The sequence below is a fragment of the Phyllostomus discolor genome, chromosome X, assembly GCF_004126475.2.
Source record: "Phyllostomus discolor isolate MPI-MPIP mPhyDis1 chromosome X, mPhyDis1.pri.v3, whole genome shotgun sequence".
NCBI lineage: Eukaryota > Metazoa > Chordata > Mammalia > Chiroptera > Phyllostomidae > Phyllostomus > Phyllostomus discolor.
In genome coordinates, this window is record NC_050198.1 from 79,807,141 (window position 1) to 79,951,319 (window position 144,179).

At 41.8% G+C, this 144,179-nt stretch overlaps 5 protein-coding genes and 2 pseudogenes across 8 annotated transcripts; 5 read left to right on the forward strand and 2 right to left on the reverse strand.

Annotated features, from left to right (window-relative positions):
- The first annotated feature begins 2,158 nt into the window (after window positions 1-2,158).
- XPNPEP2 (X-prolyl aminopeptidase 2) lies at window positions 2,159-30,129 on the forward strand. The gene is made up of 21 exons (XM_028523203.2): window positions 2,159-2,583; window positions 4,896-4,969; window positions 6,425-6,535; window positions 7,687-7,750; window positions 8,760-8,864; window positions 9,118-9,204; window positions 10,369-10,515; window positions 13,464-13,565; window positions 14,372-14,453; window positions 14,708-14,903; window positions 15,681-15,770; window positions 17,885-17,994; window positions 18,707-18,784; window positions 19,879-19,950; window positions 22,009-22,069; window positions 23,433-23,502; window positions 23,993-24,097; window positions 24,536-24,595; window positions 25,128-25,204; window positions 27,985-28,074; window positions 28,778-30,129. The coding sequence occupies exons 1-21, from the start codon at window positions 2,535-2,537 to the stop codon at window positions 28,970-28,972; spliced, it is 2,025 nt and encodes a 674-aa protein (XP_028379004.1). The 5' UTR covers window positions 2,159-2,534; the 3' UTR covers window positions 28,973-30,129.
- Window positions 30,130-38,779: 8,650 nt separating this feature from the next.
- Window positions 38,780-52,495, forward strand: SASH3 (SAM and SH3 domain containing 3). Of its 2 annotated transcripts, XM_028523245.2 has the most exons (8): window positions 38,782-39,030; window positions 45,992-46,087; window positions 46,489-46,635; window positions 48,129-48,270; window positions 49,403-49,551; window positions 49,698-49,907; window positions 50,063-50,213; window positions 50,696-52,495. In XM_028523245.2, exons 1-8 carry the CDS (start codon window positions 38,974-38,976, stop codon window positions 50,884-50,886), a joined length of 1,143 nt encoding a protein of 380 aa, XP_028379046.1. In that variant the 5' UTR covers window positions 38,782-38,973; the 3' UTR covers window positions 50,887-52,495. The 2 variants fall into 2 exon arrangements, with proteins under 2 accessions (XP_035872571.1, XP_028379046.1); XM_036016678.1 differs by lacking the exon at window positions 45,992-46,087 and having other exon boundaries at window positions 38,780-39,030; window positions 50,696-52,015.
- Window positions 52,496-62,695: 10,200 nt separating this feature from the next.
- ZDHHC9 (zinc finger DHHC-type palmitoyltransferase 9) lies at window positions 62,696-99,175 on the reverse strand. Of its 3 annotated transcripts, XM_036016679.1 has the most exons (11): window positions 98,977-99,174; window positions 98,569-98,631; window positions 97,101-97,401; window positions 86,381-86,541; window positions 81,694-81,852; window positions 73,800-73,937; window positions 72,829-72,877; window positions 71,739-71,841; window positions 70,573-70,676; window positions 70,087-70,183; window positions 62,696-64,267 (listed from the first exon to the last, which is right to left on the reverse strand). In XM_036016679.1, the coding sequence occupies exons 3-11, from the start codon at window positions 97,265-97,267 to the stop codon at window positions 64,151-64,153; spliced, it is 1,095 nt and encodes a 364-aa protein (XP_035872572.1). In that variant the 5' UTR covers window positions 97,268-97,401; window positions 98,569-98,631; window positions 98,977-99,174; the 3' UTR covers window positions 62,696-64,150. The 3 variants fall into 3 exon arrangements, with proteins under 3 accessions (XP_035872572.1, XP_028378298.1, XP_035872573.1); XM_028522497.1 differs by lacking the exon at window positions 98,569-98,631; XM_036016680.1 differs by lacking the exons at window positions 71,739-71,841; window positions 98,569-98,631 and having other exon boundaries at window positions 72,813-72,877; window positions 98,977-99,175.
- Window positions 92,342-92,973, forward strand: LOC114504811 (translation machinery-associated protein 7-like). The gene has a single exon (XM_036016681.1). It carries the CDS (start codon window positions 92,484-92,486, stop codon window positions 92,841-92,843), a length of 360 nt encoding a protein of 119 aa, XP_035872574.1. The 5' UTR covers window positions 92,342-92,483; the 3' UTR covers window positions 92,844-92,973.
- Window positions 99,176-102,199: 3,024 nt separating the features above from the next.
- On the forward strand, window positions 102,200-102,887 carry LOC114505096 (annotated as a pseudogene).
- Window positions 102,888-117,602: 14,715 nt separating this feature from the next.
- On the reverse strand, window positions 117,603-119,037 carry LOC114505502 (annotated as a pseudogene).
- An 8,021-nt stretch (window positions 119,038-127,058) lies between these two features.
- Window positions 127,059-127,703, forward strand: CCDC169 (coiled-coil domain containing 169). Its single transcript, XM_028523384.1, has one exon. The coding sequence runs from the start codon at window positions 127,059-127,061 to the stop codon at window positions 127,701-127,703; it is 645 nt and encodes a 214-aa protein (XP_028379185.1).
- The last annotated feature ends 16,476 nt before the right edge of the window (window positions 127,704-144,179 follow it).

The window sequence follows — 144,179 nt, forward strand, 5'->3', positions numbered from 1 at the left end:
AAAATGCAAGTGAGATAGGTGCATTCTGATGGAAGTTAGGCAAGCATGGGTGCCCTGAGAGGGCAGAGCCAGATCAGAAGGCAAGGTGACAAGCCTGGGGAGGGATCTGGGTGCAAAAAAAAAAAAAAAAAAAAAAAAGAAAGAAAGAAAGAAAAGGAGGCATGAACAAGAAAGACCCTGAAGAACCCATCCAGTTTCAGAATTTGGCTTTGAGGTGAGCCTTGGACCAAAAAGTAAGACAAGTAGAGATGGGCTTCCTGTGCAGGCCACAACAAAACTCCAGTGACCTTCCAAACATCTTTGGTACAAGGACTCTTGGTCATTCATCCTCCCCACCCTGAATCATTGCTTTTTACTTTAGGCCTGTTGCCAACTTGGGTTCAAGTTCCCCATACTGATGACTAAAGACATTGGTTTTGAGATAAGAAGATAAGGGAGGAGATGAGGGGGAAGACAAGTGAATCATGATTGACACCAGGGGAAAGGCAGGGACCCTGAGGACAGAACCAGAGTACTAAATAGAGCCTTGGTAGTCTCTGAGACCATCCCCAGGGCAGAGTCCAGAAGATTGGGAGAGACATCTATAGTTTTATTTGCTTCCAGAGTTGGTGCTTCAGCCCAGCTAATCTTTGGTATAATATTAACTACCACCTTAGCAGTGTAGGATGCCAGGGACAGAAAGAACAAGGTATAGATAAGACAGGTATGAGTTCTAGTTACGTATTTGGCTCTACAGAAACTTATATATCATTGACTCCTTAGGACATTAATTCTCATCACACCCCTAAGAACTTAGCGCTATTATTACCCCATTTCACAGGTAAGGAAACTGTGGGTTAACAGAAGTGAAGTCACGAGCCTAGTACCATGCAACCAGTGGGTGATGGAGCTGGGATTGAAACCCCGGCAGTCTAGCTTTTAGGCTCACTGATGAGGGCTGTTTGATCCTGGCAGCTGTCTTCAGGTTCATCTCTCCTGTTTCTCCACGTTGCCCTGTGCCCCCAACATGACCTCATCAAGTTGACCTGTTTACTCTTCCAGAGAGCTAATATTGTATTATGCAGGGGGCTGAAAGGCCTTATTTAAGGGGGCATTTCTCCAGTCCTCTGATCTCTGGGAATAATTTCATTGTCAGTCTTGGAATGATGGGGGGAAGAGGGTAGAGTAAAGGTAGTAGGAGAGTTAGCAGGCCCAGAACCACACAGGGTTCTCACAGTCCTTATCCCTAGTCTATCCTCTGAGGCTGACAGTTCTGCCCTCAGCTTTTATTTCTGGAGGCGGAGTTCACTGAATCTTCTTATTCATTTAAACTCCCCTCCTTCAGGGAGTCTCAGGAAGGCCCCCTTTCCTTCTTTGAAATGGTCTGTTATATTGTATTTGGATGGATTATTTTAAAGCTGCCTTAAACTTGTTGTGCATGTAAGCAGAGTATAAATACATTAAAAATAAAAAGGAATGAGTGGTTTGCCTCTGGGGCTCTCCAGGCTAAGTGAGCACCTCTTCATTGGGTCTGCTTGTCTCTCAGAAGTATTCCTTTCTGGCTGATGGTTCTGCAGGACATTTATTGGGAGTTGATTTGGCACTGGCGCAGCAAGCAGTCCTCTGATGCAGTGGCTGTGGAGACAAAGCTGGCTTCAGTTTCATCAATTCCTTTGTAGGGAGTCATGCTGGTTAGGAGTGACTGCAGAGGAATCAAAGCCATGTTCTAGAAGCTATGGCAGAAAATCCATGTCCAGTTAACCAAATTTGTCTTCTGGGAGGCCCCAAACTCCCCTCTCTGGGTCTTCTTTCCTCTTCAGCAGTATCCCTTGAACCCTTAAAATAGGCCTTTGGGTCTTTTCCCCTCCAAGTTGTGAATGACAGTAACAATCCCATGAGAAAGGCAATCTTCCCCTCTGCCAGTGGCTGGCAGCATTTTACAGAATGGGCTTTCCTGAAGGGACTAAACCCAGCTCAAGAAAGTAACTCTCCAGCTATAAACAACTTCCCTGAGGGGTGAAGTGGTGCTTCCCAGGCAGTATGAAGAGAAGGCACTGACTTCTTCTGACACAGGCCACCTCAGAGGAGGAGGAAGGATAAAGATCCATCTTGAAGCAAAAGTGGGACTGTAACCAGAGCCTAGAGTTGGGAAGCTAATGGGAAACAGATTGCAGAAGGGAGGAGGATGGAATTCAGGAATGGGTGAGGCTGGTTGCTGTGTCTAAAGGGGGCTGGGAGAAGCAACTTGATTGAAACCAGTTGCTGCTCCTTTGTCTCAGATCTTTGGACTCTGTCCTGGGCAGGCTCACGCCTTATTCCAGAAGACTGGGATCTAGCAGAGGCTTCTCTGCCCACCTGGACTCCTGGATCCCTGATAAACAACAGATCAGAGAGGGACTCTCCATCAACCAGCCAGGTACCTCCTCCACATTGCCAGCCCTTACCCCAGGCTGCTCCTGCCTAGGAAAGGTCTGGAGGAAGAGGCCAGGGAAGGAAGAGGCCTATCCACTTTCCACTATCCCTCCATTGACCTAGCACCAACATCTGGAGACTCCATGGCCTGGGATCCCTGGAGCTGCTGGCACTGGCTTGTCCTCATCTGTGGTATGTGCATTTCGGTCTTTCCATTGCTTCCCATGCTGGGAGGACAAGTTCAGTTGGAGAGCAGCTCTGGCCTCCACTTCTGGGCTCAGAAATTGTTGGAGTGAGGGCTGCTGCCCAGGTTGTCTCTTTTTCTCTCGCCCCCTGCCCTTGTCTTGAGGAAAAAATAACAACAGGGCCAGTCCTTGGGGCCCTCAAGACTTAGGTCCAGTCTGGTCTGACACCTTTTCATTCCCACCTGTTAATGAAAAAAATTATTCTGGCACATATTTTAAAAAGTAAGTAAGATTTTATTCAAGACTATTGCAATAGGGACATTTAAATAGGGAAGTAAGATTAGACTCAACCCTGAATACAGCAAAGATGGCCAATGAGCAGAGTAAGGGGGTCAGTGGATGGGAAATTCCTAAGAGGAAACATCAAGGTTATGGAGATTCTTACTAAAGTGGCTTAATAGGATTCTTGTGGAAGGCAGGCCAGGGTGATCAGCTATCAAGGGTGGGAATGAGGAATTTGAACAAGTATCAAGGGGTGATCAGATATTAATGGTGGGAGATTCTCTCTAAACTCACTTAACAAGATTCTTGCTAAGACAGGAAGATTTAGACCCAGCGAGGACAAGATTGCTGGGCCAAAGTCAAGGACTAATCAAAAAGAGGGCTCAGAGGAGCCTAATTAAAGCTTGATTTTTGTCACCCCCATGGTGCCCTGGTTTTTCTCTTTGGTCACAACTACCAGTAACTGCCCAGCTCAGCATCCTCCATACCCACTCCACTTCCAGCTTTAGGGAGGCCTTCCTTTCCTTTGTTCTCTGTCAGCAGGACTTTGCTCATTCATTCAGCACCCAGTTTCTGAGCACCTTTCCAGCACCAGGACCTGTGTCAGGAACCACAGATGATTTGACTACAGAGCCTGACCTTGAAAGCCACAGCCTAAACCTCAGAGAACAGCTATCTGTGTGTTCACAAGGCAAAGGTTGGCTCAGTCTTGCTTCTTATATTGGCATCTTAATGCCACCATTTTGCCAGAGATCTGTTCCCACAGATATGAGGGTTCAATTTCTTAAATCAATAGGATGGGTTTCATCTCCCCCTTGAGTTTATAAAAGTAAGACAACCAAGCAAGACCATTCATAGTATTGGGTATTAAACCCCAGTCACCTCTTTCCATCTATACTTCAACCCACTCAGAAGGTAAAAGTACAGTGGGATTGTCCATACTCAGGCCCCAATTACCCTCTGGGGAGATCCTCCTTAAAAGGTGGGATGATAGAGGGGAGAACTTTCAGAGACCACTGGACTTTTAGAGCCCAGAGCCTGTAGTACTTAGCTCAGTGCCTGACATACAGTAGGCACTTACGAAATGTTTGCTCAGTGAATACTGGGTGACTCTCCTTGGAATTATACCAAATTTGGGGCACAGGCCAAGTTGGAAACTAAGCTTCCATGTGCTCTGTCCTTTCTGTGGCACTACCTTCCCATGGTCAGTTTTGTGTGTGTGTGTGTGTGTGTGTGTGTGTGTGTGTGTGTGTGTTTGTATTCAGATAGCCTGGGTTCAAACCACTGACTTATGGTGGCAAAACTTGGGCAAGTTACTAAACTTATCTGGGCTTCAGCTTCCTCCTCCAATGAAAGTGGACAATAATACCCACCTCACAGAACTGTTAACAGGTATCAAATGAGATGCTATAGATAAATTGCTGACTTCAGTGTCTCTCTAGCACATAGTAGGAATTCTTTAATGTTAGCCCACCTTTCCCCACCAGGTGGTGATTTTAGACTGAGATTGCTTGTCTTACATGCCTAAAACTAGCCTGGAATGATAGGCAGAGATTTGGATTATAAGAAATGGTACAAGTGGGCCTTAAATTTAAGTTAACCCAACATATATGAAATTAGATTTATAGAAGGGTAAAATGAAAGTAGGGTGATTATTTAGTGAGATCCTCTAGAGCATTTCAAAGAAAATTTGATTACAAAAATTTAATTTACACAGAACTTTTCCAGTTCAGTAGACCCTGAATAGACTCAATTAGCTTAGAAGGGAAAAAATTGATTTAATGAGCACTAAAACCCTTCTAAAAGTGGCAATCACTTGTCAATGAATCAGGTTTCTTTGACTGTGACCCAGAGTGCCAACCAATTCAGCCTGATTTCCTATTAAATGTGATTATTTTTATCCTCAAGGGGAGTTGAACCTCATCATAATGATAAAGGGCCTGCAGGAAAGGAAGGAGGGTTGGGGGAACAGGTCCCTACACCTTCTAGGAACTATCTGATCACCAATTGACCCTGGATTTTTCTCCTGGTTTCTAGTTTGTGCCTGGGGCCATGCAAGGCCAGTGAATACAAGAAGAGAAGACATGAGAAACTGTTCAACCACCCCTCATGTGAGGCCCTGGCTCAGCCCACCCCAGCCCTTACCCTAGCCCTGACCCACAGGTCCCATTATCTTCCCCTTCTCCTATTGATTCAGTTGTTATTTTCTCTCTCTACAAACCTATCTCTTGATTTTTGGAGTTCGGAGCCACTGTTTCTGATTAACATCCTTCAGGAAGGGCAGCACATTCTCAGGTGTCTGATATCTGCCCCTCACCCCTCCTTCCCACCCATTCCCACAACAAGTTATCTACTTCTCTCCTGGCTTGGACTTGAACAACCCCATTAGAGAGAGGGAAGAGGGGGAATAAGGAGAGTGGGAGGCCCCTAGCTAAGCTTTGGCTGAGTTTAGTCAGAAGCCAAAAGGAGGATGGGAGGAAAGAAAACAAGAATTCTAGAGGTACAGTGAAAAGGGAGGCACTGATGAGAGGATGAAGGATGACAGGTTAGAAGAGCCAATGGGAGGGCAAGAGAGGAAAGTCTAAGATGTGAAGACCTGGAGAAGGCCTAATAAATTGGAGCTGAAAAGTCATCAGCTACTTGGCTGGAGATTCTTTCCACAACCAGAATAGGGTGAAAGAGCTTCCCCAAGCAGGAATAGGTGAAGAGGTGAGAGAGCTAGTGAGCCTTCCAGCATCCACTAAGCTTCAGGAGTACATCTGCTTGCACTGTCAACTTTATGAGACCACTGGGGCAGGCAGGTGGGTGGGCCAAACACATTACTTTTACATTAAAACAAACATGGTTATATTGTGGAATAGAGGGCAAACAAAACAAAATAAATAACTCCCATACTTTATTTTAGACATAAAGCATCCTTTTTAAAAATGTCTAGCTTAGAGGGAATCTTTCTGGACAATGTCCCAAAACCCTGAGGGTACTCATGCACCCTCCTGCACCATTTGAGACCAGTGACTGGAAACTTGAAAAAGTCCCCAAGGTAGGGTTGCCAGATGAGATACAAGATGCCAAATTACATCTGAATTTCAGATAATGCGTAATATTTTTATATAAGTATGCCCCAAATAGTGCATGACACATACTTATACTAAATCACTATTCATTGTTTATCTGAAATTCAAATGTGACTGGGTAAGCATCCTGTATTTTTTTATTTGGTAAATTAGCAATGCTACCTCCAAGGTATGCAAAGAGACTTTCCCCTGCAACTATCACCCATACCTCCATCCTAGACTCAGGTCCCATTACTGTCACAAAGGATCCCTCTCCAAGCTCTTCAATACTTCATCTACACTCAACTCATGCACCTTAATCTAGATTAACCCACAGCATCAGCTGCTGCCCCATTCTTCTCCAGACTGGTCCAGCCTCCTGACCCTACCAGCCCATAATCCCTGCCTAAGAAGAGGCTGGTGGCTCCTCTGGATGCTGGGGGCCCATGTGTCATTTTCTCTAAGCAATATGTGTCTATGTGTGTGTCTTGGTGTCTTCCTGTCCTGTGTCAGTTCCTTCCAGTTACTGTGGTCAATACCACAGAGCAGCTCATAGCCCTTCGCCAGCAGATGCGCACAAATAATCTCTCTGCCTACATCATCCCGAACACAGATGCCCACATGGTAAGGAATGGCTCTACCCCCACCCTTGCCCTTTCTGCTACCCTGGGGGGGGTGCTATGAGAACAGGCCACAAACAAATTGTTAAGACTCAGGAGATGAAGGCAGAGGAAGTATTTGACAGGCAAAGGGAAGGAAGTGGAGAGCTTGGACATGGTAGTTTAGGGCAGCTGAAAGAATGTAACCCATTACATAGGAGAGAAGACATTGCCAATCTTGACCTCAAGCCATAAAACTATAAACAAATTCAGAATGGATTTTGATCACTTCCTAGATGGCAAATTCAGAATGAATGCTTAGGGTACCCTCCCCTAGGAGGTTAGAATGTGAGCTGGGAATTGAACTGGAAAAATGCTAAGCTTCCTTCCTGTTCAGCTATTCACATAACCTAATGGGTGGAGCATGGAAATTATCCACAACCCCAGACTGCATGAATCTGGGGTATAGGCTTGGGGAGGAGGAGCATATAGGAAACAAGATGGATTGGAGAAGAATTGATTTTCCCAAAGAAGAACCCCTGCCCACTCATCCCACCCTTTCCTACTACTGCTTCCCCCTCCACCTCACCCACCTTTCCAACACCAGCCCACTTGGAAGAGGAGGAATCTTTAGTGTCAATAAGAGTACTTAAATTAATTTCCCCACATGCTGCGAAAGACAAAGAACCTTAAGTAAGTGTCCAAACTTCTCTGAGCCTCAGTTTTTCCCTTCTGCAAGATAGGAATAATGAAATCTATGCCTGAGGATTATGAGGATAAAATACAATAATGTGTAAAGCCCTCTGCAAAAATTATTTTTTATATACTCAGTGTTCAATGCTAGATTGGGCGGCATGAGGGGGACAGCTGGAAGGAAGGACCCAGGAGAACCAAAAACATGCTCCCAGACTTCACAGAATTTGCATTCTGGCCTTTGCAGAATAGTCAGTGCAGTGATAGATGTGGGGTTTAGACTCTAAGAGATATGGCTGTTCAAAGGAAAAATCCTAAGAGCTGTGGAAAGTTCCAGAGGGCTTCCTGGAAGAGGTGCCTAGCATGCCTGGGCTTGTAGGAGTAGTTAAATATGACCAAAAAGAACTGGGATGTGGTTTGAAGCCTTCCATATGGGGTCTGAGTTCATGAAAAAAGCTAACAATGGTGTTATTCGTTTCCTAGAGTGAGTACATTGGTGAACATGACAAGCGGCTTAGATGGATTACAGGCTTTACAGGATCTTCAGGTAACAACCATTACCCTGCCTTCCTTGCTTCTGTTGGTTGATTCAGAGGTGGTCACAGATGCCCTGATGTGGCTAGTTCTCAGCAGCTTGGACCCCGGGATGTAGTATCTAGTAAACCCTTTCTACTCTGCCTCCCCTCCACCATTTGAGAAAGTGTCACCAGGGCAGGTGCCCCATCAGGTTCCCCAGAGCACACATCTCATAATTCACCAGCCACACTCCTGCATGAGGCAGACAGCCCTCCCTGGCTTCCTTCCCATGCTCACTGCCTCTGCCACAGCCAGGCCCAGTCTAGCACTTCCTGGGCTTCTTTTCTGGAATGGTTGCTATGTCTAGCCACTAAGAGCCTGCTTATTCCCTTCACACAGTGCCTCACTTGGGGACAAAGTTTTGCTTTGCTGGTCCTTTTACAGAAAAAAAAATCACCTCACATGGCCAAATGAGATACAAATGTAGAAACTTTACATAGGGTCCCAGTTTCTGAAGGAACCTCCTACATTGACCCTGGCCCCTTGAATGAAAAGCAAGGTTCCTTGCTGATCCTTAAACATTCATCCTCTGGGCTTCAAGCTGCCTTGCCTATCATAGATCCTTCTTCTTGCCAAAGTTACTGGATTTGGCTTCTCTGCCTCTCCTCAACTAAGCCCCTGGCTTGGTGTCCCTCTAAGCCAATGAGTCTTGATATTGACTGCAGCATCCTTCCTGAGAGCACTCACATGCAGCATGGACTCTTTTGAATTGCCAAAAGCAGACCCCACCCACTTCTCCTATTAGAACTCTTAATGGATCCCTTAGGAGAGGCCCTCAACACAAAGCAGGGCACCCTTTCTGCTGGCTTCCATCAAGGCTCTCTTTACATCTCCTGCCTCATTTCCTTCCAATGGAGGAGAGAAACTCTTTCTAGAGACCCCTGTGACATTCTTAGAGCCAGCACTATATTGAACATGCACTAAAATAACCACATCCCTCACTTTTACCCTCACCTCCAAGTTTATCTGTTCTGCCCCAGGAACTGCAGTAGTGACCATGAGGAAAGCAGGTCTCTGGACTGACAGTCGCTACTGGATCCAGGCTGAGCAGGAGATGGACTGCAATTGGGAACTCCATAAGGAAGGTAAAAGGGCCACATGGATTTGTCCCCCAAGCCCTGGAACCCAAACTAAATTCAGGGATGTACAGGTGAGGGGATATATCCGAGGTTATGCTGGGACCCTATGGAAAGCAGGGGAAATTCAGGGCAATCCCTAAACTTCAAGGCTGCTATCAAGGAAGACACACATGATGCAGCTGTCACAGGCAGAAATCTGACTGGAGGAACTGGTGCTGGCCCTGGAGGTGATCTCTGTTTCTTCCTATCTTTCTCTAAGTTGGCAGTGCCCCCATTGTCAGCTGGCTCCTCACTGAGATTCCCGCTGGAGAACATGTGGGTTTCGATCCCCTCCTCTTCTCCATTGGTAAGTTCTTCCCCTATTCCCTATATATGTCTTCACCAATGAGGGTGACTAAGCTTCCTTGGGATGTAAAGAAACACCTTCATAGAAGGAAGGGTAGGGTGACTATAAAGGTAGAGTGTTTGAACTTGTGGTTGTAGAATATTTTGTAACAAAAATGTATTCATGGATTATGTAATGAAAATATATTTCAAAGAATGGTTACATATTTTTAAAGTCATGAGTACAGAGACACAACCTAAAAGACTCAGAGAAGTATTAAGATCTAGCAGATAAATAGGCTAGGTTTTACTTGAACCCAGACCAATCCTCTGTGACCTAGAACTCTACCAATTAGGGCTCTAGAATCACTTGGTAGACCCTCTCCTGGAATGCAGCTTGGAAGGATCAGAGGAGTTGAGAGGGCTTTTAAGTACAGAAGCACAGTCCTCTCCCTCCAGAAATACAACTTCCTGAGCTCTGGGGCCCCAGCTGACTGGCCAGCCTAACGCCAAGGATGGAGACCTCATAAATATGCAGTAAAGGTTTCCAAGTTAAAAATGGCTTCTTTGACAACATTTACAATGACATGAACATCAACATTCCTTTGGGATATGTCATTGAAGTTCAGCTAAAATGGATAGTATCTCTCTGGGTAGATGGCTCAGTTGGTTGGAGTGTTGTCTGGTACACGAAAAGGATGCAGGCTCAATTCCCAGCCAGGGTGCATATGGGAGGCAACCGATCAATGTTTCTATCTCATCTCTCTCTCTCTCTCCCTTTCTCTCTCTCTCTCTCTCTCTCTCTCTCTCTCTCTCTCGCACACATGCACACACACACACATCAATAAAAACATTCTGGGATGAGGATTTTTTTAAAAATGAAAAAATAAAATGAATAGTACCAAAAGAGGGCCCCACAGCCATTGGCACTTAATGACTTTAACCAATTGGCTGTAGACAGCATTGGGGTGGGCTCAGGGAAATTAGGCTTTGGAAGTGGAAAGAGGAAGGTGAGAGTACATGACTGAGAGGGCCATACTGCTTGCACAGGCTCTGGGCAGCTGGGGCTGCAGGAGCAGAACAGGAGACAGAGTAGATAAGGACTAATTGTTCCTGAAAATTGTGTCGTGATTTTTTCTGATGTGTAAGTGAGCAGAGAACAAGTGACTTCTTCCTTTCTTTGCAGGAACTTGGAAGAGTTATGACATGGCTCTCAAGGGTTCTGGCAGAGAACTAGTCTCCATTGAAACCAACCTTGTGGACCTGGTATGGGGGTCCAAGAGACCTCCAATTCCAAACCAGCCCATTTATTTCCTGCAGGAGAAATTCACAGGTAATTATGAATGAGAGCCAACTCTCATTCGTAACATGTAGCAACACGGGTCCCTGCTGCTGCTACTTTGGCTGAAAATGTTTTTCCTAAGAAGTAACAAAGCAATGGACCTCGAACCTTCATGTTGCCTGGGATGCTTGTTTACAATGCAGATTTCTTGGCCTTTTCAAAACTGAGTCTGAATCAAAAGGTCCTCAGACCATATTTAGAACATGCTAGATAAAGAGTGTTAGGCTTGAAGCAAGAGGGAGCAGGGATGGAGAAAACAAGAAAGTCAGAGAAAGATGAAAAATAACACACTCTTTTGAAGAGAGAAAAAACACGATGTGAGTTGCTTATCTGGTATTGAAGACCAGCTCATAATGAATCATTCAAACCTTGACTTCCAGCCTTCCCGTGATGAGGAATTTAGATTTGTGATTGCTGGGGTTGGGTGAGCCGGGATGGACAAAGTGAGTAAATAAACTTGGGGTAAGTCTGTGGCACAGATTAAGGTTAGGGTTATGGCTGGACCACAAAGGAAAGTTAACTGACCCCAAAAGGTCTGACATCAATAATCTTGACCCTGCTGACACCATGTAAATATGTCATAAAAGAGCACTATACTCTAAGATTCTTGTAAGTAGTAACTAAAATCCTGGCAGGATCAGGCTACTGACTCTGAATCAGTTTCTTGGCTACCACGTCTCTTACCTTCCCCCCGGGAATCCTGAATGAGCCAATGGACTTGGATTCCTAGGAATATTGGGCAATTTGAGAGGTCCCTTTCCACATGAAGGTCCATGTACTTTTGTTGTTTGGAAAGGAGTCAAAAAGCAGGATGGAAATTTCAAAATAGCAGTCTGATGAAATGAGTTAAAATTGTGTCCAATTTTCTTTGTCCTGTCCATTCTGATGTAACTTGCAGAATCATTCTTTCTGTATCTTGACACTTTTTAAAGAAACTTGCTATCCAAGGCTATTCAATCAAAAATAAAACTTAATTCATTCAGATAAAGAAGGGCACAGTTACGTCGGGAAGGGGAGGAAGGGATAAAGAGAAAAACCTCCCAGGAACTGGGAGACAATTTGCGTGTGTTTTTTTTTTTCAATTTGCATGAGTTTTGTCACTTTCCACAAGTGAGGGGAAACTGAGCCATTGTAGGCTGCTAGCCCTCAAGCAAGAGACTCAAAGTTCTTGAGTCTCTAAGGTTACAGAGAGGAGAGTCTGTTTCTACAGCAACTCATAGGTTTCAAAGGGGTAAAAAGGGCAAAAACATGAAGAGTTAATTACTCAAAGATACTTGTATGTATCAAACACTTTAAATTTACTTTCATTATTTGTTTCAAAAGTGTCACATTCATAAACCTTGAAAACAATTCTAAGGGAAAGAAGCCAGTCAGGCAGTGCCCCATATTGTATGGTTCCATTTCTATGAGATATCTAGCAGAGGCAAATTCATTGAGACAGAAAGCAGATCAGTGGTTTCTAGTGGCTGGGGGAAGGAGGGAATGAGGACTGACTGCTTAAAGGCTACAGGGTTTCCTTTGGGGATGATGAAAATATTCTGGAATTAGATAGTGGTGGTGGTTGCACAATCTTGTGAATGTTCTTAAAGCCACTGAATTGTGCACTTTAAAATGGTTAAAAAGACAAATTTTATGGTATGTGTATTTTAACACAATAAAATAAAATGAATCTTAAAAAGTATCATACCCAAAGCTTTGTTTCTTGTTGAATCATTTTACCTATCTGCATAAAGTTTTTTAATAGCATTAAGTTATTTATGCTAATCTCTGAGCCCAACTAGGACATTATTAAGAGTTTATGACCTTCTGCCAGTAAATTTCTAGCCCTGTGTAGAGGGAGACTCTTTAGACTCTCTCTTTGCAGGGAACAAAAATAACACATGAAAACTAAAGTCCTAGAATCAGGATACAAGTGTCCCAGAAAGGAAAGCTCTGTGACACTGAGTTTAAGGACAGGTTTAGAAACTGACAATGTTAGCAAGATAGTCCAGTGTCTGTACAGATTAAGAGGGTGAGCCATGTACTCAAATGTACTGGGTTCAAATCTCAGCTCTACCCCTTGCCCGCTATAAGGCTCTAGATATGTCACTTTGCCTCCCCTAAGACTCTGTAAAATGAGCCAAATAAGAATTAAAACAAAGTATATGACGTGTTTAGCACAGAACTATGGCTGATTAAGCACTGGGGTTACTGCAGGAACGAGGCTTACACATGGCCCAGCCCTATTCCTTTGCCCCTCAAGTAGCACCGCTCTCTTAATCTCGGTTCTGCATGCATATTTTTTATTTATTTTATTTATTTTATTTTCATTGTTGTTCAAGTACAGTTTTCTGCCTTTTACTCCCATCCAGGCCCACCAAAGACACTGCATGCATATTTATTGATCAGAAAGTTATGCCAGTCTTACTATACCCCAAGACATCATTCCACGTGCATTATAAGTATCAATTCAGTGTAGAGGGGGCATACATGGTGATGGAAGGAGACTTGACTTTGGGTGGTGAACACACAATTCAATATACAGATGATGAATTATAGAAGTGTATACTTGAAACTTATTTAATTTTATTAGCCAATGTCACCTCAATAAATTCAATGAATTTTTTAAAAAATATATGAATTAATTTGATCACCATAACAACCCTAATGATACTATCTTTATGATCCATTCTTATTTTACTCATGTACAAAATAAGATGCAGAGGCGCTAATTTGCCCAAAAGCACCCAGTTACTGATGACAGAGCTATGATTTGAACCCAGATAGTCTGGGTCCAGAGCCCATATCCCTAACAACTACACAAGTAGAAGTTTGTTTGAAAAAAGAGTTTTACTGCTTTTAAAGAAATGAAAAAGTATTGCCCTAAGAGAGCCTCCTCAGAAAGAGTGTCAAAGAGAAGGTATATTACTCATGCTTTCTTTGGGCTCCTTTGCTTCTAGGGAGCACCTGGCAGGAGAAAGTATCTAGCATCCGCAGCCAGATGGAAAAGCATCCCAAGGCCCCAACTGCTGTGCTTCTGTCAATGCTTGATGAGACAGCCTGTGAGTACAGATTTGCAGACATGTGTGGCACCTGGGTTTCCCTAACCCCCAAGCCTACTGGGCCCGTAAGCATAGGACTCTTCCCCCAACTACAAGGTACCCACTAGTTCTGAGAGATCCATGGCCATGGCCTATGGCAGGGGTGTCAAACTCATTTTCACCAGGGGCCATATCAGCTTTGCAATTGTCTTCAAAGGATCGAATGTAATTTCAACTCCTTAATGGTTAAGGAGTAGTTACATTTATACAGCCCTGAAATTATTTTGGCCCTTTGAAGGGGAGTGGGGAGGAGATCATGTCTACTGAATAAGGCAACAAGGAAGCCCAGGACAAGCTGGGGCCAGCCTCCAGGCCGCTGGAGGAATGGCCTGACCACAGTAGCAAAGGCTCCTGTCTCATGAATGGGAAGAATCCTAACAAACACTTCCCAGGAACCCAGCCACCATCCCATGGCACCCACATACCCAGCTTTAGCAGCTAGTGCAGCTCTGTTCTGTCCCTATGTGACTCAAGGTTTCTTTCCTGACCCCAGCTCTATACTTCAGTTAATCTGGGAAACCACTGAAACTATGTGCTGGCTGCTGGCTGAGTATCTGTATTTTTCTAGGACAAAAGGTTCATAATTCTCATCCCTGCTTCAAAGACACACCCACCCACAAATACTAAGAAATATGCAAAGGTAGATGATGCATGTATGCTGCTGGCAATCTTTAGGGTGCCTAAGCAAACAGTGTAACAGTAGCATCAAATGTGTTGGCCTCAGGCAGTTCAGGCTCATAAATGGTCCTCATCATCTTCTCCTCCAGGGCTCTTCAATCTGCGCAGTAGTGACATCCTTTACAACCCCTTCTTCTATTCCTACACACTGCTCACAAACTCTTCCATCAGGTATGCCTTTTCCTTTGCTTGCTGTGGTGGCATTCCTCCAATTTCCACCCCTTTATGCTCCACCACTTACCCCACCCCAATATACAGACTCCCTATCACCTTGGAGCTTTTCTTGACCCTTTGCCTCCTATTCCCACCTCCTCCAAATCTGGTGTACTCTGCTCCCTGACCTCCAGAAAAAGGGGACTCTGGTCCTTTGCATTGTCCTTAGAGACTCTCAGGACCCCCCACCCCGGTCTTGCCTCCCTACCCAGGTTATTTGTAGACAAGAGTCGCATTAACTCCAAGACCTTGCAGTATCTGAACTCCAGCTGTACAGACCCCATGTGTGTGCAACTCGAAAATTACAGCCAAGTCTATGACAAAGTCCAAGCCTATGCCTCAGGGGCCGTGAGGATATGGATTGGGACCAGCAATACTATGTATGCACTCTACAAAGTGATACCTGAGGTGGGTTTGCCAGGCCCCAACCCAAGCCAGGCACTGCCCCACTCTAGCCCTGATAAGTCTCATCTAAAGTGAGGCCACAGCTCCTTGGTCATTTAGGCAGTTGGTTAGTCAACAATGGTGCAGTAAGCCCCCTTTTAGGCCTCCCTAGGAAGAGAAGGAAAAAAAACTGGATGTCTACCCACAGAAAATTCAGAGATAGTCAAGGAAGAGAGAGGGAGTACAGCCTGGTAGAGCAGAGGTTTTGAAGTAGCCAAACCTGAGCTTGAATCCTGGCTTTGCTCCGAGGTGGCTGTGCAATGACCTTGGATAACTGCTTAGCCAAACTGAGCCTCTGTTACCTCACCTATAAAATGGTGATAAGAGTCCCAACCTCAGAGGAGTTGCTCTGAGGAGCTTCAGAGGATATAGTGTGTGTAAAACTCAATGCCTCACACACAGCAGGCACTCAGTCAATGGCAGATGTTAGGGAATGCTATATGCAGGAAACTCATGCTGTCAAAATATCCCGTGACTGGCAGAGACCAGGATCTGGTATGTCCCAGAGTGCTGGTGGGATCCAGAGGCAGGGAATGATCCAGTGGCAGGGAGGGAGGGAAGATTAAGCTGGCTGTGTAAGACTAGGAAAGACCTGCGTAGTCAGAAAGAACATAAGGAAAAGTCATTGCCACCATAGGAATGGGCAAGTCTCCTCTTAGCAGAGCTTTTCAGCTAATCCTTTTCAAATACCACTGTGCCCTGGAAAAGGTTCCCAGGTCTCTTCTTCTCTGCCTATGACAGGATAAAGTTGTAGCAGAAACCTACTCACCAGTGATGATAACCAAGGCAGTGAAAAACAGCAAGGAGCAGGACCTCCTCAGGGACAGCCACGTAAGTCCATGGGCAGGCACAATAGCCTTTTTGGAGCTCCCAGTCTGATGGGTTAGAAAGAAGGCCCTGCAGGGGGAGCCTAAAGAAGCCCCTTCACTGAAACAGAAGTGGACACAGAATTCTGGGCATTCACCAGTGCTTTACTCCCTTACTTCCAACATGATACAGTGTTTCAGAACACAAGCCCTAAAGTTAGGATATCAGAGTTCAAACCCCAGGTCCTCCACTTACCTCCTAGCTGGATGACCTTGGGCAAGTTGCTTCATCTCTCTGGGCCTCATTTGTAAAATGAGGATTATGATAGTAACCTACAGCAGAGGGTTGTTTTGAAGATTAAATAAATGTACATAAATATACAATGTATGTATTATACTATATAGACTATGTATATATAAAACACATATATTATAATATAAGTAAAACAGTCATCCCTCGATATCCACAGAAGATTGGTTCCAGGACCTGCTCAGATACCAAAATCTGCAGATGCTCAAGTCCCTTATGTAAAATGGCATAGTATTTGCATATAACCAACACATATCCTCCCATATACTTTAAACAGTCTCTAGATTACTTACAATACCTAATGCAATGCAAATGTGGTATAAATACAGGGTGGGGCAATGGTAAGTTTACAGTTGTGAGTACATGAACACAGAGTGTATTCTTGTACTATTATTTATTAATTATTGTATTATTTCCATAAAAACAATTGTAAACCTACTTTTGCACCATCCTGTAATTGTTATAACTGTATTGTTTAGGGATCAACTTTCTGAAAATTTTTTAAAGATTTTATTTATTTATTTTTAGAGAGGGAAGGGAGGGAGAAAGAGAGAGAGAGAGAAACATCAATGTGGGGTTGCTGGGGGCCGTGGCCTGCAACCCAGGTATGTGGCCTGACTGGGAATCGAACCTGTGACACTTTGGTTCGCAGCCTGTGCTCAATCCACTGAGCTACACCAGTCAAGGCTGAAATTTTTTCAAATATGTTTGATCCATGGCTGGTTGAATCTGTGCATATGGAGCCTGTGTCTATGGAGGACTGACTGTATATAATAACTATTAATACATGATTAATATGTTTAAATATTTTAAATATATTCATTATAAACCCTGACTAGTGTGGCTCAGTGGATTGAATGCTGGCCTGTGAACAGAAAAGTCACTGGTTCACTTCCTAGTCAGGGCACATGCCTGGGTTGCAGGCCAGGTCCCTCGTCAGAGGTGTGCAAGAAGCAACCTATCGATGTATCTCTCACATATCAGTGTTTCTCTCCATCTCCTTCTCTCTCCCTCCCCCTTTCTCTAAAAATAAATAAAGTCTTAAAAATAACTATATTCATTATAATATAAAAATATATAATACATAATCATATATTAAGTAAATGAGTATATGCATACACATTTAAATACATATAATGTGTATATATAATTCTATAAATGTGTAATCATCATATATTAGATAAATTATATACATATGAAATTATATGCACATAATTATTATATTAAATGATATACTCATATATATATATATATTGCTTTGAGCACCATATGGCACATTTTAAGTGTTAAAATAAGTGTTCACTGTAATGATTTTCTCACCCTGGCAAGAAAATGGCTAACTTTTTTAAATATACCTGTGAAAATAAGGATAAAGCACCTAATTTTAGAAAACTTTTTCTTATGGAAAATCTTAAACATACGTGAAGGTGGAGAAAATAGCATAATGATCCCCATGTACCATCATCAAGCTTCAGCCATCATCAAGTCATGGCCAATCGCATTTTATCTGCAAATCCATATTCCCCTCCTCTACTCCCTGCCTTCTGCTGCTGGGTGACCTTAAAGCAAATCCCAGATATTATTTATATCCTTTCTTCTGTTAATATATCACTAATTACCTCTAAATGATAAGCACTATGTAAATTAAACATGACCACCTTGTGATCACATAAATAAACAGTAACAAGAATCCCTTAATATCATCAAATAGCCGGTGAATACCTCGTGTTCTTCAAGTTCAGCTCCCAGAGCAGCCACCTGATCTCGTGGATCCCTAAGCCTTGACTGAGACTTTTCCTCAGCCGTCTCCTCTGCTTGCCCTGCTCCAGGTGCGGGATGCCGTGCCCGTGATCCGCTACTTGGTGTGGCTACAGAAGAACGTGCCCAAAGGCACCGTAAATGAGTTCTCAGGGGCAGAGCGACTGGACAGCTTCCGAGGGTGAAGGACTACAGCTATCCTTTATGGCTGACTATCTTTTATTGTGGGGACGGGGTGGTGGGGGCTTGGTATCCCTACTTAAGGGGAAGGAAGACCCTCCTTGTATTTGTGGACCTCTTTGGAACAAGGAGTGACAGGTTCTTGGGTGGTCCTGTAGATGGGCATGGGGTGTTGGATGACATTCTCCAGCCCCCAATGGCAATCAGACTTCAAGGGCTACAACCCAACCACGCCCCCAAGTGTCTGCTTCAGGCATGGGCCGTTTTCCCTTGGAGAAGCTTGTTCAGGTTTATTGGCCTCTGGATAACTTGAGGATATCAACTTGAGGAGGGAGATTTCCTGAGGACATGTTTGGCCCAGGCCATAGGCAGACTGTAGGTTTGAGGTGTAAGATGCAGCTCCTGGGCTGGAGAAGTTTTTAAATTCAGGGAACTAGTTTCTTCACTCTTGCTTTACCACGAACACACTGTGAGTCATAGAGGCCTTGGTTTCCCCATCTGTAAAATGGAGGTAGAGGAAGAATAACTGGTGTCTATAGTTCTTCCATCTCTAACTTTGAGTGTTCTGTAAGTGACAAGTCAGGGCTTGGGGAGATGGAACCAAAAGGTGAGGCTGGGAGTCTGGCAGAGGTAGATGCAGCTGTGACCTTCATTTACCCTAGTTAGGTATGAATGGGTTCATTTATTGACTATTCCTGCCTTGCACTTTTCAGGGAAGAAGAGTTCTTTTCTGGACCCAGTTTCAAAACCATCTCTGCTAGTGGTCTAAATGCTGCCATGGCCCACTACAGGTACTTGAGGAGAAAAAATTTTCTAGGGCTCTGTGGGGGGAATCCCAGAGTATGTGCAAGGGGTATGGAGGTGGAGGAGGGAATGATCTAGGACCTGAGTCCATATTAAAGTTTTGAGGCTTTTAGCACCGTGGAGGTTATGGGTGGGGAGTGGAGTCCAGTGGATGAGTTGGGAGTCCCTGGAATTAAAAGGCCTGAGCGATTTCCCCCCAGGAGGCTGGAACTTTGAGTGCTTATAGCTAACGGATCTGGAAGGGATGCAGGACTGTTGATGGATACTTTTCCTTGGTGTCCTGTGAGTTATTTACGTTAGCTAATTTTTAAAGCTCACAAACACATGGGGAGAAAAGCCTGCTCACTCATTCTGAACCAACTAAGGGGGGCCCAAGATGTAGGCTGGCCAGATGTTTGGCTCCATAGGGGGAAAAATACCTGTAGGCCTACTCGATGAAATTTTGGGGATCAAGCTGTCCAAACACCTCAACCTGGCACGGGCGCAGCAAGCATAGGTCAGATACCCTCCAAGAGCTGGCTTGGCCTATCCCATAATTCCCTTCCCTGGCATCTCACAAGCCCTCATCTGTCTTGGCCTAGGTAGGAACTCCTTGGCCCTACAAAACCTTGCTCCCCACTCCCATCCTTGGGTACCCTTCTTTTCTGCACCCTGGCTTTTCAGAGCCCTCTGCTCTAGGACACAGCAAGAAGTTAGAGAGAGTCCAGACCTGGCTCCCTCCCAGCTTTACATTGTGGCCTTTTGCATCCCCCTTGGCCTCTGCAGACTGGTTTCTCCTTATATAAAAAGAGATGACTACAGTGGGTGTTTTCTATCTCTCAGCTCCCACATTCTGGGCATTCCTTCTATCCTCCCTGGAGACCAGGACCTTGTTTGTGAAGTGCAGTATAAACAGATACATGCTGAGGACATATGTGGCAGAAGCTGAGAACTTTCCTAGGGGTCCTTTTGGAGACTGACTTCTCCAAAGGAGTCTAACTCCCAGGGGTGAGGGGGAATTCTTCTGCTTTCATTCAGGATCCCCACCCCACCCAGCATAGAGATAGGCTGCTCCTTTTCTCAGCATCTCTCCCATCCTTAGCCCAACCAAGGAAGCACACCGCAATCTGTCCTCGAATGAGATGTACCTGGTGGATTCTGGGGGACAATACTGGTAAGTAGCTTCCACCATGCCCTGGCCCAGCTATCTCAATGCAGACACCCTGGGCTGGTCAAAAGCTGGCCAAAGCTGTCCCTTCCTAGGCACAGATTCTTCATCTGAGAAAGGAGAGACCTGCATTGAATGAGCCCATTTTTACACTTGGAGAAGGGGCTGTGTACAGTAGGAAACACACAGAGACCAAAACAGTGGGGTTGTGCATGCAGCACCTCAGTGGGAAGCAGGAAAAGACTCCTCTTGCTCAAATAAAATGTTTTAAGCCCAAATATTATTACACAGTCTGAACAGTCATATTTAGCAGCCCTGTCTGGCTGCACAAACAGTGCAGCCATACTCTCACACACTCATGCACACCCTGGACACAGCCCCTACACCTCCAATGCCATGTATTCTCCTCAGCCCCCTTCCCTCCCAATTGGATGGGTGAGATGACTATGTCAGTGAGTGGAGTCAGAATTGAGCCTCTGAAAGCAACAGATAGGCAAGAAAAGCAACCAAAGGGAACACCCAAGGCACAGTTGAGACAGGGCACACCCATCAGCATAGATATGTGTCTGTGAGTAGAAATGTGTGTATGCTCCTCTGAGTGCATGCAAAACCACATGTAGGGCATGCACAACCTCCTATGTAAGAGGATGCTGTCCCCCAGCACCAGGATTCTACAATCTGTGTGTCCACCTATGCGCTATCATTTAAATTATTAAAGAACCATAAAGTGAATAACATCCCTTTAGATGTTTTACCCCTACACAATGCATAACCAGAAAACCCAGATATGATGTCCATGCAGAATAGGCTAACTCCATTGCGTCCAAATATGTGACCAATCATTCACACAAGAGCTGAGCTGAGAAGAGCTGGGAGAATTTCCCTTCTGATCCTAGAAAGTAAGTAGACTGTGGGAAGCTTGGATGGGGGTGGGGAAGATGGGGTGCCAGAACTGATGCAAGAGTAAGGAATAATTTTGAACAGTTTGCCATCCTCTATCCTGTAGAAATGGTGAATGTGCTAATGACAAAGACACCTGGCATGTTCTAAGTACAGCTCTGGGAACCAGCACAGCAAGCACTCAGCCTAGCAGCCTTTCTTACTCACCAGTGTGGCTCTTTGTGTACTGGATACAGCCAATATGCAAAGGGGAAGTGAATTTGTAGGGCACTGTTGGATTGGGGTGCACTCAGAACAGGGTGAGGCCAGGGAAACTGTCACCTCACTTTTTCTCTCCTTCTGAGGAAATCTGCCACACCCTGTGACCTGTTCCCAATGAGGAGTCCCCAGGGCTCTGGGACCATTTCTCCATTCCCCCTCCCCCAGGGGTAGCCACATGGGCCATCCTGAGAGAACAGCTGCAGCTGGGGTTGAAAGTCAGACTTTTTGGCTTCTGGTGTCTGGCTTCAATTCACTGGGACTCTGAGCAAATTCCTGGGTCAGATCCATGTTTACAATGGAGCAAATATGTGGAGAGTGAGTGAGTGCTTGCTGCAGGTCTGGCCTCACTAAGGCTCAGAGAGGGACATGGCCTCCTGGCCTCAACTGCCTCATCTGTGAAATGGAGATATCAGGGAGAGATAGTCTCCCTTCACAGTGAGCTGCCAGAAGTATTCTATAGATGGTAAATAACTATCTGAATGTGTGTGTTACGCTTGCTCTGTTCCTCAGTTTCCCCATCTGTAAAAATTGGACAATCCCCCCCATTTCAATCAAAACCTGCAAGAACCCTGCTTTTAGAGTCAGCCTGACCCAAGCAAACCAAAGTTTACAAACAGCCAAAATAGGGAGGGAGGCATGGATTTAGAGTATGTTTGTGGGAAATCAAGATTGCCTGAAAATATAGTGATTTGCACCTGATAACTTTGCAGAGAGCCTTCATGCATAAATGCTGAAAATGAGCATTTGACGATGGCAGCCATCTTCTTCCTTTCACCTCCCACCCCACCCCTGCCCCAGCCCTGCCACTCAAATCCCCATGAAAATCACACAGGAAGCACACAGCCATGATCCCTACTCCGAGGTATTAGCAGAGCTGGACATGTTGATTTTCCTTTTACACAGGGATGGAACCACAGACATCACCAGGACAGTCCATTGGGGCACCCCCTCTGCTTTCCAAAAGGTACTCTACCCATCCTCATTCAAGGGACACCCAAGAAATCACTCTAATAAGAGCCCTTTCATTTTATAAAATCTAAAACTGAGGACCAGAGAGGTTAATAATTTCCCCCTGTTCACATAGCAAGTTAGTACCACAAAACCCAGTACTCCCAGGTACTTCCCCAGAGATGTTTCAAGCCACAAACAAAACTTCACAATCTATGTGGCTACTTGTGCACTGTCATTGAAATTAGTACACAACCATGATGTAAATGGCATTCGTTTAGATGTGCCCAAGCTTATCATCATTCCACTTCAGTAAATCAATGAACAAATATTTACTTGGTGCTGTGTGCCTAGCCCCTGTGCTCAGCAGAAAGGAGGAAGAAAGACATTCCAGGAAGAGAAATGGCTCAAGCAAAGTCTCAGAGGTAGAAAGGAGCTGTAGCTTTTCAGGATGTAGTAAGGGCTTGTCTGCCTGTTGCAGAAGCTGGGACCTCATCTATGTGCACTAGGAGCCTCTGGGAAATGTAGGGTACAGGGAGCTGCATTCATGCATTCAGCAAGTAGACTATGGCTCAGGCATTGTGCTGGAAACAGAGAAAAAGCCAACACTGGTTAGGCCTCAAGGAGCTCAGTTTAGTGGGTTAAGTCCACTGCCCCAAATTGCCTGAGACGAAAAGCCCATGTGTGTGATGTGAGTAGGACTCACCATGTTGCCACAGGGAGTAACCAGGAAAAGAAGCTGCTGTCAGCCTACTTTTCTTTCTTTTTCCACAAAATAAACAGCCCTGAGCAAACAAGGCTGACTTGCCAGATTATCAGACCCCAACCCAAACTTAAAATCTTAAGAAAACTAAAGGATGATTATGATAATGGTAATAAGGACACTGACTTCAGTTTGAGTATTTACTCTGTTTGGAACACCTTATGTGCATGAGTCTCCCTACTCCTCCCAGCAACATTATGAGCTGGTACTGTGATTGTCCTATTATAGATGATTAAAGTGAGGCACAGAGAGATTAAAGTTGCTTGCTCAAGGTCTCAGAATTTGTGAGTAGCGAAATCAGGATTCCAACTCAAGGAGTTTGCTTTCCAAGCCCCTGCTGTCACTGCCTCAGCTCACCATTATTTACAAGTATATAGTGGACCAGCCAAAGAGAACTGCATGGACCAAGTCCCATCTTTGGGCAGATCCCCCTTAGCCTCCTCTGGCCATCTTTCAGAGCCTATATGACCAAACATGAACATACACCTCCCTCAAAACAACTGCCCTCCCCACAGGCCTGGGCCCACATACCTGCATATATGCACAGTCCAAGCACATGGAAACTCTCAGGTTCTCCCTCTTGTGTGCCACATCACTTCTCCCTCTCTCTCATCAGGAGGCATACACCCGCGTGTTGATAGGAAATATTGATCTGTCCAGACTCATCTTTCCTGCTGATACATCAGGTAGGTTTCTGAGACCAGCCTGGATCCAGAGTCTTAGGCACTAATTTCATTAGACCCAGACCACCACCCTGGGGAGGCTGGTGAGGCAGGGATTGTTATACCATCATCCCATATACTGTATAGATTAAAAAAATCCAGCCTAGAGAAATAAAGTGATTTGCCCAAGGCTGCACAGAGAGTCAGTAGGGGAACCAGGGCTTGAACCCAAGCCTCCTGCCTCTTAATCTAAGGGTAGCTCAGTTTGGAGAGGATTCCTGGAGGAAATATCTTGATGAATGGGGGAGAAATTGTAGTAGAGTCATGAGCCCAAGTAATGGGAAAAAATATTAGGTGTGCTGGAGATAGTACATGCTTACCTGCCTCTCAGCAGCCCCTCTCCACAGGCATCCTGGTACTTGGCTTTGAAACAAGAAAGCAAGAAGGAGCAAGGTGAACCCCAGTCAGCAAGTCTGGGGTCTAGCCAACTAACTGGGGGTCATCTTTCTTCTAGGACTAAAGTTGGAAGCCTTTGCACGCAAAGCCTTGTGGGATGTTGGACTCAATTATGGTCATGGGACAGGCCATGGCATTGGCAACTTCCTGGGTGTGCACGAGTGTAGGTATCTCCTCAACACTCCCCAAGGCTCCCCTTTTTCTGGACATGGTACAGGCTTTCACAGGTATGAAAATGACCAAGACCCTTAGAGATGCAGTGATCTGCCCAAGTTTACTCAGCTGGTGGGAGGTGTTGCTCCTAAGGGTAAGTGAGAAATGCTGGCAGCTGGCCAATCCTGCTGCCTGCCTGGCATCTGGGAAGTCCCCATAAAAAGGAGTAGCAGGTCTATACCTAGTGGCTGACTAAAATAGAGCCTTCAGAAATAAAAAGCCAGGGCCAATTTTGTCTGTACAAGTCCCAAGTAGATAGTGATATGGCAGACAAGTGCTCCTAGAGGAGCTCAGGTCTCCCCAGTTACCTGCTGTTCCCTGGAGTCTGCTAGTTTCCAAGCTGGTGAGTACTGGAGAGCTGACACTTTACCTACATCTCCCTTTCCAGGGCCAGTGGGATTCCAGTCCAGCAGCATTACTATGAGCAAGGGCATGTTCACTTCCATCGGTATGACTCTCGGGCTCCTCCACCCATCCTCACCCTAAGACTAAGCCAGGACTGAAGTCTGGGGTGAATAATGGGCACAGGCACACCTGTGCTCTACTGCTGCCCTCCCTCTCTATTCCTCACTTCTAGTCCTTAATGGATTGTCCCACCCTAATCCCAGGCCCCTTCAGTCCATATCCTCATTTTGCTCTTGGGAGTTGTTTCCCACATGTAAATCCAAGCTATAGTCTTTAGTAAAATGCTAGGGTAACATAACAGTGTGACACAAGGATATGGGGGTACCTTCAGGACCTAACTGAGCCCCGAAGTCTTCCCCACTGGGCTACAAAGGAGGGTGGAGAGGCTGAAGCCCAGCAGGTTGCCTCTGGGGCCAATGAACATCTAACAAGTAGTGGGTGGCCCCCCTGTCCCCCCGCCACCAGCCAAAGGCATCCAGGCAACCAGCCTCTGTAGCCACTCCTCAATTGGTACAGAGAGCCTGGGCTCAAGTCCTCCCCCTGTTTAATGGCACCAGTGTCTCTGTGTCTCCCAGAACCTGGTTACTATCAGGATGGTGAATTTGGGATCCGCCTTGAAGATGTGGCCCTTGTGGTAGAAGCAAAGACCAAGGTAAACTACCACTGAGATGGGCTGCAGGTTTAAACAGCATGGCAGTGACTTTGGGCTGTGTGTATGTGTTGGGTGGGGAGGGCATACAGAAGGGCAAAGGAGAAGGGCATTTGAATATGTAGACATAAATCTACTTGGAGTCTTCCTCAGCTCCAGAAAAATTCCATAAATCCGAGTCTCTCAAACCTATTTGCATATTAGAATATTAGAATCATCTAGAGAGATTTCTCTTTTTTTAATGCCAATGCCCAGATCTACTCCAGACCAAATGAATCAGTATTCCTGCCCCAAATCATTGGTTCTCAATGCACATAATATTCACCAGGAGAGCTTGTTAGGAGTAACAATTCCAAATAATAGCAACCAACAAGATAAAATACCCAGGTACAACCTTAAAAAACTTACATGAAAGAAATTTCTATTCAGGGACATAAAAAAAGATTTAAGTAAATGATGCTGTCTGGAAAGAAACCTCAATATTATGATGTCATTTCTCTCTGGATTAATCTGTAAATTCAAGCCAACCTCAATTTCAGCAGTACTACTAGCTGGGTGTCCTTGTAACTTTACAAAATGATATTAAAGTTTATTTGCAAAAACGAACATAAAAGGAACTACATAGCCCTGACTGGTGTGGCTCAGTTGGTTGGGCTTTGTCCCATAAAGTGAAAGGTCACTGGTTTGATTCCCAGACAGGACACATGCCTGCCTGGGTTGGAGGTTCGGTCCCTGGTCAGGGAGTGTACAACAGGCAAGTGGTCAGTGTTTCTCTCTGATATTGATGTTTGTCTCTCTCTTTTTTCCTCCTTTTCTCTCTCTCTAAAAAAATAAATAAACTTTAAAAATATAGCTCATTAGCTAGGAAAATTCTAAAAAAAAAGAGCAAAAAAGGAAGCTAGCCTTTTCAGATATTAGCACATGCTATGAAGCTACCATAAATAAAACAGTGTGACACTGGAGATTAGAGAGGCAGGTATGACAAAGGAACACAAGAAGTAGCCCAGAAATAGATCCGCTAGTATTCGTAAGTAAAATGGAAATTTAGTTTACAATAAAACTGGCATTTTAAAACAGTAAAGAATAGAAAAATTGTTTATAAGTGGAAGGGAGAACAAATAGCTAAATTTGTTCAAAATTCCCCATTTGGGAATGGGGATTAAACCAAAGAACCTCACTATTATACTAAAATAAAATTCCAAATGAATCAAGGTTTAAATGTGAATCCATAAAAGATCTAGAAGAAAATTTATGTGAATTCATTTTTAATCCTAAGGTGGAAAAGGATCTTTCTATGTAAGACCCAGAAGCTGTGAAGAAAAAGATTGATAATTCTCACTAAATCAAATAAAAAAAATCCATATGGAAACAATACCATAGTCAAAAGATGTATCACAAACACAGCAAATGTGTCATAAAAAAGGTGGATGTCCTTTTACTACCATCTTTTACAAATCAATAAGACAAAAAAAAAAAAATAGGGAGAATGGGAAAAAAACGGGCAAAGGACATGAAGAAGCAACTCACTAAGATCAACACAGATGATCTGTAAATGTGAAAAGATCTCAATTTAATTTTTAAAGAGATACAAATTAAAACAGTGGAATGCCATGTTTCACCTATATGATTGGGGAAAAAATGACACTTTGATGATACCCAGTGCTGGTGGGTTTGTGGGAAACAGATACTCCCATACACTTCTGGGGGAAGTACAAATTGGTTCAAACTTTCTGAAGGGCAGTTTGACAATATCTATCAAAATTCCTATTAAAAACACCTATACTTCTTGTCTCAGTATTCCCTCTGCCAGATATATAACTTCTGAATATAGTCACAAAAGGTCACCAAAGTGTTTCTATACAATGACATTGACTGTAGCATCGATGGTAATAGTTTAAAGAGTAGAAGCAAGTCTAAATATCTATCACTGATTAAATAAATCATGATCCACATAATATAGTTCCTTACATTGCCCTTAAAAAGAACAAGTTGCAACTCTCTGTGCTAATATGGAGTGGTCTCCTAGGTTTACTATTGATGTAGGTTGGGTAAGAGAATGCACTGAGTAGTGTATGATAGGGCCCATTTTGCATGAATTTAAAAATAAATGCATACACACACACACACACACACACACACACACACTGTATATGCCTAAAATGTTTTCAGGAAGAAAAATGCACAAGCGGGAGACTTTCAAATTTTATTGGGTACCCTTTTATACTTTGAATCTTCTAAACACATACATGCAAAAGAGCTCTGTAAGAGGTGGACATTATGGGCTATTTTTCTTCTTTATACTTATCTCTATAGATACATACATCAATAGATACATAGACTAAAATATGGATAGAGATACATACATACAGATAGAGATTAGATAGATGGGTATAAAAATCTAATACTCATCTTTAAATTATTTAATTGTGTATTCCCAACCCTCTCCTAGAGATTCGCACTTCAGTGGTCTTGGAGGTTGGGTCCCAGAATCTACACATTTAACAATGTCCCTAGGTGCCATGTGGATGCATATACTTTTGAGAAATACAACCCTAAGTCTAAATTTAGGAGTCAGGAGAGAAGCACTAAAGATGGAGTGCTGAGTGGTAGAGAGAGGGGTAATCAAGGGCAATGTCTGAGGCTAAGGCCTCCCCTGAGTCTTGGGTTTAATAAGGGTCAGTTCTTTGTGCCTGTGGCTTCTGGGTGGAGTGTTCCAGCCCACCCTTCAGCCTAGCTCCTCCTCACTTACTTTCTGCTTTCCCATCTTCCCTGTGGCCTCCCAGTACCCAGGAACCTACCTGACCTTTGAAGTGGTGTCCTTTGTGCCTTATGACCGGAACCTCATTGATGTCAGCCTGCTGTCCTCAGAGCAAGTGAGTGCCCCTCAGCACTGGCTACCCTTCAGCTTCTGAACCACTTCCTGTCTTCTCTACCCTGAGTTTTTTTGGCCTTTGCTCCCCTTACCCAAAGACCCTCTGTCCCTTCCTTTTTGCTGAGAGGGTCCACACTGATGGCACCAGTAGGCGTACACTGAGGTATTCCTTCCTCACTTACCAGAGACCCCAGAGGTTCTAGAACTCTCCAGTCAGATCAGCCTGCCCAACCCTATGTAGTAAACTCCTGGGGAATCTGAGACTGGGTTTTTGGACTCAGCCATCTCAAGTCCTAGACCTAAAATCAATCCTTTCCCCTCTCTGGGCCACAGAACCCTCTTTTCTAAAATGGGATAATAATGCCTGCCCTACTTCCTCTCATTCCCATGCCTGAAATTCACTCTCCCCTCCACCCATACCCAATGAAAGTCACTATGACATTAAATAGACACTGCATCAAACTGCCTCTAAAAATCTCCAGAAAACACCTGTAGCCTGATGGTGGCTGGGGAATCGGGAGTGAAACACCAAAGGTGGAGTGCTAAGTGCATAAGTGCATAGATTTGGGAATCTATGGGGTACCTATGGTTAGCTGGGCCAAGGTTAGCAGCTGGACTACTACAGCAAGGGACTAGGTGGCACCAAGACCTCACCTGTTGGCAGTTCACCTTGTGAAACACTTCATCCCTCCTACCCTTTGCAGCTCCAGTACCTGAACCGCTATTACCAGACCATCCGTGAGAAGGTGGGCCCCGAGCTGCAGCGGCGCAAGCTGCTGGAAGAATTCGAGTGGCTGCAGCAGCACACAGAGCCCCTGTCTGCAGGTGCACCATGCACCACCTTCTTGGCCTCTCTGTTGGCAGTCTCCACTCTTGTCATTCTCAACTGGAGTGTCTAGAGGCCTAGGACTCCCCCACTAACCCTCTCGCTCAGCTTCCTTCATCCTGTACCATCCATGCCCCAAGAACTTCTGCTTAGCCCATTGCCTGGAAACCTTTGCCCTTAGTCTCCTTCTCCAGAATCAAGTCCCAAGGACTGAGGGATTCTTGGACCCAGGCAGGTTCACCCTAGGCCTTTCCTGGGATTGAAAGCCAAATAGTGCCTTTCCTCAAGTAAGCCCAGTAGATCTAACCTATAACCTGGCAGAGCCTATTGCTGCGGCCTCCCAAAGACCAATATAGGGCAGTACCTTTCCCCCAGGTATCCCAGGGTCCTGGGACAGCCCCACCTTAAAACCACCAGAGCTGCTGTCTCACACTGACTCCTAACTCCTTGGTCTTCCCACACTCTTGAGGCTGCCTCTGGCCATCCCGACCAGTCCTTGGTCCTACTATGAACTTCTGGTTACTGCCCATAAATTGAAGGAACAAGGGCTGCTTCCAGGCTTCCTACTTGGCCTGTAGAGAGAAAGGAAGGGAGGGTGGGTTGAATTCTCCAGTGCCATACTACCACCCCAGGGTCAGAAAGACCAGCCAGGGAGGGGTCATGTATACCAGTCCTTCACCCAACATGTGAACCCATTGCTCCTAAACCTTAGGTGGGCTCCATGCCAAGTGACAAGATATAGAGTTAAGCCATAGGAATTTGGCCATGGGGCAGGAGGGAATGAAAAGAGCCCTGTGGAACATGACCCTACCCAAATGCGGGAACAGCCTGAACAGTGATGCTGAATTACTATCTCACATTTCCCGACGTGTGGGAGCCCTTTTAACTTTCCAAAGTGCAGCCACAGTGACAGTACTGTTAAATCCTTTAGCATCCTTGGAAGAACATTAACCAATGTGGTCAGTGTCTGGTTTCCCCATTTTGCATATAGGAAAACTGAACTCCAGACAGGTTGGGGCATGGTGGAACCAGAACGGTCTGGCAGTCCAGTTCTTTTGGCCTTTGGCACCAGGGAGAATCACTTAACCTACCTCCCAGACCCTTCCTGGTCTCTGAGCCCATTGTTGGGGCAAGGGAGAGCTTTCTCTGGCCAGCCCAGCCCAGCCCAGCCCAGCCGTTAGCCACCTGGGCTTGCATCCTGCTAGATACTTAAAACAATCTGACAACGAAGCCTGTCTTTGGGTTTTGCATTGTGTCTGTTGTGTTGCTGAAGACTGCTGTTACTGTGGCTTTTGTGGTAGGGGAGGAAGGGGAGGGGGTGAGGTGGGGGTGGGGTTGTGAGGCTCCCAGAAGCTCAGCTGAGGAGCACATGTACTTGAGAATGTGTATGTAAGCATGCGTACAGTGTTCCTGTGTTTGCATGCATGCCACGCCCAGCCAACCACCTCCTGTGCTAAAGGTCTTGGAGCCTTATGGAGGGGACGGAGGGGAGCCTTACACTGGGGTACTTGTCAAATATGGTCCAGGAAAGTTGGGATCACCGTTTTTGCTTAGAGGAGCATAGTCAGAGGGAGGAGAGAACCAAGTTTCTGAGGCAGAGTGCTAGGCAAAGGCACCAGGCAGAGGATTCCTCGAGTTTGGGACCATCAGGCCTAGTTTGCCTGTGACAGTTATCACCAGCGATGCTTGCATCCAAAGGCCCCAGCTCTGAGCCATCCTCACTGACAGCCTCTACTACCCAACAGTAGGCCTCTGTTGGCTGAGTCATTTGTTCCCTCACATTCTCACCCCACAAAGACAGCTACTAATGATAAAATTAAAGGTACCACCACCATCATCATTATCATCTGTGTTACCATCTACTGAGTATTTAGTATGTACCAGGAACTCCGCTTTACATGCATTCTTTTAAAAAAATTTATTTTATTGTGGTAAGAAGACTAAATGTGAGATCTACTTTCTTAATAAGTGTACACTATTTCATTTTTTCACTTAATTCCTGCCTGTGAGAAGGTTCTATTATTGTTCCCACATTAAAAAAGAGGCTTATAGAGATTAACCAACTTGCTCAAGGTCACCCATCAAGAAAATGAAAAAAGTAGGATTCAAACCAGTCCAATTACTCTAGAACTCATTCTAGAAAAAGGCAAGGAGTATGCTCCCAACCTTTTATGGATGAGAAAACAGAGGCTCAACCAAGATCACACAGCTGAAGAGCTGCAACTCAGACCCAACTGGTGTTCTCCACACTATGCCGCTTCCTTAGGACCTTCCCCTCCCAGGCCTTTACCTTTGGGCCCTGACATTTGCTCCTGTGATTCTGGCTGGCTATGGGCAGCAGGAAGGCCCTTGGTATCTAACCAAGGCCCACTCCCAGGCCTTTCAGCCCACGGGGCTCACATGCTCCATTTCCTCCCCTTCCTAGGGTTCTGCCTTGTCTCTACCATGTAACTTAACTGCCTCTTCTGATCCACCATCTTGGGATTGGGAACTCCCAGCCCAGAAGCATGGCTACAGAGGAAGCTGCCACCCTACATCTTCCCTTTCAATGTCCCTTCCAGGCACACTGACCATCCTGCTTTAGGGGTTGCACTCTGGATCAGACAGGGAAATACTCAGGGTACACACAGCAGGGCAAACATATGTGGGTGCACTTGAGACATCCACCCTTATGAACTAAAGGTAAATAAATGCCCTGTTGGGCTTTGGCCCTTTGTTGTTATATTAGAGGATGGGGCTTACCAAACACCTCTTCACTCTCTGATTGCCACTGTGGAACAGGCCATGTAGAAGATCTCCTTTTCTTAGGAGTTAGGATTCTAAGGTTCTAGTCCCAGCTCTGCTGGTTATGTGACCTTAGGCAAGTCCCTTTGCCTCTCTGTGTTTTAGTTATCCCTCCTGTAAATGACATGTACCATCTGCCTGATGAGGTTATAGTGAGAAGCCCATAGAGAAGAGATGGTAGTGCTACTATTTGTCCGGCACAACTTCAACTCTTGCCTTACCTTTGGAAGTACGTAAGGACAAGGTTTGGGACCCAATTTTTATATATAAACCATCAAATCTAGACAGGCTTTTGAGAAAGTATCTAATTTGTGTTTTACTAGCTCTGCTCCCTAGGGCTCAGGCTTCCTCAGAAATGTCACAATGGCTGCCATAGAAAGAGCTCCATCCAAAAGCAGCCTGCATGGGCTTCCCATCGGACTTGTATTGCAAGTAGTTGCTGGGCCAGCTTCATGGGTCATCTGCCTGTGCAGTAGTGCAGTAAGCACCAGGCCCTGCAAACTGCATTGTCAGTTCTGACTAGCAGCTCCTTGACCAAACAAACAAACAAAAAGTAGGTTCAATCCCTTCATTGTACAGATAGGGAAACATCAACAGTAGCCCAGAAATAAGAAGGGACTTACCCAAGATCATAGTGCCCATTGGGGCCCAAGCTAGGACTAAATTCCCAGTTGTCTTGACCCAGCTCTGTGCTGGCTCCTCCCTCACTTTCAGTGGGTGTTTCTGTCACTCCCTTACTGCCTCTGATGAGCAAAGTGGGGCCCAAGGGGAGCTGTATAAGGTCACACAGCTATCACAACAGTGGTTCTGATGGCATTGAGATACATTTCTTAATGCTTTAAATCCTGTTTGGAAGAGGAAAGGACATGGGCAAGATGATAGATAGATACATACATACACAGAGTCCGGATGGTTCCTTTTAAAAATCATAACTTAAGTCAGTCCTCACTCATTTTCCAGCCAGCTGGATCCAGGTCTTCATGGACTGGGACTGTGGAAAGAACAGGGCTGGCTACTCTTCACACAGCTAATCCATGTCAGCAGTGAATTTTACCAACTCACCGGTCACTTCCTCAAATCAGTGGTTGGGCACTCTTGGTGCCAAGAAAAAGAAATATAAAAGATTCAATAGCAACTGTTTCCTCCTTGTCTGTCCATCTCTGCCTTCCAAGGCTGTCTCAGATGGGAGTAGGAGGTACTCCCCAACCCCACCCAGCCAACCAACCCTTGCCCTGAGGCCGCCCATCTTCTCACTTCCTTGTTTCTTTGTGAAACAGGAACTGAGCAAGTAGAGTAAAATTGGTAGTTGAGAAAGCCCCAGTGGTCCACGACAAGACCATGAAGCTGAAAAGCTGATTTCCCTCCCAGCTCTCCCACATAAGTGGTTCTAGGCCTTCTTGCTTGTCACACCTCATGTATTCTAGAATAGCTTGGACTGGAGGACCCTGCCTTTGACAAGGTAGAGACACATAGGATCATGGAGCAGTGATTCAGGTGGGGCCCAGATGAAATACAGAAGCAAGTAACCAGGCAAGAGAAGAAACACTGGGTGGAACTTGTAGTAAACAGAAGTAGAGTCATCTACTGGGTACCAAGCATTTTCCGTGAGCTGGGCACTGGGCTAAGAACAATCTCTCTATACAGGTCATCTGGGTAACTCTGGTTACACACGCACACACACACACACACACACACACACACCAATCTTGCTCCCCAGGCAAGGCTCACATGATCTCTGTTACTGTCTTGGATAAACCTCATTTCCCAAGGTCACTTACCCAAGGTCATATAGCCAGTAGATGATGTACAGCGATTTGAATCCAGTTCTACCTGACTCCATTTCTTGCTCCTTTTCTTTCCTAGAGCCCTGGACAATTGTCTCCTAGACTACTCAGTGACCTTTGTCTTTGTAACCTTGGGACAGAGGCCATGACAGAGCAGCCCAGTCCCTCCATCTCCCATAGAAAGGGCATCCAGTGAATTTTTATCTGAGCACCAAAACCCAGCCTCCTCTCTGCTGGTAACTCCCACAGCTGCCTGCAGGTGTTTTCTTGTTTTTAAACCAAGAACTTATCAAGAGTTCAGAGATTCAGAGATGGCTGTCTCTCCCTCCCATCAGCCCCTGCTACCAGGGATTCCCCAGTGTCCCCAGAGCTACAAGCTGTGCGTGTGCATAAGGAATGGATGCTTCTCACCCAGGTCCCTTGCTCACTTCTGCCCTCCTTCTCCCACGTGCACTTTTGCTCTTCTTGCCCCATCTGCCTAAGATTACCATCATGAAATCTGCTAATGGGTTGGGTTAACAACTGGACTTCACCTTGGAAATGCCCAGGTATTTTCAAGGGACTATATGGTCTCTGCTTGAGCATTTCTAGAGATGGGAAGATCACTATTCACCAGGACTCAGGTAGTACCATTTGAATATTGAAAATACCTTCTTCAGAAAGGGGTCCCCATCATTCCTGGCCACTCAGAATATATCCCTTACATCAGCAGTCCCCAACCTTTTTGGCATCAGGGACTGGTTTCATGGCAGACAGTTTTTATTTACATGGACTGGAGGTGTGGGGTGGGCATGGTTTCAGGATGATTCAAGTGCATTACATTCAAGCTCACCTCCTGTTGTGCAGCCTGGTTCCTAACAGGCCCAGACCAGTACTGGTCCATGGCCCATTGTTTGGGGACCCCTGCCTTACATGACAGCTGTTTGAAGTCAACTTGCTTTCCCACAGAATCCTCTAGGCCAAGTACTACAGGTCGTAAGTACTCCCCAGGTTGACAAAAGCTCCCCTACAGGCCACCCCACTTAATCAACCCTAGCTATCCAGCTATTGTGCATATGATGTGACTCTCAGATATCCACCCCATCCTCTTTACTGCCCTCTGGGCCTGCTTCAAGGTGGCCCTGTGGCACCTAGTCTGACACCTGACCAATGTAGGGTGTCAATTCTCTTACCTCCTCTTTCTGGTACTCTGCATCAGAGGCACCTGAGCTTAGTAGTTGATAGCATGGGCTGTGGACCAAGAGCAGACCTGTATTTAAAATTCAGCTTGCCCTGCTGCCTAGCTGTATCTTACACAGTTTGTTGAACCGCTCTGAGCCTCAGCTTCCTGCCTGGAAAATGGGGATAACAATGGTGCCTGCCTCATAGGGTTATAGTAAAGTCCACTGTGTGTGTAGCAGGGAGAGGTGAGAACAAGAATCACTTGGAAAGTTATTCCAAATATAGGTACCCCTCACTATCCAAACTCTTACTTTCTCGAGTCAGCACTGTACCCATTTGGAGGGTAAAGGATGCTTTCACACATGTCAGGGTCCCACCTGGCCCAAATATCTTACCCTTGATTTTCTACTAAATTAGGATCTCTCAGGAGGTGCAAATGGGGGCCTGCTCTATGTGAATATAGCCTATGAAGACCTTTGTGTCTTCGGCAACTCTGTGTCTACCCTTTGAGGGTTCAGATAGATCTCACTATCAGTAGACCACCTTCCAACACACACACACACACACACACACACACAGCACAGTATTGCTGCTAAATCAAGGCTCTCCTGTCCCACATTTATAAGGGGCACATCTTTGCAATAATAATCCCAATTTAAACTATAGCCAGCCCTCTGTAACCATAGGTGGTGAACCTATGGATATGGAGAGCTGACTAAGGGACTTGAACATCCTTGGATTTTGGTGTCTGTGGAGGATCCTGGAACCATTCTCCCCTTGGATACTGAGGGACAACTACTTAGCTCTGGGGGTTGTGTTGAGATTAATATGTTGTTTGGCAAAAACAAGTGCTGGGCAAATGTAAGCTTGCTGCTCCACCTAGGATTCAGCGCCCAGGTGCAAGGAACTATGACAGCTATTTATATAAAAGTGCCTAGTAGCGGATCTGCCCAGAGCTAGATCCTAGGTCCTGCCTGCAAAGCCATTACCAAGTTTGAGGTGGCCTTATTCAGTGAAATGCTGACTCGCATCACTTCTTCAGCTGAGGGCTCTGTGTACCTGGAACATAACCTATAAAATGCAAATGTGTTGCCCAGAAGGGAAACCTATTTAAAAAGTGTTTAGGACCCATTAACCAGCTGGGGCTCGACCAGGCCAAGGCAGTCTGCTGGGAGAGAAAAGTTAGGGGGAGGCAAGTCCATATACCAGAGCTCTGCACTCCTAGAACCGGGTCTGCTGACCAGAGGAAGCAGATCTTATCTGAGAAGGCGACTGACAGGGGGCGGGGCTGAAAACCCTCACTCCTTTCCTTCGTGACGCCTGTACTACTACTTTCTGTGCTTCTCTGCGAGGTCCCCTCAACACACCCGCCCCCGGCTGCCTCTTCCCAGGCTGCCTGGTTAGGTGGCTGCCTTTGAAGACTCTGCGGTTAGAGTGTGAGCTCAGCTCGCTGCCTGGGCTGAGCAAACAGGAAGCGGGGCACATCCTGCTCGCGGGCCGGGGACAGGGAAGGTTCTGCGAGCGGCTCCTTCCCTGGCCGCTACGGGCGCCCAGCCCCAGGTGCCTCTGAGGCTCTGCAGCCGCTGCAGCCATGCTCCTCACCCAGCACCCCGCGGGGCTGCGCTACCCACCCTGATTTCAACGGCTGGCATGAAAGGCCCGGTGGGTTCTCCACACCATTACTGGGCTCCTTCCTACGCTGCATACTTTAAACGCTCTGCCCAGGGTGGCCTGCGAGGGGCTTTCAGCTGAAAAGTGCAGGCCTGCAAGGAAGCAAGCTGGGGTGCATATGTTTTCCTGTGTCTGCCCGGCAGGCTGAACCAATGAAGTATGGTTTCAGCTTGGGGGAGAAGGACTTGGTCTTTCCTGAGTTCACCCTAACCCATGGATGGTCGGAGGACGCGGAGCAGGCTAGTGAGTAGGAGAGAGGGAGTCACGAGAACATCTTGGGAACAAGGAAGGGCGAGCTCAGGATTTCTCAAGTGCCACAGTGGAGAGCTTTAAAAAAATGTGTACCTTTTGCTCCAGGATTCCCCTTCTGGAAATTTATCCTGAGGGGAAAATCGTGGATGTGAATATTTACCTTAAGGATGTGCAGTGAAGAGTAAACAAACAAAAAAAAAATTAGGCCGACCTAAGTTCATCAGTACGGACCTGGTGAAATAATCATGGTACAGTCATACAATCTGGCTGCTCGGCAGCCATTAAAATCATGTAATTGAAGAATATTTCATAGCATGAGAAAATCTGAATGATACTATGTTCAGTGTGACGAGCAGATACCAACACAGTTTGCGAAGTGTGACATTTTTAATATTTAAAATTATTAATATTAATCCATATTAATATAGGTTAATATTGAGGTGATGTTAACAAATGCCATTGGAATAAATAATAAAAACAAAAATGCATTAAAATACTTTTATTTATATATAATTCGCCTAAAATAAATGGCACATTATTTTAAAGTGTACAATTTGAGTTTTGACATGTATACACTCATGAAACCATCACCATAACCAAGATACTGAACATATTCATCATCCCCAAAAGGGTCCTTGTACTCCTCCTGATCTCTCTATCCTTTCCCTATCTCCCAACCACTGATCTACTTTCTGGATAGTGTGGTTTTTGAAAACACACACACATATAGTTAATGCACAAAAACAGTGAAAGATATCCATCCAAACAGTATGGAAGGTAATTATGGAGAATTTTTGAATTTTCTTTTTTTGTGTGTATCTGTGTTTGCTACATTGTGTATGATGAATATGGATTACTTTTTAATAAGAAAAGCTATTGGAATTATTAAAATGTCTGCCACAGACAATCCACAAAGTGAACATTCTAAACTTAGCACATAGGCATTTAAAAAATGCCTGTTGAACAGGATATTTGCTGGTGGTATGGAGTTGCCTGCAAATGCTTTTTGTGTATGGTGATGGCTATGGTGGTGATAAATATACAGGTAAATATACAGGCCAGGAGGTTTTGACTCTAAGGTATGACAGCTCTGGTGAACATGACTGTAGGTGTGCTGGTGGCAATGGAGATGATAGCTGTAGGACAGGGGTGTCAAACTCATTTTCACCAGGGGCCACATCAGCCTTGAGGTTGCCTTCAAAGGGCTGAATGTAATTTCAATTCCTTAACAGTTAAGGAGTAGTTACATTTATACAGTCCTAAAATTATTTCGGCCCTTTGAAGGCAACCGTGAGGCTGATGTGGCTCCCAGTGAGAATGAGTTTGGTACCCCTGCTGTAGGGTGATTACTGAGAAGTGATGGCTATAGGGTTGATGACTGTAGAAGTAATGATTTTAAGGATGAGAATATCAGTGTGGGGATGACTGGTTGTAGTAACAGTGTTTGTAAGGTTAATGGCTGTGAGGATGATGGCTGTGCTGGTCATAATGGCAATGGTGAGGCAGATAGAGGAAGCTGGCTGAGGGGTGTTGCTCAGGGTAGTTGTACTAACAATGATGGGTATAGCAGTGCTGATGGCAGTTGTAGGGATGACAGCAGGGATGATTGCTTTAGGGATAATGGCTGTAGGCATGATGGTTGTAGGGGTAAGAATGTTACAGGAACACTGATTGTAATGTCAGTAAGGATGACAGTTGTGAGGATGATGACTGTGAGGGTGAAAGTGACAATGATGATGACTGTAGGGATGATGGCTGAGGGTGTTGACTGTAGGGGTGGTTGTTGTAGTGATAATGGTCATAAGTATGCTCATGGCAGTAGGACAACTAGAGGGTTGATGAATATAGGGGTGATGGCTATAAATAAGGAGTGATGGTTGTAGTGGTGATGACAGTGGTAGTGATACCAGTGATGATCTTGGTGATACAAGGTGACCAAGAGCATTGGCCCCACAAGCAAAGACATGATCCAAATTCTGGTTTCTGGATTCTCGTCAAAGAGATAAGAGGCCCAAGTACATCATATAATGTCAAATTGATTGGCCACCTCTGGAGAGATGGAGCAGAAAGACTGGTGATAATTGCCATGAGACAGCAAGGTAGGGACTTTTCTCTGCTTGTTCAACCCAAGAGCCGTCTGCATCAGAATCTCTAGAGACTGAAGCTAGGACTTCCTTCCTCCCTAGGGGCCAGCAGGGGCTGCGATTGCTGTAAGAGCTGGTCACGTGGCAGGGCTTCCTGTATGCTGCTGCCGCCCGTGTCCATGGCCCTCACCCCCAAGCTGCCACTGCAGCAGCCACTGTGGAAGCCAGAGTTTTAGTCCATGCTGTGCCCCTTGGACAGTGCTGGCAAGGCTGAGCAAGAGGTCTCCACATCTCGACACCTAGAAGAGTAGGGAAGGAGTGTCATCGGGCAGAGGACCATGTTGCGCCGCAAGCCCTCCAATGCCAGTGAGAAGGAGCCCACTCAGAAGAAAAAGGTGAGGAGCATCTCTGGGAACTCACTTTTTCCTTCCCTCTGCTTGCATAATCCAGCCCCTGAGCTCATAAAAGTGATGAGCCAAAGGCCATACGTTGAGTCTGTAGGCACGGGCTCCCAACAGCAATGGGACAGGGGCCCAAATGTTACTAGAGTAACAAAAGTACAAAAGAGACTTTCAAAATTCTAGAGAAATGGAGTTACAGAACAGGCTTAGAAGTCTAGAGTTATAGAAGTCAACTCTACAGTGATGGTATAGAGACCTAAAATTAAGGGCTAGAATCCTAGACTAGAACTTGAGAACCACAAAATGCAATCCTCAAGCTGAATCGTTAGACCGTACTTAATCGTTTCTCCCTTACACTGGCCCTGCCACTGTTTCTGCCTGAGCATGGCCTCTCAATAGCCATCTCACTCAAAGGGTTTGGCTGGGCCACCCCACTTGGAGCCATGATCCTCCTAGAACCCCACCCTTTGGCTGTAGCTAGGATTCTGTTCACTTGATTCAGTTCTGTTGTAGCTCTCTTGGCCCACTGGTGATGGGGCCAACTTGAAAATAAGGCAGAGGGCCTCCAAACCTACAGTGGGGTGCAGGGAGCATACAAGTTCTTCCAATGTGGGGAAAAATTATTTGTGAAGAATGAAAAATGAAGCTGGTGAGATGGGGAGTAGAAGTGAGGGCTGAGGAAGAAAAATATGGTGAGGACATTTTAAAGGCCAGGAAGAAAAGCAGCGGTAATGGACAGCTGAGGTATCCATATTCCTGGAGCAAAAGCCAGGTTGGAATATTCCTTGAAGGCTCTGCCAGATGTAAGTTCCTCCAGTTGTATTTGAGGATTTCTAGACTTAATTCTGTGACTTGATTATAGGATTCCCCCAGGCAATCAGCAAGTACATCTTTCACATCCAATGGAATCCTAGGACAATCCCAAAGCAGGTCTGAACCAGGTCCAAGAGACACAGGCCTAGCCCCAGACCAAGGTCCAGGCCTCCAGACCCTTGCTGTGCCCCCATCAGTTTCTCCTGGAGCTCGGCCCAAGTGCCCTGTGGGAAGCCCCTTAGTAAGGGGAGCGGCTCCTAGACCAAAGCTGAGCCAGCTGAGAGGCTGAGCTTCAAGTTACTGGTGTGAGCATCCTGTTCCATCTCAGGTCCTGGGGTGGCTGCCACTTCCGGCTATACTCTCCTCACCCTAGCTGCTTCTCTAAGCTTGCAGCGGAGGTAGGCAGGGGTGAAGAAGAGATTTATTAGTTTTACACAGGCTCTGTTACCTGCCTGTCAAAACCCTGCACAGCAGCAGACTTGCCATTGGTTGTCTCTCCTTGGCAAGCAGTCTGCTTCCCCTTGCTCTCTGCCTAATGTGGATGGGAAGCTGAGACTGTTCTAAACACTGATGGGCCCCAAACCACAGGCGAGTTGAACCGGAGGAAAGAGCCTGAGAAAGAGCTGACACATCTACACTAGGGCCCTGTGCCACCTCAGGCAGAGGTGTCAGGAGCACACAGAAGCCAGTAGTCCCCCATCTTCTTTCTTCCCTTTCATTATCCCATTTCTGTGCTTGGCCACTGGGGCTCTGGAATTTTCCCCAGATCTCTCCCAAGAGAAGCAAGTCCCATGTGGTCCTCTAGGGCAAGGTAGTCCAGGCAAAGCCACTCCTCCCTGCCATAGACTGGACCAGCCTCCAGAGTTACTCTCCAAGCCCCAAACCTTGAGAGTACCCTTAGAAAAGCCAAAGTGTGCTTTCAGAAGGCGGAGACAGTATCTTCCCTGGGCCTGGAGGTAGCAGCCAGGTCCAGCACTGTGACCTCGAGCCAGTCCCTTCCCCATGGAGGGTAAAGTGACACAGTAAAGGGAAAAGCACAAAGCCAAACAAGGCCCCTCTCTCCTGCCCCTGCTCCTCTTCCCAGGCTTGCCAGATGGAGAAAGCACTGTGCAGGGGACAGGAAAGCAGAGGTGGAATTCTACCAACTTCTAGCTATAGGACCTTGGACAGTTCATTAACTTTCTTTGGGCCTCAGTTTCCTCATCTCTGAAAAGTAAGATAGCTCCTGATCTGTCCACCTCAGGTTACATGGATCACCTGGGACAATAAACGTGAGAATACTCTTTCGAATGTGTACCTATGCATACAAGGGGGTGCATGCCATAGAGGTGGACGGGGGTGGGGAGTACATGGCAAAGAAGAAAAAGGTTGGGTTCCAGTCCTGAAGTGGAGAAAACAAGACATAATGGCATTAATAGCCAGCACTGAGAGCTTGTCAGGTACCAAACACTGTACTATGTGCTTCACCCATCTCTTAGCTCTTTGGCTCCTCATGACAACCTGGTGAGTGAGGGGCAGATATTGACTTTATCCCTATTTTAGTTCAAGACTTGGAAACTTACCCAAGGTCACACAACTAGCAAATTGAAGAACAGAAATCCAAGCCAAGATTTGCCAATCTCCAGAATGTAAACTCCTTCTCCCTCTACTCTCTTGTCCCCTACTAACCCCAAAAGCACTAGATGAATCTGATAAGAATGAAAGACTTCAACTCATCATTAAGAGAGCTCTGCAAGGCAGACCCAGATGGCTTCAATTGAGGGACCTTCCAAGCAGCAGAGCAGAGGTGGGAGTAGGTCCTCTAGGATGGTAGGGTCTGCGTATGGCACCTATTGGTCATGATGAAGGATTGGGGTAGCCCCTGAGTGGGGGGTGGGGACATACCCCTTCACAGATATTTGCTTATCAAGGTCTTACTCTGCACTCCCTTTTATCTGTCAGGGTGTAGGAGGTTGTCCTGGGATGACACCCATACTTTTCCCCCTACTCCAAATCTCCTACAATGCAAAATGGAGAGGAATCTAGGCTCCCATTCTAGTGTCCAAGTGTTCCCCCCTTCCAGTATCTCACTGCCCTTCTCTCTCGCAATCCCAACACACGCCATCTCCCTGGCTCCCTTCCTACAGAAGATCTCTAGCAGGACACCTCTACCAGCATGCATTTTGTATTTCCAGTGGCTCCTCATTGCCCACAAGCTAATGCCCAAGTTCCTTGGCATGGCTGGCAAGAGTTTTCCATAGACATTTTGCTCTCCCACGGCATACCCTGGCATACCTACCATCCCATCGCCACACTAGAACTTTTTTAACTCTCACTGTCATTTACTATTCCTTTCCCCCCAAACAAATTAATAAAAATAAACTATTCCCAGCAACTCCTGGCAAAATTGTCATTACTCTACACAGCACCACTGAAATACACCTCCATGAAGTCCTCCTGAGCCTTTCCTCCTCCATACTCCCACCTGCTCTCCCTGTAACTCCCTCCAAACACTACCTGAAGTCGCATTGCACTCAATTAGTTTCTGTAGTGATGGGAGTGGTGACTTTGTGAGCTCTGAGCGCAGCAACATCAACAGGCTTCTAGTCATGGACATGGGTTCAAACCCTTGCACTTTATACTGCCAGCTGCATATCTCTGCCTAGGGCACTTCATTTCTCTGAGTCTCAGTCTCTTGATCTGGAAAGTGACATGTAATATTGGGCTATGGTGAGGTTGGAGTGAGCTGGCACACATGAAGCACCTGACAGGGTGCCAGGCACATGGAAGATATTTAACCTGGAGACCAGAGGATGCTAAGTATATGACTGGTATAAGAATAAGCTAAGAGTGCAGTTGTGGAGACACCTGAGGGAAGCCAATGTTGCTTAGGAAGCAAGGGAAGAAGATACCAATGGGGGCACTGTGAGGTTTTGAGAGGGTAATCATGGGAGGCTTCCTGCAGGGAACAGTGCCTTTAAAACTGGATTTGTAAAACCTACTTATTAAAGTATAATATTTGTACAAAGAAGTGCACAAATCATAAGTATACCACTCAGTGAATTTCTATAATGGACATCCCCATGTAAGCAGCACCCAGATCAAAAAACAGAGCACTTCCAACACTCTAGAAGCTTCCTTCATGCCCCTACCAGTCATGACACACCTTCTTTCCCCAAGGGTGACCACTATCCTGACTTCTAACAGCATAAATTAATTTTGCCAGGTTTTGAACTTTCTATATGAGGAAGTATATAGTATACTCTGGTGGATGGCCCCTTCTGCTCAAAAATGTATCTGTGAGATTCATCCATATGTTGGAGAGAGCTGCCCTAAGCTCATCACTATGTCATAGCCCCTTGCATAACTGTGCCACTATTCATGTATCCATTCTACAGTTGGTAAGCATGTAGGTTGTTTCCAGTTAAATTGGATTTTGTAGGAGAGAAGAAACTATCGTTAACAGGGTGAAAGGTGGAGTGTTCCAGGCAGGGAGTGCCCTGAATAAGAGCCTGGAGGTGGGTCATAGAAAAAGCTAAGCTATACACAGACATTTGGACATTTGCTGTGTGGTAGTTGTGTCAAGCACTCCTTTCATCCTCAGAGCAGCCCAGTAAAGTAGGTATTGTCTTCATTTTATCTATGAGGAAACTGAAGCCTAGAAAAGTTAAGAAACTCACCCAGCTTTATACAGATGGTCAATGACAGAACCAAGATATGAACCTTTGCAGGCTGACACCAAGTGAAGAGACTGAGGTCCCAGAAGATTAAATACCTCACTGAAAATCACACATATCAAAGTTGAACTCAGCAACATCTGACACCAGAAAAGTAATTCTTTCCAGGAGGTCCACATATTCCTCTTAAACATTAAAAAAAAAAAGATATTTGGTACTACCACCACCCTGGGCAGGATCCTGAAGAAGGCCTCACCTCAAATGAAGGCCAAGCAGGAAATTCAAAGGTTCGAGAATTTCAACTCATACCTGGGTGGGATGTCACTTCAGAGATACTAGAAGGCATTCAGGATATTGGGGATGCCTCTGAGGTTGGAGATAGGCTGGGGAAAAAGTTACTCTGGCAAGCCCCTACCCTTAGTCACCTGAAGAACTGTGTAGCCCTTTCCATGTCCTTAGGCTTAGAATTTGCCAGCTGGGCCCAAGTCCCAGCACTACCCCTATGGTCCTTTTCAATAGTTTACTTTACTTTGAGCTAAAGCTGGGACAGGGGAGCCCTGAAACAAGGTCCTAGGAGCCAGAGGTCCCCCTCCCACTCCCCAGACTGTAGATTAATGACAGGAAAAAGAAAGAACTGCGATTAGAGGGAGACCAGGCAATGAGTTTACTCTGTCCCAACAAAGCTCACTTCTGGCCCCATGTGGGTCCTCCTGTTTGCTTTCCAAACTTGCCAGTCCCTGGGGCTTCTGGGGCAACTCAGCCTCCTAGTCTGCAAACCAGGCAGAGAAGTGATGGAGAGAAGGTCACGATAGACCCCATTGGCCTATAAATAGAAGTCCAGCCTGTTGCCCACCCTCTCTCTGTTCCTTCTTTTCCAGGCAATAAGAGAAGGAAGTTATCGGGGCAGCTGCATCCTAGCCATACAAGAGGAGGAAATCAACAGAAAGCAGAGGAGAGAAAGGGAAAGAAAGGGAGAAAAAGAGAAAAGAATAGTGGGTAGGAAAAGCTAACAGAGGGTGGAAGGGATACATGGGAATCAGAGTAGCCACCCCATGGTCATGTGTTCCCTTCCCTGATCATGGCCCCCTTCTCTGACTCCCCAACATAGCATGGAAGAGGCTTCCTGGTAGAGTCTACAGGTGCCCCACCCAGAAGGCCCTCGTGGTTGTAGTGGCTAGTTAGCCTGACTGCTGACCTAGTTTCTGGTCAGCTAGCTTGGTCTAACCTCTAGGAAGGTCTGGCCCTTGACCTTGATTATTGACTTGCCTTTGGTCAAGACCTACCAAAAGAATGTAAGTGTTCCACTGTAGTTCCCAGGAGTTGGGGCCAATTTTGTACATGTTGTGGGGCAGGTGATATTGTCCCTGCCCTGAAAGGTTGTCATTTGACTCCCCCCCTCCACCACAACTCCTTCATAAGAAAGAGGATGTGAAACTTTCAGCTCTGTGCGGGTTTGGAGCTTTGGTTCCTCAAGCCCTTATCTCCGGTGTGTGCAGTCTATCCCGCTGTATCTGTCTGGCCATCTGTGAACCCTGGTTCCTGTGTGTATCTCTGGTCTTGACTGTTGATCTTGATTCAAGCTCTGCCTTCACTCCTTGTGTTTAATGCCTGGCCTCATTATTTGCTCAGCCTGGTTTCTGCGGCTGTCTTGGCATGCACACACATATACAGTTAAGAAAGCTTATTTCCTGAAAATAGTCTCATCAGCACAAACAATAGGTCAGGCCAAAAAGTCCAAAGACCAGCACATGTCAACAATAGCCATCTCATCACATTAGTGACTAAGGTTAAAAGCTGAGGTGAAGAAAGAAAATGGCAGCCGTCTTTTGCTAAATTACTGCTAATCATTTGTGCCTCAAATCTGTGGGCACCTTCTCTGACTGCCTCTACTGAGGTTTTCCAGAAAGCTTAATGCCAGGTCTGACTAACTGCTGGGGGGAGTGTTTTGATCTTCTCGAGACATAAATTCACCAGGTTGGGGACACTAATGTGTTTACTGCTATCACTGTGACAGGAGACCACACGTGGAGCAGGCCCAGAACATAGAAGCTATGCTGTGGGGTTTGGGAAGGTTTGCTCTGTTACATAAAGGTGATGCTATTGTCCATGCCAAGGTATGTCTCTAGTAGGAAATATGTCCTTACTTCAATTCATTTAGTCTTTCTTTCACTTCAGGGTTCTTGGGGCCAAACCTCAGGTACTGGTGGAAAGGTGGGCTTAGTCTGAGGCTTAACTGAGCTTACGGTCTTTGAGGTCAGGAGCTTGCTCTGAGGCTAGCATTAAGGGCCATTCTCTATTGATAAACAGGATGAAGCCAGGTATCTCCAAGGACATCTTTGTATTTTACCTCATTAGTCCTGGCACCTCAGGGCACATGTGGCTCTGTCCAGCCCTGGGGTGTGTGCATGTGTGTTGGGAATGAGAACAGCTCCTTACTTGACCAGCCATTTTAGCACCACTGATTGCAACACCTCTGCTTCTTCCAGCTGTCACTTCAGCGCTCCAGCAGTTTCAAGGATTTTGCCAAGTCCAAACCCAGCTCCCCAGTGGTGAGCGAGAAGGAATTTAATCTGGATGATAATGTGAGTTTCAGAGCCTCCTTAAGGGTGGAGGGGGGTGGTTTTCTGGCTGCTGGGCCATCTGGCTACAGGTCCTTGGTGTGGGATTAACTGGGAGGGAGGGAGAAGGGGAAAGAGGAAATTTTAGGATTGTAGAGGCTAAGGCTCCTTAAATACAGAAGGTTCACCTATCCCACCCACCAAAATCCTGGGCCCCAAGAACTCACCTGCATTGTTTTCAGTTACAAAGTAATTACAAACTAATAAGACTGAGGACAGGACTGCAGTCAAGAAAGAAGAGGATAGGATCTTTCCATTTCCACCCCTCCGTCCTCTACTGGAGCCCAAAGGACTCCTTCTATTCCCAAGTCCTGGACTCAGGGAGAGTCATCAGGGTCCCTGGACCTCTTTGTTTGTTGTCACAGATTCCAGAAGATGACTCAAGTGTCCCTACCCAAGAGGATGCTGGAAAAAGTAGCAAAAAGCTGGGGAAGAAGTGGAAGGCTGTGATTTCCCGAACCATGAACAGGAAGATGGGCAAGATGATGGTTAAAGCCCTGTCAGAGGAGATGGTGAGGCCTGGGATCCAGGGGAGTGGTGGTGACAGGGAAGAGAGGTACCACTCTGATAAGGTGTGAGCATGGCTGCCTTGAGAGCCACTGTTTATATATCATGCCTGAAGTCTCAATTAAATATGTGAAGGAAGGTCACATGGGAGGGGAGCTCACTCAGCCATGGACATGGCAACAAGACACTGTGGTCCAGATGGATTAGGAGTGAGGGTCTAAAGAGGGATGAAAGTTGGAGTAACAGAAGCTTTGTGAAAAAACAAGCCTGAGGAGAGTGGGCAGCTGCAAAGGAGATGAGATCACTTGAGGCAAATTCATCCACCTCCAAGTTTTGTTGGGAACTAGCCCCTAGGATTGGAAAGGTTTGATTAAAAGAGGAACCCCTCTGAGGAAAAGTTAGAGAAGGTTGGTTTTGGCCCAAGGAGGGAGTACATGACAGAGAGTTGTAGGGCAGGCATAGCTAAGCAGCTGAAGGCACACATTAAGTCTAGTGTGCTCCCGGTTCTTATAGGAGGCTCCAAGGCAGTGGTATGCTGCAGTCAGCTAGTGCTGGCTCCTGCCAGCTCAGGACAGCAGTTGGCCAAATTTTTAGGAATTTTGTGAATCGGGTATGACACATAATATTATTGAAAATTATATCAACTTAGAATTAAATAAATTATATTAAAAATAAAGGGAACACAGTCAATCCTCAAAATTCATCACTTCCTAATTCTTGGACTGATTTTCATTATCCTCTATGCCTCTGAGGTTATTTGCATCTATAGTTTCTATGTGGAAGAAATAGCCTATGAAGATGTGCTGCTCAATAAGCAATGTCATAGTGGTAGCATAACACTGGCCATGTGGGGAGTATTTACAGCACAGGAATTGGTGACATCTACTCATGAGAGCATTTACTCCTAGTGAGCCAGTTGTGGAAGAGTTACCTCTGCACTGAGGTATAGTGAAGCAGGGGTACTCTGGAGTCAGGTGAATTTGAATGGGACCTTTTGCATGGCCTTAAGAATGTTCTTCCATTACTTCTCATCTAAAAACTTGGGACAATCAAGCACTTATCCTCAAATGAGGACTGAATGAAATGACAGATGTGCTTGGCACATGGGAGCATAGTCAAAATTAGTAACTCTTTGGCACCACTGTCTGCTTGACTGTCCCAGTGACAGCTCAGATCCAAGCTCTAGTATCTGTATGTACCAACTTTCTCTGCATGTACATCAGCTCTTTAAGCTGACAAAGCACATTCATGTGGCACCCCAGTTACGCCTCATTCTGTGAGGTGGGCAAGGCAAGGACTTGTCATTTCCACCTTGCAAAAGAGAAAACTAGGGCTCAGAGAGTGCAATGCCGTCTGTAAGCGGCAGAGCTGGGGTTCCAGTCAAGGGCTAGTTCTCTGTCAAGCCCAGGCCTATTTCCTCTGCACCTGGGCTGCCCCATGTGCACCCTAACCAAGGCTGCTCTGGGATTCCAGTCTCCCTGTTTCCCCTCCCCTTCAGGGAGACACTCTGGAGGAGGGTTCAGCCTCCCCAACATCTCCAGACTGCAGCCTGGACAGCCCTGGCCCTGAAAAGATGGCACTGCTCTTTTCTGAGCAAGAGGAGCGTGAGCTCCCAGGACTCAGCCGCCAAGCATCCACAGGTGAGTAGGGTAGATAGGGGGATACCTACTAAGTCTGGAGAAAAGGACTGGGTTAGGGCCATGAAGGTGATTGTCTGGGAGTGGCTAAGAAAAATCAATGTTTAGGATTTGCTGCTGGGAACTTTCCCAACCTTCTTCATGTTAAATCTTCACAATAATTTCAAGGGGCTGGTACGACTATTATCCTCACCTTATTGATGTGAAAACTGAGGCTCAGGGAGGTTAATTACTTGGCCAAGGTGACCCAATCTTGAACTCAGTTATGCAATAAAAGAGCTACAACTAGCTCTTCTCAGCCCGTGGAGGGCTCAAGGGCAAAGGAAGGGCCCCCCTGCCCTCTTGGACCAGCCCAGCCCCAGCTTTCCAAGGACAGCTAGAGGCTATATCTGTCTAGACCTCTGACATATGGGCTAGGGTGTGGGTATAGAGTCTCCAGCTGTGAAGGCTCAGCCTCTTGGACCCCAGACTTTAGATTATTGGTCTTAGGGCACCTCTTGACATCTTTTGGACATACATGGGGTTAGGCAGGAGGTCCTGGCAGCCCTGCCTAAATGAGGAGCTGCAAACCTTCAGAGACACTATCTTTCCCACCCCTCAAGCCAGTTCCAAGTTCCCTGATCTTTCTCTGGTTTCCCAGAACTCCCTGATGCCCCCTCCCTACCCCCACTGAAAACCATTTAAAATAAACTTCATACTACCCTTCCCTGAGAAAAAGAGCCCATCTGAATTTCCAGATAACTAGACACTGAGTGTTATTAAGTAAAAAAGGAAAAAGTAAAATATTAATGCAGGGTGTGGCTTCCTGGGTGGATGGAGCACTGGAGTTGGAATCAGAAGATTTGGAGTGTAACAGACCCAGTGCTGCCAATTATAAGATGAGAGGCCTTAGGCAGGTCACTTGGCCCATCTGGCCTCAGTATTCCTCGTCTGCTCGTTGGGGTGTTGGCCCAGTTGGTCTTTAGAGGCCCTTCAAATTTGCCTGTTTTGTCAGACTGGCCAGTACCCAGCTTTCTTCCCTAGCATGTAGCCCTGGGACATCCAGATAGACCCCCTACAAGATACCTGCTGAATGGGCACAGCCCCAATTGTTCTGGGACAAAGGTGACTCTCCTCCTTGCCCCATATCCTGCAGGCAGTGAGCTCTGCAGCCCCAGCCCAGGCTCTGGCAGCTTTGGGGAAGAACCACCTGCCCCCCAGTACACAGGACCCTTCTGTGGCAGAGCCCGAGTCCACACCGACTTCACTCCCAGCCCTTATGACCACGACTCACTGAAACTACAGGTAAGATTGGCATCCAGGACCCTCTTGAGACTAGCAGGCTGCACACATAAAGGGGGCTGGACTGAGCCAGGGTAGGACAGTGTCACCAGAGGACAAGGGACCACCCTTCATCTCCTAATCCACTCTGCTTTCCTCTCTTCCCACAGAAAGGTGATGTGATCCAGATCATTGAAAAGCCACCTGTGGGCACATGGTTGGGCCTGCTCAATGGCAGGCTGGGCTCTTTCAAGTTCATCTATGTGGATGTGCTGCCTGAGGAGGCTGTGGGGCCTGCCCGCCCCAGCCGCCGACAGAGCAAGGGCAAGAGGCCCAAGCCCAAGACTCTGCATGAGCTGCTGGAGCGCATTGGCCTGCAGGTTTGAGCTGAGGCCTGAATTAGCATCTAGGATCAAGGATGTACCCTTGCCCCAGGGATTGTGGCCAGGGCTTGCCAGCTATGTTGCGAGGCCAAAATTGGGTAGGGGGGTGTGGCTTGTAAATGGCCTAACTGGTGACCTGCTTCTGCCCACAGGAGCACACGTCCACCCTGCTGCTCAATGGCTATCAGACACTGGAAGACTTCAAGGAGCTGCGGGAAACACACCTCAATGAGCTGAACATCACAGACCCACAGCACCGGGCCAAACTGCTCACTGCTGCAGAGCTGCTGCTGGATTATGACAGTGAGTGGGTTTAGGAGCTGGGTGGGAGTGCCTGCTGGTGACCAACGGAGGGGAAGCTTCTGCCTAAGGCCCTGTGCAGTGAGAAGGCACTTTCCACACCTTAATTCCAGTCTCAGGCAAAGTTTGTGGGGAGAAGGGGTTTTAAGGATGATTGGGTCCCACTCCCTTTGGGATCCAAGGGTAGATTTAAGGCCAGAGAAGGTAAAGCAATTCCTTGAGGCCTAAAAGCTGGGCAATGACAGAGCCAGGATTCAGGTGCAGATTTCCTGGCTCCTGGCTTAGTGTTGAAGAAGTTTGAGGTCCTGGGCCTGGAAAAATCATGAGGAGGGCAGAGGTGGTAGCAGGTGCCCTGAGGGAGAGACTGCTTATAGTGTCCCTACCCCCAGGGTCCCTATTCCCACACAGAGCTCCCTGGGGCTTCTGAACCCCTTCCTTCTAAGGCCCAAAACCCCATATTCCATCTCCCACTCTTGCCCTGGCAGCTGGCAGCGAGGAGGCAGAAGAAGGCACCGACAGCAGCCAGGAACCAGTGGCGCACACCGTGTCAGATCCCAAGTGGGACATCCCACGTGACTCAGGCTGCTTCGAGGGCTCAGAGAGTGGGCGTGATGAGGCGGAGCTGGCAGGTGCTGAGGAGCAGCTGCAGAGCCTCTCTCTGGCCGGGGCACCTTGAGTGGAGGTGGTGGTGGGCCAAGGCTGGGCCCAAGCAGCACAGGCAGCGGAGAGGGGCCCCGGCTTCCTGAGGTGGCCTGGGCTGGAGGACTGCTAGAGGACTGGTGCCTAGCCTGGCTCTGCTCCCCTTTGCTCCCCCCATGGCGCATAGGGCCATAGCAGCTGGCCAGAGCCCTGAAGGCTTGGCTGAAGTGGATAAGGAGCCGCTGAAGGCACATTACACCTGCCCAGCCCTCTCTCTCCACCAGCTACTGACAGTAGAGCCCACTCTGGCCATGGCTACAGCAAGTGGGGCACTGAGAGGTCACCCCACTCATCTCCCTCACCACTGAGGCCTCCAAATCCTCCTCATCCTCACCGTACCTTCCCCTGTAGCACTGCTCCTGAAAAGGGGGCAAAGTGTTTCAGGTCAGTCTCAGGACCGTAAGGAAGCTGGCCATTTAAAAATATTCTAGTTGATCACAGGTAAATCCAGATTGTCCTCAATAAGGTTTGAAGAAAGCCACATGCACCTTTCCTACTTTCCTTCTCTTTAACTTTCTGGAAGATTTGGCCACTGAATCACTAGGTGAGGTGAATCAAGTGCCTTCACCAATTTGGGTCTATACCTGGCCAAGATTAGAATGGATAGATGCTGAGGGCCTTACCAACTCTGACATTCTGTGACATTAAATGTCTGCTCTCCTGTTACCTGTGGCCCAGGATACCAGTGGGGTTTATTGAAGGGGCTTGAGGAGCATTGGGCTCCCAAATGAAATGCCTCCACCTGCTCATCAGTTCTACACCTTTGTACATAACTCAGGCCAAGCTGCAACTTCCTCCAGCTTAAGACAATGCCCATACCTCATATAATGTGCACCATCTCTACTCCTGACCCCCTCAAATGACACTTCCATCAAGGCTGATGGCAGATGGTCAGACCTGGCTTCCAAGAATAGAATGGTTCCTCAGAAGCCAGATGCAGATTTGGGTCCAAAATTGGCCTCTTGTGTGGGTCCTTACAAAAAAGGAAAGTACAAACTAGACATTAGGGAATCCATTACCTGAACTCTGCTTTGCTAAAGGTTTTGGTGTACCCTGAGCTACAGAAGGGGAAGGATAGCATCTATTTTTTTAAACAAACATTTTTTTAATTAGCTCATCTTTTCTTTTTTTTTTTCAACAGTTTATTTTTAGAGAGAGGGGAAGGGAAGGAGAAAGAGGGAGACAAATATCAATGTGTGGTTGCCTCCCTTACGCCTCTCGCTGGGGACCTGGCCTGCAACCCAGGCATGTGCCCTGACTGAGAATCGAACCACAACCCTTTGGTTCACAGGCCTGTGCTCAATCCACCGAGCTATGCCAGCCAGGGTGGATAGCATCTATTGATGGGGGCCTCCCTTGATGCCAGCACCAAATCTGTGCCAATTCCAGAGTAACATTTCCCCAGGGCCCAACTGGCTCAGGGACAAACAGAACCTACTACATCTAGGACTATTGGCTTAATGGACATGCTTCTGGACCTACTACCAGGAACTTTGGTAAAGCTAGCTTTGGGGGAAGGGTTTAGTGTAAATATGATGGGGATGGAGGGAGACAGATTGACAGCAATAAACATAAGTAGGATGAAATTACCGTCTCCAGTTATGTTCTTATGGAAAGAGGGCTGGGGGGATAGACAAGTCTTCTTCAAAGCTGGACTCAGCAAAATGTCCTCCATTGTCCTTTCAGGACCATCTGTCCCTTCCTTAAAGATGCTCAGTGTCTTTGACCCTGCTGACCTAAAGCTTCAGTTTGAAGCCCTCATTAGCTTTGCCTTTCCCACTAACCAGCCACCATCAGAGCTCAAGCTCTTGGGTCCACAGGCCTTGCTGAAGTCTAAGAGTTGGGAGTAGCTATTTCTCTCTTCCAAGAGCCTTGAAGACCTCCATCCCAGTAAGGAAGGGCGTGAACTGAGGGTTGTCCAGTGTCCAAGAAAGGGAACTTTACATTTAGCTGGACCTTTCCTCTTAGGCCACCTCTTCTTCGACTCTACCTTGTGCTCACTTGAAGCTACACCATCTCCTGGAGTGTAGGATAGAGACTAGAACCCCTGGCTTCCTTTGTTTCTGCCAGCATTAACTGCATGATGGAGGGCAAACTGGAGTGAGAGCTTCTATCAGGGTGAAAACAGGGCCACTCTGCTTCCAGGCTTTGTTCTCTGTTGTACTTGTTCCACTGCCATTAGTAGTTGTGAACCTTAGGAAACTTTAAGCATTATCCTCATCAAAGAAACAAGAAGGGCAATTTACAACAGCCAAGTGTTGGAAGCAACCTAGGTTCCCATCAGTAAATGAATGGATCAAAAAACTATGGTACATTTATACAATGGAATTCTATGCAGCAGAAAGAAAGAAGGAGCTCCTACCCTTTGCAACAGCATGGGTGGAACTGGAAAGCATTATGCTAAGTGAAACAAGCCAGGCAGTGAAAGACAAATACCATATGATCTCACCTTTAACAGGAACCTAAACAACAAAACAAAGAAACAAGCAAAATATAACCAAAGACACTGAAATAGAGAACAGGCTGACAGTGTCCAGAGGGGAGAGGGGAGGGAATTTCAGGGGAAAAGGGGAAGGGTTTACAGGAACAAATATAAAGGACACATGGACAAAAACTAGGGGTGGGTGGAAATGGGAGGAAGGTGGGGAGGGCTGGGTGAGTGGGCTGGGATGTGAATAAAAGATAAAAAATTGTACTTGAACAACAATTAAATTAAAATTAAGCAAAAAGAAACAAGAAAGGACCCAAAAGAACTCAAAGCCCCAACAGTACTGAATAATGGTTGTGATTGAGTGAGTACTGACACATTTGCCAGGCACCAATCACTTTGCATTTCTTCTCTTATAATAATCATCATGCTATCCCCAAGGTAGGTACAATACCATCACCTCAGTTTACACAGGAGAAAACTGAGCATGAGGAAGGATGAAGAAGTTGAGTAGGAGTCCTCTTAGTCATCTGGAAGTCAATCTGGCCCTCTGTAAGGCACCTTTGACACCATTTGACCCAGCCATTCCCCTCCAAGGATTCGAGCCACAGAAACAGCCACACAAGTACACACTGGTATATGGACAAAGACATTTGTGACAGCTTTGTCTATAAGACATTGAAAACAACATGAATAGGGAGTTAGTTAGATGCATTATGGTCTGTTCACACAATTCCATGGAGTCATTAAACATGATGTTGTAGAAAAATATGTAATGACACACAGAAAATCTTCATCATTTTTATTGTTTAATTTTAAATTTAAAATTATACATAAAACATACAAACATTCTTATTGTAAAAGAAGTCCATGCTATATCATGGGGAAGATGCAAGTGCTGAAATATTATTTATAGAGTGTTTCAATTTTTATTTAAGAAACGGAAAACATACACAAGAATAAAGACCTAAAAGATCTGCACCAAATGGTAACCAGTGATGATCTTGTAAGGAGAGTGGGGTGGGATTGAAGCAGTAGTGGAGAGAAGTGTTCACTTCCTACATTCTTGTTTTATTTCAATTTCAAAAGTATCTGTTTATTTTAATATCTATTTTAAGGAAAAATATTTCAATTTAAACAAAAAAGAACCTTAAATGAGTATGCCCAAGACTCTGGCCTCCAATTTGGGGTATTAACAAAGTCATTATCCTCCTGCCTTTTGGCACAAGCTTCTGGAAAAATGGAGGATAGGGATTGAATAATGCCCAAAGTGTTTAAATCCCCCCATACCCACACCAAGGGGACCACATCAGAGGAGATTCCCAAACTTTTCAAAACCCTGAGCAGCACCTATCTATTAGGTCTAACTTGGGAAAACAAATATATCAGAAAAAGTCAGACTGAAAAGAGTATGTTTTAAAGTCTTCCCCTGGCCTGGGGAGGGGCTCAGGGTGGCGATTTCAGAGCTATCAGGCCCCAGTTTGGTCTGTAGGCTGGATACAGGCTCAAAGTAGGCAGTTCCGCTAGGACTGTAATGATGGCAGGACTCTGGGAGGGGCAGGTGAAGAGGGGCATCAACTGCAGGCTTGGGCCTGAAGGGTCAAAAAGGCAGTGCCAGCTGGGGCTATAGCCCAGGGCTCACTGCTTTTCCTCAAGGCAGGGCTGACAGAACCTCCTTTCTAGCCCCATGGACATCTAGAAGATACCAAGTGACTCCCTGAGTTTAGCAAACCAAGATCTAATGTCCAAGATGCTAAGTCGTCACACATGCAGACCTTACATCCCCACTCCCAGCCAGGGATGTCAGAGGCCCAGGCAGCTCTAGCCTCTCTAGCTCCCCTTGGAATAATAGGGGTAGACTGGTTCAAGAGGATGATGGGATTCTTCTCCCACCCATGGAGTCCTCCATGGCCTGGAGACAGCAAGAGGAGCTCCTCTAGGGCAGCTGAGGCCTAGCAGTTAGAAGTTAGTGCCCACCTGAGTTCAAGTCTTGGCTTTGTCACTCACTTAGCTGGGTCATTGTAGACAAGTCGCTTTACCTCCTTGAGCCTCATTTTTCACATCAATAAAGTGGGGATACCATAATTAGCCTCTAGAGGTTGTTACGAAGATTGAATGAACTAGGTGGTCAGTTTCACCTTGGACCCCAGGTTAGTGTAGTGATCAAGAGCTAAGGCTTTGAAGTTAAATTGTATTCAAATCTTGGCTCCACCACTTACTAGTTACCTGACTTCAGGTAATTATACATGTATACATTTCTTTTCTGTAAAATAAGAATAATGATCTATAATGCAATGTATAAATGTATTAAGTCAACACATTGCACACCTTAAATTTACGCCATGTTATATTTTAATTATATTTCAATTAAAATAATTTTAAAATATCAATTTAATTTTAAAATAATAATGATCTAATAATAGCTACTTCTTCAGGTTGTTAGAGAAATAAATGAGATAGTGTTTATAAAGTTCCTTGCACACAGTGACAGTAAATGGTAGCTTTTGAACTTTTGTAACCTCCATGGTACTGAGCTCAAGACTGGGCATAAAGGCCCTGTTGATATGTACTGGTCTACACACAAACTTCTATAGCCTAGAGACAAATTGATATCCAAGGTCCCAGATAGCACTGGGATTCAGACAGCATTGAGTGCTGGACTCAGAGAGGCTGGTGATGGAGAGAAAGCCCACCTAAGGAGCCCGGGTGGCCTGGCCCTCCGTAGTTCAGAGCACGATGATCAACCCTGGACATTAGACTTATTCTAGGCAACTCCCTTGGACAGCTGTGGGCTGCTAGAAGGAAGATAAAGGCCTCAATTTAAGAAGAAAGATTTATAGTCTAGCCAGCTCCTTCCCAATTCAAGGTTAGATGTGCCTTCTTCCTCCTGGGCAAGGAGAAACAGCTGGGGGCATGAGCATATCCCACCTGCACTATCACCCCTCTCACTTGCTGCCTCTATTTCTCACAATCTTGCCTTAGACTTCTCCAGACAGTTTCTGATCAGGTCCCCCAAAATCCCACAATGAAGGCTCTTGCCTCCACAAATCCTCCAAAATCCTATAACAGCATGGTCTAACACAGGCCCCAGCCACTGTTTCCAGTTCTCAGTCATGCAGATCAATGCCCACGTTTTCCACATAAGTGATAGGCTACAGTGGGGCCATTAAAGACCAAGGGCATTAAAACCAAAGCTAAAGGGTTTTTAAAGGGAAAAATGGGCACTGATCACTATAGTTTTAGTGACATTCAATACCTTCCCCCCTGCCAAGTCAGGAAATTCAAGATGAGGTATAACATTTCCCAGATGGGGAAAAGAAGTGGCTCTCCCACCTCCTTCACAATACAGGCCACCTTAGCTTCTCACACAGCTTCAGCCTCATTCTATATTATTCAGCCAACAACACAATCGAGTGGGAAGGAACTGCCTCCCCTCTAGACCCAGCCAAGACTCCTCCTCTAGGAAGGCCTTAAATAAACAGAATTCTATAGCACTTGATATGTAGGCTTCACCTTTTCCTATAACTTCACAGTTACCAATATAGCATTTGTATACCATTGCCTCTGGGACCTGCCAGGGATAGCGTCAGAACGAGCCCAGGGCAGTGGCCCTCACAAAGGGACAGCCAACTTGACTGTGGGAACCCGACAAGGCAACTTCCTGACTTCCTGTGCTAAAGAAACCCCACCATCAGTTCAATTTAAGTGCAGGAGTCTGGAAAGAGAGTTAAGAGATTTAAGTTTTAACCAAAACCCAAAATCAATTCCCATATCAACTTGACTATTTTTAGTAAGCCCTCCGTATGCGAAAAATGAAGAGATTATTGGTCAAATTAATCCAAAATGGTTATATATATATATATATATATATATATATATATATATATCATTCTTGTTTTCAAGTCACTTAGAGGAGAATGGTTGATTTCATTCAAGTGACATTTAGAGTTATTCAAACCCATTTATCTGTCTATTCATGGGTTATGCTGGAAAGCTCTCTGGACAGGGAGTCAAGTCATCTGGATTCTGATCTTGGTTCTACTAGTAACTGTCTATGTGACTTATGGTAAATCACAGTACTTAATTCGATGAGAGAGGAAGAGTGAATGCAAGTGGCATGCGCTAGATGATCAGTATGCTCTTTTCCGTGATATCCAACAGAGCCCAGGTTTTATGACAATTAATCATCTTGTCTCTAATTTGAACAAAAAACTACAATGCTTTTAGCCATGTTAGAACAGCCAGATAGCTGAAAATGGACAGGGGCAGCAGGCTTCAAGAAAGTGAAGGGGCATGGAATATTAGGGAGGTAATTCTACTCCAGGTTCCAGAGTTGTAAAATCACTTCTAAATCATGGCCCCCTCATTTCCTGCCTGGCACGTGGTGGAGTGTGAGCTATCAAGCTCTCATTTATTAACCAAGTAGAAAACCCTTTAATACCAGAAGGAAAATAAACACAGGATTTGGACAGCCAAGTCACAGAGTACAAATGTTAAGAAACCTAAGGCAGAGGGGATGTGCAGAAAACATTTAAACTCATTATAAATGGAAGGGATAGAAATTATGTGACACTGAGATACCAGTTTACAACTATCAAATTACAGATTGTTTAAATGAGGTGTGTTTAAATGTTTAAATGTTTCAATGAGACATGAAGCAAGCTCTATGAGACACTACTTGGCAGTACAAATTGGGACAGCCTTCCTGTGAAGGAATTTGGCCATATATGTCAAAAGGCTTCCAAAGAACATCCCATTTGATTCAGTAATTCCACTTTTAGGAATCTATCCTAAGGAAATAATCACAGATATGCCCATAGATAGAAAAGTTCATCACAATATTATTTACAATAATAAGAAATTGAGTACACAGGGCATGATGTGGATTTATTAGTCTGGTACATAAAAATTTAAAACCCACTCAGGTAAGAACACTCACATGGTAGTTTTCAAGCATGAAAATTGTCCTCTGAAACTATCATCATTTTTCTTCTTTACAGAAGGCTGCTAATTGGATTTTGGTAGTTCTTACCTCAAGAGAACTTGAATTATTTGGGGGAAAGTGCATTCAAAAGAAAATATCTTTCATATTCATGTTCAGAACCCAGCAACTTGGAGTCCAATTTTCAGTATTTTAACTACCTCAATAATACTGTGAATGTAAGATATTGGGATGGAGATCCCAAATTGAAACAACTGGTGCCTATGGTAATTTAATGTATTGTCAAATGTTTTTATTAATTGGTTTAAATGTTACTCTTGTTACAGAATATGCCTTTTTAAAAAGCTTATAATAGTACTTTCCTGGTTTATATTTTTAAAAGCTAAAGAACACTGAGTTAATTTTGGAGAGGGGTGTAAAATAAAATAATTGGTTACTATTGCTGCATTGCTGCATACCCAGGGTGGGGTGGGTGAGGTGTTTAGAGAAGCAGAACTATTTTTTAAACATTAGGTCTTTGTATAAATATAACTCACAACTGCTAGCTTTGGGGGATGCAGGTGGGGGAGTTAATGCGTGTTTCATTTTGTTTCACTTATTGATTAGTTTTTAAAGTTAATGCGTGTTTCATTTTGTTTCACTTATTGATTAGTTTTTAAAGTAGGTCTTTTTTTTCTGAGATTATGGTACCATCATTAAATGTGTACTGTGAAGAGATTAATGATGTGTATAAAGGGCTTTACCAAAGTCCACTAACTAAACACTACTCAAATACAGACTGCAAACCAAACTATATCTGTTATGACATTAATTGCAGGTGGTGAGTAATGGCACTAAAGTCTACACCAATGCAATTAGACGAGTGCTATGCATTTAATTTTAAAATAAAACTGGTTTTCAGCAAAAATATAAGAAATCGGAAACTTCTAAATGTCTGACAATAGGGGAAGGGTTATGCACATATTATGGAATCATTAAGAAATATTTTCAAATAATTTCTAATGATATGAAAAATGCTAAGTATAGAAGCCAGATTATAAAACTATATTCATAGTTAAATTCCAGTTATAAAATATGCATGTTTAAAAATATACATGCACCAGAAAAGACAAGAAAGAAATATACCAAAACATTAACAGTGATCATTATACCTTAGTAACTAGTTTATGAGTGACTCTTAAAGATCTTATTATTTTCCCAATTTTCAATAATAGGAATGTGTTACTTTTTAGAAGCACATTACGGGTGTGAAGAGAGGAAGGTTTGTTTATTTTATAAGTTTTCCAAATATTTAGAAGTAGAAAAGAATACTTGAGATAATCCAGTCCAATGGTTCTCAACTCTATCAGCCCCAACCCTTCCTGGGTATATGCAATATTTTGTAATGCACCCTTTGCCATGCTAAAAGGAAATTCATAGTTAATATAACCTGCATTTACATTTAATTTCCAGAAAAGCAATATAATAATATGCTAATATACTAGTGATAATATAAAAGAGAAATAAATGGAAAGTGGTTTATAATAAAATAATATGTATTGCAATATGTAAATGCTTAAGCAAGACTATACTTAAAGATATAAGAAAGTAGTCAGATGTTTCCACTTATATATGTAGATTCACTGTGAATTCAACTGCTACAATGGAAGATTAATACAGGTATTATGTTGTATTGGCAACTTAAACACCCATGAATGACACTGCTATTGGTGATATGATATTCAAAATTCACAACTCTTGGTAAAGTTTTGAACAAAATAAAGTACCATCTGCCCTCAGTTTACACAAAGATTGCATTCCTGGAAATTCAGTGTATAATTAAAATTGTAAAAATATATTTTGTGTTTATCTGTGTAATAATTAGGCCTAGCTAATTACACTAGTTTTTTCCACTTACAATGATGTCCTATATGCTATTCAAAAGTTTACAGATACATATTTCCAGTTCCCATTCCTCTTTCATGTTTACTCAAAACATGAAATGTACAATGACTCCTTTTTTTGTGAGATGAGCTTGCATCCTTTAAAACTAATGATACTCACAGTTTTAGCATTTGATAATATTTGTAAAACCTATCACTTAAGAACAACAAGCAGACCTGGCTGGTGTGGCTCAGTGGATTGAGTGCTGGCCTGCGAACTGAAGGGTCGCTGGTTCAATTCCCGGTCAGGGCGCTGTGCCTGGGTTGTGGACTGGGTCCCTGGTTGGAGGTGTGTGAGAGGCAGCCAATCAGTGTATCTCTCACACATAAATGTTTCTCTCCCTTTCTTTCTCCCTTCCTTCCCCTCTTTCTAAAAATAAATAAATAAAATCTTTAAAAAAGAAGAACAAGCAATTCCTAGAATGTATTCTCAAAACTTACATAAGTGCTTTTTAAATGATTAGAAACATTGCTCTTCTTTAACAGCACCAAGACTAGGGGGGAAATTATCATTTTTAAACACCACTTACTGTGATCCCTTGATGATTTCCCCTCACCTGGCCCCAGCCTCAGGAGTATAAAATCAACTGAGCTGGAAGAAAAGGACTAATAAGGCCAGACCATGGGAAGAGGGATGGGGGCTAGGTTGCTAGATTACCCCTTGAGCCAATCCAAATGGTCCCAGAGGGGTACCAGATATAGGATAGGACCTTCTCTCTGCCCCACTAGGCTGAGAGACCTCTCAAAGTAAGGGGGTCAAAAGGTGAAGGACAGGACCAGTCACTCATGCTAGGCACAAGTAAAGAAATGAGGCAGAAGCAGAAAGAAGCAGACATCCCTGTATTTCTAAAACCATTCAAGTCTCCTTTGTTAATTCGCCCCCCCCAAAGAAAGATTTCTTTATTAGGAAATAGCAGAGAGCAAAAAACCCACCACACATACATATTTGTAGGCTCACACATAAGTGCAGAGATTTACATATTAAATTGCATTTAAGTTAGAAAATAGATTTAAAAACAAAATACTTTTTCTTTCTCCAGCAAAGTAAAGCAATTTGGTCAGTAGGAAAGGAGATTTAGGGGTAATGGCAGGAAGGTTAGGGCAGGAAGAATGGAATTTAGCTGCTATAGAATTAGAACCCACCACTTGCCACTGGGGGAAAAAAAGGAAAGGGGGAGTGGATGCTGTCTGTTAGGGAGAGGAGGGCACAAAAGCCAAATGGACATGAAGAAATAGCCATAAATAGCCAAAGTTCACCAACCCCCAGAGGCTTTGAACCTGTGCCAACCATCCTTGTCTGGGGAAGTAGGAAACTTAAGGAATGCAAAGGAAGGGAAGAGGTGGAAAGAATGTATGCCATTGAAAGGGCCAATTCTCCAATCTCCCCTCTGATCAGAACTCAGATGAAGGACAGTCCAGGGGGGTGCACGGTATGAATTGAATAGGTCTTCTGGCCAAGGTCTTAAATATAGAAGATTTATACAGGTAAAGAAAGAGGACAAGGAGTATAAAGCAGAAACCTAAAAAACATTATTTCATACTAGAGATATGAGATTTCCATGTTGACTTTCACCTTAGAAAGAGAAAGCTCCTCTGATTGGCCTAAGGGTCAGCAGAAGAGTGGTTGAGGTAAATTAAGGGAGTAGAAAAATCCAACCTAATCCAGGAGAGGAGATGGGCTAACACAGGATGGGCTGAGAAGTAACTGAAAAGGCATTCATCTCAGTGACAGGTTAACTGGAAAAATCTAATAGCTTCCAAACTCCCCAGGCTTGGCCTTATTTTGAACTAACTAAAATGTAACTACAAGGACAAATTGAGAGAGCCAGGAAGAGAATTTCTGGTAAAGTAGAGGCAGAGAAGAGAGGAATCCGAGTTAGAGTCAGTGTGTCTCTGTCTCTGTCTCTGTATCTCTCTCAATTGCTAAATTCAAACTCTGCTATAAGGAAAACAGAAAGATGTAGAGAAAAATCTGGAAGCAGCCAAATTTCATTAATTCTGATTAACTGGAAAGAGTAAGACAGGGATTTGTAAGGAGTCTTGATTATAGACCATTTAAAATGAAATATATACGATCACTTATAAAAGATCACTAACAAAGTATTTCCCGGGGGAGGTCCTGATAAGCCTGCTTTAATAACCAAGACATCTACAATTAACAGCACCCATCTGTATAAACACAATATCTCAATAAAAAACTTGTTTTCTTAAGTTAATATATCTCCCAACACTCCCTATCTTGCTAACACTGTATATTGCCTTGAAAGCCCTTTCTTTATAGTCCAGTATAAGGTAAGCTTTGGCCCAGAATGTAGTAGTGATCAATGGAGAGTTTGGGAGCTATCGGTCCAACCCAAGGGTCCTCCAGAAAAATGAAAGTATAGGTAGTAACTAGCAACCCCTTCAACCCCCACCCCATCCCCACCCTACCACACAAAGATACACACCCCCATGATGATTCTTGAAATATAAGGGGGAAGGAGGAGGCAGGCAGTTTACATTAGACACAGTTTAATCAACTCCAAATAGATTAAAAGTTCTGATTTACACTTCTCCCTCCCCATAAGTCATCCAGACAGGACCCTGACTTAGAAAGAGAAAAACACAGGTGCTCTAGGAAATATAGCCACATATAATACATAAATCTTCTTCCCTGAAATAGAGCAGGTCCTGAGCAGAGCTGATGCGGGGGGGTTCATAGAGCACCCCCAGGGTGAAGTGGCTCTGGGACTCTGCAGGTGGAAGTGCTGGAAGAGTGAAGCTTGGCAGAAGCCCCCGGTGTGGTTATCAAGCCCGAGGTGGGCCAAGGCCTTAGAGTGGGTTACCCAGGAGGGCAACAGTGCTGGGCTTTCCCTCCTCACTCAGCCAAGGCCTAATGGAAGTACTAGTTGCCTTTTTGTTTTCTTTTTTGAGTGGACAGAGGGAGAGGAGAGGAGAGGAGAGGAGAGGAGAGGAGAGGAGAGGAGAGGAGAGCCTCTCTGTGCCTTGGTTTCCCCTTTTGTGCATTCAGGGCCTCTTCAGGCCTTACACAGGGAATATAGAGGGGAGGGGTAGTGTTTAAATGAGCACTCAGAATTCCTCAGGAAAGGAACTGCCAAAGTGCAGACTTTATTACTGCCATTCTTGCTCTTAATGGGAGCAAGAGTCAAGAAAAAAATGAAAAGGGGCTAATGAGAAAGGAGGAGAGATGAAACAGAGAGTGCAAAGGGTGATGCTGTTGGCAACTCATAAACTCTTACTGAAAATGGTACAGGTATTAAAAAGTTTCTGGGTAGTCTATAAGAAATGTAAATTGTTATCTATCTGCAAATACTTACATATATCTAATTGGGGAAAAGTGGGGCTTGGGAATTAGAGAGTGGACAGCGGAGAAAGAAGAAACTACATGAATAAATACAAGTGGAAGCTACCTGATCCACTTCTGAAAGGATTTGTTGGCAATGGTGGCACTTTGTAGCCAGGAGATTCCTCCAGCCCCACTCACCATCTTCTTAAATTCAGAAGATCCCAAGAATCCAGTTAGGATTCCCCTGCCAGAGTTCTCTGTGATCACCTCTTATGTCATGCAGCAGCTGGAGAGGACTGAGCCAGTCTCAAGAACCTTTAACCCCAGAATTTGACCAACCACCCCAAGCAGGAGAGCTAAGATCTGAAAGGAAGAAAGGGGAGTTCAAGGAAATTCCGTGGCTGAGGCTGTGAAAAACTAGTGTCAGGGCCTAAGAGACCCATTAGTCCAGTTACCAGAGATCACTGACATCTTCTGTGACTGCCTTGAGCTCATAAAAAAACAAACAAACAAACAAACTTGCAGCAAGAAAACGCCAGTGTGCCATTGGGTGATAAAGACCAAAGAAAAACACCTTACTTGTTCTCTGTCTCAGATTTATCTTCTCCCTTTAAATCTCTCACAGCCCTAATTAAACAAACAAAAGTCTGTTCCATAGACAGGCTACTTCTCAGCTTTAGCCACCTCTTGTGGTGGCTCTGGGGGTTCTGGGGGTGGCATCTCTTCAGGTGTGCTGGTGTCCTCCAGCATCTCATTTGAGCTCAGATGTTCTGTTAGGGCCTGAGAAGGAAAAGACATCAAATTCAATATAAAGCTCATCTTCAAAATTCAAATACAGATAATCAGTAGACACTGAGCCTTTCCTCTGAACCCATCAACCCACACTGATGTTATAGGTATATAACCACCAACACCAAACACAGAACCAAGGCCCAAATATTATTGTCTTCTCAGCAGAGTGCAACTGATATTTATTTGAGTTCTTAACTGCTGTGCAGAGATGCTTCCATTATTATTCATAATAATAACAATGACCACAAACAATTACACAAGCATTTCTCCTTCACAACAGAATGTTATAGTGTACCATACTTGCCTAACAAGGCCTGACCCAGTGGCTCTCAATCTTGTTTCTGCCCTAACATTTGGTTCTCTAGAACAGTAATTCTAAATCAAAGAGGGTAGGGTGGCAAATTTTTCAAATGATATATGTGGTTTCAAAATGCCCCCAGAGTTATTCTAAAATATCACCCTTCCCCACATTCAACTGAGAATCACTAACCTAAATTGTTATGATTTAAGACCAGACTTATCAGAAACATGATATTCAAAATGAATATAATAATATACAAAAAATGGGTTTGCTGTAATTCAAAAAAGAAAATTGAAAATTTAGGAAAAGCACAGTAAAGAACAATTATCTACCTTACAAAAAGCATTCACTTAAAAGTAAGATTCTTTTTTATGTATTTATTTCTTTATTGAATGCATTGAGGTGACACTGGTTCACAAAACCATACAGGTTGCAAGTGTACAACTCAATAAAATATCATGTACACACTGCATTGTGCACCCATCACCCTAAGCAAAGTCTCTTTCCATCCCTTTTTTCCCCACTTTTGCCCACCTCCACCTACCCACAACTCCCCTTTTCCTCTGGTATCACCACACTGTTGTCTGTGTCACCACATTGTTTTCTGTGTCTATGTTTGTGTATATATATATATATATATATATATATATATATATACACACACACACACACACACACACACACACACACAAAGTCTAGCCACTGTTGATATAATGAGAATGGTTTGTGCAACATTGATGTATCCTGGCAGCCAAGAAGAGTGGACAGGAATGAGCACACATGAACAGTGATGACTTCACTATACTAGTCAGTGGGGGCAGTAGATACCGTTGAGTGAGCATGTGTATTGTGTGGTCATTATATTCACAATGACTGATTGAGTACAGCTATGACTCTGCATCAAATTTTGTGTTAAGCTTGATCATTCCTCCATAGAAACTATTCAGGTGATTCAGAAGGCCACAGTTATGGGCAACTGGTGATTGGCAGCTTCAGCACAACACTGCACCCACTCATACATCATGCTCATGTAGAGTGTTTTGGCAAAACATCAAATCACCCAGGTGATTCAGCCCCCCTACAGCCCAGATTTGGCGCCGTGTGACTTCTGGCTTTTCCCAAAACTAAAGTCACCTTTCAAAGGGAAGAGATTTCAGACCATTGAAGAAATTCCAGAAAATATGACAGGGCAGCTGATGGTGATTAGGAGAACTGTGTGAGGTCCCAAGGTGCCTACTTTGAAGGGGACTGAGGCATTGTTGTCCTTATTGTCATATGTATAATGTTTCCTACATATTCTTCAATAAATGTCTCTATTTTTCATATTATATGGATGGATATTTGATAGACCATATATATAGTGTGTGTATAGACTATATATATATAGTTATATATATAATATCTATATATATAATATATATAGTTTTTGCTTAATCCCTTCACCTTGTTTTAACCAATTCTCTGACCTCTCTGCCTTCTGACAGCTGTCAGTCTGTTCCATGTATCCACATCTCTGTTTCTATTTTGTTCATCAGTTTATTTTGTTCATTAGCTTCCACATATAAGCAAAATCATATGCTACTTGTCTTTCTCTGACTGGCTTATTTCACTTAGCTTAATAATCTCCAGGTCTATTCATGTTGTTGGAACAGATAAGAGTTCTTTCTTTTTTATGAACAAGTAGTATTCCATTGTGTAAATGTGCCATTGCTTTTTTATCTACTCAGCTACTAATGGGCACCTGGGTTGTTACCACATCTTGGCTATTGCAAATAATGCTGCAATGAACATAGGTGCACATATATTGTTTTGAATGAGTGTTTTGGGTTTCTTAGGATATATTCCCAGAAGTGGGATCACTGGGTCAAAAGCCAGTTCCATTTTCAATTTTCTGAGGAAACTCTACAATGTTTTCCACAATGGCTGCATCAGTCTGCATTTCCTCCAACAGTGCAAAAGGGTTCCCTTTTCTCCACATTCTTGCCAACACTCATTTGTTGATTTATTGATGGTAGCCATTCTGGCAAGGGTAAAGTGATATCTCATTGTGGTTTTAATCTGCATTTCTCTAACAATTAGTCACAGTGAGAATTTTTTTTTATATGTCTATGGTCCATCTGTATGTCTTCTTTGGAGAAGTGTCTATTCAGGTCCTTTGCTCATTTTTAATTTTTAATTTTTTTAAATATTTTATTTATTTATTTTTAGAGAGAGGGAAAGGGAGGGAGGAAAGAGAGACAAACATCAACTTATGGTTGCCTCTCACACACCCCCTACTGGGGACCTGGCCTGTAACCCAGTCATGTGCCTTGACTGGGAACCAAAGCACTGACTCTTTGGTTCACAGGCTGGCACTCAGTCCACTGAGCCACACTGACCAGGGCTGAATAAATAGACAATAAGGTTGGATAACTCACAATTCTTAATTTCAAAACTTAACACAACACTATGGTAACAAAGACAGTTTGGTACTGGCAATAAGAATAGACATATTGATCAATGGAGTGAGATTAAGAGTCCAGAAACAAACTCACATTTACAGCCAATTGATTTTTGACAAGGGTGTGATGACAATTCAATGGAGAAAGAATAGTCTTTTCAACAAATGGTACTGAGACAACTGGATAGCCATATGCAAAGGAAAGAATTTGGATCCCCTTTCTCTCATCATATATAAAAATTAACTCAAAATGGATCAAAGACCTAAATGAAAGAGCTAAAACTACAAAACTTTTAGAAAAAAATAGAGGCATAAATCCTCAAGATCTTGGATTAGGCAACTCTCTTAGATCTGAGCCCAAAGCACAGTAACAACAGCAAAAAAGATAAATTGGAATCAAAATGTAAACCCTTTTTTTAAAGATTTTATTTATTTATCTTTAGAGAGAGAGGGAGGTAATGTAGACACCAGCCTGCAGTGTCCACAGCGTTATGGATGAAATGAGACAAATTCACATGGATTACCAAGTCCTTTGGAGGAAAAGGGACAGCATGGCCACTCTCTCAAGGGGAGAGTGCCTACCCTTGCCTTGACAGGCTTTTATTGGCTTTCTAATAACATACATCAAAGAAGGTTTTCATTCATTATACTTAGGCTTGCTTTAGGTAATTACTTTTTACAGATAGCAATGGAAAGGACGTTACTGATTACTTCTTACAGATTAACAAAGAAAAAATGCTGCAAATGCAAGGGAACGATAAGAGTAATTGGTCTGGTTACAGTTTAGTCCTTGGGAGAATTAGCAGACTTCAGGAAGTTACTTTAAAGATGTGCAGCATTTGCTGCCTCAACTCAGGGTGAGAGAGTTTTAGCAAGAACAAGTCACAAAGCAGCCTAGGTATAATGCAGGCCTGATTTCCCACAGGAGAACCAATCCATGGGTTTGGCTCCTGTGTGCCACAATGCACCTATTGGGCTTTTCAATAGGGCTGAGCTACAATTGCCATTGACAGGCAGATTAGTTCACTGCAGGAAAGGAAGCAGAAAGAGAGGAAAACATCAGTGTGTGCTTGTCTCTCATGCACCCCCTATTGGGGACCTGGCCCACAACCCAGGCATGTGCACTGACTAGGGATCAAATCCACGACCCTTTGCATCACAGTCTGGCACTCAATCCACTGAGCCACACCAGCCAGGGCAAAATTTAAACCTTTTAAAGGGCACCATCAAAAAAGTGAACAGACAACCCACAGAATGGGAGAAAATGTTTGCAAGTCATATATCTGATGAAAGACTTGTATATAAAATATACCATGTTTTCTTACCACTCAGTAATAATATAAAAAACCCAAGCAACCCAAATGGACAAAAGATCTGAATAGATGCTTCTGCAGAGAAGATATATAAATGACCAATATGCTCATGAAAATATATTCAACATCATTAGTCATCAGGGAAATGCAAATTAAAACCACTATGATATACTACTTCACACCCACTGGGATGGCTAAATGCCAGAAAATAAGTGGTACCAAGGATGTGGAGAAATTAACTTTCTTTTTTTTTTAATTTTATTGTTGCTAAAGTACAGTTGTCTGCATTTTCCCCATAACACTCCCCCCACCCCAGCCATCCCCAACTTCCTCCCTCGATTCCACCCTCCTCGGTTTTGTCCATGTGTCCTTTATAGTTGTTCCTGCAATTAGAACCCTAATACACTACTGATGGGGATGTAAAATGGTGCAGTCACTTTGGAAGAACAGTCTAGCAGTGCCTCAAAAGGTTAAACAGAGTCATTATATGGCCCAGTAATTTCAGTCTCACATGTAGAGCTAAACGAAATGAAAACATATATTTCCATGCAAAAACTTGCACATGAACAGTCATAGAGGCATTATTCATAACAACTGAAAAGTCTGCTGATTGGTGAATGGATAGACACAATGTGGTCTATTCATATGATGAAATATTATTCAGCCAGAGGGGTGGAAGTGGGCAAAAGGGGGATAAATAGAGATAGAAAGAGACCTGACTTTGGGTCGTGAGCGCATGATGCAGTATGAAGATGGTGTTTCATTGATTTGTACAGTTGAAACCCGTATGGTTTTATTAACTAATATCACCCCACTAAATTCAATAAAAAATATTATTCAGCTATATAAAATAATGAAGTACTGCTACGTGCTACAACATGGATGAACCTCGAAAATATTATGCTAAATGAAAGAAACCAGTCATAAAGGACCACATGTTATATGATTCCATTTTTACAAAATTTACAGAAGAAGCCAATCTATAGCAAAAAAAAAAAAAGTATATTAGTAGTTGCCCAGAGATGGGGCTAAGTGAACTAGGGAGAAAGAGAGAGTAACTGCTAATGGGTACAGGATTTTTTGAGGGGCTAATGAAATGTTTTTAAAATTGACTTTTGGCATAACTATATAACTATAAATATACTACAAACCAGTGAATCATACAGTTTAAATAGGGAATTTATGGTATGCAAATTATATTTCAATAAAGCTATTATTTTAAAATTTTTCCAATAATAAACTTTTATGAACATACTTTATTAAGTACATCTTGAGCAGGACAGCTGGGAGAGTTCCCACAACATCTGCATATTCCAGTGAGGAAGCCCACTTCTACCAAGGTATCTACACCACTAACTCCAGCCCACTCCCCAACCCCTATGTTTGCTCTTACAGCACTTTATGCTCCCCTAATCAAGGCACTTTTCATGACATGAAGCAACAGCCTGTTCGTCTGCTCTCTTGTCCCTACTAGACAATGAATTCCTTGAGAGCAGGGACATGATTTGCCTTGTTCACTGGCATATCGCATATCTAGCACAATGACTGCCACAGAATGTCAAAAAAAATGACTAGGTTCTAATTTACCTCAAGGGCACCAAGATCTAAGGCAATGTCAGAGCAGAAGCAGAGACAGGGAAGCTGGAGTAATTGGACATGAAATTGCCTAATTATATCTCTTTTAAGGTATAAATTTAGGCTGCACCCTCCATCACCAGCTTAGCCTTAAATTCTTCAAGTCAGGAACACTTACTGGGCTCTGTGGCAAGAGGCTGCTACTGGTCTCTTGAGTACTAGGAGGTCGACTTCCACTTTCCTCCAATGGCAAAATACCCCTTCGATCCAGCACACTGAAGGAAATAGGACAGTTAATAAAACACTTCACATTTACCCCTCCAGCCACCCACCCACAGAACACTGCCATGCGTACTGGAAAACATAAACCTGCCATTTGACAATCGAGTCTGATCCTAGCACATGCCTCCTATCTTCCACAAATCAGGGAACAATGCATTAACTGGGGGGAGGGGAATGAAATAAAAATGAAAGGTCATCCCTTCAAAACAACCAGTCTGAGGTCTATGTATGGTCCATGTAGATATGGCACGAAGATACAATCCCTGGAAAGACTGATTTGACACCAGGAGGTCACATTCAGAAGAAGGCATCACACCAGGTAAAAGGATGGGGTTGAGCTGCTTGTCCCAAGAGTGCCAGGACCTTCTAGTCCCCTGAGTACCTGGGAGGCAAGGGGCCACACAACACTTCACAGCAGTTCTTCACAATGTTGCCATGGCTGTAGGGATTCTGGACACGATTCTTCCCTGTCCATGAGCCTTTGATCTGCAAGATAAAAGCCAAGGCTTACATTGAAAATTATATTGAAGAAATACATGCAGCATGGGAAGATGAAAAAGTTCTGGAGATAGATGATGGTAATGGTTGCACAACATCATGAATGCACTTAATGCCACTGAATTATACACTCAAAAATGGTTAAGATGGTACATTTTATATAATGAGTATCTCACCACAATCTACAAAAATAAACACAATGCAGAGCCATGAGAAAATGTCCACAATAGAGTAAAAAAAAGCAGATAATTCATTTTCATTTAAAAATATGAAATATACTGATGAATAAAATAGGAAGAGAGTCATGGATACATGGAATAGACAGGCAACTGTCAAAGGGGAGAGGGGAGGGGGAAGTGGATGAAAGAAGGTGAAAGGATTGACCAAAGAACATATATGCATGACCCATGGATACACACAATAGTGTGATGGTGGCTAAAGGGAAGGGGGTGAGGCAAGGGCTGGGTGGAACTGAAAAAGGGAAGTGGGGAATGGGGATATCTGTAATAGTGTAACCAATAAAAAATAAAATAAATAAATAAAAATAGAAAATATATATATCCACATAAACAAACATGGGAACAAGTCTAGAAGACTATAAATCATACCATTAACAATAGTTATGTATAGGAGATAAAGTTACAGGGACTTATTTGCTATTTTTTGCTTATCTGTATTTTCTAATTTTCTGCAATGAACATGGATTAATTGGTAACTTTTAAAAAGCAATGATTTATTCAGTGTACCTGTTCTTGTCAATTCCAAATCTAGGGACATCAACTAGCCTTTAAAGATCTACGAATAGCCAAAGACTTTGTACCCCCTCCTCCCAACCATTCAACCTCTTCTTCCTAAGGCTCTACAGGCATTCAGCTCCAAACAAAACAGTCTACTTTCTCTTTCACACATCAGATTTAACAATCTCCCACACCAGGTTCTGCCTGCCTTGACTTCCTAGGCCCTGGAGACTCAGTTCTCTAACAGGCAACAAGAGAATAGGCTTTGGGGAAAAGAAGAATATGTGATGAGGAGATGGGAAAGTTGACTCACGTCTTCATTGGTTGTCTGGTTGAGAGCCACAAGGAAAGTGTGAAATCCAGTCAGTCCCACGACGGACCAGAGTGTGAAGAAGCAAATGAGTACTTCTAGAACAGTGAGGTGATGTTAAGGAATGTTGAAGAAGCCACAAAAGCAGACCTTCAGCCCTTCTCATGACATCAATCATACCATCTTTTCCTCTCAGAACATATATTACAAATGGCCAAGTATCCATATATAGGAGATGAATTCTTTTTTAAAGATTTTATTTATTTAATTTTTAGAGAAAGGGGAAGGGAGGGATAAAGAGAGGGAGAGAAACATCAATGTGTGGATGCCTCTCACACGCCCCCTACTGGGGACCTGGCCCATAACCCAAGCATGTGCCCTGAGCAGGAATCAGACTAGCAACCCTTTGGTTCGCAGGCCGGCACTCAATCCACTGAGTCACACCAGCCACGGCCTATAACAAATGAGTTCTACACTCACTGAGTACATCCCTTATGACAGGTAAAGGACTTCTGTCTATTCACTATGAGTAACTCTAACGTCTCTAGTGTATTTAAGTGTTTCTCTGTTTTTTTCATCATTAGCCTTTTGAAGGGGATGTTTAGGAGAGGGCCAAAGCTAAATGATGGCTATCACTGTCAATGGAAAATGCATCAAAAAATAAACTTCATAAATGAAAACTTAGTGGGAAAAACAGGATGTGATTCATAGAAATCCCATCTGAATCTCCTTTTCAGAAATGCAACTACTGTACAAAATCAGCCTTAGCTGTAACATGAAGGTAGACTTCCAGCAAGTTACATAAGCAGTTATTATTGAGGCAAAGACAGCCCCCTAGATTAGGCAGGGTTGAGCATGGGATCAGAAGGAATTGGAAGGGAGGCAGTAGAGAAAGGGGTAAAGAAAGAACCACCCTTTAAGTCCTGGCCATCTTCCATTCTAGTTACTACCACTAAGGCTACATTTTTTAAAATTTTAGACTTTGGCACTCTCTGACATCTGAAAAATGAGATGATGGGAAAACTGCAGAGAGAAAGCATGCTAGAAAGTAGTTAAGAGGGATTTACAGGGACATACTGCCAGGGGAGGATATGTTCCAGGAGTTTCTTTCAACGTCTCCAGAAAGCCAATTTTCAAAGATTCTATGAAATTGGGAGGAGGAGTAGAGAAAAAAATTAGTGACTTTAGTTTAAAAAAAACAAAATGCACACTTATCCTAGTCTTTACTCACTTCTTTTCTTCCCTATCCCTTGTTACAAGCTGGCAAGAGATAGGCCCTCATTCAGACAAGGGACTCACATTCCCAAACAGGTAGTCTCTTGACTAAAGGGATCACACCTCCAATGCAGGACCTGGCACTGATCTAGACATTTGGGCAGAAACCAAGCATCTGGCTCCCCTCCCTTTTCCTTAGCCTGCAACCATGGGTATAGAGGGAGATATTCATTTATAGATGAAATAAATCAGAAATATCCAAGAAAAATCCTCTTTCCCCACTGATCCATGTCCTCCCTTGTTCAAAATCCAGCTGAGACCTCATAACTCCCCAGGAAGCTGTATTGATCAAGATCACTCCTTTTATTCCACACCCCATCTGCCCTTATTTGTTATCTGCTAATTTTTGTGTGTTTATGTGCTCATGCACACACATGGGTGTGTATTTTCTATCTCCCAAAGTAAACCATAAACTACGAAAAGGCATTTCTCTGGTACAACCTTCTACCACCTGGCACAGGGCAGGTTTTACAAGGCAGAAGAAGAGAAGATAAAAACAGCTGAAATACATCCATAACTTTTGGGATCACCTAAAAAATGCTCAGTACTCTGGGTATAGACCAGTTATTATGGCCCTGTTCCCCAGCAGAGGGTCAGTGAGAAGGCCAACATTACTCAGTAAACACTGACTGATGTGAACAGACAGTAGTGCTCATTTCTAACTGGTCTTAAAGCACTTTTGCAATGGTAAAGTCATGCCAGGAAACCCAACCACTCCCCTTATACTGTCTTCAAGTTTTCTCCCACCCTATCCCCACTCCAACAATAGCCACTACCCTGCATACTCACTGAGAGCCACATAGACGATGTTGAAGGCGAAGACATAGATGGTGAGGAGGGAGAGAGAAAGGATGAAGAGGTAGAAGTAGCGGTAGTTCCTCTTTCCAACACAATTCCCCACCCAGGGGCAGTGATGGTCGAAGCGCTCTGTGAGGGGGGAAGAGAGAGAATCTAGTGCCAATGCCTCCAAAACACAATAAAACCCCACCATTCACATTTGAATAACTAATTCAAAGACCCGAGGATCATTGCCTACTTTAACTGAAAAACAAACAAACAACAACAAAAAAAAACCTGGTTTCTATTTTTCACAATGTTTTCATAGCCATCTCATTTGATCCCCACAATCACCCTGGAAGTTGAGCAAAAGACGATGTTATTTTCCATATTTTTCCAATGAGAAAACTAAGGAACTGAGGGGTTCAGTGATCTGTCTCACTACCAGTTAATAGCAGAAACTTTTTTCCCCAAAGAAAAACCTTAGTAGGTGGGCCTACTAAGTTCAGGAAGAATAACTAGGTGAAAATGGCCAAGGAAAATTTGAAAAATTAGTAGTGTGGTTTTTCTTAACCTCCAGTTAGTAAAAAACTATAAAACTACAATACTTGAAGTGATGTGGCATAACTTAATGAAAGGTGCCCAGAAACAAACTCTAGAATATATAAGAATTTACTGTCTAATAGAGGCAGCATTACATATTCAGTGGTAGAAGGAAGTGTTTTTCCATAAACTACTCAGACAATTGGCTATTTGGTGGAAAATAGGTTAGATTTTTTCCCATATCACTACACTGGTACCTCAGTACTCATCATTAATTCATTCCAGAACTCTTGACGAGTGCAGAAACCAAGGTGTACCTAACAATAAAGCATTTTTTTCTTGCAGGGTGGCATCATGACTCATACAAGTTCTAGCAAGTGTGATGAGTCCTGAACAAGTGCTGAGTGTTGAACATTTTTTTCTCATCAAAATGTGACAAGTGCAGGGTCTGATGAGTTCTGAAGCTGATGAGTACTGAGGTATGACTGTATTTATAAAAATTAATTCCAGATGAATTAAAGAGTTAAAGGCAAAAAAAATAAAAACAAAAAGTAAAACCATAAAATAACCATAAAGAATAGATGAACATTTATCCTACATATGGAATACTTTCTGAACATAAAAGTAATGGGGGAAAAAACACAGATGACAAAGAAAAGTAGACTTAACTCAATAAACTTTAAAAAATATTTTACATATGCTAAAAATACTATAAAGAAAATTAAAGAGAAAAAAACAGTAATGTATGTAAATTTTGTACCTTAGTATATGAAAAGTTCTTACAAATCAATAGTAAAGTACAAATACTCCTTCAAAAATAGTCATAGGGAAAAATAGATAGTTAATAAATGCCATATAAATATATATTTTAGTCATGCCAGGTAGCTCAGTTGGTTGGAACATTGTCCCAATATGCTAAGATTGTGGGTTCGATCCCCAGTCAGGGCACATAAAGAATCAACCAATGAATACATAACTAAATGGAATAACATCTCTCTCCCTCTTTCTCTCTTTCTCCCTTCCCCTTCTCTTTTACTCTAAAATCAATCATTAAAACATTTAAATAAAGAAATATGTTTCAATGTTTTCAGATTCAATAATAATTCAGTGTAAAAATAAGAACATAAAAATAATATCCAGTGCTAGGTAGAATAAGGTACAATGGACACTCTAATACACTGTTGGTGGTAGTATAAATTGAGAGAACCTTTCTGGAAAGCAGTTTAGCAGAAATCAAGACTCTTAACAATGCTCACCCTCCTTTAGCACAATAAGTCAATTTTCAGTAATTTCTCAAAAGGAAATAGAGATATGTACAGAAATTCAAGTTCAATGTTTTTAATTAAAATTTTATTGTGGTAAAATATATATAATATAAAATTTGCCATTTTAATCATTTTTAAAGATTTTATTTATTTTTAGAGAGAGGGGAAGGGAGGAAGAAAGAGAGGGTGAGAAACATGAATGTGTGGTTGCCTCTTGCACGTCCCCTACTGGGGACCTGGCCCACAACCCAGGCAGGTGTCCTGACTGGGAACCGAATCAGAGACCTTTTGGTTCACAGGCCCGCACTCAATCTACTGAGCCACACCAGCCAGGGCTTTTTAAAAATTATTTTTAAGTGTATGATTAAGTGGCATTAATTACACTCATAATGTGTAACCACCACCACTAACTGCTTCCAAAAATTTTCATCCTCCCCCTAAAGAGAAACTCTGTACCCATTAAACAGTAATTCTCCATTTTCCCCTTTCCCCAGGCCCTGGTAACTTCTAATCTTCGTTCTACTTTTATGAATTTTCCTACTTTAGGTATTTTATATAAGTGCAATCATATATGTCCTTTTGTATGTGGCTTCTTTCACTTAGCATTATGTTTTCACTCAAGGTTTATTCACGTTGTAGCACATATCAGCACTTCATCCCTCCTTATGGCTGAATAATATTCCATTGTATGAATATATCACATTTTGTTTATCCAGTCATCTGTTGATGGACACTTGGGTTGTTTCCATCTTTTGGCTATTGTGAGCAATGCTGCTGCAAATACTGACATACAAAAATGTTTGAGTCTCTGCTGTCATTTTCTTTGGTATTGTTATGGACAGAATTGTGCACACCCCCTGAAATTCATACATTGAAGCCCTAACTTCCAATGTGACTGTAGTTGGAGATAGGGTTTCTAAGGAGGTAACTAAGGTTAAATGAGAACATAAGGGTGGGGCCTTAATCCTATTAGAGTGGTATCCTTAAAAGAAAAGGACAGGATATCAGGAGTGCAAAAGCACAGAAAAAAATGGACTTTTGAGGACACAACAAGAAGGTGGCTGCCTCCTGTAAGCCTAAGAAGGAGGCCTCACCCACCAGAAATCAATCCTGCCAAGACCTTGCTCTTGAGAATTTTAAACTCCAGAACCATGAGAAAATTAATTTCTGTTATTTAAGCCACCTAGTCAGTATATTTTGTTATGCTGCCACAAGTAGGATAATATAGGTATATACCCAAGCGTGGAATTGTTGGGTCATATGAATTCTATGCTTAACTTTTTGAAGAACTATGAAACTTTTCCACAGTGGTTGAATCATTTTCCATTCCAAATAGAAATGTATGAAGGTTCTAATTTTACTACATCTGTAAACTAAATAATTTTGAGACTTCTGCCAAAATGGAGGTGTAGGTAGATACACTTTGTCTTCTCACACAACCAAATGAAGGAAAACAACAAATTTAAAAACAAAAAATAACCAGAACTGCCAGAAAATAGAACTGTATGGAAGTCTGACAACCAAGGAGTTGAAGAAACATTCATTCAGACCAGTAGGAGGGGCAGAGACTGGCAGCTGGGGAAGAGAGGACAGCAGATCAAGGCAGCAGCTGGAGGACCGGTCACGTGAGGTGGTGGCTGGTGGACCAGGTGGTCCCAAATTTGCATGCAGATAGCCAGGAAGAACAATTGGGGAATGAGACAGACCAGGCAACCTAGGGTTCCGCTAGGGGAAATAAAGCCTCTGGCAGTAAAAACCTAGGGGATTGCAGCAGTAGGAGAAACTTCCAACCTCACAGGAGAGTTCATTGGAGAGGCCCACAGGGTCCTAGAAGGTACACAAACCCACCCACCGGGAATCAGCACCAGAAGGGCCCAATTTGCTTGTGGGCAGCAGGGGAAGTGACTGAAAGCCAGTGGGAAGCTGAGTTAGTGGTATTGTTTCCTCTCAGACTCCTCCCCCACAGACAGCACCACAAAGCAGTGACATGGGTTGCCCCACCCTGGTGAACACCTAAGGCTATGACCCTTACAATGTAACAGCTTCTTGAAGAGAAAAGAAAATATGGCCCTAATGAAAAAACAGATCAAATATCTAAAAATAGAACTAAACAATGAAGAAATAGCCAACCTATTAGATGAAGAGTTCAAAACACTGGTAATCAGGATGCTCACAGAAATGGTTGAGTATGACCTCAAAATGGAGGAAAAAGTGAAGGCTATGCAAAGTGAAATAAAGAAAAATATACAGGGAACCAGGACTCATCAACAATTTGAAAAAGAAGGAAGAAATAAATATTCAACTGGAACAGAATGAAGAAGCAAGAATTCCAAAAAAAAAAAAAAAATGAGGAGAGGCTTAGGGACCTCCAGGACAAGTTTAAACATTCCAACATTCAAATCATAGGGGTACCAGAAGGAGAAGAGGAAGAGCAAGAAATTGAAAACTTACTAGAAAAAAATAATGACGGAGAACTTCCCTAATCTAGCAAAGGAAATAGACTTCCAGGAAGTCCAGGAAGCTCAGAGGCCCAAAGAAGAAGGACCCAAGGAAACGCACACCTTGGCACATCATAATTACATTACCCAAGATAAGAAGAGAATCTTAAAAGCAGCAAAAGAATGGAAAGAGTTACATATAAAGGAGCTCCTATAAGATTATCAACTGATTCTCAAAAGAAACCTTACGGACAAGAAGGGGCTGAAAAGAAGTATTCAAAGTCATGAAAGGCAAGGACCTACATCCAAGATGACTCTATCCAGTAAAGCTATCATTTGGAATGGAAGGGCCAATAAAGTGCTTCCCAGATAAGGTCAAGTTAAAGGAATTCATCACTACCAAGCCCTTATTATATGAAATGTTAAAGGGACTTATCTAAGAAAAATAAGATCAAAAGTATGAACAGTAAAATGACAACAAACTCACAACTATCAATAACTGAACCTAAAACAAAACAACAACAAAAACAAACTAATCAAACAACTAGAACAGGAACAGAGTCACAGAAATGGAGATCACATGGAGGGTTATCAGCAGGGAGGTGGAGGGGGACAATGAGGGAAACAGTACAGGGAATAAGAAGCATAAATGGTAGGTAGAAAATAGACAACGGGGGGTTAAGAATAGTATGGGAAATGTAGAAGCCAAACAACTTATCTGTATGACACATAGACATGAATTAAGGGAGGGGTACAGGGCAGAGGGGAATAAAGGGTGGAAAATGGAACAACTGTAATGGCATAATCAATAAAATATATATTTTTTAAAAATTAAGTAATTTTGATTACAGCATTAAAATAATGAATAAAATAGAATTATGAATAATATCTAATGAAAGGAAACTGCCTAAATAAACTAGACTATAACCATATGATAGATTATATAGTCACTAAATTAAAATATTTTAAAAACATGTATTAAAGATATAAAAATATGGTTAAGATATAATGTTAAGTAACAAAGCCAGCAATAAAAACTCTATCATGTGTGATCTAATTTTGCAAACAAGAGTGAGAATGGAAGGAAATACAGCAAAATGGAGAGTGAATTTGAGTTTAAGTTTTATTTATACTTTCTGTACTCCCCATATTTTCTACATTGAAAATGTATTATTTTAATGAACCAAAAAGGCACAAATAAAATACATGGTCCGGCACAAATAACACCCATTTTTATTATAAATTCTTTTATTACAAAGTCATAAGCATGTAATTCTGTAACATAACAATGTCATACTCAAGCACACCATATGACATTTTAGGTGAAATGTTCAAATTAAAACTATAAATTTTTACACCCATATTATTACCCTACCAACCACACTCAATCAGGCATTACTTCTGCTGAACCCTATATATCATTTTTAAAAAACAATGAACTGTGTACTGTCAAAAAAATAAGGCAGTAAGAATGATACATCTCCCAGTTAAAGGGCTACAATATATCTTTTCAGAAAAGTGAAGTAAACTGTAGAAAAAATTGGCATGTTCAAGCCTTACCCTAAGCAAGCTTGACATATAAAAACATTGGAAATACAGATTTAAATGGATATGCTTTTATTGTATTTTAAATAACACTTTTTCTAATAAAATAAGCAATATGTGCTCATTGTAGAAAACTTGAAAAAATTTTAAATGAAGGAAATGATGTCACTCATAATCCCACAATCTATAGATAACAAGATAAAAGAATTCTAAAGCGTTCCTTGAATATCTCTTTATACATATTTATATTTTTTAAATGTGTAACTGAGATCACACTATACATGTACCCTATCTTTTGTTTTATTTCATTTCACTTTTTGGTATAAGGTTTTCCCATGAAAGTCCACTGTATAAATATCCCACAATTTATTTGACCATTTGTCTACTGGTGGACAATTATTCATTATTATAATAATACTGAGGTAAATATTTCCATACCTAAAATTTTACCACATTCCTGATTATTTCCTTAAGAATTTCTAGAAAGATAATTACTGACATCAAAGGGTATACATGTTTTAAGGCTTTTATAAATCTTATTAGGTTGCTTTCCAAAATGTTTCTTCCAATTTACACTCCTAACAATGTAGCAATGAGTATTATCAGGTTTCCTTTGCTGATTTTCTAGATTTAAAAAATCTTATTTTAATTTTTATTTTGATATTTAGTAAGGATAATTTAAAAAAATTTTTTTAGATTTTATTTCTTTTTAGAGAGAGAGGAAAGGAGGAAGAAAGAGAAAGAAACATCGCTCAACTGCCTCTTGCACACCCCAAACTGGGATCCAGCTCACAACCCAGGCATGTGCCCCAACCAGGAGTTGAACCAGCAACCTTTCAGTTCACAGGCCAGTATCCAATCCACTGAGTCACACCAGACAGACCAAACTTTTTTGATGTTTAAGTAGCTAATTGTATTTTCTGCTTTATAAACTCCATATTTCCACTGAAATGTTAGTGCTTTTTAAAAAAAAAAAAAACCTCAATTTGTCTGTTTTTTATATTTAAGAATATTAATGAGATGAAATTCTTTATGAAAACCCTCACATCAGATCTTCTTGAAATGTCAACTTTTCTGTCTCATTTTAAATGGATTTCAATTTATAAAAATCCTATCTACAAAAAAAGAAAGATATAGTTGTGTAATGTTAACTTTTAATGTTGATTTAAAAATAAAGTGAGCCAACTTTAAAAAATCCTATCTACATATAGCTTTTTTGCCATATAAAACAAGATATATCTTTTCAGCCTTTGTCTAAAGAACTGACTGATAAGAGGAAAGTAATGTACACAGGTCTGATCCATGACATATATAAAGAATGCTGGATGTATGTCTATTGATAGTATAAGGAATTGTACACATATGCCTATTGATACACATAATTACTGACTGTTTCTGATCTTTCCCAGAGCTCAGTACACAGTAGACAGTGATTAAAATTAAGCCACACACACATGCAGATAAAGGCACAGATACATTTGTTATGCACACACCTATACCTGCCAACCTTGCAGCAGCAGCAAAGAAAGAAGAAATCAGGGTTTGGAAATCATGCATGTTCCATCTTCATCTCTTACTAATTATATGAGTCCACACAAAGGTGCTCATCTATTTCCTTATCTGTAAAATGGGAATAATACCTATCTCATGGGGTTCTTAAAAGTCTTAAATAAGAGAAAGGGAAAGCACTTCACACTGTGCCTAATGTATAGTAGGAATTCAATAAATGCTAGGAACTCTCTTCTTGGGAACACTACTTCTTACAAGGCCCTTCCTACCCTGATGCTGCCCTCCAGTGGACTAGGGTTCTCCTCCCACTATGTAAGGTTGGTTCCATTTGAAACAGGTCTAGTAGAGGAACAATCTAGATTTAAAAATCAGGCCATTTATTTTCCCATTTACCAAAAAGGTATTTTTTTTTAATTTAGACTGGAAGATATTTAAATTCCAATTTGACCTATAGAAGTACAGTTGGCACAGTTGTTCAGAAGCTTGTTTCCTATCTAATTCTATGTTCTCTATCTATTCCTACTGATTTTTCCAAGAAAAAGTTACCTTGACCCTCCTCTTCAACTCAGCCTTTCCCCCAGACAATGCCTTAGTGGTTTTACTCACCCACACAGTTGTCACAGATACTGCAATGGGATGCCCGGGGAGGCCGGAAGATCTTGCATGTATAACAGTATTTCAGTTTTACAATCTGGTTGTTTATCTGGAAGTTCTTGATACGAGGGGGTGGTCGCTGGCCCTGAGGCACTGCACCGTTGGTAGCTTCTGTAAATCAGTAAGACAGTTAACATCACAGCTAGCCATTATTTGAACCCAAAAGTCTCACCATTTTTCCAAAAGCAATGGGAGTAATCAAAGGTTCCTTAGGCCCACTGTCTTCTCCAGATTATCATTTTCAGAATAGACTCTCAACATCAGAGTGTCCCCCACAGATTCCATTGAGTGCCACACAATTCTTTTTTGTGCGTGTGAAAAAATATTTCTTCAAGTTTTTGGCCAATTACAAAGAAAACAATTCATAAAAGAAGAAATAAAAAGGCTAAAAAACATGAAATAAAAACAGCCAACTTCACTCATAATGAAAGAAATAAAAATTAACACAAAGATACCATTTCCAGCAATTGTATTAACAAATATTAAGACGAATAAAAATATTCAGTGTTGGCAAAAATGGGGAGAAGGTATTTTTATACATTACCAGTGAGCAATGTGGCAGTGGTTACCAAATTTTTTAACACATTTATTTTTTGACCCAGAAATTCTACTTCTAAGAACCTATCAAAATTACAAAGAGATATACAAAGGATGTTGACACAAGGATATTTGTCACAGAGTTCCTTTTAATAGTGAAAAACTGAAAATAACTTCAATGTCACAATAAGAAGTCAGTTAAGTAAATTATGATACATGCATAGGATGGAGTAATATGCAGCCATTTAAAATGGTGTAGGCGAGTGAATGATGACAGGAAAATATTCACAATATATTGCAAAATGAAAATGTATGCTGAACAGCAACATGTATAAAAGGATATTACCTTGCAAAAATAAAATATATGCACAAAAAGGCTGCTAATACTTAGAATCAGAAAAACAATTTTAAAATAAGAGTAATACATGTGTATTGTAAAAATTTTGGAAAAAAACAGAAAACATAAATAAGAAAAAATAAAAATCACTGTCAGTCTCTGAACTCAAGGGTATTCCTGCATTTTGGTGTATTTTCATTTATCTTCTCTTAACAGATAAACATTCAAGATTCTTTTTAATTTGAGATCATGTTATAAATGCAGTGTTGTACCTTGTATTTTTCACTTAAGATTATACAGTAAACATTTTTCCATGATTTTTAATTTTTTTCTGAAAACATTATTGACAATATGATATTCCACTTTATAGATGTACTATTATTTATGTAACCATTCCATACTGTTGGGCAATTAAGTTGCCTCTAGTTTTTTACTATTTAAATTATACTGCATGCAAAAACTTAAAATATTACAAATAAAGCTAAATCTCCTTTATCATCACCCCAATCCCAATCCCCTTTCCTTCCTCAAGAATATATTGATGTGTTAAAATTAATTTCTAAAACATACAGAAGAAAAAAGCATGTTGAAATCTGAGCAGTAACAAGAAATTGCTGGCATTAAAATAGCTAGGCCCATATTAAAAAGAAAAAAGGAAAAGAGAAAAATGTTGCACTAAAAATCTTTCTACATTAATATGTATAAATCTCTGTTTATTTCCTTTAGCTAAATCCTGAGAGAAGTGGAATTACTGGGTCAAAGGTTTTGAACCCTTAAAGCCCATATTACTATTGCCAAACTGCTTCCCAACAGATTGTATCAATTTGCACCATGCCTATCTGCAGCATATGAGAGTGCCTGTTTCATTACACCCTCGCTATGCAGGTTAATTCTAAAAACAGAATATTTTTCAATTCACTTTGATTTTAAAAATATCTGCCATATGGAACTTTTTTCCTTTTTTTTGTGGAGTGGGGTGGATGCTGTGAAATCAAACAATAAGCGTGGCACAAGTCTTAAAAGGATGAGGATGGCCCTGGCTGGTGTAGCTCAGTGGATTGAGCGCAGGCCTGTGAACCAAAGCACTGCTGGTTCGATTCCCAGTCAGGGCACATGCCTGGGTTGCAGGCCATATCCCCAGTATGGGGTGTGCTAGAGGCAACCACACATTGATGTTTCACTCCCTCTCTTTCTCCCTCCCTTCTCCATCTCTCATAAATAAATAAATAAATAAATAGGACGAGGATGGCTATTCATTAGTGGATATGAGTACCAGCATACCACCTTAATATTCCTTTGTGTGTACTTTATATAAAGGCACCTGTAAGACAGAGTTCATGGTTTGCCCTCCCTATGAAGTGCTATGATGCAAGGGAATCACCTATCTTCATCAGATTCTGCAACTTTAAGCGAAACAACATATAATGAAACCAATTTTACCATAGGCTAATTAATATAAGCAAGAGTTAAGTTCCTATGGCACCTCATCCATGTTATAACAAAACTATGTTGAACAAAATGGTGTTATTTGATGACCTGCTATAGGGCTAAATGCTGAATGTAAGTTGACGAAAACTTGCTAGCATAAAAATAAACATATATATTAGTATTAACTCAAGACTGCACTCTTCTATCAAGAAAAACATGCTAACAGTAAATGAATGGATAAAAAAACTATGGTACATTTACGCAATGGAATTCTATGCAGCAGAAAGAAAGAAGGGGCTCCTACCCTTTGTGACAGCATGGATGGAACTGGAAAGCATTATGCTGAGCAAAATAAGCCAGGTGATGAAAGACAATTACTATATGATCTCACCTATAAGTGGAACCTAATCAACAAAACAAACAAGCAAGCAAAATATAACCAGAGACATTGAAATTAAGGGCAAACTAGCAGTAACCAGAGGGGCAGTGGGAGAGGATAATGAGGGGAAAGGGGTGAAGGGTTTTCAGGAACAACTATAAAGGACACATGGACAAAACCAAGGAGGGTGGGATCAGGTTTGGGAGGTGGGGATGGCTGGGGTGGGGGGAGTGGTGGGGGAAAATGGAGACAACTGTACTTGAACAACAATAAAAATACATACATACATACATACATAAGAAAAGTGTGCTAAGTGCAGAGGTCACATGAAGAATGGCTCAAGCCTGGACCCCAGGCCCAGTGATTTGGCAAAACAAAGCTAACCTTGCTAAGGAAACTGTTGTGACATTCAAGAGACAAGTCAAGGCACTGCCTTGAACTTCACTTTCTCCATATGTTAATAGGAAGGGGGTGATAAAAGAATAACCCAGGTGGAGAAAAGACAGCACTCACAACTCTCCCTCCCAATCTTGTTCCTAACTACCTCAGCTGTACTGGGTCTCCATGAACTCCAGCTGTACCAACACACCTCTGCTTTCTTCCCATCACTCCCATCCATACCCAGAGAATGGGTGAAGAGGTGAGGGGATTAAGAAGTACAAATAGGTAGTTACAGAATAGCCCTGGGGATGTATAGCAAAGTATAGGAAATGGAGTAGCCAAAGACCTTATATGTATGACCCATGGACATGAACAAAAGTGTGGGGATTGCCTGAGAGAGTGGGGGGTGAGGGTGGAGGGGGGCATATGGGGAAAATTAGGACACTGTAATAGCATAATCAATAAAATGTAATTAAAATAAAGAAAGAAAGTACACAAACTAGACAAAGAAAACCATAAAAACTTTATTAATGGGTATAAAATTCAATCTGAAAATACAAAAGACATACTATTTTCTTGGATAGGTAGATAATATTATAAAATGTAGATTTCCTCAAAAATAATTCATAAATGTAATGAAATACCTATTAGAGCTCCAATAGGTTTGTGTTTTAAGTTAAATAAAATATTAAAATCCAAAAAACAAACACATACCTTAAAAAAACTAAAGGCTAACCACAGACTGGTGCTCAACTCGTGTAGCATTTAGTCTTGTAAGTCCTGCATCCCTTTCTTTTACTCTTTCTGGCTTGGATACTGACTTAAGCTACTTAGGTACGTCAGACTTGAGAACAATTTAGGCAGGCACTGCTGTCAGGTCTAGTGGGCTCATAGTGCTTGCTAGTACTGGCATCACAGCCTTCTTTCTGAGTGTGAGCTCCCAAAACATCTCTCCTCTAGCCCTGGGATGTTCTGCTTCAATTCGCAAAGCCACCCTGGCTCCTGAGTAGTATAATACTTTATCTCTGTCCCAAAGGGTCCTACCCTGAGCTGAAGACTACTCTGTAATGAACCTATAACTGCTTCCTACCATTCCTAGAGTTCTCAATTGTTCCTGGCACCACAACTGGCCCCTGCCACCTTGTATGTTCTCCTAAAGCAAGAATTCTTGGTCAAGGGCCCATGAATGTGCTTCAAAAGTTCTATGAATCCCTGAAACTACATCCAAAATTATGTGTCTGTGCATGCATGTAAAAATATTTTGATGAAGAAATGGTTTATAGCTTTCATCAAGCAAAATCAAATGATTGATGACCCCCAAAGATTAAAAGAAATCCCATCCTCTTGGGAACAGTGCAGCAGACCTTGAAATGCAACCCAAGAAGGAAGCATATGACTTTCAAACCTTGCTATACCTGTCTTATCAAATTCACAGAATGATCATGATCTCAGATTCAGGGTCTCAGAGAGAAAAGCCTAGAAATGATTGCTAATCTGCAACACTATTATAATTCTATTCTATTACTAACTAAAGCCACCCCCTGCACAGTGTGTTGCCAGCTACTTAGAAAACTCACCTATCTCCATTTCTATGAAAGCTGCCTCATCTGGTAGGGCTCGAGGGATCACTCCAGGGTCACTGAAGCTGGTCCTCAACAAGGTAGCCATGGAGAACAGGAAGAGCATGGCGGCAAACACAGGGATGGCAGGAGACAGCTGGACAGCTAGGTAACGGCATCTGGAGAAAGCAGGCAATTGAACATTTAGTTATATCTACCCTATATTGACCATGAATCAATATGGTAACCACAATAAAATATGCAGTACCTTGACAGCACGGACCATGCTTTTTAGTTTGCTTGAATCACCAAAAACTCCTAACATATGGTTCTGTATATAGTGGGGGCTCAACAAATATTTAATTGATTGGTGCCACCTATAACATACAGAAGAGAGTCTCAAGGGACCTCCCATACCCCTAAGTCCAGTCCCTCCTGTCAGCCTGCTGGGAGTTATGTTTCCTCTGTGCCTCAGGAAAGGCTTATAACTTTTAGCGTGAGGGAAGCAACTGAGCCTGGACTTGCAAGTAACGACAGGTTGCTCTCACTCTGGAAATGTCTTGAGCTTTTCATACCCACCCCATATGACATCAGGCCTGAGCTCGAGGAAGAGGGAGGAAAGATGACCAGTCATGGAGCAAGGTCCCAGTGTCAGACACAGAGTATGTCCGGCACACTTCCATGCTAATAAAAAAGTTCCAGGGCTGCTGACTGACTTTGCAACATCGATTCCTCTTCCTTCCTCAATTAGCTCAGCTAGTAGGTGACTAGTAGCCATAGGGAAATAAGGAAATTGTATCTCCTGAGCACCTCTTCCCAACATCATGTTTGCTCCCCTCTTTCATCCAAATTCACCTGAAAGGCCATACCTCTTCCTCTCTGGTCATCCCAGCCCTACTCATCTGTTAAATCCCAGAGACATCAATGCTATCATTGTCATCATTACAACCATAATTTACTGAGCACTCACCATATGCCAGGCACAGCACTAAGCTCTTTATATGCATGAACTCATCCAACTTTCATATGAAATCTATGAGATAGAGTCCATTTTACCTGTTTGATAGATGAAGTCTCTGGGATTTAGAGAGATCTTGCCTCCTCCAAAAGGCTTATCCTAATCTGCATTAATCTCTCCCTTCTCTGTCCCTGTTGTCCTCAATGCCAGAGCCTTGTATTGTTTCCTAGTTGTTTCTTACTATATTGACCTCATCTCCCCCAATTGGATTTCATAAGAGCAAGAACCTTGTCTTTTTGTGGAAGGAATGTGTGGGTTTAAATTTTGGCTCTACCAACTTCTAGTTGGGTAAATTAGTTAACTTCAGTCCCCTTACCTGTGAAATGAGGATAATAATAGTACTTCATGGTGTCATTCTGTGGACCAAATGCATGAATATAAATAAAGTGCTTAGAACTGCACTTGACACAGAGTAAATGCTAAGTAAATGTCAACTACTAACATTATCATCATGGTTCTTTATCTCCAAGAGCCTAATACAAGTATGGGAATAAAGAAGCTATCAACAAATACTTGCTGAGTAAAACTGAATTTCAAACCAAATAAATTGGAGCATGTGATGACAGTTATCACTGACCTATGCAGAGATATCTTCTTGAAGGCAGACTATAAATAGATAAACAAGGGCTAGAGGGAGAGCGGAGAAAGTAAGCTAAGGAACAAGTCTTACTTCATTGGCATGGGGATCAAGCCATTCTGAGCAAACATTTAATCACAGGTTGTACACACACTGCACTTTGTACACCCCCACATGATCCTTCCCTGATCCCTGCCACACGCACAACTCCACAGGGTGGGTGGCAAACCAACTGTAATGTTAGGTTGAGCCATTTGCCACGAAGATGAACATATGTAGTGAACTTGCAAAATGATTTTTGTGGCTTTCTGTTTGTTTGCCTGCTTATATTTTTTAAACAATTGTTGGTTGCTTTTGTATGATGTACTTTCTTCTCCTAAACACCAAGGGTAAGGGGAAATATTTGGAGAACTCAAGGATCTGGCCAACTGAATTCAGGGTAATTAAGTTCTTTCGAGTATCACAAGCTTGTGAAGTATCTTGCACTGTTCTCCTTCACTGGTACAGATAATCAAGAAGTAAATTCAGAAATGAAAGTCATCCCCACTTGTCAGGGGCACAAAGACCACAGGAGAAACACAAGTCTCCATTTCATGAACAAGCCAAGTGAAATCGCCACACTAACAGAAATCAGCCATCTTCCTAAGATTATTCTTGAAAACAAAGAAGTAATGTCTCTAGGACTCAAACTGCCCTGGTGTACAGTCTCCACCTGAGAGCCATCTGATTGGACACCAAAAGTTTAAATTGTTTTATTATAAGGAAAAGCTACAGGGAGAGTAGAACAAACACACACATACACAGACACACTGTCGCCCATGCACACACACAAAATTAATGTTGCCCTCATGCAAAGAACTCACCCAACTTAGTTTAACTAAGTCCCCTTCCAACAGCTGTTTGTCAATCAGACAAAGAACAACTTAGATTTGAATTATGCTACACCATCACAGATAAAGGTCTCTGTAATCTCCACACAGACTATCTTCTGCACCTGCTAAAACAATCCACTTTGTATGTCAACAAGTACACAACAGGCCCATTGTATTATTCTCCAGAGATGAGGCTACTAGCAGCCAGTTGTCACTAGTGAATGTGGCTGGGAAGGCAGATGTGGAACCAGCAGGCCTTTCTACCCTGACTAAGGAGAAACTTAGAGAGCCAGCAGCTAAGACTGTTTTGAACTACAACCCATCATGCCTGTCTTTAATAGTTATGATCGAAAATATCTCCCTAGGTTAGTCACATCATGGCAGTAAGCTAGAGATTTATCTGTGACAGGAATAAACTATGTGAAGATTTGGTAGTAATTTCCCAACATCAACCTCAAAAGTCAGGAATATCCTGAAACATCACTAATTTGTATTAAAAAACCGGATCTGACATTCACAAATATAAGCTAACTGGTTTTGAGACTCCCTAGTACTTTCCATCAATATCACCTCTTGGAATAATGACATCCATACACTTCTGGAAACAGAACTCTCCTTTGTCTTCAAGGTTTCAAGAGGCTTTCTCCTTTCTAGGGGCTTAGAAGTTGCTTCTCTCTCTTATGAATTTCATATATATAACCATGTCCCCCACTAAGTCTTCATTTCTGCCACGTGAAGAGGCATCATCCTTTTAAGTCCTTTTCTGCCAACTTCTTGATTGGCCTCAGGAAATAGCCGGGCTGGAAGACTTGACTCTCACATCTGCCACAGACCACATGGTGGTACTGACCAGCAGTAACCAGCAGTGCCAGGCTGGGCTAGTGTGTCATGTACCATCCCCCATCCTTAGCATGCTACTTCATTGGAGGGACAATGATAATGACATAGACTTCAATTCACATGAAAAAAAAATCAAAAGAGATTCATGAATGGAGCCAGTAAGGAACCAGACAGATTCCATGGCAGGGTTCTGCCTCACAGACTGGCAGCATGGACCGATTATCTATATAATACTCTGCTTCTAAGTCTCCCTAATAGCTTTCTTGCTATGTTTTTTGTTGTTCCTTTTGATCAGTACACTCAATCAACATTTATGGATCTAACAAATGCGGAACAAGAGAAATAGGAGTTAATTTTGTTGTGGAAAACATAACTAACATATAAAACAGCTAAAGAATAAGAGAAGACTAATAATCCCATGTTAAAATAGTATTTCAGACTCTAAGGACTATAAATGGTTACAGAAGAGCTCTCTTGGGAAGCTGGTGGCTGATTGAAACTGCTCCCAAAGCAGCTATTAAGGGTGACTTTAAGGAATAGCTGTGCTTGCAACAGCAGGAAGCACCTGAGGATTACAGAAAGCCCCACAATGGCCCTTGGTCCCATGTAATAGAAATAAGCTCTGCTATAAGTCCTTCCTGATATGGACAGCTGTCTGTCCTCTTACATACTGACTACCTCTAGGGTACACTAAACATATAGAACTACTCATGAGACTGGTTCAAGTTTCTTCTGGTGGTGCTTAGAGTCTGTTGAGGGATAAGTTTCTTTGGATAGTAAAAACATAATTTAAAACCAGCCTCCAGATTTATTGCTATGTGAAGGTCAGAGGAAAATGCATAACCCTATTTTGCTCCAGTAGCAACAGGGAAAATTAACCAAAGAGGATGTTTTTAATTCTGAGGCAATGAGCCATCCTCTTACTGAAGGGGGCCAAAGTCCCTATTCAAACCTGCTAAGTAGTCACCAAATTTTAGTTATAATAACAAATTTAACATTTCAATTATAACAAATTTCAATTTTAATATACTCCTGCTCAAGAACTTATAACAATTTCCTGTTGCCTATTATATTAAGCCCCAAAATCCATAGATCAGTATTCCAAGACCCTCCATCAACTGGTCATATCTAATCAACATCATAAGGTTCTTGTCTTCTCATTGCTCCATTCTAGAAGTATTATCCTAATTACCCTGAATTCACTAGCTTCTTGCTGTTGCAAGAGGTATAAGGTGCCTCCTTTGTTCTTAAACACAATATCCTCTGAGGGGAAAGATTTAGGAGGTCTCCTCCCTCCCTCAATAAACACCTCAACTGACTTCAGCATGTTGGGGGACACCCCTGTTCTTTGTGTTCACTTTTTCCAAAATAGAAAATCACTACACTCAATTAAGACTCATTCTGAAAAGATAGAAGATGCATTCAACGGGGATTGACAGCGTGAAACTCATTACCACTAAAAGTAGTAGAGGCTGAAATATACAGATAAATTCTGAATGACAGAACCACAAGGAATTGTTAAAGGAAAGCACACTATTCTGGAGACATAACCCAACCATTCTCTAGGAATGTGCTTTATCAGGAAGTTGAGCTTAACTAAGAACAATAACAAATTGATAACAAAGAGGCAAATATTCCTTTCTAAAACTGTCATTTGGTTGGCCAAGTCACAGACAGAATCTTAGGCCAGATGAAGCACAATACTGAACTCCTACAAATCAATTATCTAGAAAATGTTCTCTTGGAGCCCTGGCTGGCGTAGCTCAGTGGACTGAGTGTGGGCTGCTAACCAAAATGTCACAGGTTCTATTCCCAGTCAAGGTACATGCCTGGGTTGCAGGCCATGACCCCCAGCAACTGCACATTTACATTTCTCTCTCTCTCTCTTTCTCCCTCCCTTGCCTCTCTAAAAATAAACAAATAAATAAAATCTTTTTTTTTTAAAAAAAGAGAGATTTCTTCATAAAAAAAGAAAAAGAAAATGTTCTCTTGGTAACAGATCATGATAAAGTCACTTTGTCCTCTTCCCAATCTCACCTAAGAAACTTCAGGAACCTGGACCTTGCACTACAAACACAAATATTTTGTCATGCCAGAGTTTGGCTTTGGTTTGCATAGCCCCATGTCTCCTCAAACCTGGTAACTTTGTGTTATCAGATTGCATTTTCTCTTCCATTTTTTTTCCTCAGGACATGGTGTCCCTTTAATCAGGATCACCCACAGAGTAACAAAGTAGGGAGAACCGCATTGCTTAAATTTTTCTCTGAGCCATCCTCATCCTGGCAGCAGGTCTTAGGAATGGTCATGAGGTGATAACCCCTCAGAGCTCACAAAAGTCACTTTCTATGTCCACCCTTAGAGGTAGGCTTCCCTAATCTTGCAAGGCTATCAGAATATCATGCCAGAATTCTGTCAAAATTTCACAAAGACAAGTTCATTTTCTAGGAGTATGAGCTGGGGAAGCCCAGATAACCTAGATGCCACTAGGTAACAAACGCTAGCTACCAATAACCAGATATATGCTGTTCTGGCATTCAGCACTATGTACAGCTTTAGTAATCTGAATACCTTCAGGATTCCACACTCAAAAGCTAACAATGAAACAAAAGGCTAATTGATCTTGATGAAGAAACCTCGCTTACGTGGGCCTGCTTTCCTCACCTGCTAAAAGGATGGAGACAGTCTCCAAGATCCCTTCTACCTCTATTATTCTATGATCCTGTGAGTCAAGATTCAAGGCTGTTACATTTTAATTGCATCCAGGATGTATTAATTCTGTAACATTTACTGACTACCTACTTTATATAAGGTCTGATGGAGGACACTGTGGGGGTCACACAGACATGGAAAATAGTCCCCAATATTGAAAGAGCTCCAAGTGCAATAACCATAGAATTCAGAAATATAGGAAATATCAGGGCAACATCTTGGGAAGGAGTGGCAGGTACCATGTCCAGCCACAAAGGTGGCAAGAAGTGCCTGAAGCAGCCCAAGAAGCAGGTCAAGGAGATGGACGAGGAAGGTAAGGCATTCAAGCAAAAGCAAAGAGAGGGGCAGAAGAAATTTGAGAAGCTAAAAGTGAAGGCTTTGGAGAAGGGGCCCCTGCCCACAGGTAAAATTAAGAAATCTGGCAAAAAATTCCTGAGCTGTTCCTTGTGCCTGGGGCTGTGGTGATCCTTCATTCCATTCCTGTTTTAACATCTGGATTCCCTGCCATAACATCTCTTACCACCTATAGCTAGAATGAAGTGTTGTCTTGGAGCCTGTTGTTGTACATTTAAGAATAAACTTTTGTAAAAAAAAAGTTATAATAGTCATGCAGTGGCTCATCTCTTTAGTTCTTCTCACTCTGCCATTTCAACCTTAATTGTGCGGTCAGAGTAAACCCAGGACAGAATCCTGTCAAAGTATGTTCTTCAGTCTTTGTTCCTTCCAAAATTCTGTATCACATTTCTGTATCAGAAATGAGTTGGAATTAAACCAACTCATTAGAAATGGCAAAAAAAGAGAAATGTCATATGATTACATGTTAAATGAGTGGTACGTACAATACAATTAGTCCCACAAATGCAGAAATTACTAAAAAGATTTCATAAAGGAGGGCTCAACAAGGGACTTGAAAGAGCGGTAGAATTTGGAGAGAAGTGGGACAAGTACTAAGCAGTGCTACAAAGTGTTTTTCAGTTCATCCAGGTAAATGACTCCTCTGTATATCAAAAGCAGCCATGAGGGTCAGTCCAATGAAGTTTGATAGTGCCTTGATAAGATTTCTTCTATATACAGCACAGTGAGGCATAAGCGCTTATAATAGCAGCAAACTGCTTCTACTTCAGTGGTGAAGAGTCACATAGTCATTCTTGCCACAAGAGAAGTCTGGGGACCTTGAACCCACTAGCAATCTAGTCACAAAGTTACAAGAGGCATCTAAGAAGCTGATTTCAGAAAACAGTGCACTTGGTCTTTCTCCAAGCTTTAGCAGGAAGTGGAGCTGGACAGAAATACCACAATCACCTTTCAGTTGCTGGACACCTCACAGGTTGCCAGCATCATTCTGGCTCTAGTGTCCTGACATTTCTGGCCAAGCTGGTGGCTATGTGGTCATCATATGAGCTGAACAGTGTTTGGGCTAAGAGGACTGAGAAGAGTTCACGTGCTCAAAGCTGAAACTGGCAGGCGTACTCACATTGCCTAGATATATCATCCTAAGAATAAATTGGGAAATCCTTTTTTTTTAAGCACCGTACAATTTTTCACTGGTTTTAAATTCAAGTACACTTACCATAGAAATAATTATACTTAAATACATAAACATATTTAAATATAGATACCTACCTATACTTTTCTAGCCTCTCCTTTTCTATGTGTGTGTATTTGACTCTTCCAGACAGACACAGGAGTTATACAGAATTTCAATAGAGCTGCAAGAGGCTTAATGTCAATCTAGCCCAATTGCCCATCCTGGGCAAAAATCCATTCTGTGACAGCAGCCCTGAGAGATGGCCACCCAGCTTCTTTAGAAACACTTCTAACAATACAGAGCTAACTAACTTCTGGATGAAAAACATGTTTTCATTCTATGCATTCAACCTACTGTCTGTCCACTGAAAATTACAGGCCCCTCCTTTGACAAAACGTGCAAAGGCAAACTCCAAAAATAAAAAGATTTCCACTGACACTACCAGCACTGCATGTTTTTCATCAAGGGGCACCCACATCCCTGACCAGATTTCTCAAGCCATCTGGCTGACTCAGGACTGTGCCACGGGCAGTCATAAATCAACTCATGCTTGTTCTTAAGCACCTCCTGCAAGTAGGACCCTGTTACTAAAATGCAGATCCAGATGTGCCTCAGAATATAGACTATCTTCCCCAAGGCAAAAATGCAGCAGCTGGCGGAAGTGGAGTCTCAGCTCCTGGATAGTCTGAGGATGAAAATAAACAGCCCTTTGTCACCCTCGCCTGCCTGAAGAGAGGGGACTAGATCAGCTAACTTTATGAGGTCTCCCTGAGTTCTAATACTAATGAAGGAACCCATATTCTGTCCCCAGACCCTATCTGCTACTGTGTGGTTCGTAGTAAATTACAGACTCCAAAGAAGACACAAGGCAGTCACCACCTAGAGTATCTGTGTGTCTGTATATCACACACAAACACACAATTCACAAATACAGTGAAAAGGATTCCTCACCAGGGTCCTCTCCCCTTTGGTCAGAGTTATACTTCCCCATTCCACTCCTTGGCTAATACATTTACTTCCTTCTCCTCCCCCTTCTCCCTCCCCTAGCCCTCCCCTCAAAAATATTTATTATGCCCTGACTAATGTGGCTGAGTGGATTGAGTACCAGCCTGCAAACCAAAGGGTCACCGGTTCAATTCCCAGTCAGGGCACATGCCTGGGATGCAGGCCAGGTCTTCAGTAAGGGGCATGTGAGAGGCAATTACACATCAATGCTGCTCTCCCTCTCTTTCTCCCTCTCTTCCCCACTCTCTAAAAATAAATTTTAAAATATTTTTTTAAAAATAAATACTTAAAAATATTTATCGCACAGACAGCTGGAACTCTGGGAAGTTTACAAACAACCTCATCCTTCATATCCGAGGGCAAAGCATGAGAAATAATTTGGGGAAAAAATCATCTTGATAGAAAATTCAAACTGCCTCTGTCAAACTGTAACTTGGCTAATTATAAGCTTCATCCTAGAGGCAGTTTTCTTCAGAAGCCTTCAAGGTCTAAGTGCTATAGATCCAAATCAGACTCTGTGTGGCTCCCAGAAACAAAAAGGGCCAAATACCAATAGCTCCAAATTTCAAGTTCCCTTGGCCAGTCAAACCCGAGCTTTCTTGAGCCCGGAATTGCCAGCTCTCTTAGGGTCTGGAAACAAATCTCATTTCTGTTTTGAATTATTTCAATCACAAAAAAATTAACTCCAAGGCAAAAAGGATGGAGGTATGGGCAAAAAAAGCTAGTGATTCAGCAGGGGATGAAGTAAAAGACAGGAAGAATGACAGACAGCAAAGTTCAGCTCCGCACTTCCAAAAAGGAAAAAAAGCAGGAATAAAGCAAAGAAAACTTGGAGAGATAGGCCAAAAGAGGGGGAAAATTTTGTGACATTATGCATATGCCTACCTAACTGCACGTGCTCACCTGTGTACACACACCTTTAGCCATGAAACTCAGATTGGAAAGCAGCTAAGAAACTGTGATCAAACTGCCAGACTTTGCCAAATACCTCACAAAGTTGACGGCAGCAAAAGTGCCTTTCACAAAGAGTTTTTCTGGCCTTACTTTCTTAGTCCTGTTATAAACTGGGCCCCCTTCCTCTCTTCACTATTACTCAAGCCAGGTGCAACCATCAAGAAGTCTAGCAAAACAACTAAAAAAAAAAAAAAAAAACTCTCTTGATGCACCGGGAAAGCCTGAAGCCCTTACAGAAGGACAAAAATGAGCCCCAAGAGTCCAGAGCTCATTTTAACTATCCACGAAGGCTGGCCAAGGAGCTCCCTGCTCCTTGCCATGGCCACACCACAGCATAGGAACTCCACTTCCAGGTTATCCATGTACATGAACTACAGCAGGCTCAAGTCAGGTGTCGCTTGCAATCTACGTACACTTCTTGGGTCCTCAAGGCCCTTCTCATAATAACCCCAAACCAATTAACATTGCTTCCATCTCCAGAGTGTACAGCATTCTCAGTACAATCAGCAGTGCTGTGACAGTACCCTAGAATCCAACTAGCCACCTCCCTAGCTAGGTGGCCTACACAGACTGAACAGTGGCTCTACGACTGGCTATTACATCACAGAAAAAATGGTAATCAAACACACACAAAATAGAGAGTTGTTTATGTTGAGTGATTCAGAGTAAAAGAAGGAGCAGCTCACACTTAATAAGCACATATGTGCCACACACACAGCTAGTTTCCAGCATAGCTGAGGCTGGAAGCAATCTGCAGATTCCCTATTCAGCTGGCTTTTCAAGTACACAGCTAGCTACAAGATAGAGAGCTGAGCCCTAAAACCATAGGACCCAGAGTAACAGAACAGGTGAGTATGGTGGGGTAGAGTTATGACCACAAGGGGCGCCCCTGAGCTTAGGAGGGGTGGGGAATAGGCAGTCTGTAACTAAGCACCTAAGGAGACTACTGAAAGGGGGAGGTGAGCAATGAAGACAAATTCCTTTATTTCCCAAGTGTGCCAGGAGTAGCCCCATATCAACGTTATAATATTGGCATCAAAGGTCTCAGTCTTTTTAGGCAACACATACTCTGCTATGAGCATAATGCAATGAAATCAGTTGGCATGATCTATAGACACTGTTCAAGAAGACAGTGATAACCATCCAAGCACCTCCCACAAACTCCCCAGAAAAAAGATTCTTCCCCTAGATTCAAAATAATCATTGTCAGGCAACTCTACTCAATAGGTACTCACTCGAAGGCGAAGAAGAGTGTACATGTCCCCAGGATGAGGAAGAGGGTCAAGTAGAAGATACCCTTTTGCCGGGCCATCATGACGCGGCCATCGCAGCAGAACGTGTTCCTGCCTGGGAGTTTCTCCCATTTTCGTGTCACCTTCTTTCTTACCACCATCACAGACATGATTGGAATTCCTGCTCCAAATGCACTTTGTGATTACAAGATAGAAGAAATGGAAGTTGAGCCCAGCTTTAAAATCACGTTTCTTGCTATTGCTGCCACTGGGTCAAACATCATCAAAAGTCCAATTTCCAAACCTAAGAAAAAGGAAAAATATGAGGTGGGAATATTAAAATTAAATTCAACCCTCTTTTTCCAGAGGCAGATGATAAGCCTAAAAGGGTGTGGGGTAGGGAAGCGGGAAAAGCTTATTTCCAATCTATGTTTGTCCTGTGAAAGGAGAAAAGATTAAAGGTTCTCAAAAAGAAGAAGGTGGAAGTTAGTATATCTTCTTAACAAATAAACCCCCGTGCTTCCAATATAATACTGATGATTTGTTCATCATAGAACCTTGGAGCCAGAAGGGTTTTAATAGGTAATGACCCAATTAATTGGTTAGAAATTAGCAAAGTGAAGACAAAAGAGAGAAAATAACTCATCTAGGGTCACACAACCACAAAGCTAAGCAAAGAAAACACATCTGCAGACTTTCAGTCCAAGGCACTTCCCACTATACCACATTGTTCTATAATCATCATTAACAGGACTAAAAATAATAGTATATTTCTGTCCTTAAAGAGCCATTCCCTCCCCTCCTCCATTTCTTCACCTTCTTTCTTCAATTAGCCACTCATATATGAACCACACCAGGGAACAAGTCACCCTCTGGAAAGGTTAGGAGGTTTTGGACACTCTGGACATATACCCAGGTTGTATTTACTCAAAACAGATTTCCCCTAATCAAACCTATGGTAACTTCCTGGGCCTGGGAAATGAACCAGTCTTGCTGGTATAGGCTAGCCTAACATTTGTGGGAATCTTGATGAAACCACATCACAGACCTGCAGGTGGAAGGCTGACTTAAGCAGGAGAGGTTCTGGAACGGTTGGAGGCAGGGAGGTGGCAGCAGTAAAAAAAACTGTCATAAAGGTGTTTTCTGGGACATTTCATAAGTACCATCTCTACCTGGCATCCTGAATCCTCAGGCCAAGCCTTTCTCAACCATTGCCACTCTTCTCATACTCTCGAGTGTAGTGCTGTGGCCTCTGTTTACTGATATAAGCCCCACGCTGGCAGGACTGAGGCGGAAGTCTGCAGCACAACTGACTGATGAGAAACAAGCAACTTGAAATTATTCCCCAGCTGGAGAAGGCAAGGGTCCAAATAGAGACTAGGCAATGAGTCCAGCAATCAGAAAGTAGAAGGCTTCAGAAAGGGGAGGGGGCTCCAAGGTGCAAAGAACACTTCCTTTGTGTAAAACTAACCTGGAAAACAATCTCGTGATAACCTGGCCCAGCGGGAGAAGAGACCAGGAAGGGGATCCGGGCCTGAGAGAACAAAGATCAAAATCCATCCAGAACCAGCGACCGGCCCACCCGCTGGGGGCCAAGGCCTGAGTCCAGGGCAGGCAGCGGGTGCGCGGCCTCAGGAGGCCCGCCCCATCTCTGCCACGCAGCGGACCACCGCCCCAGGCAGCTTGGGACGCGCGCCATCTCACTCGCTCGTACACACTCACACACACGCCCCGCCACGTGTAGTCACCCCGGTGGGGGCTCCACTGCTGGTGACCTGAGCGGGACAGTACCAATGTCTACGCGTCACGATGCAGCGGAGGCGTTGGCAGTCCACCAGGCAGCGGAGCCCAGGAGACCCCAACCCCCACCCCTTGTTACCTGAACCTGGGAGCCCAAACTCGCCCGGGACTGACGGCAGGAAGTGGACATTCCCAGGGGACTGCGCCAGCTGGCCGAGGTGGCAGAGACTTCTCCTCCCCAGCCAAGAGGCTGCCTCCTCCAGACAAGGAGCCCCTATGATCGGGGCCCTAAAACAGCTGTGGCAACCGCCCACTGCTGGCGGAATGGAATGCTCCTCACGTCACCAAGTCGTTCCAGTAGTTGCTCGTCCCCCATTGGCTGATCAACCTCAGTATCTCTGCCCTACCACCCCTACCCCAAACTATCATTGGCTACTACGAGCGCCACTCAAAGGTGCCTCCGCCCCACTCCCCCACCCATCTCCAGGCTTCGTGCCCACCTGCCAAGCGTTGCTATCCTCCCTTTGGGGTCTAATCGCCACTACGTCAAGTATCACCTTCTATTAATACAGTTACACAGAGATGGAGGTGAAGGATAGTTTCGATAAGACAGGGGAGGACTAGGGACCAGCCTCCCCTCCACACACACAGCGAGACGTTGAAGCGGCACTGGCTCACAGATCCGGGTGCTCAACCCAAACTGGATCCGCCCTGGGCCTCTCCTGCCCTACTTGCATGAAAGCAAAGGCGACTCGGAATTTTACTCCTTCGAAACAAAACACACAAATATAAAAAGGAACTTGAAGGCGATAACTATCCCCAAGAACATATAATCATTTTTGCAGTACTGAGAACAAATATTGACAGTAAGGAAGTTGGAGAAAATCTACTGACAGGGCATAAATTCATCCAGGTAGGTAACTAAGTAAAGACTGCCAAAAAGGTTGAAAATTACTGTTTGCTTTGCAGAGTTTATGGGGAGGGGGGAAGCCGTAATCCAAGGCAGAATCCCCACTCACCAAGCACGTTGTTTCTTTTCTTCTGCCCCCCTCCTCTGTAGTTACTGCCACAATGAGCTACTGCTACTAATCCCAGGGAGTCGCATCCTTTACAAGTTTGGAGTAGGGAAAATAGTTCAGAATCATGGCCTTGATATTATACAACTGGACTTTAAGAAGCACTGGGTTTCTTTCCACTTGTATGGCTCTGGGCTTCCAAATAAATATAAGCGGAAATATGAAAAAGTTCTGAAGGTAGCCTCTTTTTCCCTGTCACACTTGGGGAGACTGTCTAGGTTGCCAGCTGTTTTCCTGAGCTTGAATAAAGTTTCTCAAGGGTGAAGATATTTGCAAGGAATACAGAAGAGACTGCCAAAGGTCTTCCCAAGGCAGGCTTTTGTGTTAGTTGAAGAACCATGCACATGGTCAAGAACTATTTCTCCTTTATACTATTAAGGTTCCACATGATATGAAGCAAAAACCTACTTAATGATAATTACATTTAGCACTTTCATGGCACTCTTCCATTAAAATTTTAAAAGCATTAAAAAATCTCTAGGTCCTGGCTAGTGTGGCTCAGTTGGTTGGATCATCATCCCATAACTGAAACATTGAGGGTTCGATCCCTGGTCTGGGCTCATACAGGAGGCAACTGAATGATGCTCCTCTCTCATATTGATGTTTCTTTCCCTCTCCCTTCCTCTCTCTCTAAAAGCAATAAAAATGTCCTTGGATGAGGATTAAAAAAATCACTAGGTAATTTTATTATGACAGAAATATGTTATAATTAATTTCTAGGAGAAAGTATGTTTTTATAAAGCTTCTATTGCTCCTTAGCACTTGTGCTGATTATAATCACCATTTTATTTATGATAAACCATATGATCAATATCATTGTCTCCAATTCTCCCCCTTTTGAATATTAGAGGGTACTAATATTGTACACACTTGATATGGAAGGGAGAAGAATTTCTCTTCACCCCTTTAGTACCCTGGATTCCTGAGCTTGTGTACTCCAGACTCCCATGGTCACTCCAGCTGCCATCCTCCTGACTATGGAGCAGTAAAAAAAATAAACCTCTGTAGCACCCAAACATACTTTGTCCATATATCAGATGCAGGTAAAGCCTGGGGAGTTCTGGAATTGATGTGTCATGGCAACACATTCCTGAGCTCTGCCCCTCCCTGTTCTGGTGCACATTTCCTCTGGGATTAAGTGGCTGTGTAGGTCAGGCTTGTTTTAATACAATATGTTATTATTTGTTTTCACCACTAAAAGAAAAATAAGGTAAATATATATGGACAAGAATCCCATAGGACTTCCTTCTATGTACTTATGTCATTTTATAGAATCCTGAAAGTCTTAATGCACACACAACTAAATTGTGACTGTAAACTGAGATTGTTTCTTTTCTGTTCTTTTATCTTTTCAATAAACCTCCAGACTGTATGCACTGAAATCAACTTGGCTCCTTTCAAGGAGGGTACAGTCATGTGGTGAACACTAGAAACACCACTGTAATAAAGGCACAGACTTCCATTGTGTGATGGCATACATTCTAGTGTGCTTGTTTAAAATGCCTATCACCTGGTGAAAGACAAATACCATAGGATCTCACCTATAAGAGGAACCTAATAAACAAAAACAAACAAGCTAGTGAAATAGAACCAGAGGCATGGAAACAAGGAACAGACTGACAGTGACCAGAAGGGAGAGGGGAGGGGGATAAGGGGAGAAAGAAAAGGAAGGGTCTAGTCAATGAAGGTATAAATGACCTTTGGACATGGAAAACAGGGTGGGGATTGACTGTAGGAGCGGGGGCAGGGAAGAGCAATGGGGGGAAATTGGGATAACTGTAACAGAACCACACTATAGCCCTGGCTGGCATGGCTTAGTGGATCAAGTGCTGGACTACCAAACAAAGGGTTGCTGGTTCGATTCCCAGTCAGGGCACATGCCAGTGTTGTGGGCCAGGTCCCTGGTGGGGGGACATGTAAGAGGCAACCACACATCGATGATTCTCTCCTCTTTCTCCCTCCCTTCCCCTCTCTCTAAAAATAAATAAATAAAATCTTAAAAATAGAACAATATTAATTAATTAATTGATTGGTTGATTGATTAAAATGCCTGTTTCCAGCTTATTCTCCCAAGAAACACCAACTGACCAATGATGTTGTTGCTACAGGAGTGCTGGAAGGCCTCAGGGCCCTAGAATAGAGGCTGAGGGCCTTCAATGGAGTATTTGGTAGTGGCATCTGGGGCTGAAGTCACAGCTGGCTGGGGTGGTGTGCCCAGGACTGAGGCTAATGAGCTCAGGAGGCAAGGCCAAGGCCAAGGAGTATATCCCCATCACCAAACTGGACCACCTGGGCAAGAACATGAAGATCAAGTCCCTGGAGATCTATCTCTTCTCTGTGACCATCAAGGAATCTCAGATCATCAGCTTTTTCCTAAGGCATCCCTCAAGAATGAGGTTTTGAAGATTTATGCTGGTGTAAAAACAGACTCATACTGGCCAGAGGACCTGGTTCAAGGCATTTGTCATAATTGGGAACTACAATAGACCTATAAGTCTGGGTATTAAGTGCTCCAAGGTACTAGCCACTGCCATCCGTGGGGCCATTATCCTGACCAAACTCTCTATTGTCTCTGTGTGGTGAGGCTACTGAGGGAACAAGATGAATAAGCCCCACACTATCTCTTGCTTTCCCTTGCAAGGTGACCGGCCACTGTGGCTCTGTGCTTGTGCACCTAGTCCTCACCCCAAGGGGCACTGGCATCATCCCAGCCTCTGTGCTCAAGAAGCTGCTGATGATGGTCAGTGTCAATAACTGCTACACCTCAGCCAGGGGCTACACTGCCACCCTGGCCAACTTCACTAAGGCCATCTTCAATGCTGTCTCTAAGATCTATAGCTGCCTCACCCCTGAGCTCTGGAAAGAGATTGTGTTCACCAAGTCTCCCTACCAAGAATTCACTGACCATCTTGTAAAGACCTAGCCCAGAGTTTCTGGGCAGAGGACCCAGGCTCCAGCTGTGGCCACTACATAATTGTATACAAGAAAAGTAAAGTGAATTAAGCCTGTTAAAAAATGCTTGTCTCCATATTGATGGTTCCTGTGTGAGCATGTGTTTATTGATGTATAGATGCAGAGTGCTGTTTGAATGGTCTCAGATCCTGAGTACTGCCACTGGGTTGCAGCTTACCAGCTAGTGTTGTTCCAGATGTCTCTTCTGCAAACACCCAAAGACCCATTCTGTACTGCATATAAGACTCACAAAATCAGCCCCCATTCTGCATTCAAGCTCATGACAGTCCTTTTTTTCTCAACATTTACTCTAGTCTCAACCCTCCCATGTCCCCTTGCCCTTCTCCCCAGACACATATGTCCCATCCCACCTCAACCTACTTGACCTTCACTCCCCTCCCTACTTTCTGGTTATAAATAAGTATATATTTGTAGAATGAATAGAAGAGCAAAAGAAAGTGGGTCAGTGGATTGAGTGCTGGCCTGAAAACCAAAGGGTTGCTGGGTCGATTCCCAGTCAGGGCACATGCCTGGGTTGCCAGCCAGGTTCCCAGTGGGGGCGTGTGTGAGGCAACCTCACAATGATGTTCTCTCCCTCTCTTTCTTCCTCCCTTCCTCTCTCTCTAAAAATAAAGAAATAAAGTCTTTTTTTTTAAAGAGCCACAGGACACCCTGGCAACCCAAGACCGACTAGTATTCTTAAGCAACATCTGTTTCCCTGAGGCTCAGGCTGCTATCACTGACTTAAAAGAGGCAGGACAGTATGCATAGTAGAAAATGCAAAAGCTTTATGGCAAGTCAGACCTAGGTTCAAATCCTGGCTCTGCTACTTAGTAGCTTGTGTAAATTTCAGTGTGTAAATGATCCTATTTCCTCACCTGTAAAATAGAACTAATACCTACTTCTTATAAAGGAGATTAGAGATAGTGTGTGCTAAATGTCAGGCATAGTTGAAAAACACAATCAATGCAGTACATTAAGATGCTGTCTATATGCCCTCTTACACCTCCCTCCTTTATCTACACTGCTGACTGCGAGTAGAGAGGCAAAACAGAGACCTATTCTTCACTTTGCTGAACCTGTGTCAGCCTTGTACTGCCATGTTTTCATAACCTGTAAATTTGTCACTAATGCTAATCCTAATCTGACTAAACTCTTGATTTCCCAGTCTCAGAGGTACCCTATTCCCTAATTGGGAAAAATTTGAACAATAATCTTGTTCTAGTTTAATGGCTTTTCTCTACCACTATCATCTCAAGTGAATCTTCAACCATTGCTACCATGCTATCTGTGTCAACGGCTGACAGATGGATGGGATCTCTTTCATTACACATGTCTTGTATTCACAGCACTGTGCTGGAACTGTTTGCTCCTGTCAGAGACTGAGAAGCAACTTTATGATGCTACCATGTGAAAGGCAAACATACAAAAAAGCCCAATAAAAACTGCCTGATGTGGCAAGGAAGATGATATCACAATGGAACTGAACTGCTTAAACCAAGAAGCCTCTGTTTCTGCCTCTATTGCCTGTCTGTTCCTACTGGTTCTCAATTTTGTTTTGTCTCTGGACTATGATTTTCTGACTCCACCCAAAATAGTTTTAGGTGCTATGCCTGACCACTCAACACTAGCTAAAAGACTACCCTCTAACTAAGTAAGAGTCATCACAACACCATTTACTGAGGACCTCCTCTGAGTCAGAGATTATGCTACCTGCTATATAGAGATTTGGTTCATAGATTATGGTCTAAATTTAATGTCCAAGTGAAAGTACCTGATACTGACCCAGTACAGCCCTAGTCTCTGATTCTGTCCAGCCCTCTCATTCCAGGCGATGACTTCAAGGGATTGTGTTGCACAAAAACATAAACTGGTTTATCAGTCAATCATTAAGTATGTAGTGATCACCCACAGTTTGTTCACCCTATACTAGGCACTATGGGAAATACCAAAGAAGTATTTGACATGATCCAAGCCTCTAAGGAACTTAAAATATTCTAAGGGAGAAAAGGCCATCATCACATGTGAAGTCATTAAAGGTAGATAAAAAACAGTGTAGAGTTCAGTTCTCAACTGTGCACAGCAGACTCTTGGATCTTTTAAGGAGACCTTGCCTCAAACAGTGGTTACCTCTGGGAAGTAGGGATGATGAGCAAACAGTTAAGTTTTATTTTTTATTTTTTTTAAGATTTTATTTATTTATTTTTAGAGAGGGAAGGGAGGGAGAAAGAGAGAGAGAAACATCAATGTGCGGTTGCTAGGGGCTGTGGCTTGCAACCCAGGCATGTGCCGTGACTGGGAATCGAACCTGTGATGCTTTGGTTCACAGCCTGTGCTCAGTCCACTGAGCTATGCCAGCCAGGTATTTTATACATGTCTTTAAAGTCTGAATTATTATAAGGAGCAGTATTAATTTTAGGACTTAAAAAAATAAAGATTTAGCCCTGACTGGTGTGGCTCAGTGGGTTGGGCATCATCCCACAGATCAAAAGGTTGCTGGTTAGATTCCCAGTCAGGGCACATTCCTGGGTTGTGGGCCAGGTCCCCAGTAGGGGTTGCAAGAGAGGCAATAGATCGATGTTTCTCTCACACATCCTCTTCCTCTCTCTCACCCACCTTTCCCTTCTCTCTAAAAATAAATAAATAACATCTTTTTTAATTTATTTCTAGAAAAGGAAGGGAAGGAGAAAGAGAGAGAGAAACATCAATGTGTGGTTGCTGGGGGCCATGGCCTGCAACCCAGGCATGTGCCCTGACTGGGAACTGAACCTGCGATACTTTGGTTTGAAGCCCATGCTCAATCCACTGAGCTATGCCAGCCAGGACAATAAATAAAATCTTTTAAAAATAGATTTAAAAAATTATCATAAGACTCTATACCTCTTGTTCAATATGGCAGAATAACCACATGCATTCATCTGCTCTCCTTCCTGACACCATCAAAATTATGGTAAAGGGATTTAAAAACTGTAAGCCCACAACAAATAAGAGAGCAGTGACATCAGATGGCAATATATTTCACTAATATCTGGAATATAGAAATTGTAAAGAAGGATATTGACTGAATATACAAAGACTGAGGCCAATTTTGGAGCCAACCTGCCCCCCACCAAAACACAATAAAGAACCTAAGGCTCCAGAAAAAAAGAAAGTCAGCAAAAGTGATAGTACAGTTAAGAGCTAGAAAAACTGAGCATACATTAAAGGTCAGAAACGAGCCCTGACTGGGTAGCTCAGTTGATTGGGGAGCATCGTCCAGTACACCAAAAGTTTGCAGGTTCAATTCCAAGTCAGGACACATACCTAAGTTGCCTGTTCAATCCCCTGTTGGGGTGCATACAGGAGGCAACTGGTCAATGTTTCTCTCTCACATCTATGTTTCTCTCACATCTCCCTCTCTCTCTCTGTCTCATCAATAAACATATCCTTAGGTAAGTTTTTTTAAGGCCAAAACTGCAAAAATAGACCAAATAGGGACAATAAAGAAATGCCAGGGAAAGCAAAAGCTGTATGGAAGTCCATGGATCAAATGTGAAGCATTAGTTCAAATTAACACAGGAAGTAGGCCTCACAGAGAATAGAAATTATTTTGAGGAATAGACAAAATTACAAAGAAGCTGGAAGATGGCAGAGATATGGTAAAGAAGCCATATGTTTTATTCTACCCACTTCAAAAAAAAGGCAATCAGAAATTCAAGGAAAATACTAAACTGTTCAAAAATGCCATTTTTAGATAATGAAGGCAACTAGAACTTGGAATAATATAAAACAATTAATGGAGGTTGTAACATTGGAATTACAGTGAAGAAAATGTAATTGAGGCCCATCCTTTGGCTTTATGCTGAAAAATATTTATATAAACATAACAATGTAAACACTATTTTTATTGGATTTCAACTTTTGGAATCAAACCTAGAGACAAATCACAGGAAAAATAATTGTAATTACAAAGTATAAAGTAAATTTTAACAAACTTGATGTAAAAGCATAGTGTACAGAATTTGGAAAGTACAGAAAGTTAGGGGAGGTACAAGGATGTGTAGAGGCACTAATATTCTAATTTTAGAATATCAGAATCAAAAGGTACTATCTATAGATGATGAAATAAGAAATGGAGATTTGAATGTCTTATGTAAAGGCACAAAGATAACCAAAAAGACACACAAACAAAAAGATACATATTAAAATGATTGTCTATGGCAGGGGTGTCAATTCATTGTCACCTGGGGCCACATCAGCCTCAAGGTTGCCTTCAAAGGGCCAAATGTAATTTTAAGACTGTATAAATGTAACTACTCCTTAACAGTTAAGTGAGAGCTCCATGGGGCACTGCCACCTGGTAGAAACAAGGTGCCAGGCAGGATTAGGCCTTCGGGCCTTGTGTTTGCCACCTGTGGTCTATGGGGAGGGGAACTAAAAAGGGGAAATGACAAGGGTGGTGCTGCAGTGTGAGCTAATTTCCCATCTATTAGAGTGGGAAGTCACTAGATGCTGTCAAGAGCTGGTAAACCAAGGAAGTGCAGTATAGGCATATCATTTAGAGAAAATGGAGTATTAAAATACTCTCTGTACTACTGGTCTTCTTGCTTCCACCTTTGTCCCTCTCAGTCTATTAACACAACAGCTAGAAAGAACCCTTTAACTGTTAACTCAGACCTTGCCATCCATGACATTTAATGGCTTCTGATCTGTTAAATAATATATACTCTGGCCTCAGTTCCTGGAACAAAAGTTTCTAAAATTCTTGTAAATTCCTAACTGATAAGAGCACTAGGAACATCTTTTGTTCTTTTTTAAAATTTATTTTTATTGTTGATGCTATTACAGTTGCGTCTTTTGTTAATACTTGGTCTTTGACCCTAGTTCCTGACACAGGGCTCTTGAAACCCTTGCAATTTCCTGGGTGATAGGAGCATCTTTTTCTAATGAGGTGACTCTGGGTGGCTTGTAGATGAGGGCTGGTCACCTGGAAGACCAAGTCATGGGATTAGAACCCTGGAATTTTCAGCTCTGCACTGCCATTCTCTTGAGAAGGGAGAAGGGTTGTAAATGGAGTTCATAACCAATCATGCCTATGTGATGAAGCTTCCATAAACCCAAAAAGTGTGGGGCTCAGAGAGCTTCCATCTTGTGGAACACATCCATGTTCTTGGAGAGTGATACACTCCAACTCCACAGGGACAAAAGCTCTCGCACTCTGGACCCTCCTGTGCCTCATCCTATGTATCTCTTCATGTGGCTATTCATCTGTATCCTTTATGATATCCTTTAACTGGTAAACCTAAGTAAGTTAGTTCTGTGAGTTTTGTTAGTTCTGCTAAGTGAGTTCTGTGAACTGCTCTAGAAAAGTAATCAAACCCAAGAAGGAGGTCATGGAAATCACAAATTTATAGCCAATCGGTCAGAAACACAGATGACGACCTGGATTTGCCATTGGCATATAAAGTGGGGTAAAAACAGTCTCATGAGATGAGTTCTTAACCTGTGGGATCTGATGCTATCTCCAGGTTCATAGTGTCAGAATTGAGTTTAAGTGTACACACTCAGCTGGTGTCACAGAGAACTGCTTGTTGTAGGGAAAATTCCTCATACACTTGGTATCAGAAGTGTTGTGATTGTGGTAGTAGTTCAGAGGAGAGGAGAAAGAGCAGAGGACAATGAGGTTTTTCTAACACACCATCTCACTCAGAACAAAAGCCAAAGTCATTCCAATGACTTAATAGACCTTACACCATCATCCACCCTACCATCCCCTAACCCCTGTTACCCCCTCCCCTTGCTTACTCTGCACGAGCCCCAGTGACCTCCTTGTTGTTCATTGAGCAAACTGGACATGTTCTCCCATGGGCCCTTTGTACCAGTTATTTTTTTCTCCCTAGAATGAGCTCTCTCTCCCCAGATATCTGCATGGTTCATCTTATCATCTCCTTCAAGTCCTTATTCAAATGTCTTCTTCTCAGAGAAGTTTGCCCAGGCTACACTTTGAAATTGTAGCTCCCCACCCAGAACTCTCTATCTCCTTTCTATACTTTATTTTTCTCCATACATTCACTATCTTTTAACATACTATATATTTCAATTATTTACCATGTTTATTGTTGCTCTCCCCACTGCAATGTAAACTCAGTAAGAAAAGAGATCTTTGTTTTCTTCACTGTTGTACCCCTGATGCTAAGAACAGTGACTAGCACAAGTAGGTGCTAATTTTGGGCTGAATTTCTTCCCTGCTCCCAGATTCATATGTTGAAGTCCCAGCTCCCAGTACCTCAGAATGCAACCATATTTAAAGATAAGGCCTTTAAAGAGGTGACTAAGTTAAAATGAGACCTTTGGGATGCCTAATCCAGTATGACTGGTATCCTTATAAGAAGATGAAGAGATGTCTGGGGTGCACATGCACAGGACAATCACGTGAAGAGACAGCAGGAGGATGGCCATCTGTAACCAAGAAGAGAGGTCAGGAATGTTTTTTCTGCACCTTTGAGCCAAGGTTTCTCCCTTCTGTCATTTACACAGCACCTCTCTGATGAAATCTCCTACTCCTTGGAAAAGAAAGAACAATTTCTGGGGGCAGCGACTCAGGCGGTCCGCTGCGGAGGCACGTTTTCTGCAAAGGCAGTGCACCAAGCGGAGGGAACGGGTGTTCACAGACAGGCTGAATTGACATTTAAGAGCAAGGCCCCTGGCTTCAAGTTCAAGATGGCCGAGTAGGAAGATCCTGAGCTCACCTCTTCCCATTGACACCAAAACTGCAACTACACATAGAACAGCTATCTCTGAGACCACCTGAAGACTCGAAGAAAGGTTTTCTACAACTACAAAGAAAAAGCCACATTGGAAAGGGTAGGAGGGGTAGAGACTAAGCCTAGTCAGCACCTACCCTACTCCCTACTCCTGATGCAGTGACTCACGAGTGGGAGGGTTATGACAACCTCGGAGGTCGCCCCTGGAGAGCGAAGGGTCTGAACCCTAAACTGGTTGACCTGAACCAGGAAGTGGAGGCCTTCTAACAGCTGTCTTTGAAAACCAGCGAGGCTCACATCTGGGAGAGCCAAAGGGCTGTAGGAAACCCAGGTTGCGCTCCTTCCCTGTTCTGGCACAGAGGGAGCAGTTTAAAGAGCAGCTAGGTCATACGTGAAGGTGATTCATTGACTAATTTTAGGGTGTGTGCTGAAGGGACAGGGATCTGCTTGGAACTTGCTCATGCCACAGGTGCCGGTGGGTACCATTTTTCCCCTTCCTCTAACCTGGCTGGTCTGACACTGTCCATTAACCTTGCTAACACTGTTCACCCCACCCTGGCATTTCCCTGAGGGTCCACCCAGGGTAGCACCCCTCCAGAGCACTTCCTGGCCTGCCACACACCGTAGGCAGCCTCACTCAGCACCAGCACACAGCAGTGTGTCTGCAGCAGCTGGGGAGGGCTTTGCAGCCAGCCACATCAAAGCCTTGCCCTGCATTCCAGTGAGTCTGCAACAGTTGTAGCCAGGCCTCACAGCCAGCAGGCCAGATAGCAGCAGCCTTGCCTGCTAGTGTGTCCACAGAAGTGGCCCAGCCACAACAGGAGGCTATATTAGTGCCCCCTGTAGACCACCTGGCTCTGGTAATGAGGGGGACATTGAAATTAGGGCCCCGTGGGAAAATAAGGCCACTTTTTCAAGACCAAGAGATTTCGCTTAACTACCTAATACAATACATAAAAACAAACAGGCAAAATGAAGATAGAAAAGAATATGTTCCAAACAAAAAAACAGGGCAAAACCCCAGAAGAAGAACTACATGCAACTGAGGTCAGCTGTCTACTAGATGAAGAGTTCAAAGTAACAGACACGAAGATGCTCTTTCAACTGTGCAGACAAATGAATGAACTCAGTGATAACTTTAGCAACTTGAACAAAGACCTATAAATTCTAGGAAAGGACCTAACAGAAGTGAGGAAAGGAACAACTGAAATGAAAAAATCATTGCAGGAAATCAACATGAATCTGAAAATCAACATCAAATCTGATGACACAGAAGAATGGATCAGCAACCAGGAAAACAGGATAGTGGAAGTCACCCAGCTGGAAGATCAAACAGAAAAAAGAATTAAAAAGAACGAAGATAGCATAAGAGACCTATGGGACACCATCAAGCGTACTAACATTCGAGTCATAGGGGTCCCAGAAGGAAAAGAGAGAGAGAAAGGGACAGAAAACCTATTTGAGGAAATAATGGCTGAAAACTTTCCTAACTTGGCAAAGGAAACAGACATCCAAGTCCAGGAAGCATGGAGAGTCCCAAACAAAAGGAACCCAAAGAGACACACACCACGACACATTATAATTAAGTTGTTGAAAGTTAAAGATAAAGAGAGAATCTTAAAAGCAGCAAGAGGAAAACAACTAGTTACATACAAGGGTATTCCCATAAGACTGTCAGCTGACTTTTCAACAGAAACTTTGCAGGCCAGAAGGGAGTGGCATGATACATTCAACATGATGAGAGAAAAAAACCTACAACCAAGAATACTCTACCCAGCAAGGTTATCATTCAGAATAGAAGGAGAGGTCAAGATTTTCTCAGACAAGCAACAGTTAAAGGAGTACATCACCACTAAACCAGCATTAGAAGAAATGTTAAAGGGGATTCTTTAAGTGGAAAAGGCCAAAACTAGAAATAAGATGAAGAAATATGCACTGGTAAAGTCAAACAAATAGTAAAGATAGTAGACCAACCACTTATAATGTAGTATGAAAACAATTAAAATGGCAATAAGGACATAGCTATCAATAATTACTTCAATTGAAGTTGACTAAATGCTCTATTGCATAAACAGGATGACAATAGTTTAAAAAAGGGGGGGGGGCGGTTATACATATCCTGCCTACATTGCCTCCATGGGACTCCTGGTTGAAAGTCACACAGAGACTGGAAATAAATAAATGGAAAAGATATTTCATGTAAATGGAAATGAAAAAAAAAACAGAAGCTGGGATAGCAATACTTACATCAGACAAAAAGACTTTAAATCAGAGGCTATATAACAAGAGACAAAGAAGGACCCAGCAATTGTTTTCTTCAGGCAAGCCCCCAGAAGTGGAACAATTCAAAAAGCTGCATGCACCTCTGTTTACTGCAGCATTATTTACAGTAGCCAAGTTATTGAAGCAGCCCCGGCGTTCATCACCAGGCGAATGGGTAAAGGAGTGGGTGTGTGTGCACGTGCACACAACGCACCAGGATGTGGCACCGCCAGAAAAGAAGTGGATCTTGCCATTTGCAACAACACGGATTGACCTTAGCATTGTATAATGCTAAGGAAATTAAGTCAGAGAAAGACAAATACTGTATCATTTCACTTAGGGGTGGAATCTAAAAAACTTAACAAACAGGACGAACTGACCCATAGATGTAGAAAAACTGATCATTGCCAGAGGGATGGGTGGTGGGGGTATGGGCAGAAAGGCCAAGGGGATTAGGAGGTAGAAACTTGTAAATAAGTCATGGGGGTGCAAAGTCCAACATAAGGATTATTAATATCAGTATCACAATAACTTTGTATGGTGATGGATGGATAGTGGACCTTCTGTGGTGATCACTTTGTAAGGTATATAAATGTTAAATCTATGTTCTGCAGCTGAAACTAATACAGTATTGTACGTCAACTGTAATTCAGAAGAGCTTTACATTTTAGAATAAAAATTAGACATGAAAAAAAAGAACAATTTCTCACTAATTCTACTTTACATAGAAACAGAACCCCTTGCTCAACAACCTACAAAAAGCACCTATTTTTCACATATACAACTAAGTAAATATTTAATGTATAGATCTGTTAGGTGTTTGGGTTGGTGTGTAATCACAATAAATGAGTCTGTGTTAGTGTTATGTCCAGTTAGAAGTGGTTTAGACAAATTTCTGGTGATCAATTTGGGCAATATGGTTTCCAAAGGTATGAGGAGCAAGTATAGTCACTGTTCCATGCTACTGCTCAGAGAATTAGTTTTACCTCAAAAAGAAATATGTTCATGCCACCAGATAATGAGAGCCTGCTAGGGAAGAAGGAAAAGTCTTGTTCTAGAATCAATAAAATGCATTGTGGGATATCTCTAGAAGGAAACACAAGAAACTGTTAAGAGTGGATACCTTTAGGGGTGGAAACTGAAGATCTTGGAGATAAGGGAGGGAGAAAGACCTAATTTTCAGTATATACCCTTTTATAACTTTGAAATTTTGTTCCTTGTTCATATATTAGCTATACAAAATATTAATTAAGTTTTACATCAGTGTACTGTACAAAACTATAGTATTTGGATCTCAAGCTGAACTTCTACCCAACTACAAATATACATAAAATTATCATGTTTCTTTTATTCAAAATTGAGATATTAAACATATTCTGACAAAGTGTTAGACTCTGAATCCCACACTGAGGAAAAAAAACAAAAAGAAACTAATGTATGCAATGATATGTTCTTATTAATATGATTTTCTTTAAACTATATGGAAATAAGTAGAAGAAAATTGATCTAACTATAATGTCCAAATATCTCACCAACACAACAATTTTAGAGGTAATTGAAGGTCTGAAAAAATGCAGTGACAAAATTTTAATTACATTTTAATATGATGTATAATTGATTTACCAGGAGGTTTAAGCTTTCTGTGTTATAGATGACAAAAGAAGACCATTCTATCAAGGAATAAAAAGTTCCCTGCGTTGCCCTGGCCAAGTGGGTCAGTTGGCCAGAGTGTCATCCCGTACGTACCTAGGTGTCAGGTTTGATCCTTGGTCAAGGCACGTATGGGAGGCAACCAATCGATCCAATCAATGTTTCCCTCTCTTAGATTGACCTCTCTGTCTCTCTCCTCTTCCTGTCTCTTTAAAAAATCAATAAACGTATCCTAGAGTGAGGATTAAAAAAATAGTTCTTTGCCTTATTTTAACTTGGATGTAATAATGATGGAGACCAAATATTTTGGGATAAGAGAATGCTTTATGGAGAACTCCATTTCCTCAAAATTTCCCTATTACCCCAGTGACTGTAGTATCACAAGCTAAAAACAAAACAAAACATGGAAATGTCCAAACTGAGCCTCTAGTATGAAGATAGACTCCTTTTTTATCTGACCTCTAAAGTCCTTCTGACCTTGATATCTACCAGATCTAGCCATCCAAGGTAAATGGCCAACATTCTAATGTGCCTTCCCCTGGCAACTCCAAGGAATTGATTTTCACGCCCATTCATGAACTTCACTTTGCTGGCACCTCCCATCACATAATGCTTCTAATCTCTGAATTCATTTGCACAAAAAGTAAGCTGAAGACTAATTTTCAAAAGGTGATGTGAGTGTGTTAAAAATGTGCTTCTTAACCCCTTTTCTAAATGAGAAAGGAATCAGACTAAGCTGAATCAGCTAAATGAGGCTATCTACCAACCTGGAACTATTCAGTATACTTCTGTCCTATTCTCTGTGCTTCTGTCCTGGGTTATATTATATCCCATCAGCTACTCTATTTATCTGTACAAATTTAAATTATGTTATCCTAAAATATAAAGTCATCTCTCTGCCCTCACAAAGTCTGTCCCTATTTGATAACAGCTTTATTGGTTGTGCATACACGCTGATATATTCATCTGCTCTGGATGCCATAATAAAATACAATCAATTGGGTGGCTTAAACAACAAAAATGTATTTTCTCACAGCTCTGAAGGCTGAAAGTCCCACATCAAGGTGTCAGCCAGTTTGGTTCCTGGCACAACCTCTCTTCCTGGCTTGCAGACAACTACTTTCTTATTGTATCCTCACATGGCATACAAGAAGGAGGGAGACAAATCTTTGGTGTCTCTTCCTCTTCTTTTAAGGACACCAGTCTTATCAGATTAGAACTCCACTCTTATGACCTCACTTAACTTTTTAAAAATATTTATTTTTATTTTTAAAAATATATTGTATTGATTATGTTATTACAGTAGTCCCATTTTTTTTTTCTCCCCTTTATTCCCCTCCTCCCTGTACCACTGCTACCACCATCATTCCCTCACCTTAGTTCATGCCCATGAGTCATACACATAAGTTTTTGGCTTCTCCATTTCCCATACTATTCTTAACATCCCCCTGTCTATTTTGTACCTATGATTTATGCTTCTTATTCCCTTCACCTTTTCCCCCTAACCTCCCCCCACCCCCTCCCAGCTGATAACCCTTCCTGTGATCTCCATTTCTGTGATTCTGTTCCTGTTCTAGTTGTTTGCTTACTTTTTGTTTTTGTTTTTTAGGTTTAGTTGTTGATTGTTGTGAGTTTGTTGTCAGTTTACTGTTCATATTTTTGGTCTTCTTTTTCTTAGGTAAGTCCCTTTAATATTTCATATAATAAGGGCTTGGTGATGATGAACTCCTTTAACTTGACCTTATCTGAGAAGGGCTTTATCTGCCCTTCCATTCTAAATGATAGCTTTGCTGGGTAATCTTGGATATAGGTCCTTGCCTTTCATTACTTGGAATATTTTTTTCCAGCCTCTTCTTGCCTGCAAGATTTCTCTTGAGAAATCAGCTGATAGTCTTATTGGAACTCCTTTGTAGGAAACTGTTTCCTTTTCTCTTGCTGCTTTTAAGATTCTCTTCTTATCTTTAATTTTGGGTAATGTAATTATGACATGTCTTGGTGTGTTCCTCCTTGGATCCAATTTCTTTGGGACTCTCTGAGCTTCCTGGACTTCTTGGAAGTCTATTTCTTTGCCAGATTGGGGAAGTTCTCCTTTATTATTTGTTCAAATAACTTTTCCACTTGTTGCTCTTCCTCTTCTCCTTCTGGCACCCCTATGATTCAGATGTTGGAACATTTAAAGTTGCCCCGGGAGTTCTTAAGCCTCTCCTCATTTTTTTGAATTCTTGTTTCTACATTCTGTTCTGGTTGAATGTTTATTTCTTCCTTCGGCTCCAAACAATTGATTTGAGTCCTAGTTTCCTTCCCTTCTGTGTTGGTTCCCTGTACATTTTTCTTTATTTCACTTTGCATAGCCTTCAGTTTTTCCTCTAGTTTGTGGCTATACTCAACCATTTCTGTGAGCATCTTGGTTACCAGTGTTTGAACTCTGCATCTAATAGGTTGGCTTTCTCCTCATCACTTAGTTCTCTTTTTTTGGAGTTTTGATCTGTTCTTCATTTGGGCCATATTTCTTTGTCTCAGCATGCCTGTTACATTGTAAGAGGCGGAGCCTTAGGTATTCACCAGGATGGGGCAACCCACTTCTCTGCATTCTGGTGCTCTATGTGGGGGTGGGGTCAGAGAGGGAACAATGCTGCTTGCTCAGCCCTTGCCCCACTTTCAGTCACTTCCTCCACTACCCACAAGTGAATTGGGTCCTTCTGGTGCTGATTCTTAGGTGGGTGGGTTTGTGTACATTCTAGGGCCTGGCGGGAGGTATCTTCCAACAGACTGTCCTGTGAAACTGGGGGTTTCTGCCACCACCACAACCCCTACAGATTTTTACAGCCAGAGGTTTTGAGGTTTTATTTCCCCATGCTGGAACCCTGGGTTCCATGGTCTGTCTCCCTCCCCAGTTGTTCCTCCTGGTTTATCCATATGCCAACGTGAGACTTCCCAGTCTGCCAGCCACCACCTCATCCACTTGATCTGCCAGCCTCCACCTTGCCACAAGTCCTCTCCACCTTGGCTGCCCATCTCCACCCCTCATACCAGTCTGGATAAATGTTTGTTCTTTAACTCCTTGGTTGTTGAACTTCCATACACTTTGACTTTCTGGCAGTTATGGTTATTTTTTGTTTTTAAATTGGTGATTGTCGATCTTTTGGTTGTGTGAGGATGAAAAGTATATCTACCAATGCCTCCATCTTGGCCAAAAAACTTTTTATAAACCAAGTCTGAAACCCAGTTTCAATCTCTAATCATATTAAGGTATTCTATCTCTATCCTGAGTGTTTGTTAGAGTAAAAAAAATAAGTTCTCTCTGGAGGAAGATAGCAACAACAAATACCTCAAATTATCTGTTTGTCTTTTTCTGTGGTGTCCAATATACAATCACTAATAATAAATCATGTAAAAAGACAACCAGTGACCAAAAATCAAGAGAAAGATAGGCAATATGTATAGGCCCATAGAAGATCCAGATAGAATTCTTAGACATAGACTTTAAAATAATATTTTTCTTTTACCTTCAGGAGAATGTTTATTGTGTTTGAGATGATATATCAGGTGCTCTCTGTTCTATAAAAGGTACAAGAAAATCCACTCATTACAAACTGACAAAGGTAAAAGGTGAAACTTTTTTCACAACATCATTAACCACATACTCAGAAATAGGTCTGGTTTGCATACAAATGACAAATTCTTAGTCATGTACAGCTACTTTTATAACTTCATACAGATAATGAATTAGGCTAAAATGGTAGGCTACTATATGGTAGGCTTCAGGACCAGTACTCTTAGTATATCACAAAATAAATTTTTATATCCTACAAAAGGAAAACTTAGTAGGCATTTTAAACAAGTAATCTATAGCTACAAAGTTCTACTCTTGCTAACATTTACCTTTTGGGGGAGTCTCCCAGTCTCCAAAGGCTAAAAGCAGAGAGTAGAATCAGTATAACATATACACAGAAGGCTGTATTGTAAAGAGTATAAAGATTTGCAGCACAATGAGAAGATGCCTTCTCCTCCTTCACCCTGCATACAAATTATGTGAATTATGCCACATATCTCTTGGTCCATGGTCTGGCAATCTTGTCATGGTCTGCCTAATTGATCAAATACTGAGTGGCTATGCTTCCAACCAAAGGATCTGTAGGGTTGCAGTCTGTCAAAAGAGAACAAATTAAGAGTAAAATCTTTGAAATAGTCAAAGCAGGACTTCAGTTGTCTTTTAGGATGTTCAGACAGATGACTTGCTGACCGTTGATGTTGCAGTGATAGATTCTGGTGTGGAAAGTAACCTTAGATAGGGCTTAAATGGATAATTGGATGTTATATCCAGAAAAAAATACACTACCTTCATGTCCAGAACCTGGTGGACCAAGTATAGTCCATCTCCATTCATAAATGTTATCTCTTTTAGACCCAGCACTGGAGTTAGGAGAAGGAACAAGAGTTATTTCAGCTAGCTCCTTCTGAATTCTTTTGACACTAGTGGATAACTTAGCAGTGGTTTTGCTAGGGAGTTTGGTGTTTTTCTTTTGCTGGGTGGAAGGTTTTCTTTCCTCCCACTCCTCCTCCTCCTCCTCCTCCTCCTCCTCTTCCTCCTCCTCCTCCTTCTGGCACTGGAGCAGCTGGGTCTCCCTGGTCTGCATCTGAATTACCATTGCTGGTGCTGGGGCTTTCATCATTGGACCTTTGCCTAAGCCAAGAGGGCTCTGGTCACAGAGTGTGGGAGTCAGAGGGGTTTGTGCAGTACCTGGCTCCAGACCAAGGGTGGCACTGTGTCATGTAGTGCCTTCAAAAAAAAGTGGGGGTGGGGATTCGAGAGGTCGAGGGGGTATTGGGGGAAGGACACAGGAGATGCCTGTGCACTGTGGCCTCCCAGCTATACAGTCATAAAATATTTGTAATTAATACATACATAAAATTAAAGGACAATGGAAATTACAACTATAGAGGATTCGTTACATATTAGGAGATTATATTAAGAAAAATAGGAGCCAGGTTTCTCACTGTTAACCCACTGAGAGGGCCTGGAAACAACAATACCCTCGTCTTAGCTCAGGCTGCTATAATAAAATGACATAGACTTGGTGGTTTAAACAACAGAAATTTATTTCTCACAGTTCTGAAGTCTGGAAGTCCTACATCAGGGTGCCAGCATGATCAGGTTGTGGTGAGAGGTCTCTTTCTGGTTTACAGATAGCCACCTTCTCACTGTGACCTCAAATTTTTAAGAGAGCTCTAGTCTCTTCCTCTTCTTATAAAGGCTTTAATCCCATTGTGGGGCCCCTTCCTCATGACCTCATCTAAACCTAATTATCTCCAAAACCATCACAATGGGTATTAGGGCTTCCACCTATGAATTCTGTGGGGACACAAGCATTCAGTCCATAACACCCCTAATAACAATGAACAGCCATATCTTGGTTTATAAATACTATTCTCCAGTAAAAGAAATCAGGGCTCCTTGGAAAAAAGGCTAATTCTAGGACTGGGGCAGAGAAAGTACAATGGCACCTCAGTACTCATCATTAATTAGTTCCAGAATTCAGATGAATGCTGAAAACAGACAAGTACCAAATGAGTACCGAGCAAGCACAAGTGATGAAGCATTGTTCTCTTATGGGGCAGAATCTTGACTCATACAAGTTCTAGAAAGTGCAACAAGTCCCAAGGAAGCACCGAGTGCTGAAACATTTTTTTCTCATCAAAATGCAATGAGTACAGGGTTTGACAAGTTCTGAAACTGACAAGTACTGAGGTATGACTGTATAAGATGAGCTTGAAGTTTATTTTTTCCCTAAAGAAATGCTCAGAGAATACTAGGAAAATGTCAAAAGCCAGCCTAAAAGTCCTCCCATTGGCAAAATTTTAGCATCACAGTAAATAATAATAATAGATTAAAATCCACTGAATAAAGCAGAAAGTATTGAGCCCACACTTACATGAATGAATGAATGAGAAGTTAGATGAGGAACTAGGGATAGATAGATGACAGATAGTTAGAGTGATAGGTAGATAGAAATAGACACATTTTCAAATATGTCTCTCCACAAAACATTCATTCAGATATACCTCCCCACAAAATACGTATTAATTGCAAAGGGAAAAGAATGACCCTACAGTAATAAAGCCTAGAGGACATTACCTTAATGCAATGAAAGAACAAACTATCACTTCTGTTGTCTTCCTGCCAAAAACATATAAACTAAATATAATTGTGAGGAAACATAAAGTAAACCTAAGTTGTAGGATATTATACAAAATAGTTGAGCTATAATCTTCAAGTGTCAAAATCATGGGAGTCAGGAAAAGACAGAGAAACTGTTGCAGATTAGATAACACTAAATGGATATGACAAGCAAATGCAGTACATACTTGGTTCTGAATTAAATTATTTGGCTGTAAATGACATTATTGGCAAAATTGGCAAAATTTGAATAGGATCTGAGTATTAGATAATAACTTTTCATTGTTAATTTTATCATTGATAGTTATATTGTAGTTTTGTAAGAGAATGCTTTGTTTTGTCTTGTTTTGTTTTAGGAATACACGTGGAAATGTTTTGAAATGATAGGGCATCGCATCAGTGACTTACTCATAAAAGGTTTAGAGAAAAAGTTCTTTGTACCGTACTTTAACATTTCTGTAGGTTTGAGATTTTTTCAAGATTTTTAAAAATACCTTACAGGATTTAAAAAAAACAAGATGCATTAAAATTCATGACATTAATGGCACATGACAACAGTGCAATTTACAAGAGAATAAATTGAGTTAAAGTGTTGAAAGATCCCTACATTAAAAGGTGGTAAAAGTAATAATTGTAGGTAGGTTTTCATCAAGAAAACACGTTTTAGCTTTCAGGGGAACAACTAAAATAATAATTAAAAATATGTTACTAATAAGCTAAAATTCAGAAAATAGAATAATAAAAAATGCACCATGTTTAGTGACTCACTTCCAAAGAACAGAGTAAGGGAATGGAAAAAAAGCAAACTTACTGTGGAGTGAACTGGCAGACACCACTTTAATCGAGGTATATATGATCAGTGATGTCATGTTTATAGCAGGTACCCTTGGATATGATGTGATGAGAAAGTTGCTTCATCTCTGTGGCATTGTTTCTCAAAACCCAATAACCCAATCTAATAATAAGAAAAATAGCAAATAAACCCAATTTGAAGGACATTCTACAAAATATCTGACAAATTCTGCTCAAAACTGTTAAGGTCAAAGACAGAGAAAATGTCACAAATCACAGGAGACTAAGGAGACAGGACAATTAAAAGCAATGTGATATTGTAGATAGGATCCTGAAGCAGAAAAAGAACATTAATGGAAAAACTAGTGAAATCTGAATAAAATATGAAGTTTAGTTAATAATGATGTGGCAGTGTTGGTTTCTTAATTTCAACAAATAATTGCATTGAGGGAAATTGAAATTAAGAGAAATTGAAACTCAGTATATGGGAAGCCTCTGTATAATTTTTACAATTTTTCTGTAAATCTAAAATTATTCCAAAATAAAAAGTTTATTTGAAACAAACTTGGTAATGCACCTACAGATACAGATACAGAGAGTAGAATGATGGTTGTCAGAGTGGTGAGGGGATGGGGGGTTAGGTAAAAAGGTGAAAATTGGTAGTTACAAACTAGTTATGGGTATGTAAAATACAGCATAGGGAATATAGTCAATATTATTGTCATAAGTATGTACGGTGCCAGGTGGGTACTTGAAATATTGGGGGAACCACTTTGTAAAGTATGTGACTGTCTAACCACTATGTTGTACACCTGACACTAACACAAAATAATAGTGAATATAAACTATAACTGAAAAATGAATTTTTTTCTTTTTTTATTGTTGTTCAAATACAGTTTTCTGCCTTTCCCCCCATCCTAGCCCTCCCCACCTCACTCCCATTTGCACCCTCCCTGTTATTGTCCATGTGTCCTTTATAATTGTCCCTGAAAACCCTTCACCCTTTTCCCCTGAAATTCCCTCCCCTCTCCCCTCTGTTCAGCCTGTTCTCAATTTCAGTGTCTGTGGTTATATTTTGCTTGTTTCTTTGTTTTGTTGATTAAGTTCCTGTTAAAGGTGAGATCATATCGTATTTGTCTTTCACCGCCTGGCTTACTTCACTTAGCATAATGCTCTCCAGTTCCATCCATGCTGTTGCAAAGGGTAGGCATTCCTTCTTTCTTTCTGCTGCATAGAATTCCATTGTGTAAATGTACCATTGATTTTTGAGCCATTCATTTACTGATGGGCACTTAGGTTGTTTCCAGCACTTGGCTATTGTAAATTGCGCTATGAACATTGGAGTGCATAGGTTCTTTGGATTGGTGTTTCAGGGTTCTTAGGATATAATCCTAGCAGTGGAATTGCCAGGGCTAAGGGTGAAAAATAAAATTAAAATAAGAAAAACATGTACTGGCCAGTGTGGCTCAGTTAGTTGGGCATTGTCCTGCAAAGCAAAAGATCACCTGTTCAATTCTGGGTCAGGGCACATGTCTGGGTTGTGGACCCGGTTCCCAGATGGAGTGCTTGCAAGAGACAATGGATTTATGTTTCTCCCTCATATTGATGTTTCTCTCTCTCTCTCTCCCTGTCTTCCCCTCTCTCTAAAAATACATACATACATACATACATACATACATAAAATTTTAAAAAGAAACTTCTCACATATTTCTAGGAATATTAGTATTAGAGAAAATATGCTGTTTCACTTCAGAGTAGAACACAAACACATTTACATTTTCAATTGTTTTCTATTAAAGTTCACATTCAATATTATTTTATATTAGTTTCAGGTGTACATTTGCATTTTGCTTTTGTGTTGTTTTAACTTCCTGCCCCAAATATCATATGGAGCAGTCAGCTTGATTGTCCTTGCAGACCTTCTCCAAGCCTTACATATCATCACATGTATTACCATGGTTTATACACAGAAAGGGAAAAGATAGGATTAAGCTATTTTATATGTTTCTCTGTTACTTGTCATATCATCACAGAGATTTGCTAGGTCAGGTGTTACAGCTTCACTTGTGTTTGTAGTATTCCACTTTAAAAATAAAACAAACTTCCTAAATCCAAAAGTAGATCACCAAAGGGGAAAATAAAACAAAGAGCACTAATAGGAAACAGAGAGATGACAGATATAAATTTAAATGTGTTGATAATTACATTAAATGTAATTAGATTAATTCCTCAATTAAAGCAACATCCCAACTACATGAAAAAAATCAACCATATGCTTCTTGCAAGTGACATATTTTAATTTTGAAATGTGCATATACTGCTTTTATTATAGTTATGGTTGTTAGCTGAATGAAAACAAATAGCTAGAAAGCTTTCAAATAATAGAAGAACATTTGGGTAAATTATGACACAATTTTTGAGTACTCAGGCAATGGAAATGTATTATATTTTTGTACCAATTGCAAATAAAAAGTGAACAATGATATCAGGGAGTTTAAAGTTCAAAAGGGTCCTCAAACACATTCATTATCATTTAAATAAGTGGCACTTAATCAACAAAACAAACAAGCAAGCAAAATATAACCAGAGACATTGAAATTAAAAACAAACTGACAGTAACCAGATGGGAGGTGGGAGCGAATATTGGGGGAGTTAGGGGGGAGGGTTGTAAAGGAACATGTATAAAAGACACATGGACAAAGTCAAAGGAGGGTGGGATCAAGGGTGGGAGGTGGGGATGACTGGGGTGGGAGGGAGTGGTGAGGGGGAAATGGCGATAACAGTACTTGAACAACAATAAAAAAGGTTTTAAAAATTTAGACAAAGGAGCTGAGAATAGAAAAAAACAACATATACACCATAACAGACTTTTTAAAATTAGTTCCAATTTTAACTCTTTTCTAAAGGCATTAATGACATTGAAACCTTTATTTTACATTATGTATCATCTCCTCTTTGGCTATGAGATGTGTAATTTTGCTAACTAAAGCTATCAATGAGTTCAGTTTCTGAGGCCAGTCATTTAATAAATTATTTGGAGCCTTGAATCTCTGAAAGTTGATAATTCCTGCAAATCTGTCTATTTTAACAAAAATGGAAGAGACACATTTTATTTTCTTCTTAATTTTAATTTCAAGTTTTGATTTTAGAGAGAGGGAGGGGAGGGGAAAAGAGAGGGAGAACAACATTGATATGAGAAAAACAACTGGTTGTCTTCCATATATGGCCCAACTTGGGGCCAAACCCGCAACCCAGGCATGGGCCTTTCAAAATGGTGACCTTTTGGTTCACAGGACAATGTCCAACCAACTGAGCTACACCAGCCATGGTGGAAGAGACACATTTTAAATGTAAGGATAAAAAATGGTTAAAAATAAACAAATGGCAAAAAGACGTATCATGCAAGCAATAACCAAAATAAATCAGTATAACTACAGGGTTGGACACAAATAACACCCCTTTTTTATTACAAAATCTCTTATTACAAAATCATAAGCATGTAATTCTGTAACATAACAATATTACACTCAAGCACACCATATCACATTTTAAGGGAAATGTTCAAATTAAAACTATAAATTATTACACCCATATTATTACCCTACCAACCACACTCAAGCAGGCATTACTTCTGCCAGACCCTGTATATAAATATCATGAAAATATCACTTCCTAATTTCTTTTAGTTCTCTTACATTTCTGAGTCCATTTATTTTGTTGAGGGGAAAGGGAGGGAGAATGCAAACCTATCCAGTCTATAGTTACATTGTGAAATTTCATTGAGATAAAATGTAAAAACACCTGGAACTTAACAGACATTCAACGAACCTCAGTGTTTTGTCCCATTGTTACATGTCTTATAGATGTAGGTGCTTTGCAAGATATAGGTTCTATCCTAGGTCCACTCCTTTCACACCTGTTCTTCTTGATATCATCTACTCCCATGGTTTCCACTGCCTCCTACATGCAAAAACTGTATTTCCAGTTTCTTCCTTACTATTAATATTCAGAATGTCTCTTCAGCTGTCCACTAAATATGCATAAGTCTGCCCTGGCTGGTGTGGCTCAGTGGATTGAATGCTGCCCTGTGAACCGAACAGTTGCTGGTTCAGTTCCCAGATCAGGGCACATGCCTGGGTTGTAGGCCTGGTCCCCAGTAGGGAGTGCCCTAGAGACAACCACACATTGATGTTTCTCTCCCTCTCTTTCTCCCTCCCTTCCCCTCTCTCTAAAAATAAATAAATAAAATCTATTTTAAAAGCATGCATAAGTCCACCTGGATGTCCCCTAGACCTCTCATCAGACACCAACTACTGTCATTTAAACTCCACTTGTTACCCCCAATGGGTGATCTCTATTTTGTCACTGTATCCCCAGCGAGTAAAATAATGCCTGAAATCCAGTAGATACCTACTCAAATCAAGTATTGAGTGAATCAACCTGTCCTTTCCTCTTTGTCTTCACTGCCATGGATGTAATCCAAGCCTTCATTATCTTTCCAATTGGAGAATCATGTTCATAGCTACTAAACTAGTTTCTCTGCCTCTAGGAACTCCAGCTCCAATTGTCTTCTTTCCAATCCATCCTATACACTGCCTGCCACAAATTAAATGATGAACATTCCAAAAAACAGACCCCAAATTTTCCCTGGTTCTTCATAATATACCTTTTTAATATGCCTCAATTTACCTTTTTAGCCTATTCTACCACTTCCTTACTCTCAAAATTGCCTATTTTTTCTACTTTCAATACACATACTTTTTTAAAATTTCAAATTCCAAGTGGTCATATATATAACCAACTAACTTTTGTATATCAACCTTGTATCCTGCAACTTTGCTATAATTTGCTCTTATTTCTAGTTTCCTAAAGTGGAACGTTAGATTATTTATTTCATATCTTCTTTCTTTTATAATATATGCACAGGGGAAGTTTCCACAGCATCCTATAAAAGTAACTATATAAATATCAAACAGAATAGACTTTAAGGAAATATCAGGCAGAATAGGCTTTAAAGGAATCTGCCTTACAGACATAAACAGGGACATTTCATAATTAGAAAAGATTTGATTCAACAGGAAATTATAACGATCTAAAATTTGCATATACCTAATAACAGAAAACATATACAGTAAAAAATGACAAAACTAAGAGAATAAAGAAATTCACAATCAAGTTGGTAGATTTATATACATCTCTCCCAGTATTGGTAGAAAAAGCAGATTTAAAAAACCCATTAAGCATATAGAAGAATTGAACAATATGATCAACAAAGCTGACCTGATGAATATAGAACACTATACACAGCTATTGAAGATTATACATGTGCTTTATTCAAATGCAAATTAAACATTCACCAACATTTACCATACTATGGGCTATAAAGCCAGTCTTTTTTTTATGGTTTTATTTATTTACGTATTACAGAGAGAGAAAGGGAGGGAGGAAGAGACAGAGAAAAACATCAATGTGGGAGAGATGCTCTCACATGTCCCCAACTGGGGAACCTGGCCTGCAATCCAGGCATGTGCCCTGACTAGGAATCGAACCAGCAACCTTTGGTTCACAAGCCAGCACTCAATCCACTGAGCCACACCAGCCAAGACCAGTTTGTAGTTCTTGATCCCTTCACCATTTTTGCTCACCCCCCGGCCCCCTCCCATCTGGCAACCATCAAAATGTTTTTTGTATCTGTGATTTCTGTTCTGCTTGTTTGTTTTTTAGATTCAGTTGTTGGTATATATTTATTGTTATTTTATTGTCATATTTTGATCTTCTTCCTAAAGAAGACCCTTTAACATTTATTTTTCATATATTTTATTGATTGTGCTATTACAATTGTCCTGTTTTTTCTCCCCTTTATCCTCCTCTGCCCTGTACCCCACTCCCACTCACATTCCCCATCCCCCTTAGTTCATGTCCATGGGTTGTACATATAAGTTCTTTGGCTTCTCCACTTCCTATACTATTCTTAACCACCCCCTGTCTATTTTGTACCTACCATTTATGCTTCTTATTCCCTGCACCTATTCCCCTAACCTCCCCCCTCCCCCTCCCTGCTGGTAACCCTCCCTGTAATCTCCATTTCTGTGATTCTGTTCCTGTTCTAGTTGTTTGCTTAGTTTGTTTTTGTTTTTTTTTAAGGTTCAGTTGTTGATAGTTTTAAGTTTGTTGTCATTTTACTGTTCAAAGTTTTGATCATCTTCTTTTTCTTAGGTAAGTTCCTTTAACATTTCATATAATAAGGGCTTGGTGATGATGAACTCCTTTAACTTGACCTTATCTGGGAAGCACTTTATCTGCCCTTCCTGAATGTAAACTGTAATTTAAAAATAAAATATATATAACCAGCTACCTAAAAAAAAAAGAAACATTGAAGAGAAGAGGCAGTGTTATGACATATGCACAGTGCTGGGGGAGGGGACTTCAACCAAGAATTCTGGAATTCAGTTCACCATGGTAACAGTTCAAGACAATACTTTCTCTCAACAGCTTTGGGTGCCCTTTCGGGCCTTCTGTTCTAAGAGGTGCTGAGGGAAGGGCATGAGGAGGTCTCTGAACTGACACTATGGGGGATGAAAGAGGTGACAACTTTGAAGGTATGGGCATTGAACAACTGAAACTGGAGTTATTGGAAGAACTCTATATGAAAAACTTAATACAACTCTCAATAATTGAACTACGACACAAAATAATGGACTTGAAAGCCAAACTCACCATTGTTAATATCAGCAATGAATGGAAAACTCGTTATGAAGTACAACTTGAGGTGAATAATCAACTAAAAAAGCAAATAGTTACTCTCAATGAGAAATTGGAAAAGCTCCATGTAGATCCTTCAGATAAACTATCTTCTATTCGTGTCTATGAGCGAATGACAGAGAAATCCTTAGTTGCATTACTTGAAAAGCTAGAAAGAGAAAAAAGACGTCTTGAACATCAAGTGAAATACTATTTACTTAAACTGGAAGAAGAATCAAAGGCTTATCAAAAGGTCAGGGATGAACGCCAAATATACCTGGCTAAATTATCTCAGGTCTCTCGCTTAAACCAAATTTCTAGAAGGCAACAAATGAATGAACTCCACAGAATGAAAGAGAATCCAGTGAAAATGGGAAGACACAATACAGCTAATCAGAAAATAATAAATGCCAAGAGAGGACCAACCAAGAAGAGTACAAGATCAAGCCATGTTCCAAAATTCAACTCGTGATTCAAGAATTGGGTAGATTTCTATTTCTTACCCTTTTTCATTCATTATACTTAACTTGTGAAATTAATGTTTAACACATTTTTTCAGGAAATGAAATAAAGAGCTATTAAGCCTCTTTAGCTCCTCTTTCAGACTTTTGTTCCTTTGTGTGAAAGTAATATTCTTAGCAATTTGGTTTAGTTTCAAAAATTATTTTAGAAAGTAATTATGGTGACCCTAAAATTCTAATAGTAGTGTTTTAAGTCTTAAAATATCCTAGAAAACCTGAGAGAGGAACATTTAAGATTATTTCAATCGTTGCAACAGTTTATTAGTTGCACATCTTTTCATGGGGACTCCATCATGTTTAAGTGTTAGTTCTACAGAAGCTACTTTGGAATACTTTCCAGATGTTAGAAAATGTCTGTGTTAGAGTGACAGAATGTTGGTGGGATACTATAAAAAACTGAAATGGGAGATTCTGTAAGATCTGTGTTTTTATATCAGTTTTGCCATTTCTAAGCTTCTGACTTTGAGTAAATCACTTCTCATTGTGTCACTTCTATCATTTATACAGTTGGGAATATTTACCTAACCACTTCCTTGAGATGTCTATGCAGATCAAAGATACTTATTAAATATTTATTTATTTACTTCTTTACACCAGAGAAAAAGTTTTACCTAGTTCCAAGCTCTGAAGACAATTTGTCATGTGAGGTTTTATAAGAAAATGAAATTATTTATTGCAATAATAAAAACAAAATTGATAGTTTGGAATCCTTTTTTCAGTATTAATATCAGTATTTTAAATTCAGAATTCATAAAGCAAAAATCAGTATAACAATATTTAACATGTTAAAAATTTTATTTCATTTTACTTTTTAAATATTTTATTTATTTATTTTTAGAGAGAGGAGAAGGGAGGGAGAAGAAGAGGGAGAGAAACACCAATGTGAGATTGCCTCTCCTGTACCCCCTATTGGGGACCCAGTGGACAGCTCAGGCATGTGCCCTGACTGGGAATGGAACCAGTGACCCTTTGGTTTGCAGGCTAGCACTCATTCCACTGAGCCACATCATCCAGGGCTATGTTTGAAATTTTAAAATGCCCAAATATATTACAAAATATCAAAAAATACAATTTATAAAAACAAATGTGGCTATAATAAAAAATGATAAAGAGTGTTAGCAAGGATATGGAGTAATTGGAACTCCCATACACTGCTGGTTGGGATGTAAAATGGTGCAGCCATTTTGGAAAACAGTCAGTCAGTTACTCAAAAAGTTAAACATAGAGTTACCACATGACCCAGAAATTCCATTCATGTATGTAGCCAAGATAAATGAAAACCTATGTTCACATAAAAACTTGCACACAAACATTTATAGTGCCATTAGTCATTCATAATAGCCAAAAAGTGGAAACGACACAAATGTCCATCAACTGGTGAATGAATAAGCAAATTGTAGGATATCCAAATAATAGGTTATTATTCAGTAATAAAAAGAAATTAAGTAAGCCCTGGCTGGCGTAGCTCAGTGGATTGAGCGCGGGCTGGGAACCAAAGTGTCCCAGGTTCGATTCCCAGCCAGGGTACATGCCTGGGTTGCAGGCCATAACCCCCAGCAACCGCACATTGATGTCTCTCTCTCTCTCTCTCCCTCTCTCTCTCTCTCTCTCTCTCTCTCTCTCTCTCTCTCTCTCTCCCTTCCCTCTCTAAAAATAAATAAATAAAATCTTTAAAAAAATAAAAAAAGAAATTAAGTACTGATATATGCTATAATGTGGATGAACTTTGAAAATAACATCTTAAGTGAAAGAAGCTAGTCACAAAATACTACATATTGCATAATTCCATTTACATAAAATGTCCCAAAGCAGGCAAATCTATACAGACAGAAATTAGATGAGTAATTGCCTGGAGCAGGCAGGGCCAGGAGGAGGATGGGTGATGGGGAGTGACTGCAAAGGGTATAGGATTTCTTTTTTGGGATGTTAAAAATGTTCTAAAATTTATTGTGGTGATGGTTGTGCAACTTTGTGAATATATTAAAAACCATTGAACTAGCTTAATCATATGTTATATGATTTATGTCTTAATATGCTCTTATTTTGTAAAAAAAAATCTATACCTAGCAAAATAACCCTTAAAAAATTAAAGTCCCCACAAGAAGTTATACCCAGAAAAAAAAAGCCTAGAGGAGTAATTGCAATCACACTTGCCTTATAGGAAATAAAAGAAAGTTCATCAGGCTGAGTAGAAATTGTAAGTCAAACACCAGTGAAAATAATTACATGGGAAAACACAAAATACAATATAAATATATTTTTCTTTTTTCACAACTGATTTTAAAAGCATCTGCATAAAACAATAATTATTAAAATATTGTTATGTTTAGAATATATAAAGATATTTTGTCTATGATAATAATAGCACAAAGGAGGAGAGAGGAAAGGGAGCTATATTGGAGCAGTTTCCGTACACTACGAGAAATAAATTGGCATTAATGTGAAGTATATTGCCTTAAGATGTATATTTAATACCCAGAGAAACAACTAAGAAAATAATTCAACAAATAGAGTAAATAAAGAGAATTAAAATGGCACACTAGAAAATATCTAATGCAAAAGTAAGCAATAAAGACATAGAGGAGAAAAATACAGGAGACATATATATAGAAAATTGCAGTTATAAGTAATCATATTTATACTATAACCAATAACTACATTAAATGTAAATGAAATAAGCACTACAATAAAAAAAATTATCAGGTTCCATTCCCAGAGTGCATGCCTAGGTTTTGGGTTCAATCCCCAGTTTGGACATGGGCGCTTCTGATCCCTGGTCCAGATGCACACGGGAGGGAACCAACCAATGATTCTCTCCCTCCCTTCCTCTCTAAAAAACAATGAAAAAAAAGTCCTCAAGTGAGGATAAATAAATAAATATTATCAGACTAGATTAAAAACAAGATCTAACTGTATACTGTCTAGAGCATATATATTTTAGATTCAAGACACAAACAGGTTGAAAAGATGGAAATGGTATACTACACAAACAGTAATGATAAGAGACCTGAAGTGGCTGTCCCAACGCATTAGTTTTCTATTGTTGTATAACAAACTACCACAAATTTAGCAGCTTAAAACAATACCCATTTACTAGCTCACAGTTCTGTAGGTCACAAGACCAAGGCAATTGCTCTGTCTAAGCTCTCAGAAAGCCAAAATCAAGGTGTTGGACAGGCTACCCTCTTAATCCAGAAGTTTTGAGGAAGATCTCCTTGCCAACAAGCAAGCAAACAAACAAACAAACAAAAATAATCTGCTTCAAAATTCAAAGTTCATGTTGTTGTAAAGTGTGTTAGAAATACATTCACATCAAGGGGGCAGGTCTGGCAGTTATGTTGTTAGAGAATGGGGACTGAAATATATATGTGAAGATTAGTAGTATTTATGTGTAATTAAAGTGAAGGAGTTGTGATGGCCATGGTCAGAGACACAAGGCAGGAGATTGTGAAGGAGACTAATAGAAGAAGGCACTGGGGAGTGAGTGGTCCTCTCCCCAAGGGGTCAAGGAGTTGACAGATATGAGGCAAGTGTCTCCTCAGGAAAGCAATAATCTCCATTAATTTTTAGAATCACAGACTGTAGTAACCAGATTTTCCCTTTAGGCATGGGAGTGTAGGAATGTATGCTTTAGCAGAGATCAAGGAGTATATCAGGATCATGGGCTAAGCAGACTGTGAGTTCAGGAAATGTAATAGGATCCCTAATATCAAAGTATGAAAAGCAAAGATGCCCTGTGTCCAATTTATGCCTTAAGAGAGGCAGCCTGAAGGCATTGTTTGGATGGAGGTCTGGCACAGGGAGTAAAGTCATTTCCAATGGTGAGGTCTTAGGTTGGGGTGATGTCCTCTGAGGTGATGTCATTTCGAGCAGCAAGCTCCTGGGCCAGGGCAATGTCACTTAGGATGTGGGACTTGGGATATGCTTTATAAGGGGATACACACTGAAGTTGATGTGGGCCTTAGCATTTGCCATGTTTGACTGAAACAATGGTTTACTTGGAGGGTTGGGCCTTTGGATTGTAATCTAGTAAAAAGCACCCAGACCAGTGGTAATAAGACCAGTCACCAGAATGATGTGCAGCTGCATTTGACAAGTTTCAGAGTTTTGGTAGAACTTTAGATTCAAATGGGTCCTATATCAGATGAGCAACTGCCTGGCCTATGTGACAATGTATGGTTCATGGGTTCTAGGAAAATATGTACCCTCAATCTGGACTCCAGTCTTTATGGGATGGGCAAGATCAAAAATTTATAAAGATAAGTTAAGGTGTGGAACAGGATAGAGACACATTTAGGAGTTAATTTAGACTGAAATTTGAAAAAGAATTGAGGAGATCATTTTATCTCTCAGTTAAATGAGCTATTTGGGACCTACTAAAGACATGAAAGTTCTATTGAGTGTCTTTCCCAAGAGCCCAGCATGGTGTATTTTGAAAAGTGAAATGTGCACCTTGGTTACTATTATATTAATAGTATTTATAACTCTGGAGGTAATGAGCCCCTGTAAGACCTTATATTGTGACTAAATATATAGAAATACATGTATGATTTGCATTTTGATTATCTGTGATGCAAGAGATTCCCACAGTTCTTTAACCTAAAAGACACAATTTCTAGGCAATGTGCACCAATTTATAACAAATGTGAAAATGGTAGCATTTCTTGGCTACAGTGTTAAGATGGCAGTGGCTGCATGAAAGTTGGCCAGGTGTGTTGTTTTGGGGTCCCCTCCTTTGTTAGGCATATCCTGGCTAAGGGACAGGAAGCAAGAACATTCCACTGAGCTCCATCATGTATGATGGTTAACAGTGCCATTGACATAGTCTATGAACTCCCATTATTGTTCACTCAGTTAATCCCATGGACTTTCTCAAGTAGTCAAGAGTCTGGAGGAGAGGTGACTTCCTCCAGCACCCCGGCAACTCACAAGGGGCTGAGGACAGGGGAAACCACCCTCTCTTGTAAGAAGAATATGAGGAAGTACCCAAGTTTGGTTGCATTCTGTTTTAAGAAGGCTTCTGTAGTCCTGACCGGTGTAGCTCAGTTGGTTGAGTGCCGTTCTGCAGGGTGAAGCATCACCAGTTCAGTTCCTGGATAGGGCACATGCCTGAGTTGCAGGTCTGATCCCTTGTTAGGTGGTCGAGGCCCATATGAAAGGCAGCCTATTGATGTTTCTCACATTGACATTTCTTTCCCTCTCTTTCTCCCTCTCCTTCCCCTCTCTCTAAAAATAAATAAATAAAATCTTTAGAAAAGGAAAGGAAAGGAAAGGAAAGGAAAGGAAAGGAAAGGAAAGGAAAGGAAAGGAAAGGAAAGGAAAAAGAAAAGAGAAAAGAAAAGAAAAGAAAAGAAAAGAAAAGAAAAGAAAAGAAAAGAAAAGAAAAGAAAAGAAAAGAAAAGAAAAGAAAAAGAAAAGAAAAGAAAAGAAGAAGGCCTCTATAGCCATGCCAAGTTTGTGTGGTGCTGCTTTCATGACTCAAAGCATAATGGGAAGCTGAATATGGACAGTCACAGACTCAGGGTATGGGAGAACTTCTGTTCTTAAGAAAAGCCAGCTCTGGCTGGTGTAGCTCAGTGGATTGAGTGTGGGCCTGCAAACCAAGGGGTTATGGTTCAATGCCCAGTCAGGGCACATGCCTGGGTTGCAGGCCAGGTCCCCAGAGAGGGGGCGGGCACATGAGAGGCAATCACACATTGATCTTTCTCTCCCTCTCTCTCCTTCCATCCCCCTTTCTCTATAAATAAATAAATAGATAAATAAATAAATAAATAAACTTTTCAAAAATTTAAAAAAGAGAGAGAAAACCAATAGGCAGCTAGTCATTTTGTGTGTGTGTGTGTGTGTGTGTGTGTGTGTGTGTGTGTTTTACTGGTGTATAGCATGAGGTTGAGAGGAGCAGTTTTTTTTTTTGTATCAGAAGCCCTTAGGGGCATATAACCAGCAGAAGTAGTCCAGAGCCTTTGCGAGGTATGAAGAGGTTGCCGAAGTCTCTTTAGTGAAGGAATTTGGTGGGGGCCTAACAAGAGTACCTGCTGATTTTTATTTGGGAGTAATATTTGTAAGTGAGGAATATATTTTCATTAGAACCCAAAAAGGACTAATAGATGTTGGGTTTGTGTGTCCTTAATGAGTGTGTCTAATGAATCTCCTTAGGGGAGGATGTTATCCATGGGATGTTATACCTGTGCTCCTGCAAGAAGGTAGATGCAGTTAATACCTTGTCTGTAAAGAGTTTGTGTAATAGCAACCTGTTGAGTGAGCTACCCCATTGGTAACCTGAAGATATATTATCTCCTTTCATGGGTAAAGGCAAACTGCCGCTGAGGGGCTGTTGAAATAGATGCTGAACAAAAAAATGATAGCCAAATCTATAAGAGCAAAATATTTACCAGTTGTTGACTGAATAGGATCATTAATTTTAATAACATTGGCTATCTGGTATGGGGGCCTTGATTGATGGGACCACAGCATAAAGGCAATAGTAACCCACCAGGAAGAGAGAAGTACACACACACATATTCATATTCCCTCTCCCCTCCCCTCCCCTCCCCTCCCCTCCACTCCACTCCACTCCTCTCCTCTCCTCCCTCTAGATTTAAGAACAGGAAAAATTGGGTTATCTAATGGAGAAACAATGGGGAATAATCACTCCTTTTTTAGTTAGGTTTTATATAATAAGTTTTAATACTTGATCTCCCTCTTTTAACTTATAATGAGCCAGGTTAACTATTTTAACTGAGGGTCCAGGGGGTGTCCAACTTTTTAATTTTTTTAATATTTTGAGAGAAAGAGGAAAGGAGAGAGAGTGAAACATCGATTTGCTATTCCACACATTTATGCATTCATGGGTTGATTCCTATATGTACCCTGAACAGGGATTGAACCCACAACTGCACCATATCAGGTCAATTCTCTAACCCACTGAGCAACCCAGCCAGGGAGGGTACCATTTTTAAGCCAATTTATGTCAAAGATTTACCTTAATTTTAATTTATTATTTATTGTGCCAGAGCATCTATGTCCAATACAGAAGATTTTAGGGCAATGGATATTGTGACTTTGCAAAGCCTACAATTAGTATGAGGCATACCCCTTTTCTTCATGTTTTTTAAATTAAATCTTTATTTTATTTTTTTCTATTACTGCTTAGTCCCTTTATACCTCTTTCCCCTCCAGCAATCACCACACTGTAGTCTATGTCCTTGAGTCCTCTGTGCTTTTTGCTCAATGCTTCCATCATCTCTCCTCCAACCCACCCCCAGTCTAGCTTTCATCCTGCTCTCCATCTATAAATCTGTTCCCATTTTCCTTGTTAGTTCAGTTTGTTCATTAGATTTCACATATGAGTGAAATCATATGTTACTTGTCTTTCTCTGACTGACTTATTTCATTTAGCATAATGTTCTCTAGCTCCATCCATACTGTTGCAAAGGGTAAAATTTTCTCTTTTTTATAACCAAGTAGAATTCCATTGTGTAAATGTCTTATAGTTGTTTTATCCACACATTTACTGATGAATACTTGGGCTGTTTCCATACCTTGGTAATTGTAGCTGCAATGAACATAGGGGTGCTTATGTTCTTTCTAATTAGTGCTTTGGGTTCCTTCAGATATATTACCAGAAGGGGAATTGCTGGGTCAAAAGGCAGTCCCATTTTTAATTTTTTGAGGTATCTAAATACTTCTTTCCACAGTGGAACCAATCTGCATTCCCACCAACAGTGCAAAAGGGTTCCCCTTTCTCTACATCCTCGCCAGCATTTGTTGTTTGTTGGTTTATTGATAATAGCCATTCTGACAGGTGTGAGGTGATACTTCATTGTGCTTTTAATTTGCATCTCTCAGATGATTAGTGACGTTGAATATCTTTTCATATGTCTATTGGCCATCTGTATGGCCTCTTTGAAGAAGTGTCTATTCAGGTATTTTGCCCATTTTTTTAAATTTGGTTGTTTGGTTTTTTGATGTTGAGTTTTGTAAGTACTTTATAAATTTTGGATATTAACCCCTTATCAGATGTATTGGTGAATATGTTCTCCCATTCTGTAGTTGTCTCTTTATTTTGTTGATGTTTTCCTTTGCTGTGAAAACACATTTTAGTTTGATGTACTCCCATATGTTTATTTTTTTTTCTGTTGTTTCTCTTGCCTGAGAGATATATCTGATTTAAAAAATGCTGTGAGCAATATCCGAGGTTTTCCTGCTTATGCTTTCTTCTAGGTTTTTTATAGTCTTGGTTCTAACATTTAAGTCTTTCATCCCTTTTGAATTTATTTTTGTGTGTGGTGTAAGTAGGTGGTCTAGTTTCATTTTTCTGCACATATCTGTCTAATATTCCCAATACCATGTATTGAATAAACTATCTTTAGCCCACTTTATGTGCTTGCTTCTTCTGTTGAATATTAATTGATATAAAAGTGTGGGTTTATTTCTGGGATCTCTATTCTGTTCGATGGATCCATGTGTCTGTTTCTATGCCAGTACTTTGTTGTTTTGATTACTATGGCCTTGTAATATAGTTTGATATGAGGTAGTGTGATTCCTCCAACTTTGTTCTTCTTTCTCAGGATCGTTGTTGCTATGTGGGGCCTTTTGTGATTTTATATAAAATTTTGAAATATTTGTTCTAGTTCTACGAAATACTTCATTGGTATCTTGATAGGAATTTCGTTGAATTTATAGATTACTTTGGGTAGTATGGATATTTTAATGATGTTAATTTTCCTACCCATGAACATGATATGTGTTTCCACTTATTTCCATCTTCAGTTTCTTCAGTGTACTATAATTTTATCAGTACAGGTTTTTTACATTTCTAGTTAGGTTTATTTCTAGGTATCTTATTATTTTTAATATATTTTATTGATTATGCTATTACAGTTGTCTCATTACCCCCCTTATTCCCCTCCACCCTGCACACCCTCTCCCACCCACATTCCCACCCTTTAGTTCATGCCCATGTGTCATAAGTTCTTTAGCTTCTACATTTCCCATACTATTCTTGCCCTCCCCCTGTCTCTTTTCTACCTACCATCTATGCTACTTATTCTCTGTACCTTTTCCCCCCTCTCTCCTCCTCCCACTGCCCTGTTGCTAACCCTCCATATGATCTCCATTTTTGTGGTTCTGTTCCTGTTCTAGTTGTTTGCTTTTGTTTTAGGTGTGGTTTTTAATAACTGTGAGTTTGCTGTCTTTTTACTGTTCACATTTTTTAATCTTCTTTTTCTTAGATAAGTCCCTTTAACATTTCATAAAATAAGGGCTTGGTGATGATGAACTCCTTTAACTTGACCTTATCTGAGAAGCGCGTTATCTGTCCTTGCATTCTAAATGAAAGCTTTGCTGCACAGAGCAATCTTGGATGTAGGTCCTTGCCTTTCATGACTTGGAATACTTCTTTCCAGCCCCTTCTTGCCTGTAAGGTCTCTTTTGAGAAATCAGCTGACAGTCTGATGGGAACTCCTTTGTAGATTACTGTCCCCTTATTTCTTGCTGCTTCTAGAATTCCCTCCTTCATTTTAATCTTGGGTAATGTAATTATGATGTGCCTTGGTGTGTTCCTTCTTGAGTCCAACTTCTTTGGGACTCTCTGAGCTTCCTGGACTTCCTGGAAGTCTATTTCCTTTGCCAGCTTGGGGAAGTTCTCCTTTATTATTTGGTCAAATAACTTTTCCACTTGTTGCACTTTCTCTTCCCCTTATGGTATCCCTATAATTCGGGTGTTGGAACATTTCAAGATGTTCTGGAGGTTCCTAAGTCTCTCCTCATTTTTTTGAATTCTTGTTTCTTCATTCTTTTCTGTTTGGTTATTTCTTTCTTCCTTCTGGTCCACTTCATTGATTTGAGACCCAATTTTCTTCCCATCACTATTGATTCCCTGTGCATTTTCCTTCATTTCATTTAGTGTAGCCTTCATTTTTTTTCATCTAATTTGTGACCAAAATCAACCAATTTTGTGAACATACTGATCACCAGTGCTTTGAACTGTGCATCTGATAGGTTGGCTATCTCTTAGTCACTTAGATGTATTGGCCCTGAAGCTTTGATCTGTTCTTCCATTTGAGCCTTTTTTTTTGGGGGGGGGGTCTGGTCGAGCCTGTTATGTAGTGATGGGTGGAGCCTTAGGTGTTCACCAGGGTGGGGCAACCCAGTCGCTGGGTTGTGACGCTATATGTGGGGGTCAGATATGGAACAATGGCACTTGCTCCACTCTCATATTTCAGTCCCTTCCGCCGCTTCCCACAAGCAAATTGGGCACTTCTGGTGCTGGTTCCTGGGTGGACCCCATGGGTCTCTCCAAGGAACTCTCCTGTGAGGCTGGGAGTCTCTCCCAGCACCTCAACCTCCACAAGTGTTTTCAACCAGTGCTTTTAGGCTTTATTTCCTGGCACTGGGTACCTGGGTTGCACAGTCTGCCTCGCTCCCTGTTTTCGCCTGGTTTATCTGCACACGAATGTGGGACCGCTCGGATAGCCAGTGGCCTTGTGTGCCTCACTGGGTCTGCTCATTGACACCCCACACCCAGGGTCTGCCAGCTGCTGCCTGTGCCCCCGGGACTGCCAACCACCGCTTTTTCCTGCTATGACCCGTCTCAGCTGTCCGCCAGCTCCTCCCCTCTTACTGGTCTGGATGAATGGCTGTCAGACTTCCATACAGTTCAATTTTCTGTCAGATCTGGTTGGTTTTTTGTTCCTAAATTTTTGTTGTCCTTAATTTTGGTTGTGCAAGGAGGCACAGTGTGTCTGCCTACATCTCCATCTTGGTCGGAAGTGTCTGTCTGGTATTATATTATTTTTGAAGCAATTGTGAATAGGATGGTTTTCTTAATTTCCCTTTCTGTTAGTTCATTATTGGCATATGGAAAGCAAGTGATTTCTGGGTATTGATGTTGCATCCTGTACTTCACTGAATTTATTTATCAGTTCTAGTACTTTCTTGCTGGAATCTTGGGATTCTGTATGTAGACTATCATGTCATCTGCAAATAAAGATAATTTTACTACTTCCTTTCCAATTTAGATGCCTTCTATTTCTTCTTCTTGTCTGATTGCTGTAACTAGGGCTTCCAGTACTATGTTGAATTAGAGAGGTGGAAGTGGACCTCCCTGCCTTGTTGCAGATCATAAGAGGAACACTTGTAGTTTTTACCCATTGAGTACAATGTTGGTAATGGGCTTGTCATACATTGCCTTTATTACATTTAGGTGCATTTCCTCTAACCCCACTTTGCTGAATGTTTTTATCACAAATGGGTGCCAGATTTTATCAAATGCTTTTTCTGTATCTATTGATATAATCATGTGATTTTTATCCTACATTTTATTTATGTGGCAAATCACATTTATTGCCTTGTGAATGCTGTACCAACCTTCATTCCCAGAATAAATCCCACTAGATCATGATGTATGACCTTTCTGATGCATTGCTGTATTCAGTTTGCTAATATTTTGTCTATGTTCATCAGGGATATTGGCCTATAATTTTCTTTGTTTTTAGTGTCTTTATCTAGTTTTGGAATTAGGATAATGCTGGCCCTCATAAAATGAGTTTGGGAACCTCCCCTTCTCTTGAATATTATGAAATAGTTCAAGAAGGAGAGGTGTTAGTTCTTCTCGGAATCTTTGGTAAAACTCACGTGAGAAGCCATCCAGTCCAGGGCTTTGTTTGTTGGGAGTGTTTTGATTACTGCTTCATTTTCACTAGATGTAGTCTGACTATTCAGAGTCTCTGATCCTCCTGATTTATTTTTGGAAGATTGTATGATTCTAGGAATTTATCTATTTTGTCCAGGTTGTCCTGTTGGTTGGCATATGGCTGTTCATAATATTTTCTTATAATCCTTCGTATTTCTTTGGTATCAGTTGTTATTTCTCCTCTTTTATTTCTGATTTTACTTATTTGAGTTTTTCCCCTTTTTTCTTGTTTGAACTTTAGATTTATTTATTTATATTATTGTTTTTCAGATGTAGTTGTCCTGTGTTTTTCCCCATTGTTTATCCCTATCTCATCCCCCTCCATTCCCACAGTCAATTCACTCCTATTGTCCATGCCCATGAGTCCTCCATTCATGTTCTTTTGCTTGTCCCTTCTCCTTCTTCCCTCAGTATCCCACTACAGCCTCACTGGTCACTGTCAGTTTGTTCTTTATTTCCAAGTCTCTGGTTCTATTTTGTTCATTTGTTTATTTTGTTAATTACTTTTCACTTATAGGTGAGATCATATGGTATTTGTCTTTCATCACCTGACTTATTTCTCTCAGCATAATGCTCTCCAGTTCCATCCATGCTGCCACAAAGGGTAGGAGTTCCTTTTTTCTCTCTGCTGCATAGTATTCCATTGTGTAAATAAAGCACATTTTTTTAATCCTCTTATTTACTGATGGGCACTTAGGCTGTTTTCAGCATTTGGCTATTGTAAATAAGGCTGCTATGAACATTGGCATGCATAGGTTCTTTTGGATCAGTGATTCAGGATTCTTAAGGTATATTCCCAGCAGTGGGATCGCTGGATCAAAAGGTAGTTACATTTTTAGTTTTTTGAGGAAACTCCATACTATTTTCCACAGTGGCTGCACCAGTCTTCATTCCCACCAACAGAGTACTGAGATTCCCTTTTCTCCACAACCTCAACAGCAATTGTTTGTTGACTTTTTGTGATGGCCATTCTGACCGGTGTGAAGTGGTATCTCATTGTGGTTTTAATTTGCCCTTTTCTAATGGCTACTGATGTTGAGCATTTTTTCATGTGTCTTTGGGCCCTCTGTAAGTCCTCCTTGGAGAAGTGTCTGTTCAGGTCCTTTCACATTTTTAAATTGGATTGCTTATCTTCCTGGTGTGAAGTCATGTGAGTTCTTTATATATTTTGGAGATCAAACTTTTGTCTGAAGTATCATTGGCAAATATACTTTCCCATATGGTTGATTCCCTTTCCATTTTGTTGATGTTTTCTTTAGCCATGCAGAAGCTTTTTAGTTTGATGAAGTCCCATTTGTTTATTCTTTCCTTTATATCCCTTGCCTTAGGGGATGTATTGGTGAAAATATTGCTGCACGGGATATGTGAAATTTTCCTGCCTATCTTTTCCTCTATGACTTTTATGGTGTCATGACTTATATTTAAGTTTTTTATCCACCTTAAGCTTATTTTGGTGTATGGTGTAAGTTGGTGGTATACTTTCATTTTTTTTGCACGTACTTGTCCAGGTCTCCCAACACCATTTATTGAAGAGGCTCTTTTTACTCCATTTTATGTTCCTGCCCCCCTTTTCAAATATTAACTGACCATATTGACATGGGTTCATTTCTGGGCTCTCTATTCTGTTCCATTGATCTGTGTGTTCTTATGCCAGTACCAGATTCTTTTGATTACAGTGGCCTTGTAATATAATTTGATATCAGGTATTGTGATCCCTCCTACTTTGTTATTCTTTCTCAAAATTGCTGAGGCTATTTGGGGTCATTTATGGTTCCATATAAATTTGTGAAATATTTGTTCTATATCTGTGAAATATATCATTGGTATTTTGATAGGGATTGTGTTGAATCTATAGATTGGTTGGGGTAGTAAGGACATTTTGATGTTTAATTTTTCCAGTCCATGAACATGGTATATGCTTCTATTTATTTGTGGCTTCCTTAATTTCTTTCTTCAGTGTTGTATAGTTTTCTGAGTATAGGTATTTTACTTCTTTGGCTGTTTATTACTAAGTATTTTATTTTTCTTTTTGCTATAATGGATTATTTTTATAATTTCTGTTTCTGATATTTCATTGTTAGTGTACAAAAATGCCTTCAATTTCTGAATGTTGACTTTGTATCCTGCTATTTTGCTAAATTCATTTATTAGGTTGAGTAATTTTTTTGTGGAGCCTATAGGGTTTTGTATGTGCATTATCATGTTGTCAGTGAATAATGACAGTTTTACTTCCTCTTTTCCAATTTGTATGCCTTTTATTTCTTTTTCTTGCCCTATCTCTGTGGCTAAAACTTCCAATACTACGTTGAATAGAAGTGGTGAAAGCAGACACCTTTGTCTTGTTCCTGTTCTTAGGTGGAAAGATTTTAGTTTTTTCCCATTGAGTATGATCTTGGCTGTAGGTTTCTCATGTATGGCCGTTATTATGTTGAGGTATGCTCCCTCTATTTCCATTTTGCTGAGTGTTTTTTATATAAATGGGTGCTGTATTTTTATCAAATGTTTTTACAGCATCTATTGATATTATCAAGTAGTTTTTGTCTTTTGTATTTTTATGTGGTGTATTACATTTGTTGATTTACGTATATTGCACCATCTTTGCATCCCTGGGATGAATCTCACTTGTTCATGGTGTATGATTTTTTTAATATATTGCTGGATGCAGTTTGCCAATATTTTCTTGAGGATTTTAGTTTCCACGTTTATCACTGATGTTGGCCTGTAGTTTTCTTTCTTTGTTATGTCTTTTTTTAACTTTTTTATTCTTGTTCAGGTACAATTGTCTCCATTTTCCCCACCACCCTAGCTATCCCTATCTCCCTCCCCTGATCCCATTCCCCATAGTGTTGTCCATGTATCCTTTATAGTTGTTCCTGAAAACCCTTCCCCGAATAGCTGCAGCAATTTTGAAAAAGAAGAACAAAGTAGAAGGGATCTTTGTTATGTCTTTATCTGGTTTTGGAATTAGGATAATACTGGCCTCATGAAAAGAATTTGGGAGTCTTCCCTGTTCTTGGATTTTTTGGAATAGTTTAAGAAGAATTGGGGTTATCCCTCCTCTAAATGTTTGGTAAAGTTCTCCTGTGGCACAAAATCTGTGGCACAGGGCTTTTGTATGCCAGGAGGTGTTTTTTTTTGTTTGTTTTGTTTTGTTTTGGTTTTATTACTGCTTCAATTTCACTAGCTGATACTGGCCTATTCAAGCTTTCTACTTCTTGACTCAGTTTTGGAGGATTATATGTTTCTAGAAATTTGTCTGTTTCATCCAGGTTTTCAAATTTCTTGGCATATAGTTGTTCATAGTAATTTTTTATGTTCCTTTGTATTTCTGTGGATTGGTTGTAATCTCACCTCTTTCGTTTCTGATTTTATTTATTTGGGCCATCTCTCTTTTTTTCTTGATGAGTCTGGTTAAATGTTTGCCAATCTTGCTTACCTTTTCCAAGAACCAGCTCTTGGATTCATTGATCTTTTGTATGTTTTTATAGACTTTAGTTCATTTGTTTCTTCTCTGATCTTTATTATTCCTTCCTTCAACTCACTTTGAACTTTGTTTCTTGTTCTTTTCTAAGTGCCTTTAAGTGTAATGTTAGATTGGTTATTTGAGCTATTTCTTGTGTTTTTGAGATAGGCCTGTAATGCTATGAATTTCCCCCTTAGGATTGCTTTCCCAGTGTCCCACACATTTTGGATTGTTGTATCCTCATTTTCACTTGTTTCAAGATATCTTCTGATTTCTTCTTTGATCTCATTGTTAACCCATTAATTGTTTAATAATTTATCTTCCATATCTTGGCATGTTGTTCATTGTTCTTGTCATTGATTTCTAGTTTCATAGCATTTTGGTCAGAGAAGATGCTTAATATGATTTCAATCTTCTTAAATTTATTGAGACTTGTTTTGTGCCCTAACATATAGTCTATCCTAGAAATTGTTTCACGTACATTTGAATAGCATGTATGTTCTGCTGCTTTGGCATGAAATGCTGTTAAAATATCAATTAAATCCATTGGATGTAGTGTGTTATTTAAAGTCACTGTCTCCTTGTTGATTTTCTGTCTGGAAGATATATCCAGTAACATTAATGGGGTGTTGAAATCCCCAACTATGACTCTATATCTGTCAATCTCTCCATTTATGTCCATCAAGATTCGCTTTACATATTTAGGTGCTCCTATGGTGGGTATGTAAATGTTTACTAGGGTTATATCCTCTTGTTGGATTGTTTCCTTCATCATTATGTAGTGTCCTTCTTTGTCTCTTACTATAGCCTTGGTTTTAAAGTCTATTTTTTATATATAAGTACTGCTACACCAGCTTTTTTTCCCTTTTCCATTTGCATGAAGTGTCTTTTTTCCATCCTTTTACTTTTAGACTATATGTATCTTTTGATCTGAGATGGGTCTCTTGGAGGCAGTATACATATGAGTGTTGTTTTCTTATCCATTGAGCTGCCCTATGTCTCTTGTTTGGAACATTTAAGCCATTTACATTTAAGGTGATAATTGATAGATACATATTTAGTGTCATTTTATTGTTAGACTATTTTCTTGGGATTTTTTCTTTCTCTTTTTCTTCTTCTTCTAAAAGCAAGCCCATTAATATTTGTTGCAGTATTGGTTTGGGGTTAACAAACTCCTTTAGCTATTTCTCGTCTGGGAAGCTCCTTATTTCTCCTTTGATTTTAAATGATAGCCTTGCTGGATGAAGTAGCCTTGGTTATAGGTCCTTG

Excerpts from the sequence above, each read along its gene's own strand:
- LOC114504811 (XM_036016681.1), top strand. The coding sequence starts at position 92,484 with ATGGAGGACACTGTGGGGGTCACACAGACATGGAAAATAGTCCCCAAT.
- ZDHHC9 (XM_028522497.1), bottom strand. The coding sequence starts at position 97,267 with ATGTCTGTGATGGTGGTAAGAAAGAAGGTGACACGAAAATGGGAGAAA. Across the intron at positions 73,938-81,693 it reads TATCTGTGACAACTGTGTGG|AGCGCTTCGACCATCACTGC; the intron begins GTGAGTAAAACC and ends CCCCCCTCACAG. Across the intron at positions 70,677-71,738 it reads ACCAGACAACCAATGAAGAC|ATCAAAGGCTCATGGACAGG; the intron begins GTGAGTCAACTT and ends TTTATCTTGCAG.
- XPNPEP2 (XM_028523203.2), top strand. The coding sequence starts at position 2,535 with ATGGCCTGGGATCCCTGGAGCTGCTGGCACTGGCTTGTCCTCATCTGT. Across the intron at positions 7,751-8,759 it reads AGGCTTTACAGGATCTTCAG|GAACTGCAGTAGTGACCATG; the intron begins GTAACAACCATT and ends GTTCTGCCCCAG. Across the intron at positions 23,503-23,992 it reads CTTTCCTGCTGATACATCAG|GACTAAAGTTGGAAGCCTTT; the intron begins GTAGGTTTCTGA and ends TCTTTCTTCTAG.
- SASH3 (XM_028523245.2), top strand. The coding sequence starts at position 38,974 with ATGTTGCGCCGCAAGCCCTCCAATGCCAGTGAGAAGGAGCCCACTCAG. Across the intron at positions 39,031-45,991 it reads AGCCCACTCAGAAGAAAAAG|CTGTCACTTCAGCGCTCCAG; the intron begins GTGAGGAGCATC and ends TGCTTCTTCCAG. Across the intron at positions 49,908-50,062 it reads TGGAGCGCATTGGCCTGCAG|GAGCACACGTCCACCCTGCT; the intron begins GTTTGAGCTGAG and ends TTCTGCCCACAG.
- CCDC169 (XM_028523384.1), top strand. The coding sequence starts at position 127,059 with ATGGGGGATGAAAGAGGTGACAACTTTGAAGGTATGGGCATTGAACAA.